This window comes from Antechinus flavipes, chromosome 5, assembly GCF_016432865.1.
Source record: "Antechinus flavipes isolate AdamAnt ecotype Samford, QLD, Australia chromosome 5, AdamAnt_v2, whole genome shotgun sequence".
NCBI lineage: Eukaryota > Metazoa > Chordata > Mammalia > Dasyuromorphia > Dasyuridae > Antechinus > Antechinus flavipes.
The window spans coordinates 13590081-13728304 of NC_067402.1; the positions used below are offsets into that span (position 1 = coordinate 13590081).

The 138224-nt window shown below is 42.8% G+C and overlaps 2 protein-coding genes and 1 non-coding gene across 3 annotated transcripts; 1 reads left to right on the top strand and 2 right to left on the bottom strand.

Moving 5' to 3' along the window:
• Positions 1-1510: 1510 nt before the first annotated feature.
• Positions 1511-1617, bottom strand: LOC127539546 (U6 spliceosomal RNA). The gene has a single exon (XR_007947974.1). It is a non-coding gene; the product is annotated as a U6 spliceosomal RNA (small nuclear RNA).
• A 6929-nt stretch (positions 1618-8546) lies between these two features.
• MALSU1 (mitochondrial assembly of ribosomal large subunit 1) lies at positions 8547-15973 on the top strand. Its single transcript, XM_051961484.1, has 4 exons — positions 8547-8819; positions 10725-10903; positions 12438-12519; positions 15270-15973. Exons 1-4 carry the CDS (start codon positions 8597-8599, stop codon positions 15461-15463), a joined length of 678 nt encoding a protein of 225 aa, XP_051817444.1. The 5' UTR covers positions 8547-8596; the 3' UTR covers positions 15464-15973.
• Positions 15974-18210: 2237 nt separating this feature from the next.
• Positions 18211-121371, bottom strand: IGF2BP3 (insulin like growth factor 2 mRNA binding protein 3). Its single transcript, XM_051961487.1, has 15 exons — positions 120873-121371; positions 118515-118575; positions 88843-88891; positions 55864-55915; positions 55699-55762; positions 49556-49840; positions 45247-45381; positions 42343-42465; positions 40152-40287; positions 37836-37970; positions 25124-25243; positions 22643-22717; positions 21483-21614; positions 20455-20568; positions 18211-20141 (listed from the first exon to the last, which is right to left on the bottom strand). Exons 1-15 carry the CDS (start codon positions 121045-121047, stop codon positions 19941-19943), a joined length of 1857 nt encoding a protein of 618 aa, XP_051817447.1. The 5' UTR covers positions 121048-121371; the 3' UTR covers positions 18211-19940.
• Between the last annotated feature and the right edge of the window lie 16853 nt (positions 121372-138224).

Here is a 138224-nt window from a genome sequence, read left to right on the forward strand (position 1 = left end):
ATGGGAGGCTAGTTCTTTTCAGCCCTAATTTTTGTAACCTGTAGGAAAGCACATGACATAGTGGATAGATAAAGGGGGAAAACAAAACAAAACAAAAACAAAAATCCTGAGCTTGAGCCTCACCTCTGACATATTTTGATTCTGCATCACTCTTTGTAACTGCAGAAAAAGTGCAGACCTGCATTGGGAGAATTCATATTGGATTCTTCTATGAATTGCTTCTAGTCCCTATCCTCTTAGGAAAGTCCTACTTTAACGGGAATTATTGTCATCCATGTCCTTTTCTGCCTCGTGTAGTTGTTATGAAAATCATGTAAATCGTGTTCTTTTCAATGTGCTTTTAGGTTTATTTTTTTTTAAGTTTTCTTGTTGCTTCTTGTTTTTGCAAAACTACCATTTTGTTATGACAGCTGCTTCTGCCTTGGACCCTGGCTTTTGTAAGCAAGAAGATTGCCTCTGATGCTGAACGCCACCCTCCATAGCTGCAGTCTCCCTCTCATTACTGAGAAGAAAATAAGTTTCATCAATTCTCCAGGACCGAGATTAGTCACTACGGCTAGAGTCCCCCTGCCTTTTACTGGCATTTTTATTGACATTTTTGTAATTATTGTGTACCGTGTTCTCCTGACTGCTTCCTTGGTGATGCATAATTAGTTCATATGAAGCTTTCCACATTTCTTCCAATTCTTCCTATTCATCGTTCCTTTCAGAGCCATGATATCCTATTACATTCATCACACCCTAATTTCCTCAGCCATTCTAGATTGTTTTGAATTTTTTGCTGGAAATGGTTGCTGTTAAAATTTTCCCCACGCGTGGAAGTTCTCCCTTTTTCTTCGCTTTCCTTAAGGTAAATGCCCACTAGTAAGACTGCTAGGTCAAAGGGTTTGCGCAAAGTGACTTTTCTCATATAATTCCAAATTGTTTTCTAAAAAAGACCAGACAGATTCACAAGACCGCCAAGTCTAAGCCCAATGTAATCGCATAAAAGGGTGCCTCTAGCCACAGCCCCTTCCAACTGCCTATTTTCATCCATTATCATTTCCACTTGGGGGAGGGGTGAGATCAAACCTCAGAACTGTTTTAATTTGCATTTCTCTTATTATTAGTGATTTGTAGCAGTCTTTCATGTGGTCCTTAATAGTATGCAGTTCTTCTTTCGGAATAATTTGTTCTTATCTTTTGACCATTAATCTATTGGGAAATGCCGTTTGGTCTTATATATTTTGTGTCAATTCCTTATATATCTTAGCTACCAGACTTATCAGAGATATTGGATGTAAAGATTTTTCTCCACTTAATTCGTGTTCTTTGTGCACTGGCTGCATTGATTTTTTTGCTCGAGCTTTTTAATTTTACATAATCAAAATTGCCCATCTTGTCTTTTGTGGTCTCCTCTGTCCCTTGTTTATTAATTTCCTCCTCGCCAGAGCTGTGAAAGGGATCTCCTTTCCTCCTTTAATTTTTTTATGTGATGTGACCTTTTATATTTGGGCTGCGGATCCATTTGAAAAATGTGGAACGCTTCACAAATTTGCTTGTCATCCTTGCACGGGGGACATGCTAATCTTCCCCGTATTGTTCCGATGTTAGCATATGGGCTGTCAAAGCAAGCACCTTCTTACGCCTCTCCTTCTAGTCCTTCTCCTGTTTTCCTCATTCTGCTGGGGAGGTAACGTTCTCCGGGGAGAGGCAGCATGGTGTGGAGAAAACCGTGCCCAATCTGGATGTGAAGTTTCCTTAGAGGAAGGGCCGGAGCTTTCTAAGCTTTTTCGGTTAATACAAATAATAATAATAATAAGTAAATAAATCTGCCTTTCATACAGTCCAACAAACACAACTGGGGATTAAACACTGTTAATAGGCGCTGGGCTTGAAGCTGCAAAGACAACATGGAAAACAACCCCTACCTGGAAGAGTTTCGACGTTACTGGGAAGCTTATAGTTTCTGTGGAGAGGCAGGGGGAAGTGGAAGGAACCCTGGGTTCCACTACAAAGGACCTAGCTCTTATTTCCTGCCTACGTTCTCCTGGAAAAGTCACTTAAAGCTGTCCCGGCCTCCACGTCTTTGTAAATCAAGAGGCGTGGGTTTCTTGGCCTTCTGCCTCTTAATCCCAATCAGTGCTATTGAGTCTCTTGTAGGAAGCCATAGGGGTTCCAAATATTGTTTGGAACTTGTGAGTTTTTAAGTATGTGTGTGTGTGTGTGTGTGTGTGTGTGTGTGTGAGAGAGAGAGAGAGACAGAGAGAGAGAGAGACAGAGACAGAGACAGAGACAGAGACAGAGAGAGAGAGAGAGAGAGACAAAGACAGAGACAGAAAAAGAGAAGAGAGACAGAGAGAGAGAGACAGAAAAAGAGAAGAGAGACAGAGACAGAGAGAGAGAGAAAAAGAGAAGAGAGACAGAGACAGAGAGAGACACAGAGAGAGACAGAGAGACAGAGACAGAGACAGAGACAGAGACAGAAAAAAAGAAGAGAGACAGAGAGAGAGACAGAAAAAGAGAAGAGAGACAGAGACAGAGAGAGACAGAAAAAGAGAAGAGAGACAGAGAGAAAAAGAGAAAGAGAGAGAAAGAGAGGAGAGACAAAGACAGGGATACTTGCATGTTTGCATTTCACTAGAATTGGTTTCTTATTAATTCTATGTGTTTCATTTTATGCACTTAAAAATATGATTTTGAGAAAGGGACTAATGGTCTTCCCACAAATCATTGTCCAAGGGGCTCAGGACACAAAGGTATTGAGCTTTTGGTGGAAAGAATGAGTTTCTGAAGCCGTGTGTGAGTGTATGTGTGTGTGTGTGTGTGTGTGTGTGTGTGTGTGTGTGTGTGTGTGTGTGAGAGAGAGAAAGAGAAGAGAGAGAGAGAGAGAGAGAGAGAGAGAGAGAAACAGACAGACAGACAGACAAAGAGAGACAGAGAGAGACAGAGACAGAGACAGAGACAGAGAGAGTGAGAGTGAGTGTGGGTGGGTGGGTGGTTTTCATTTGCAGGGAAATGTGGGTTATTCCTGGTAACAGGTAGTTTATCTAGCATTACTCCCCTTCCTACTATCTCTGTTCCTGCTAAATCGGATTACTAGCTGTTTCCCGAACTCTCTGTTCCATCTCTTGCCCTGGGGAGGCATTTGTTCCCGAGGCCCCCATGCCTAGAAGGAGCCGATGGGGCCCCTCACAATCCTAAGCTTCAAGGCTTAAATCAGGTGTCTCCTCCTGGGAAATCTGCTCGGATCCTCCCCCTCGCCCCAACATTCTCTTCCTCCTCAAATTACCTGGCACGGGCTTCTCTGCCCACAGGTTGTCACCCCGCAGGAGAACGCCTGCCCCCCAATTTGCTCAGGGTAGGCACTTAATGCGTTTTAATTGCAGCTCCAAGCCTCTTTTTGGCCACTGGTGTCAGCAGCCTGTCAAGCCGTTTGGGAGCTGCAGGGGCAGCTGTGCTGGGGTATAATTTCTCATTGCTCTTCCAGGGGTGTGGAATCAAACCCCAGAGCTGGTTAATTTGCATTTCTTATTATTCCTGATCCGCAGCAGTCTTTCACGCAGTTGTCAATAATTTGGAATTCTTCTTTGGAAATAAGTTGGTTCCTATATTTGGACAATTCTCTTGGGAAATGGCTCCTTAGGCTTCTACGGCTGGGTTAATTCCCTGGGAAGGTGTAAAGAGCAATGAAGTCGGGCTGTTAGGAGAGCTGGCTGGGCTCAGGCTCGGTTTATGGCAGCGGCTAGTTAGGTGAGCTCCAGCTTACGTCCCCCCACTTGTTCCACAGGTGGGGGCAAAAAGCCCTGAGCTGCCCATCTTACACAGTGTCCCTGGAAGGGTCCCACAGCTTACACTCCTCCAAGTAGCAAAAGGGCAGGAACAACTGGGGATGTGTGTGTGTGTGTGTGTGTGTGTGTGTGTGTGTGTGTGTGTGTGTGTGTGTAGGAACAATTGGGGATGTGTGTGTGTGCGTGTGTTTGAATCCCCTGTGTCTAGATCCATTTTCTGCACATTGGAGACACTTAATGATGGTTACATAAAATCTTGTAAAAATGGATGTTGAAGGCTATCTTTGCATGAATTTGGAAAAAAATAAAATACTATTTATGTTAAAAAAAAAAAAAAGATGATTACATTGAATTGACTCATCACTCAGAAAGGAAAGACATTTTAAGTGTGAGAGTCCAGAGGTTCTTAACCTGGGCTCTATGAACTCGGATTTTTGTATTGTTTAGTTTGATTGTATTTTGCTAACTTCCTTTCCCTGTGATGGGTTTTCCTTGTAATTTGATGTGTTTTATTAGGTGTTGCCATTATTGGGAGCCAGACATGGGGACACACGGCTGTGGTGGCTGCTGCTGAAGCAGGGGGAGAATCTCTGATATACAATCCCCACCCCCAGGTTAGGGTCAGACTGGTCTCAGAGACAAGGGAGCGCCCAAGAGCAGGGGAGATTTTCTGAAGCTCCGTCCATGCCCTTCCCATCATGCCATCCCATTTCCCCCATCAAATGAAATAATAATGTAAAGTGCTCTAGGATTACTCATTTCCTTCAAAGTTCAGCCAAAGTGCTCCCTTTCCACAAAGCCCTCTCTGCTCTCCTCAGACTGACTGCGAGGGGCTATGTCTCAGCAAGAGAACCCCGCCCACTCTGGTTAGGGGGGCCGTGGGGGGCTCCCCCACAACCTTGTACCGGGTGGGCGTGGGTGTCTCCTTCGCCGAATTTCAGCTGCTGAGAACTGGTTCATTTTCTCTTCATGGATAACAGGCTCCTCGTACTTTGGGGCTTCTGGACCAGTGCAAAGTGCCACATAAATTAGAAGGAAAGCTCTCCTTAGAGAGGGAAATAAAGCATTCACTTGTCTGTGTATCCCCTTCCACCTGCTTCCACCGTGCTTAGTATACAGCAGACACTACATAAATGATAGTATCCTTCCTCATCATCTTGCTCCTAGCTCCCGTGATTTATATTGTCTTTATTCTATTTATGTTGGCAGTCTCAGTAAAGCAGCCGGGCAGCCAGAGCCCAGAAGTTCAGGGTTCAAGTCTCTCCTTGGACACATGCAGCCTGTAGGAGCTGGACAAGAATTTCCCCTCTCTGGCAGACAGTTCTCCAAACTGTTACCTTGCTGTTTGCCCATTGTCTCTTCCATTGGACCGGGAGCTCCTTGAAGACAGGGAATGTCTGGTACCTGGCACAAAGTAGGTGCTGAATAAATATTTATTGACCAATTGATTGACCTTCATTGAGAAGTGTCCTCCCACCACAGGTTCAGGCACCATCCCATATTTCCACATGTACCTGTTGTCTCCATTAAAATGTAAGCTTCTAGAGGGCAGGACTTTTTTTTTTGGGGGGGGGGTCTTTGAATTGCCAGCACTTATCCCAGTGCATTTGCATAACACAGAGTAGGTGGTTAATAAAGGCTTGCCAACAGATTCAGTGCTTTTATATATATTTTTTAAGTTTTCTCATTTTAATGATTAATTTTATTTACAAAATTTCAGTTGTGTTTAGTTTTTCTTTTTTGACCCACTCTGGGGAGAAAAAAACAAACTTCAATAACAAATATGCTCAGTCAAGCATGATAAACACACATATTTTCAAAAATATTTCTTATTCTGCATCTTGAATCCATTTCTGTCAGATGGGTAGTGGGGATCATCTTCAGTCCTTAGAAATCAGGCTTGTCTATTGCACTGATTAGAGTTCTTAAGCCTTTTAAAATTGTTATTCCATAATTTGATCTCCTAGTTCTGTTCAGTTCACTCTGCATCAGTTCAATATAGATTTTAGATTTATTCTTCACTCCTCCCACCCCCTTTACCTTTTAGCTTATAATTTTAGTTGTATTATTTATGCAACTTTTTTAAAATTAAAATTTTCCATTTGGTTTTCCTGGGATCCTTCCCATCTTTAGTTCTAACTTCTTGTCTTTCTTTAGTTTTATTTCATATTATTTGCTTGTGTTAGGATTTAGTTCCATTGATCAGCCTGCTTTCTAACCAGAATCAATTAAGTTTTAATCACTGCCTTGTAGTATTTTTCTTTTGCTTCTCAGTTGCTCTAACTCTAACCTCCTTATCCCTGTTTCTGTCTGTTTGTTGAATGGATTTCTATCCTGTATCCAACCCTTCTTTCGGTAGTTCTAAGTGAAGCTTATGAGACACTGTAAGTGTACTCCCTGGGACTTTTCTGCGGTCTTCTACATGGGATGTAAGCTCTAACTCTATTCTCCTTCCCTCTTTTTTCCTAGTGTATCCCTTTCTGAAAAACAAAAACAACAACAACAACAAAAGATTCCTTTTCTGATGATTAATCATGAATTATTAGGTTAGCAGAGTTTTTCTCTTTTTACCTCCTCATTCAAAGCTTGAAATGAAACATTCTCCTCATTCCTGGGTAAAATCCTACCAAACTTGAAGAGCTTATTTTTGATTAAAGTAAAAAGAGAAACTCATTTAGGTGCATTGTGGCCTACAGTGTTGAATTTAAGTGATCTGGGTAGAGGTAGAGTTTCACTAATATGATCAAAGCCTAATTACCCAGAAACATTGTCTCTCAGGCTTTCCATTCATGTCACTTCCCCCTCCCTTTTAACATTGAAAAAAAAAAAAAAAAAAAACCTGAATTTTATTTCTGTTCTCAATTTTTGACTAACATTCCCTAATTTTGATTGAGGCAATTGGTGGATTTTCTCTAGATTCAGAGCTTTTTAAACACATGGTTCAATCAAGATGATCTAGGCCAGTTCCAATGGACTTCTGATGGAGAGCCATCTGCATCCAGAGAGAGGACTGTAGGGAGTGAATGTGGGTCACAACATAGCACCTGCACCTTTTCTTGTTGTCTGCTTGCATTTTGTTTCCTTTCTCATGTTTTTTTTTTTTCCTTTTTGATCTGATTTTTCTGGTGCAGCATGATCATTGTGGAAATGCAAACAGAAAAATTATACATGTTTGACATTTATTGAATTACTTGCCATCTAGGGAAGGAGATGGAGGGAAAGAAAGGAGAAAAATTTTTTGGAAACACAAGTTTTTGAAGGATGAACGTTGAAAATTATCTATAGGCTTCAAAAATAAAAAGCAAATAAATACAAAATAATAAAAACAATAAACAATAAATACAATAAAATTTTAAAATAAAATATAAATAAATACATAAATTTAAACAATTTCTAATAAATATAAACAAATAATAAAAAATAAAAACAAACACACTGTTCAGTTCTAGAATGTTTCCTGAAGCCAGAAATTGTTTTATTCCTGCTATTTAACCTGGGTATTCTCAGTCTTGAACCCAGCAAGCATTTATTGAGTGCTTGCTGTATGGCAGGCACTAAACACTGAGGAGACTAAAGCTACTTACAGTCTCTGCCTTCAAGGAGTGATACACAAGGGGTGAAATACAAACAGGAAAAAAAGATCTATCTAAGGGACTTCTCCCAAGCAGACTGAAGGCGATCTCCAGGCAAAGGCCGGAATTCTAAGTGACTTGAAGGACAGTACACCGGGTACATAACGAATGCTGACTCAGTGCTTGCTGGTTGGGTTTTAAAGCAGGCTATCAGCCTGGGAGCCCCGACTTTAAAAGTCGCTATAATTGGATTTATTGATACCAGGCGCAGTTTATCTTCGGCCCCTTATTCTGAGAAGGGCCCGGGCTGACGGATCACCAAGGTTAAGGACTTGGGCCTCCGAGGACCCAGCCCCTCCTTCTACCTCCAGCACCGGTTTCCTGGGTTTTGTGGCTTTCCCCTGGGTCAGTTTCTTCTTTCACGACGATGTGGATTGCACACGGAGAACCTGTCTCCTAACTCTCTGGCTTGGGGATGAGGGAGGAAAACCTGGAGCTCCGGATCCTATAAAAATAATGATCGTCTTTCCGTGTAATTGGAAAAAATAAAAAATAAATAAAATTTAGGAAAATATAAAAAGTGTAAGCCCCTGCAGGCGGGGAGGGCCCCTAAGACCACCAGGGGCGCCCCAGGCAGAGCTTTGAGTCTGGATCCGGGTCGCAGCCTCGGGCACTTGTTGGCCAGTCCCTTCCCCGAAGCCCGCCTCAGTTTCCCCGGCTGTTCAAATGCAACAGGGGCACTTGGAAAGTGCTTGGTACTTTCTTGGCATACAGAAGGCATCCTATAAATGCTGATTATTATTCTCCAAGCTCTAGCAAGGATTCTGGCATACAGGAGGTGCTCAATAAATGCTTGAGGACATGAGGCATTTGGTAATGATGCCTGAGCAGTTTCTCCCGTCTCTCTCCTGCTCCCCCCACCATCCCGCAGCAGGGGGCAAAGAGCTCTTCAATCCCCAAAGCGCCAGGGCCGGCCGGGACTCAGATGACGCAATCCCTTCCTCCGCCCACGCTCCCAAAGCGCGCCACCAACAACGCCGCGAGCACGCGGGCACGCGCACACTAGCGCAGGACTCCCGCCGGAACTGCGGTTGTCTCGGCGCTGACGTCACGTCTCTGCGGCAACCAATCGCAAGCCGCCGAGTCCTCTCGCTAGGCCAATGAGAACTCTGCACTCCGGCCCCGCGAGAGAGGGGCGGGGCGGCCGCTCGAGGCAGCGCATGTGAGAGTTCGCCGGGGAGCGCACGCGCAGTGATGGGTCCGGGCCTGGGACTGGGGGCTCGTTGCTGGGGGCGTCTCCTGCCGTTGCTGAGGCCCCGCGCCGGCGTTCACTGGGCCGGCACGAGGCCCACGCCGCCGCAGGCGCAGAGCCGGCTTGGCCGGGGGTTCTTTCCTGCCTCTGTTGTAGGGGCGCGCGGGCTCCAGAGCGGAGCGCGGCGGGATGAGGCTGACGCCCGAGAAGAGCGGGCCGCGGCAGGTACGAGGGAGGCGGGGCCCAGGCCTCTTCGTGCGCCGGCCCCCCCCTCTCCGGGCCTCCAGTGGCCGCCGCTTCCGCTGTGGAACCCGCCCTTTCCGGCTCGCGGCCTCGACCCCTCTGTCTGCCAGCGGGGAAACTGAGGCCCGGGGAGTGGGGGAGGGGCAGGAAATGCTCGTGACTGGTCCCCGGGACCTTTGGACTTAGGCGGCCTCTACCAGTCTCAGTTTGTTCATCCGTAAAATGGGAGCATCCCGTTCTACAGGGGCTTACAAGTTCTTGAAAAGTGCACATTAATGGAAAGCCACGCGAGCCGGGAAGAAGCTCCCTGGGGGAGGGACGAGGGAGCCCCACGTGGGACCCAACCACGGGGGCAGAGAACGCCCCTGACGGGTCTTGTACCCCTCCCCCTTGGCACAGGGCCCGGTATTCAGTAGGTGCTTCATAAGTATTTGGTGTATTTCGCGGGAGCAGTTGGCACTACAGGCATTCTTCCCGTTTTACAAGTGACGACGCTGAGTCACGGGGAGGTCGAGTGTCCTGTCCGGGGTCACATAATTGGCCTCTCCGAGGAAGGATTCGAATTCTGGTTCTCCTGCCCCCGAGGGCAATCTTTTATCCTCACTTTGTTTTGAGAGACAGCGGGGAATGCCTCATCCCTTCCTAGCGGTGAGGGCCAGGATGAGCCCCTCACCTAACTGGGTTGGTGTTAGTACCTCCTTCCCAGAGTTGTTGGGAGGATCAGGAAGACCAAATTTGGCAAAAGAGCCTGCACACAGTAGGCGCCCTATGTATGCTGATCCCTGCCCCATTCTAGGGGACTGGCCAGGGCAGATTCCTGCTTGGAGCCTAGGTAGATGCTTGGTGGGACCCCAGGGGAAGGAAGGAGCCCCGCCCTCTGCACAATCCTTCATCTCTGACAAATGGGGCGATCTCTGGTCTTGGGGAGCTCGGCACCCCTTTTCCTTTCCTCGCTCCACCTTTTAAAAGCTGACTTTGTAAGGGGTAACATGCTGGTTATTTATTACCAGCCTTCTGGCTTTGTTTCCCTGGAGTGCCCCGGGCCCCCTGAGAGTGTCGCGTCCACATGCACTTGGGCCAGGCTTCCATGGCGGCTGGGCCCCTTCTGGCTTCCGAGCTGGGCCCTTCGATGCTCATGTTTAGTCCCACCCAGGCCGGGCCTGCTGAGCCGTCGGGGTCCCAAGTGTGACTCTAGCTGTCGGCTTGTGGGGGCTCCTGGGCTCTTTTGGAGCGTCGAGGGGGGGCCCACCTTCCCGGACCTCTTGGGGGGAGGGGGTATGTTCTGTGCCACTTTATTTCTAGGTGAACAGAAGGGCATCCTAGGCCTTGAAGTGTGCCTCGGTGTCCCCTGGGCCCTTCGGCTCGAGGGATGCTCCCCCTTCTCCAAGAAAAGCCCATTGAGCTGTGTCTGTGTGACCTCCCCGGCGGGATCCCGAGTGCTTCAGAGGCAGGGCCTGGTCTTGTTCTTCCTTCCCATCCCCTCTCCCTCCCGAACCAGGCCTGGGTTATGTGTTTGTCAGGGAACTGAGTGCTGGCTTTGGGGGAGAGGCTTGGGGGGCGCAGGGGAAACAAGGGTGAAGGGTGTGTTCTAACTGTTCGTGCTGGGTGCTTCCCTGGTCGGGGGAGAGCCGCTGGGAGAGCCTGATCTCCGTTCGAGTAACTGGGACCTTTACAAGGGCCTGGATTGGGTCCCTGCGGGAGGGACCCTGGCATCCTCCTGGGCTTTTCTGTGAATGAAGAGAAAGCTCCCCGGAGGATCCTGGACAGGGGTCCGTTTCCTGGGGTTGGTATAGGATGTCGGGAGTTACCTCGGCGCCTGGGGGTCTGAGTAAATGCCTGCTTGCTGGTGGGGTCTCATAGTCACAAACATTGGGGGGGGTGTTCCAGGTCACCGGGGACCCAAGTTTGACATCAACCTGCTGGTGTCCCTCTTGAGGCAAGAAAACGCGAGAGACATTTGTGTGATCCAGGTTTCCCCAGAGCTGAAGTACACGGATTACTTCGTGATTGCGAGTGGGACGTCCACGCGGCATTTGCAGGCTCTGGCCCAGTACCTCGTGAAGACGGTGAGTGGGGCTCCTGGCTGTGAGCTAAGTGGGCAGGCTCTCTTCCCTCCACCCCCCAGGCCATGCTCTCTGCCCTTTGACCTATGCCCCTAGTGGAGAGATTTCCAAGACTATCCAGTTTATTCCTTACACTGTGTGGGAATCTGTGCAGGTGCAGCCTGGAGGAGGGAGGCCCCAGCTTAGCTTCTGCCTGCTCTGGGAAGCTTTCCCCTGGGGGCTTGCCCTGATGCCCAGTGAGCCTTCCTCTGGGAGTTTGCCCCGATGCCCAGTGAGTCTTCCCCCAATGCCCAGTGAGCCTTCCCCTGGGGGCTTGCCCTGATGCCCAGTGAGCCTTCCTCTGGGAGCTTGCCCTGATGCCCAGTGAGCCTTCCTCTGGGAGCTTGCCCTGATGCCCAGTGAGCCTTCCCCTGGGGGCTTGCCCTGATGCCCAGTGAGCCTTCCTCTGGGAGCTTGCCCTGATGCCCAGTGAGTCTTTCCCTGGGGGCTTGCCCTGATGCCCAGTGAGTCTTCCCCTGGGGGCTTGCCCCGATGCCCAGTGAGCCTTCCCCTGGGGGCTTGCCCTGATGCCCAGTGAGCCTTCCTCTGGGAGCTTGCCCTGATGCCCAGTGAGTCTTCCCCCAGTGCCCAGTGAGCCTTCCCCTGGGGGCTTGCCCTGATGCCTGGGATTTTGGGGGGTGATCTGGCAGAGGTCACAGGGTAGCCAAGAGAGCTGCAGGGTGGGCCCGGCCACGCCTCGGAGCCGCGGTGTTGCCCTCTGCTCCTCGGGGCTGCGGGGGGGGAGGCAGGAGCCCCAGGTTTGACTTTGGGCTTTCTCGCCTTGGGGCCTCTGCACCTCCCACTCTGACCAGGACATGAGGGTCTGGGGGTCTCTGCCACATTCCTGGTTGGGGGTCGGAGGAGGGAATTGGGCTGGTCACACTGACTGTCGTTTGGAGAACGGCCCCCACCAAGAGCCATCTTCTAGGGGGCCTGAGGGACCCGAAGGTGATGTGAATGGAGGAAGGTTGGTGTGTGTGCCGGCGGAGAGGCTCCCCTGCCCAAAGAGCGCCGACCCTTTTCTCTGCCCTGGGTCTCCCCTGTAGCTGGCTTGGTGTCGGAGGCCTTTCTCGGCCCGAGAGAGCGCCCCTCAGCATTGGCTCTTGTGGGGTTTTAGGGCACACCTGCCCCCCATTGGAGAGCCTTTGGAGCACGTGTCAATGTTTAGTCTGAGGGAGAATCAGAAGTTGGGTTGCCAGGTTTGGCCCCTCCCTTATAGTCTTGGGGGGTGACCAGCTCTGTAAAGGGGGCTTTGTGATCGAAGGGGGAGCCCCGACCCACTAAGGCAGCCCCACCTTGGAAGGCCCGCCCAGCATTGTCATGGGGACCTTGGGGAACTCGGTTCCCTTGTAAGCTTTGGCGGTTAGAGCAAGTTCTCTTGTAAAGGAGTCACCTTTTCCCACGCACACATCCCCTTTTTGACCCAGAACCAAATTTTCAGTGCCATGAGGACCTTGTAAAGAAGAACGGTTTGGGCTCATCTGGCTTTTTGTTCCAGCATAAGTTCCTGAAATCCAGGAGTGATGCTTATGTTCGCATCGAAGGGAAGGAGGCAGATGATTGGCTGTGTGTGGATTTTGGTAAGTTGGGGGGCAGGGGAACGCTTCCCGAGAGAATTTGTTTCAGGGGTGATATATACATATAGGTTCATATTTATATATCAAAGAAGTCTCTCAGCTCTTGCTGCAAACTTCTTTCAGACTGTTTTCGGGAGCCAGGGAGTAGGCCTTTGAGAGCAGCATGCCTGTCACCAAGGGAAAATGACTGACATTTGTTTTAAACATTAAAACAAATATTGCCGAGTGACCAACCAGGAAGCCTGGTGTCCAGACCTCCCCCTCCCCGCCCGCCCCCCGCCCCCCCACGTCTGACGCAGATGCTGAGGTGGGAGCTTGCCACCATTCATTCGTCCCTTCATCCACTCATTCCACAAACACTTAGAAGCCTGCTACATGCAAGGTGGTGGGCTTCACGGGAGCATGGGGGAGCGGAGTCTGGAGATGAGGGAGACATCCACTGCCTTCTGGGAGCATGCAGCCTAAGGGGGGAGATGGGATGGACACAGCTGGCCTCCGGGGCCCACGATGGGATGGATGGGGATGGTGCAGACACGGAGCGCTTCGGGGGGCACGCCGCTGCCCCCGGGCTCGCCATCACATAAGCAGTGGGAGCAGCCCTCGAGCTGGGTCTTCCCGTGTGGACGGTTCTTTCTTTAATGAGCAGAGATGGAGGGGAAGGGAATGAGCCACGGCAGGACACGACAAAGCGTATTCTGAGGATGGAGAAGTATCCGTCCAAGCCCCGATTGGAGAGCTGGGACTCCTGGCCTCTGTCCCCCCCCAGCCCTCCAGGGAGCTCCGTACTAGCCCCTCAACAAGGCCTTTCGTCTCTCAGCCCGTTTCCTCATCTGTACGAGAAGGGGGAGCCGTTATTGGAGGGGTGCCTTGGGGTCAGTGAGGCAGGTTGGCTGAAGGTGAGGGAGCGGGGGGCTACAGTGTCAGAGGATGGGGGAAAACAGGCCCCAAAACGGGGAGGCCGGATCCCAGAGGATCACAGGGCTCCTGGCCCAGAGAGATGGGCGTCAACTTGGAAGGGGCTGGAGCTTGGTGAAAAGGGGGAGAAAGAATAGTCAGAGAAGTCCAGGCTTAATCCTGGATTCTGCTGGAGCAAAAAAAGGAGGCGGTCTGAGTCAGCACCTGGGGTGTGAGTGACAAACATGGGTACAGCCAGGGAGACTTAACATGGGAGTGCTGGAAGGCTGATCTAGGCTCCCCCCAACCATTCTCAATGAGGAAACAGGCCCCGGAGAGGCGAAAGGGGGGGGCCCGGCTCTCAAAATGAGAGAACAGCAGCTGGTCAGTCAGAGCCCAACAGGGAGTCCTTGCTCTCTGCAGCCCCCTGGCTGGGCGCAGGTGAGGAAGGCCTGGCCAGCCCAGCCGTGTCCCTTAGCTGCTCCCCTCCTCTCCTGGGGCAGAAAGACCAAGGAGCGGGCCAGCTTGGGCCCTTGCCAGCTTCCAGCACACAATTAGACAGGATCTCTTTGGTTGTTCATCTAAAATGGAGCCCTTCAAAGAGATCACACATGTCTAGTAACAAAGTGGAAGATGAGACTAAGGTACATGAGCCACCATGTTGACCTGGCTGGATTTGTTAAGAATTGCACATTTCACATCAGTGCTCCAGTTAATCTATTTACATAGATATGCATGTGTGTCTCTTGTCTCCCTGGCTGTGTGCACTGTCTTCCGTAAATATTTTAAATGTGTCTCAGTAGTTAGGGTTTCCTAATTTTCTGGAATTAAGAACTTGGCTTCCTAAGTTTTGGCAATGGCTCTGCCTTGATCAGCATTACTAATTTTCAGATCAAGATTTTGATGCACCTACATAATCAGTTTTTGAAGAAGGAACCACTGCTTTTTGTTGCATATAAATTCTAATAAGACATATATTTAAGCTGTAAGTAGGAGTATTTTATGGGGGGAAATTTAGTTTTGCTAACTAGTGATTTAAATGAGTCCTGATAGCCAGAAGAATTTTTATAGTGAAATAACCTTCAGGGACTTGCATTTGAGAAGGGATGGATTCTATTTTGTCTTCCCTATAGAGGGGCAAGTGTGTTTAGTGGAACGGATTGAACCTGAAGCCAAGAAGCCTCCATTCTATCCTTTGTGAAATCTTTCAGCTTCTCTGCTTCACTCTCGGGAAAACAAAGGCACGATTGCTCGTCCTGTTTGCTTTGCAGTGTTATTTTAAAGGAAACACTCATTAGCTACAAAAATGAACTGGTCTGTGTATAAACATATCCAACCTGTGCCAACACCTACACGGCACTTTTGATACTGGTAATTTGTTTAGCACTAGATGTAGTTATTTCTAGTCATACTTGAAATAGTCTGCAAAAAATTGGGTACAGGCTTGGTTAGGATAGCTTTAGAGTTCCTACCTCTACTCTTTCTCTGAATCCTTTCCCTCTTTTTGAAAGAATAGGAAAGTTTAGGTTAGAAAAATACTTTTGCTGGTTCTGCACTGATGGGGGTGCATCGCAGTGATGGAAAAATCTCATTGTTACAAAATGGAAATTGCTTTTTGTGAACATCCCTTGCTTAGATTTTAGAAATTCGTCTTTTAGGGGGAGGTCGCTTGGAGGAAAGTGACCATCTTTGAGGACAGCCTGGCTGGTCTACACTTGTGGCGAGCTGGGCTTTCCAGAGTCTCCTTGGACAATGAGAACCCCCTTAGCCCAGGGAAGGCCTTAAAGTCTCTGCCTAAACTCAAAAATTCTAAGTCTAGGAGTGCATCTGACTTTTCATAACTCTTGTCTCCCTGACAGGCAGTATGGTGATTCATTTGATGCTTCCAGCGACCCGAGAAACCTATGAATTGGAAAAGTTATGGACTCTGGGCCCTTTTGATGATCAGTTAGCTCAGATCGCACCAGAGTTACTGCCTGAAGACTTCATCCTTGGATTTCCACCAGAAGAGGAGCCTTCGGCATGTTCTCTACTAGAGGTCAAAAGGGAATAAAGTAAGAGCTTGGAAGCAACTAGAATCAGGCAATGTTATGATGAGATTCTGTTTGGATTTGTAACAAATTAATCCACTAGGAGAGTTGAGCTTCTGAGTCCCATTAGAAGCCTTTGATGTTGAGCACACTTTTATGTGCACTCGATGTGGAAAGCATAGAAAGCTTTGGGAACTGAGCAGTGGCAAAACTTTAGGGATGAGCTCTTTCTCGTAGACACATTATCTTAAGCAAGGAGCTCTACCTACTATCAGAAGTGTTTTCAAACTTCATTGGAAATGGGCTATTTATGCATCTATCTAAATTGCTTCAACATTTTTCCTGATCCCTAATCAGTCTTTTGTGACATAGTACAGAAATAACCCTTTAAGAAGTGACAACATGGGGATCATCTACACTGGGGTCTTAATTTTCATTTTTTATTTGTGGGAAAAGAAGAATCTCCATGTGAAAAATAGGCAGATTTGTCGATTTGACACCGACAAAACATGAAATAAAATTGTTAACTGATAGATGGCTGGTTCTTTATATTAGGTATAGTTTGCCCAAGGTACTCTAGTTTTAGCTAGATGCTTATTAATAGGAGTTTAGAGTCTGGTTATGTTTATTCATTTCCTCTGAATGCCTTTTCATATTAATAATTGTGGTATTTAAGTCGTGCACATTTCAGAGCCTGTTAACTGCCACCAATTGGAGGGGGAAAAATCAGTTCAGTGATATTCAGTTTTGTGACTGGTTAACTGACAGATGTTATTCCGAAAAGCCACAAAACCATATACTCTATAGAAAGATGGGACTAACAATAATCCAAGCTAAAAGTTAGAATTTAATGTGGAATATATTGCTAACCTATGAAGCTATACAGGGCATGAAACCTATAAATCATTATCTTAGTTTTTCTTCTCCCTTTGAGTTGACCTATTTAACAAATTTAAGTACAACTCAGGCTTACAGAACATTCATCAGTAGGGCATGTCCTAAAATAAAATGTGAAACTCAGCTTTGATACTAATTAAATTTCTTACTATCCCCTCTAGAGCAGTTATAATACTTGGCTTCCGGAAGCAATTTAACTGGTCATGGGTTAGCAGAATGAGATGGGAGGAAGACTGGTTTATTTTCAAGTCCCTTTCAAGGCTGGCTCAGAGCAGCTTAACATTAGTCCATATCCAGGATGATTTTGAGAAGCCTATCCTTGATCTCAAAGCTGCTCAATGTTTCCTTGAGTCTATAAAGTAATAGCAAGGAAATTTTTATCCAAAGTCTTCCCTTTTCCATCTACCAAGACTAATAGATAAGTATGGTACATCTGGAGGAAAGTGCCTGTATTTACAAGCTAGATCCAACTGGCAGACAGGTGCTTCTTGCTCACCATATATCCCTCCTGGCAGGATCTGCCAGAGGTCTCACGTTGCTTAGAGTAACAAGACTTTCTTCCCTAAACAGAAGTGATCGGTTAACAGAATTTAGTGGACACAAGCTGCAGAGATTGGTCTGGAATTTTGGTTTCCTCTGCCTCAAAAACAGCTCTTCCTTACCAGTTAGAATATCAGCAATGGAAATTTTCTTCTATGCTTTGGAGTTGTGTTATACAACTCTAACTGTGCTACCTAATCTTTGCATTTTAAAGGTAATTTCTAACATTTAAAAAAAAAAAAGAAAAGAAATTCCTGCTGGCATTCAGATCTGTCAACTTTCACACCAGAGTTACACACACACCATGAGCCATGGTGGGAGTGAGTGGGGCTGGGTCAGAAGGAAGACACCCTGGAGGCGTCTGTAGAAGAGGAGCTGACTTGGAGCTGACCCTGCCACTAAGAGTTTGCTTTGCCCAGGACACAACGATCCCGCCTGTACTCGGCCAGTGAATGCGTCTGGCCTCGGAACCACTAGTGTAAAAGACCAAATATGAAAAAACATCAAAACCATATACTAAGGAAACTAAACTTCAAGATGACTTATTCCATTCAGAAGTACCTTGAGCTGCACTGGGAGCATCAGGGGACAAAAATGAATCCTACTCTAGGGAGTGGGGGGAGGAGTGTTAGGCTCATTTCTTAACTAGGCCCAGGTGCTCCCATTAGTCAAATAGTAATTGAAAAGAGTATAATATTTAATCATAACAATTGACTAAAAATGAAAAGGAAAGCAATAGTACTTAAATTAGCAATAGAAATAAAGTATATCTGTTAAAAATGCAAAGCCACTGGCACTTAGGAGTCCGAGCTTAAACTTGCCTCAACTAAAAGCCCAGGTTCTACACAGGGATTGTTCAAATGGAAGCAATTCCAGTTCCTTAGAAGAAGGTGGTTTTAAATACTAGGTTCTGTTCCACTGTGGAAAAGAAAGGGAGAGGCTCCTTTCTTTGCTAAAACTACCAAGTCTTATTTTAAAACTGATTCAGAAAAGAAAATGGAGGAGAACATCATTTTCAGGATTATCTAAGCTGTATGAGGATTTTTTTTTTGGGGGGGGGGGATATGGGGGAAAAGTGTATTCTATGCAGAACGCCTCATTTTAATATGATTTTAAGAGGGAGATTACCAAATTCTGTAGCTGGCCCTTGGAGTTTGGTTCCTTCATACACAAAGACATCCTGGGAGAGGACTTGGAGGCAAAGTGCCTGGCTCGGGGTAGACCACTCACCCATGCGCACACACACATACACACACCCACGCGCACACTCATGGACACACCCGCACACATACATACCCATGCACACCAATTGTTGCCGCCGCATTTCACAAACTGAGGTAGATTGAAGTTTATTGGAGAAACTTGAATGCGTAGTAGCACAATCATTTTTTTTTTTTTTTTCAAATTACATTTTGAAATTGGAGAGAAATTTAGTTGCTTTCCTACATCCCTGTCTTTTGACTATTTTATTTTCAACTGGTTGGTTGCAGACTGTGTATAAATCCTGCTGTATTTTATCTTTAAGCCAAACTAGGAGGCTTTATTTTAGGTGTTTTGGGTTTTTTTTTCTTTCCGTGTTTAGCTCATGTTTAAACTTTCAAGGTGGTTTAGTGTGGCCCATGACAGTGGCTGGATATGTAGCCTTTCCTTTTCTTTAAATATGGTCAGATCTTTGACCTTCCTTGCCCTCCCTGGTTGTGGTGATAACAGCTGTGATCATCTAAAAGCATGACAAGCATCAGAAATGGCCCAACAGATCACATGGCCTACAGAACGAAAGAGGAAGCTCGCTCTTGGAACACAATGAACGTCCGCACGGACTGCATGGATCTGCACCGAAGCATTGTTTCTTTAGGCAGTGATGGTCAAAGGCACAAAGGGTTCATGCATCTAATAAAGGAGCACAAACAGTCCAGTCTCCTGCAACTGGTTCAGCTCGACCCCCCAGACCCCCAGCATCTCGCCATCACTTCTCGGTTCTGTTTCCCAGAAGAGGACCAATTCTTTTAAAGCCCATTTTAAAAGATCAAACATAAGTGGCATTGCTGCTCTCCTGTTGGCATTATTCAGAATCTTAGAATGTTGACTGAATTTGATAAATTTTGGTGGCAGAAGCCTTAGAAGGCCCAGGTTTTTGTTTTCCAATTTTTTTTTTTTTAATCAACCACCAGTTCAAAGCACCATGTGCTCTTTGCCCAATTAGCTCATCTTGTTTCTCACTGTTGGCCGATCAGATTTTAAATCTGCTTTGTTTTTTAAAAAAAAAAAGTTCTGGGACTATTTTTTTTTTTTTTAAATCAAAAGTACAGATTACCAAAAAAAAAAAAAAAAAAAGGAAAAGATTTTTTTTTTTTGGTTTTTTTGTTTTTTGTTTTGTTTTTTTTTTTTGTTTTTTTTTTTGTTTTTTGTTTTTTTTTTTAAGTGCTCTCTACGCCTGAGGTAGTTTTGTAAAATGCATATTCTTTCCAGGCCCTGGCCAACACACTCAACATTTCCCTTAGTAAAAATGCAACCAAATTTTTTAAAAAATGCCACTGGCTTGGGGTACATACATCTAATGTTTAATTATACTTGTTGACAATTTACTGGATATATAATTCTAGTCCACCAATAATTACCACCGGCTTATTTTCATGAGCAATGGATAAGGAGCAATGCCTTTCTTTCTCTCTGTTTAAAGTTGGTAAGGTGAGAACACAAAGCTTAATTTAACCAACTGCTAAAATGGTTAGGAGAATATCAAGGACAATAAACATCAAGTCACTTTACACAAATTCAAGAATATAACACAAGGGAAATGACTCTTAATTTTCTTGTTCTTGTAGATGTCGTTCTTCTTCTTGTTGTTGGTTCCTTAAAAGCCAGGTTCCGGAAACTTGAGAGGACATTACATAGAAATTTTTTAAAACGAATTCAAAATTTTGCCTGGTCTTCAAATAAGCTTTTGGTAGGTGGGACTTCTAATTGTGATTTAGGGATAGGTGTTTCCTCACCCATCTATTATATTTAGTCTCGTCTTTGGTTTGGCATCTTTTGTTGAGATGGGCCGTTTCCTTAACCTCTCTACTTGCGCCTGGACTGAGGTTGGCCGCTTGGCCCAGGGACGGCGGCGGAGGCACCGCCACCACCACCAGTCGCGGCGGCGGCCGAAGCAGCAGCAGCCGCAGCAGCGGCTGCGGCGGCAGCATTGGCATTCTTCTGCTGCTGCATTTGCTGCTGCCTCTTAACCTGTGCCAGAATCTCTTGGATTTTTCGCTGGGCGAGCTGTAAGAGGACAAAGCCTTGTGAAGAACACTGGGTCAGAACTCGGCAAAGGCTCTGCAGCCACCCTCCGACTCTTGTTCTACAAGTCTTACAGGGGAGATCAGTGGGAGCGCGAGGACAGAAGCTGACTTTCTAGGGCTGGTGTCTGCAGGGTGCAGCCACTTTTGTCAGCCAGAGTCACCTAGCTACCAGCCTCACAGAGACACATGCAGAAGGAGGAGGAGGAGGAAGAAGGAAGGCAGGAAGAACACTTAATGCTGAGGTTTTGGAAAGGTAACAGCCTTGCCCGTGAGCATGTTTATCTAGCACTTACCTGGCACGCATAGAAGTGACCAGTTATCTTCACGATCACCTCATCATTCTCATCGGGGATCTGATCACGAGGAACAACCACCTCGGCACTGGTCAGATTCTGCAGCTCGTTCACCTGCAAACAAGTTTGCCCGTTATTGGGGGGTGGCCTTTTCCCACGAGGGGAGCTTTAGTCATAGGAACCTTACCGATCCTATTCTGAATCGCTTCCCCTAATCCCTCACAGTGAGGGGGAAGTGACTGACCACATGTTCCTGAAAGTCGGCTTGAAAATGATGTGGGCAGACCTGATCCCAAGCTGGTTAAATTAAAGGGGAGACCAGTAATTGTTTACCTCAAGACCAACCAGAGTTTCAGTGAGCTCCCACCAGGATGACTGGTGGCAATGGATTTTTGGCCACATCAATTCTGAAAGACCAACTTTAAATCCTATTGAGGTCTCAGTGTTTGAGGAGGAAGACTATGAAAAGTCATAGATCTCTGAGACATTGGAAGGGCATCATTACTTCAAAAGAGCATTGCTATTACTTACAAACAAGAAAAGGAGGGAAAAAAGGCAAATTCCCCCCAAATTCAGGTAAGCTAGTTTTACCAGGATGTGTAGTTATCAATTTAAATGCAATATATATATAATTTAGGGGTATTCAAAACACTTAAAAGTGTCACACCCCTACAGTTGATCCCAATAGAGGTACCTCAAGGACAATCCTTTTCTCATCCCTATGCCCAATGGAATAGCATTTATCACATTCCTGACCAGTATTAAAGTCTGTGATGGAACGATTGTGAAAGACACATTAATGGAGCAGACGCCTTCCCAACCCCCCGGCCTAGCATGGGCCAACATCCTACGCCAACATTGACTAGGAATATATAGGGACAGCTCTGGTTTGAGCCTAAGGGTGTCCCTTTAGGACACCGTGCCCTGCCCTTGGTCCTGTCCACATGAATTGGCCCAGATTCTGTCCTCTGAAATTGTTTGACGCTCTCCCTTTCATAGGGTTGTAAAGTTTTTACTGAAAGACTCACCGTTTTTCCTCCTTTGCCAATGACTCTCCCGGCAGCGTAGGAGGGCACCTTAATGTGGGCCTCGAGCTTCACCTCTTCCTTGGGACCAAAGAAGTTCTCCTCCTTGAGCTTTCCATAGATCCTTCCTTGAGCCTGGAAATACAAACACCAACCCCATGATGATGAGGAAACATACACACAGGGCCAGTAAGTAAGTTGTAAGATAGCCTCAGTGACCCCAGAGGATTAACCAGGGAACAGTCAGTACATCCTACAGAAAGCATGAGGACATCTGTATAGGTGAACCTCTACAGGCATGAATAATGAAAAATCCAATCAACTAGCAGCTGATCTGCCAAGGCCAACCGGAGGGCCTGCGCTGCCTCTGCCCTCCCTACTGTCAAAGACAGGCACAATTCTAATTCTGTGTTAGAGGATTACAGGAAAGAAAACCTTTTGTTTCATTTCTTCCCTTTTATCCATTCTGAAAGTGTCTGAACATAGGAGTGGCCAGGCTTAACATGAGGAAAGATGGCACACCTTCCTTCCCAGGTACTATGGGACAAAATGTATATTTACCTTCTATAGACACAAGTAAGAGCTTTTACACAAACATACACAAAATAGCTCTTATAATCAAGAGGCAGTTCAGTATTCTCAATATTTTGGCCAGAAGGCTATTTAATTGCAAATCCAACAGAACTAGAAGGGAAGGGCAACATGTCAGACCAGGGCCAATGGAGATCAAAGGCTTATCTAGGGCCAGCAAGGGCAGAAGGAAATGAATCCATTTGTTTAAAGATGAGGGATTTCCTCAGAAAGAGATCTGAAAAATGAGGCATAGATGAATTCCCTTAGTCTCTAATGGCCCAAGCAGACTGATAAACATAGCATCTCTAGAAGGCAAGGAATTTTAAACTGGAATATAAAAGCAGCCTTGAAGAAAGTTAACTTAAAATCATGAACTTATAAAAATGTATCTAGTGAGTTATTTTGAGGATAATTCCAATTATACTCATACTATCAAACACTATAGCCTTAGGAAAATGGATCCCTAATATTACTCAAGTTCATTTTAAAGGGAAGCAAAAAAAGTCACAACATTTTGGGGGAAAGAGCATTTAACATGTTCTCTAATATTGGCGTTATCTAATCAAGCCCATTCCAGCTGTAAAGCATACCTTAAACTGGGCTTCAGGGGGTCCAGTGATGATCACCATCCTCTCCTTGGCATCTGGAGTCTCGGGGGGAGCAATCTATAACACATAAATTTCATCAGCACAGAGTTCTGCTTCTGGTAGCATAGCCATTTCCATGATATTTTTACAATTCTATGAAATGGATGTCGAGACAAATGGGGAAGAGGAAATAGTAAGAAAGAAACTTTACTGATATCCAGAAGGGATACAGTAGTGCCTGCAAACTGCTCACAGAGAACCAGCACGCCTCAGCGGCCAACTATCGCTCAGCCTCTGAACAAACCAATCTCCCCTCGAAGACTTGCAGTGAGGCAATAAACCAAAATTTTCCAAAGTATTCCATTCTCCTCTGGGATAATGCTCATCATTAGCACAGCTTTACTTAGTTTGAGCCTGAATTAGCTAGTTAAAGGAAGAAAAATACTTTTTTTGTTTTAAAAGCAGACTGTTCTCATTGTCATTTACACTATCAAGATGAACACAGATCACCCTAAAAATAATGCTTGTGATTTGGTGGTTTAGTGATTGCTTCTTTATAGGCAAGGGAAAGTGACTCACTTAAGTCAGGTTCATCTTATAGAACAGCATATGAACGGAGATAGTGGCTGCTTGGAACAAAAGGCTTAATGAAAGAAGTTTTAAAAGTCAACTGGTCCAACTGAAATCAAGCCTATCTCAAGAAGAAAGGGCTGCTCCAGTTTTAGAGAACTTTCCCCTAAGAATCAGTCATATTTGGCAAAGTGCAAACTCAATACAAAGCTGTTTTTCTTTTTTATTGTACAAAAGACAGTTTGATGCAGGGGATAGACAATTTATACTCAGAAGACTCATGGTATGACCTTGGACATAAACCTCAATTTTGTCATCTATAAAGTGGGGATAATAATACTCATAGTACCTTCCTCATAGTTATTGTGAGACTCAAATGAGATAATACATATAAAGTACTATGTAGCTCTTACAACAGTACCATATAATTGCCAGTTGTCATAAGTTGCTTACAACATTTAAAAAAACTGGATTAATATTGTTGTCTTATACGAATCTGCCTTTTAGATCATCTTCTCCTTGGCATCCCTTTCCTGGGGCCTCTGGTTAGCTTTGTTGGATTGACTCTAGGGAAAAGACTCTAGCCTTCTCACCTTGTGCCAAGGAGATAAATAACTTACTTGAGTCTACTGAAAGTATCTTCTTCAGTTCAGCATTTTTTTAATACATATATAAATGTAAATGGTGGGAAAAATAGGCAACATCAACTTTGCATTTCAAATGGGACTCCATTTCTCCTTGCAACATAATAATGAACTCCTTAAGGAGCACACATATCCCTACTGCGCAGGCAAAACATTTAGGTTCAGAGAATCATAGAGCAGTAAATCAACCAACGACCCCCCCAACAGCCAAATGGATCATGAATTTAATCATGGGAGCTGTTTCAGTATTATGTGATTCAGGGACTTAAAAAATAAAAACATGTATTTCAGTAATTTACAGTGTACATCATGGGCCACGTGCTAACATTTTAAAGATGAAGAACGTGTACCTTCAACACATTCCCCTTTGGATGCTCAGCTAGGTTTAAATGATCTGCATCCTGTATATTTTACAGAAATAAGCCCAACTCAAGCCTATACATTTGTCCACATCATGCGGTGCCAATTTAGGGAACGATTCTTAATTGAAAATCTTCCCATTAAGAAAAAAAGGTGTCTGATATATAGTGAGTCTGGCAAAAGGAGGAAGGACCACATAGACACCCTAGATGGGAAGGATGGGAAGAGTACTGTTCCCTGACTCAATGGGAGAAAAAGTGTCCAATTCTAGCTCTGGAAAGTCACCTCCCAAAAGAGCACACATCAGTACCACAGGCAACCGCTTCTAAGACAAGACTCACAATTTATGCCAGGCATAAGCCCCATTATTTGGCTCTTAACAGTCTGGTTCATTGCTTCCTGTGAACTCATGCTCTGCATTCTTCACTAATGAACAAATCTAGGGAGAACGAGATCAATGGAACCCCAGTTCTCGGATGCCAAGAGGCACAAGTGGGGCTAGTTTTTAGAAAAAAAGATCAACTCTGTTCTTTGAGTAGCTTGTTACTTCTTTCAGAGAGTCAGAAGTCCTCTAGCCTAGAGGCAGCCCACAGCTGCAAAAGAATTCCTGCCCACATGACAGTGTCTGGAAGATGTTCATCCCATCTGTTGGATTGAAGACCCAAAGGTTTCCACCTTCAGGGAATTCTCAGGAAATTTTTCTTTTCAATAAGCTTAATGTGGTCTCTTTCCAGTTTCAGCTTGAAATAAGTGAAGAAAAAGCAGGACCAAAAGAGTTTGGAAAGTCAAGGATGTCCAAAAAGCCTGGAAAGCTAGTCCTGATCAAATGGCTCATTGGCTACATAAAGCTGTCAAAGTAGAGGGGACGCTTCCCTAAGGACATTGCATCAGAGTTATAATGAATAAATACCTTGATAGAAGCTCCTGCAAAACGAGAGAGCTGCTTGATATGCTGGCCCATCTTGCCAATGATGGCTCCCACAGCCATAGCTGGGATGAACAGGTGAACGGTCTCAGTTTCAGCCTGTTGCTAGAAGAGGAAAAGATAATATGGAATTCACATCTGCCAAGGACTGGGCCACCAGAGGGAAAAGGGTTTGAGAGACACAGCCCCTCTCTCAAAAAAATTGCTTCTTGTCACACATCTGAATTCTAGCCCAAGGGCCTTGCACACAGTAAGAACTTAGGGAACACAAGCAAAATGATTGTAGAGCCAGTGAGAGAGGAACCTCAGAAGCCAAAGTTTATTCCGAAAACACCTGCCGAGCCTAAATTCCCTCATGTGAACAGCAGAGATCACTACTAACTACTAAGGGTCAACATGACCAAATCCTTCACCAAATCCCATAGGGTTAGCATTTCTTTCTGGTTTTACAATAGCACTGTAATTTATGGATTAAAAACATCTAGGCTCTGCTTTACAGTTTAAAGAAAGCCTTCAGGAAGGCAAAATTAACTGAGTTAAAGGTTAAATAAGTGAACTATTTCTGGATTTCCCTCTAACCCCCCACTCCATTCCCAAGGTAAATTACATTGAACTCAGCACGTAAATTGCATAACAACCCTTAAGAGTTTCATAAATTTTATAGCTTCCTTTGTGTAGGAGTGATCAGGAATGATAAACAGCCCAGTTCAAAACTGCCAATGAGCCCTCTCGTGTAAGATTATCTAACAGTTGGGAAAACTGGCAGCTTTCCCAAAGACTGGCAAATTAAATGCTAGGCTGCACTCGTACAAGCCACGCTGCGTCCATGGCGTGACCATTAGGAGCATCGTCGCCTCACTGATACCATAGACCACTGCAGGCGTGTTCTCCAAAGGAACATCACCTTTGGCCACTGCCAACTTACATCTGGTCTAAGGAACTGAGACCCTGCTTCTGATGCTACTGAACACAGTCCTGGCCTTCGTTAGGGACAAAGAAGAAGACTCCTGGGCCCTTTCTCTGTTAAGAGCTTATATCTAAACAAATGAGAAAGTCTAGGAAAAGCTGCCCTACCCCTTATTCTCCCCACCTCCCCAGTCCCTTTCCCCAGCTGACACCCTCCCTGCCCCATTTTAGTCTTGTTTCCATGGTCTGCTTCCCACTTCCATTCTCCCTTATTTGTTCAGCCTCCCATCCCAAACAAATCCTGGGCTCCCCAGCCCCTTCCTGGCAGTCACTCTGTTGCCAGCCTGCACGGCTGAAGGACACGGTGTGACCCAGCAGGCATGACATTTACATAAAGAGCAATTCAGAGCAGCTCTGTTCCTGGAAAAGGTTCTCTCTGTTTATTTTCCAATTTACGGGGCCATAACTGGATCAGCTGAGCTGAGGGTCAGCTCTGAATGTAAGGGGAGTACTTGGGGAGCACACTTAATGGGCTCATTTTATTTTCAGTTCACTTATGTCAGAAAAAAAGAATAAGACAACGATAAGCTTATGGGTAATTAGCTAAGAAACGGGTAATTATGTTTTTGAGACTAGGCAAAATTCCACAGGCCAGGTAAAAGACACTCACAGATGTGCTTCTCTTGGGTTTGTTAAATCACACCTTAGAGGTCCCTATTAGATAGTTTCAACTTTTAAACAAAATTTTAGCAGACGGCCATATCCTACATTACAAAAGGAATTAATTCAATGCACTTCATTAAAATCCTTTATCAATATAGCTCTTACACAAACTATCTTGTATCGTAGGAATGCTTTTCTTGAAAAGTGTGCCTTTCTCTAGAGTTGTCACTTCCTGTTCCAAAGAGGATGGATGTTAGGACCATCCCACTTCCCACTGACTAACCCAAGCCAATTCAGTAAGTTTGCCATCAGTTGAGAAAATGGCTATGAGAATACTAGCCAACCACCTCCCATCTTTCCCTAAATTTTGGTAAATGCCAAAATTATAGATTGTTTTGATTAATGCTTTTGAGAATTTTTTTTTAATAATTGTTGAGTTATTTAAGTCCTTCCTGACTCTTTGTGACCCCATTTGGGATTTCTTGGCAAAGATACTAGAATGGTTTGCCATTTCCTTCTCCAGTTCATTTTACAGATAAGTAATTAGGGCAAAATTAAGTGACTTCCAAGGTCACACAGCTACTAAGTGTCTAAAGACATTTGAACTCAGAAAAATGGGTTTTTCTGACTTGAGCATTCGAGCATTACTTAACCACCCCCATTTTAACATCATATAATTTCCCTCCAACATAGCTATTCTGCTTAATATTGTTAACATGGAAAAATAAGCAAAATAACTCAGCAGTGTAAAATGACAACATATACAACATCTAACACCCATAGTTCCCTACTATTCTAATGAAATAGTCACCTGTCCTATTCCAAGATAAAGGATAGTCAAGAAAAAGAAAGTATATTTCATTATCTGCACTCTTGGACCAGTACTGGCTATTGCTTTAGACTGAGTTCAGCTTCTTTTTCACAAATTATTTTCTTGCCCATGTGTTAAATTATGGGTTCCATGTGCCTCAAGTTCATGGAACCTGGGTGTTCTTTCAGATTCATTGTATTGCAGAAAAATTCAACACATAGCTCAGAGGAAAGAGAACTCAGAGGTCCATGTTCATTTGGGGAAATAAGAATTCACATAATCATGCCATTTTTTCCAATCACTGTCCCCAACCCCAAATATATATGGAATGAACCCACGAATTGATGACCATTTTTCCCTGACAAGAGTTCACTAAGAATTAGATACTAGTAGGACATCAACACTTTTCCAAAGATTTCAGCAGAGCCCCATAGTCAGAATATATGAGAACATCAGGATGACTAGACCAGCCCACATTTATTTACTCCTTCCCAAAAATCAACTTACCAAAAGCCTTAAAAAACAAACTAAGCACCCACTCATAATTTAGTCTCCTTTGCAGAATGCAGCTTAGTCATCTACTTTCTAAGAATCTCAGCAAAGCTGATTTCCATCTGTTATTTCCTTTCTAGCCAGATGCTTCTTTTGCATCTAACTTGAGGAGTTCCCAAGTTTGATGGTTAAGATAGCAACCTGATTTTTCACACAGATTCTGAATCAAATATAGCTAATTTTGCTTCTGTTGAAGTGAACTTAACTTCCTGTTGAAATGTGTTTATTTTTAAAATTCCCATTTCAACAATTCTAGTTAGAAGCATCTTTACTTTTGTCAATGAGTGATGTTAAATGCCATTTTCTCAAAAGGCGGCTTATTTTAAGGATGTTGTTCAAAGCCTACATATATCAGCTTGGGTTATACATTGGAGAGACTCAGTGATGAAAAATTTCAAAGTAACTAAATTTCCTACTTCTTTATATTAAAAAAAAAATTCTCATTGATGAGCCAAGTTAGAACTTGAGGAGAGGCAACTAAAGATTTATTTTCTAGACCCTGTCCAGCTGTCAATGTAGAGCACTTCTGATTACATTGGTCTATATTTTACAAGGTTATAAGCACTGTTGCCAAATTGATTTGCTCTTTGCAGGAATAAAAGGATTTTATATGTGGGTACACACATGTATGAGTGTGCAAGTACGCATGCACACCCCCCCCCACCCCCACTCCACAAGGGATCCTAAAAGAGAAGGGAACAGGAAAAGGGAAGAGAAGCATGATTCTCATGATTGCGGCAAGAAGCCCTTGAACCTGAGCAAAAACCAACGGAAGAGGCAGCCAGGAGAAGTGTGCAGGGTTCAGGGGAGGCTTCTAAAATTGTCCGAGGATTTTCAAACACGTGGGATGATTGTACATCTGAGATGCCGAATTCTTGATCTGTAGGACAAACCTAGAACACAGTGGTTATGAGAGAGGGAAGGACTGAGCTAGCATGCATTCAGGGTGTCGTAAGCAGGTAATTCCTGAAGAATTTCCAAATCCTTTCTCCTCTTCCACTGCGCCCCTGCCTAAGCCTTCCCTATTGCTGAACATTTCATCGCATCCACGCATCTTGTTGAAGCCATGTGGAGACAACAGACAAGACTCACTCTTCAGGGGAGACAGGGACACAGACAGGAGGAAGCCGTGGAGAGGGACACACGGGGATGATGATGCGCAGGGTCAGAAAAAAGCGCACGCGCACGCCAAGCCCCCCAGGCAGAGAAAGGTGTGCAGAAACCCCAAAGAAACACACACACACGTTTCACATGACAGAAAACAAAACGTTTTGTCTGTGTCTCTCTCTGGGTCTCTGGCCAAGGTTATTACTGGTCCTGAATGCCTTTAGTACTAATAAAGCATGGATTAAAGAGCTGACAGAGCCCTGGGTCCCACCGGAGGACAAGCGGAGGTGGTGGATTTGCAGACACAGCTGTTCCTGGACCAGAGCAAAGGCTGACGCATCTACCTGCCCATTCTCCTGAGAGCAAGGTTCTGACGGCACTTCTCTGGTCCCCGGAGCTGAGGGGAGGTGAAGTGGAGGGAGAGGCAGGGAAGGAAGGGAAGGGGACCGACTCCATGCTTTCTCAGTGTGCACACACAAAGGCACTTCCCACCCAGCTCTCACTGGAGAGAATCCTTTACTCAAAAGGCTCATTTCAGAGTCCTGACTCCAGAATCGGGGGGAAATACACGTGCATCTCCTGAGGGAGAGGACTTGCCCCTCACTCTCCTTCCTGACACAATTAGGGAAGAGAGGATGAGGGGCAAAAACCACTCAGGAAAAGAAGGGACCAGGGACTCCATCTAAGAAATCAAACATGCTGTTACGGAAACCTTTGGCACCCAGGCAGGCACAGTGCCCGCCGTCTAGACACTATAAAAACACTTTCTATGACTGCTCTGGGATTTCTAGGAAACTGTGCACGGGGCATTTTCTTATCTCTATCTGGCAGGGAGCCTGATACCTTTGATCATCAACGTGGACCTTGCCACAAGACCAAAATTGGAGGGGGGGGGCAATTTTTCTCTCACAGGGTGTGCAAAGGAGCGGGCAGCTAAAGAACTTAGTGGGGGGGGGGAGTGTCGGCGTGCTCTCTGCTGGAATGAGGTGAAGGAATCTCCATCTCTAGCGTCTGATACCGGCTCAAGGCCAGGGCCCTCTTGTTCTCTCTCTGATGGCAGCCCTTAAAACGCTTTCTGAAATTCCACTTGGCAGGGACCCTGGCTGAGCATTTCCTAAGCAAGGCACGGCCCTTGGGCCACTGAACCCAACCGTCTTTGCTGTTCTGCAGAATTCGATAAAGATGTCTGTCTGCTTGCTCAGAGAGTCCACACCTTGGAACGTCTGAGGGACTCCCCGATTGAGAAGTCTTGCTAACCCCTCACTTCCAAACACTGTACAGATTCAGTGATTAATGGCTCAGTTCATAAAATGTTATCATGCTCTTTCCTTTTGTAACATGGGAGTCTACCCGAAAGCCTCCGAGGGTAACTCCATTTCCCCTTTAGTTCCTAGCAGAGGGCATTCATTAGATATTAATTGAATCCCTTTCAACTAGAGTAAGCCCTCCCCTATGAATGTACCTTAAGTTCACTGAAGAAAAGGCAGTTTAGAATATTCAAAGATCAGTTTTTCAATCTAACCAATGTTCTTCTTTGTATCCTGGACAAATTTTTAGGTCCAAATAGAAAGTAAATCTAATTCTGGTAAAAACTCTAAATCGGACATAGGTGATTTATTTCAAACCACCGCCACCAGATTTGGTTTGCTGGTGGGCCTTTGGCCAAAAAAGCCTTTTTTTTTTTTTTAACCAGCAATCCACAAATAGTGTAGAAATTCATTTCTTAATAAATGATTTCATACAGTTTTAGACAGGATGCTGGAGCTGGTGAAATATATATGTATATTTCCAAAAATCAATCCAAGGACTAACATAAAAATTAAACTGGAAGGTGGGGGTTGGGGGATCAGACAATGCCATCCCCAGTGACTGAGGAAAACAAGCCCATATACTAATTGCAACCTGGGATCTGTGAACTTTAGAAAATAATAATTTAAATAACTATTTAATTAATGACTACTTAATAACTATTTCACCATAATTGGTTTCTTTTGTGACCCTATGTATTTTACCTTATTTTACTTTAAATTTAAATACATTATTCTGGGAAAGGATCCATAAGCTTCCCCAAGGGAGCCATAATCCATAAAAATTAAGAATGCCTTCCTTAGACATGGTACAGGTTGTACTCTGAAATGTTCTCTCCCCAAAGGGTTACTTTGAACTGAGTGGGATCTGACCAGCTCCCAAAGGTCAAAAGAAGATTAAATATGACCTCAAACAGCTGTCAACCTCAAATGTCACTAACTTAAAAAAAGAAAAAGACTTTCTTCAAGTAGGAGAAAGCTAACTTGTTGGGAAAATATATCGATGTAAAGACCTGGGATGCCAAAGGAAAGGCAAGAGCTCTCATGGGAGATAAGGCAAGAAAATGAGAGCAGGGGAAAGAAAGTCATCCAATGTCTCCCTTGGCGCTATCCAAGGAACACTGACATGACTACTAGGGTCCAGTTGGCAACTCTTTAATTCAGCAGAGTGACTCCCCCCACTCCCATGCTGGAGGAAAAGACTGCTTAAGCTATCCTTCTTTCTCTGCTTTTAGTCCATATTTACCAAGTAACCTTCTCATCTAAATTCAGTTGCTCTGCCAGGAAGGGGATGGCTCCAACCAACAGATCTGAACATATATCCAGTTAGCAGATCCATTCTTAATCGTTAATTATTAAAGTGGCTTTATGGCAGAAACTGGACCCACGTGCCTTTTGACATCACAAGCCACATCTCTCTGGTGGCTGATGGACAAGCCAGACTTAAAGGGCCAAGAGATCACAACCTCAGACCCATGTTAATTCAGTCCCAGTGCACATCCCGTAAGGACGGTCTGCCAGTTTCTATACCTTTCTTTCATAGACTCCAAGCAAGTCAACACTGTGCTAATCCTGGAACCTTCCCTCCCTTACCACTTCTTCAAGACATGCCATTCAGGAGAAGGATTTTCCTAGTTGCGGGGCCACCGCCCTCACATTCTTGTCTAAGCACTTCATGAATGCCCTGTTTGTAGAAGTTCCCAAGGACTTCTCTGTCGATTTTATGGAACCCCTTTTAACAACAGGAACATAAAAGTGCCTGATGGCAGGCTTGCCAATGAGTAATTCCTATTCATCCATCATGAAAAATACAAGTATGAGCAAATACTGGGGCTCTGCGTATTTATTCTGGTGGAGGAGAGAACCCAACACTCTACACTGAAATGAAACCGTGCATGCCAGCCAGATGTAGCCTTTGGGCACCTGGCAAGTAGCCCACCTATCTCTTCCTCCTGTAAAAGATCTCCCATGATTTCAGAAGCGACCTGGATAGGGGTTTGAGATTGAGGGATTAGTTAACAGCTTTATGTCTTACCAGAATCATGTTGAAGTCATTAAAAAGAGAAGAGAAGGAAAAGATAGAAAAAAAGGAATAAATGACTCATTCTATCCAACCCAAAGCCGACAACAGAAAACCTCGCTCAAAAATAAAGCTATCCACTTAAAGCTGGCAAGCCTATTACAAAAGGGCATGCTATACACACAGTTAACAACCTTTGAATGGATTAAGGAAGAGAATGGGTTGTCTCCAGAGAGGGAAACAAGCAAAGCTACAGCCATCTTTGCCTTAACTAATCCTTGAGAACATCTCAAAATCTCAACCTAGTTCACAAATTCCATTTGGTTTCTAAAAGAGCCTACTGAATGAAGAGATGGGGACACAGTGCAGAAGAACCTAGGGAAGAGTTCCTCTCCTCGCCTGCCATTTTTCACCTTTCTCTATTCCTAATCGGACATCTTCCCGTCTCTCCACCAACCCCTTTGAGCCAGATTTCTAGGAACTCTGAAAGACAACGACAAGCAACAGCAAAGGCTGAGTCTGCCAGACAGTGCCAGCAAGCTGCCAACACAGCACCAGTGCTTGGTGCCCAGGGCTATGCCAGTCGCCTTCCATTTTTTTTTCACATCTGCCAGTCCTCTCTTCCCCACCCTTATCCCTCATTGGAGCACTTCTGGAAGCAGCATTTCCTCCCACTTAGGGATGCCAGCTCAGAGCTGGGCAAACGTCTTTAGACAGAAGCTCAAGACTATTTGCCATTTCATTGGGGAAACCCAACTGGCTGGTGGCAAGGACAGAGCCCGGCCTTGAAACCATAGGCGAGCACAACTAGGCAGAGACATATAGTAAGGCAAAGGACGCTGGGCATATCTGCTGTAATGGAGTCAGAGTGAGAGCACATGGAAAGGAAGCCTCAAAGTTCCTTCCAACAGAAAGCTGGCAGCTGATGTGAGCAGAACATATGCATTTGCAGTCAGAGTGAGTACAAATTCCCACTCTGCTACTGGGTATCTATGTACAAGTCACTTTGCTTCCTGATTTCCTTAGCACTAAAAATGAGTTTTACATATACATGTTTGTTTATTTAAAAAAAAAAAAAAACCCTAACACTTCTATTATGTCTAATCTAAATCTGTTATCCTATGAAGTAGGGAGAGGTGCAAAAATCTCAGCTTAAGTTAACACATATTTAAATAAAGGAAACACTGGTGACTTCCAGGTTGGGAAAGCCAAAGATACAGGAAAGAAAAAAAAAATCATGTGTAATGGAGCTGGAGCTGGCTCAGCTTATTCTACAAGTGTTTCTGATTGGTCTTTTAGTGCCTTGGAGGTGAGAAAAGGAAAGGGTCCAAAGAAATACTTAAGAAAGAAAAAAAAGGAGCTATGTCATGTGGGTTAGGGCTTTAGAAACTTTGACTAAAAGTAGAAGTATTTACTAACAACTAATATTTATACATGTAAATATTCCAATTCCCATTAAGAGAGGAATCTGCTCCTTTAGAAAGCTTACCACCGAGATAAACATGGTGTCAAAACTCTTCTATTATCTGCTGTCGTTGCCTCTCCGGCTCAATTTCAGATAATTGCCAGACTTACTGAAGGCATAGATCTGGCTGTATCACTTCCTTGCACAGTGGTACCCCACTGCCTCTCTGATGAAGCCTGAAAACTCTTTTGTGTTCTACTTCCCAAGTTTGTGGGTAACTCTGTGTGGCTCTCGATTTTTTCTGTTAAATTAGATTAAAATAACTTGCCCAGACAGACAAACTATGAGAATTAAAATGTCTGAATGTTGTAGTTTACTCTACTTAAGCTCCTCAAGATGCCTTTAAAATTATGACTACCAAAGCTAACACAAAGAGAGAAATAAGAGTCCCCAGAGCCACATCCCTAGCAGCACCCCAAAACTTGAGCGAGGCCTGAGACTTGTCAGGACAGTGAGGTCCAGGGGCAAACAAAAAAAAGGAAGCTTTCTTTATTCTTCTTCCATCTTAAAATAAGGAACAAGGAAAGCAGGCCAAGGGTGAAACTGTCTCAAATTCTCTCACTCATAATCCAAGCTCTAAGTACTCAACTTTATAGCAAATATTCTCTTTCTGGAGATTCTATTCTGAGAAAAATCCCTCCCATGCTTTGAGCAAATGGGGTTCTTCTTTCAAACCACTGACAGGAAAGTCATTCCAAGCTATAAAAAGTTACAGAACTTATAGCATATTATGTTTCTTTATTCTCCCTTCTTAAGTTTTGGGGCCACTGATTTTTGCCATGCCATGAAGGCTCTGGGTAAGGAGTCTTTGCAGGAAAGCTCCATTCTCTGCAGGCTCATGTGGGTTGGTATCTCGGCCATGGCAGATGGAGGGCAAGAAGGGTAAGAAGAGCTCTCACACATACACTCCAAGAAGAGATTAGCCCAGAAGAGTGAGGGAGATTAGAAAACACTAAGCAGCCACTCCCGTGTATTATCCAAAGTCGCATTAGTTTGATCTAGGTCTAAAATACACAACAGCAAAAACACAACTTGACTCAGAACTCTGAAGGTCCCTTTAGTTGTGAGGCTGGGTAACGCCCGTCCCTCAGGCTCTCTCTCCCAGCGTATTCCAGTCACTCCCTTATTAGTTCATTTGTTGTTGCACGCATGAGCAACTCAATTTGAGCCCACTTGTTTTCCTTGAAAGCAGCCGTGGTACCCTGTTCTACAGTGTACTAGAACCCTTAACATAATCAGAACCCCATCCCTTTAAAAAAGGGAAACCAAGGGTCAGAAGGAGAAATGAGCAAGGTGATAGCAGCAATATTTATGTCACCAGGTCCTGTCCTCCCTCTGCCATGGCACCTACGCCCCTCAGCGTACCGGGAATGGTCTTCCATGGTCAGCTTGGGTGGTATGTCCTGCTCTGAAGGATTGGAGGGAGGGAGATAGAAAGCCTTGCAAGTTAGGGCTGGGGGGAGAGAATCTGCTGACTCTCTGAGCCTTCAAGCTAGTCCTACCAGGCCTCTATAAGAAATAGACAATTCCAGTTCCTTGTCTTCTCTTTCATTTACTTTTCTGCCTTTTTCAGCTTAGTTTTGTTTAAAATTTAATATGCATTCTTTTTGAAAGGGTGATTTTCATATGTTCAAATTCACAATAAATATTAACAAGAAGGATACAGGACAGTGAAATAAGGTGGTGTTGTATAGGAAGCTGTAAACTCTGTCAAGGAGCACAGTATTGTTCTAGACATAATGCAAGGCAAGACTTTGGGACTCTCAGAACCCATTTCCCCTTCTCTAAAATGTGCTCAGGAGGGAACAGGGAAGTCAGTTTTTCCACTCTAAGAGTTCTTGAAGCTAGTGAAGATGCCAAATAAAGAGAAGCATCCTCCTAATACCCTCCTGGGGGGTCCAGATCTCAAATAAGAGAATAGAACTAAACATTCTGTAAACCTTCCAGTGCTATATGTGTTAGCTACATCTAATTAAAGACTATTCTCAATTTACAAAAAAATAAACTGGCAGGAAAGGACAATTTTTCACCTAGAATTCTTTTAAGAAATATGTTTCCAAATACATTTTTAAAATATTCTATTTATATGCATTTTTTTTCCTGGAAGGGAGTTCCAGTACACCCAAGATCTTAGGAGTCAAATGCATTTAACAAAAGCTGCTGTCATATCTAGGGCCCTTTCAGATTGGCTTTACATAAGTTATCTCATTGGATTCTTCCAAATGGCCAGCGCAGTCTCACCCAGCTAATTAAAACCTAGTTTTGACAGCATTCAAAGTCAGGTATCCCCTCCCTCCCAACCCAAGTCCCAAAGCTTCCTTCATTCCACCACATGGCCCTACTTGTCAGTCTCTCACAGAAGCCCTGAAAAATTTTCCCTCTAATTTGATAAATTTTGTTAGAAGATGCCTTTCCGAGACACAGATATCCCTTATTTGCAGAACAAAGTCTACAAAACCTGCTAACCTATCATCTGTTTGCATTTTGTTCAAGATTTCTCCTTGAGGAAAGTTCTTGAAAAACAAACAAGAGGCAGATCTGATTTTCTGGCATTATCCCCTGGGCCAAAAGGACACTGGACAAGACAGGTAAAATTCACGTACATATACACACACATATATGTGTATAAATACATACAAATTTAATGCAAAGCTCTGTAAGGTTAATTGATCAACACTGAGTTACATTTGTTATAAGTCTCAACTTCCTCCCTATGGTAAGTTATCATTAGTCCTTAGGATAATGGATTTCTCTTCATTGAGGGCCAAAAACTAGTTCTCTAAGCCCTTAAAATGGGAAATGAACTAATAAAGCACTTTAGGGGTCTTTAAAATTGTTTCTTTTGTATAGAAGAAAAGTTGATGATGGAGAAGGTAAAAATGGGAAAAGTTAATTTATTAGATGGTAGACAAAAAGCAAGTTCAGAAATGGGCTCTCAGGGAGAATACAGAAGGAAGGGAGTGATCACTCTTCCTCATCACTATACCTCCCCAAAACCATCATAGAATCTGGTAAAGAGAATAAATGCATGGATACAATTGGGACATCAAATTTCTAGGGTAACATCATAAAACGTGTGGCAAGGGGAGAGGCGGAGTACATATTGATGGAATCATTTAAGAAGTTAAGAGATGGATTTGTCCAATCCACAATGGCGGCATATCTTAAAGCTCCAAAAATGACAGACTTCCAAACAGTCAATGCCAGACCAGATGTCACTTAGGAGCATGTTCATTGTCCAGGTGAGCCCAGGTCTAAGGTAGAAAGATTAAAATTCAGTTGCTACAATGGACATGAACTTCCTTTATAAGGGTATATTGAGGGCCAGAATAGGACTCTTATTAGTCAACTAGGAAGGCTCCCTTCCTCTCCCCTCCATTTCTATCAAAGGAAAAATTCTGTCTAAATGCCAGTGTCCAAGGGGCTCCCGAATTTCCTAAAGGGAGGAAGGAAACGAGTCCCTGCAGTTTGTTATTCGGAGTAAATCTCGACATTCAAGTTAGTGAGGTTACTCTGTCAAAAACACACCGTTAACTGACATCCCCCAAATGAATCCAACTGGCATCCATTAAACAAATACTCTGTGCAAGGCTCTGGCTAGCTAAGCAGGACAAATGACCCACCAGCTCCTAGAGGAAGGGGCCACAGGGATTCAGCCAATGGGCAGAACAGGGATCTGGGCGCTGGGATTCAAGCTGGCTCAGAACGCCTGCTGCCTGGAAGGCTGGCACAGCTCAAGTTGGGCACCTCCTTCCCAGCCCTCCCCCAGCTCTCTGCTGCCCGTGGCTTTCCCCAGTCAGAGCAGATCCAGCAAGGGATGCTGCTCCAAGGCCCTCATTTTGTACAGCCCCAAACCCAAAGCTTACCCCATATGGCAGGTAGTTAGTAGCGGCTGCAGCCGAAGGAACCCCCAAAGTGGAGGGTGAGGGTATCCCAGAAGTAGAGGCTGGGAACAGACCCAGCGCATTCAGATTTAATCCAGGAAGTAAGTGGGCTTGAAGCTGCAAGGGTAGGAAGGTTACGGATATTATGACAAAAAGGTCCAACGCCAAAGCTCCATCACGAGACAACACTCAGAATAGGACCCCCTTCTCTTTCTCTCTCTCTCTCTCTCTCATTCTCTCATGCTCACTTTTTAAAATAACAGCAATTTTTTTTTGGCATTCACATGATCAAACATCACCTGAACAGCCCCTCAGACCAGCAGGGGAAGGGGGAGTTTGCACTTGCTTGTCTCCTGAAGGTTTCATTAATCTCTTTCACCTGCCGGGTCTCCCCACAAGGATGGGGGGGTGGTGCCCACGGGCAGCAGGGACCGTGGCCTCCACTTCTGGCACAGTACACCGTGCCACCCGATCCACTGTTCTACCCACAGTGGGCTCTCATTGAACACAGATCAAATCACTTATAAACTCTTGGTGCTCTTCCACTGCGGCCCAAGCCAGATCTACGGAGCCAGGAAATGCAGGATGGCCAAGAAAGGAAGGAGACAGATTGAAGCCAGGCCTAACAGAGTTTCATGCATCTTAAAGTCCTTCAGAGGGAAAGGCCCCCAGACACCCCCCTCCCTAACCTGGACGTTGCTACTTCCTTCTCTCTCTTTTTGGATGGGTGGGGGAGAGGGAAAGGACAGGGAAGGGAGAAAATTAGTCAGGGGTGGAAAGGGGGCAAGGGTGGGAAGAGAGAGGGAGGGTGAAGTTGAAAATAGAGAACGCTAAGAATAAAATCACCCTGTAACAATCAAGAGTTCTTATCTGGGGGGAAAAAAAATTGCCTGAAGACTAGACTTGCTTCCAAGCAGCTCCTTTGGACAATTCCTAACAAGTGGGGATGCGTACAAACACTGAAACCTTCTCCGATCTCAATATTGACGGCTCTTTCCCTCCTATCTTTCCCACTTCCCTCCAAGCTCAGGCTAACTCCTCACAATCCAAGGTGCTACTTCCCTGTCTGCCCTCACTCGGGGCACAGGAGCCTACACAGGAAAATGGAGGGAGTATTCATGGTCCAGATAGGGACTTCTTAAACTCATGCCATAAAATTAAAGGGTCTCATCTTTTCTTAAGCCAGCTCAAGGCCGGGAAGAGAGTGATGGTACAGGCCTTCACAATGCTACAGGGAGGGGGACCATCACAAACAGGATGCCCCAAGGCCTCGTGCCACAGAATCCACATCAAGTGGCCATATGCTGCGTCCCTAGCAGCTTTGCTACAGAAGCAGAGCTTTCTCATGAGCAGCCACATAGCAAGAGAGTTCCAGGCTTCTTTTTTTTTTTTTTTTTTTTTTTTTTTTTTTTTGAAAGAGGAAAAGCCAAAGTTCTGGGCTTGGAATTATGTGATCTGGCCTTCCCTGGGCTCACGGTAAAGTAAGCTTAGATCACTTTAGCTTTACCTCAGAGGGTCATTTTAACGATGAAGTGAAGTCCTAAAATATGTGCAAAGATTTTGAAAAGAAGAAAGAATCAGCAGTGAGAAATCATATTGTTAAGTTGAAGACACAGCCAGGAGGGCAGTTTGAATGAAACCATGAAAAGAGAAATCAGGAGAGGTGCTGAAGCGACTCCTTGATTCTTGAATTTGGGTCGAGATCTAATCCTTCTCTTCCTGGGGAAGTTTTAAAAAGCTAATGCCATTTCTCTTACTTGAACACTAATCCCAACAGGAAGCACCATTAATTAGCTACAGCCCCTCCAGTTTTGAATTTTCCTGTTGAAAATTATCATTCAAAATGAGGCTGCTACCAACTGTCTACTTTTCCCTCATAAATCCACTTTTTATGACTGAATCCCTATGATATAAAGGATTCTAACCTATCATTTCTAGTCCCTTCCTACTGGTCTGTTTGGGTACTACCTGTATTCCACTAGAAACAGAATGCCTTGTCAATCAAAAACCTTCTTTATATTCCCAAGCTATAATTAATGATAAAAGAGCTTTGATTTTTAACATACCCCAAATATTCCCTTTTACATGGTCCAATTGCTAGCACATCTCCCTCCAACTACAAACACCAAGCCCATACTGATATAATAGAAGGACTGTTTCAATTTTACAAATGAGAAAAACATTTCATCACGTATTCAATTCCTAACTGACCACCCTCACCCAAAAGGATAGAGGAAAGAAAAAAGGGGAAGGGAGAAAAAAAAAAGTCTTAATCACCTCCAGTATTTCAGAACTCACATTCATAGCACTGAGATCACTCTCATAAGACTCCCTTATTTTCTTCATGATCTCCTCCTCAGCCTTGCCACAAGTCTCAATGCTACCTTTGACAGTGATGGTACGCTCTGGGTTGTACAGAGTCAACTCCTGCAGTCTGTAGAGTGAAGAAAAAAACACACAAAGAAGGAGAAAAAGAGAAAGAAAGAAAGAAATTATTAGGAAAAGACTGTTAATTTCCATGAAGGCACAAATGTTGATTCCAACCCCAAGGTGGTAGCTGGTAATAGCTAGAAGCGAGTGGTCAAACGTAATAGGAATTAGCAAAGAAGCAAGAAGGGATGAATTATAAGATAAAGAAGGCGGCAAGAGAATGCTTCTCTTCACAGCATCCTGAAGAAAACTGGTCTCAACTGCAGCTCAGTTTTAAAGCATACTTTAAATGGTGTGCAGAGATCAACCATTTAAGTTGGAGTCATGTCTACTTGTCATTTGAAAGTGAAATGCAAGGCAACAGGATTCTCGAGATAAGAGTCTACACAGCCGAAAGGAGCGTCAAGCAGGGCCCCGTTACACCTTTAGCTCCATTCTTACGCTCTGAAGAAAAGACTACAGCAATTCCAGACAGGACAGCACTTAATCTTTCAAATAACGTACAGTTCAGATGGAGACATCCGGTGTTAACATTTTTCCAGGGCAATGTTTGCGGGGCCATCCAACAAGGAGGAAGCACTCACCACTTTCAAAGACCGGAAGCTTAGTTGTAGCCAAGTCTTCTATAACCTACCTTAACCAACAACTTCAAACAAGAAACCAAAATCATCAGCTTTAATGGCTCAGACACGGACTAGATCATTCAGACACCATTAAGACACAATATTCAATGGGGTAAGGCAGTCATGCTGGAGATCTTAACGAGGGGTTCTAGTGGAACATGACTTCCTCTTCCCACCCTCACCCCTACCCTCGCCACCTTTCTGAGGTGGCCTAGGCCAGGAAACAGAAAAGTCGGATTTGAGCCACAAGGGCGGAAAGGGACGTAAACAACTATGTGAAATGGGATGGTGTTAGAATATTGAAAGGCATTTACTAACCAGTAAATCTCTGAATTATGCTAAATAACCTAGGTTCCTTGGATGTTATCACTTATGGTTTTCAACCTCACTACAAGGGTCAACTTGGATACAGTTGGGAAAACCATCTTGGCTTTCTCCAAAGGGGCCATGCTATGCCAACTTTTGCCCTCCTGCTATTTTACATTTTCATATGTTCTCTCGCAGCTTCCTAGAGGAGCACTTCACTGAAGAAGGAAGGGCTGTCATCACAAAACAGTTTCCTCTTGCATTTTCACATCTATTTGTTTTGCAGAGTAAGCCTGGCATAGCAGATAGAATATAAGACTGGAATTGAGAATACATGAGTTCAAATCCCACATACTGGCTGTGTGACTAGAGACAGTTGTTTAATTTCTCTGATTCTCAGACAAAAGCAGAGAGGAGTTATGATAATCCTGAGAGGAGAAGAGAGCTCTCATAGCAAAAAAAAGGCAAAGGAATTGCATGGAAATGTTAGTTATTATTTTCCTCCCCTTGAACTTTACATTAAGGCAAGAAATTTTCATGTATTCCCTTCCTCCACTCATTTTTTTTTCCAAGTCCTTGATTTTCCATTTAACTTCTCTCAGGCAACCAGAGCCAGAAAACTTAAGTGTTATGATCAGCCCATGTAGGGCTGGAAAGCGTTTTAGTGAGCCATATAATCTAAAAACCTCTCGTTTTACTGTTGAAGAAATTTGAGATCCAGAGAGGGGAGTTTATTTGCTCAAAGTCACATAGGAGGTAAGTTGCAGACAGCATTTGAATACAGGTTCTCAGCCTCCAAATCCAGTCTTATTTCTACTATTGCAAGCCATGTTGCCTTAGCAACCCTCTTAACCAACATAGAAACTCAACATTTAATCCTTCTTGCTCCTCCACTGGAAACAGATACACCACCTCCAGTGGGGGCTCCGGAAGGATATGTGCTTGTGGATGGCAGGTGATTTGGAAGAATGAGAGTGAACATATTTAAGTACATAGACAGGACAGGGGAGAATAGCAACTCAAACTGAATGGAGTCAGCTCCGCTGAATAAAATGTTAACGGTAGTGGCTCGGGCTCCCATTGCATCCCAAGATACCAGAGTCAGAATCTTAAGCCAGAGCAGTACTCACGGTGAGATGGTGATCTTGGTATCAGTGTCCTGCTCGATTTTCTTCAGGTTCCTTCCTTCCTTCCCAATCAGGCGGCCAACAAAGTTGTTATGAGCCAGAATCTTCAAGGGAATTTCGTCGGTGCTGAAAGACCGAAAAACATCAGAAACTCAAGGCAGGGGGGGAGGGGAAATTTTAATAAAAAGATAATCACATCCACTCATTCAGCAAACATTTGAGTGCCTACTATGTACGAGGCATTGCACTAAGCGCGGTCCGGGATGAAATACCATGGAGGTGCCTGTTAGAAATAGAGGAATAATGTATAATTAGAGGTGATAGTACTGCACTGGGATTTAAGACTCAAGTTCCAGCCCCATTTCTGGGGCTGAAGAGCCAAGTCCTGGGTAATCCCCTTCCCCTTTCTGGGACTCATTTTCCTTTTCTATAATAATAGTGGGCTGGACAAGGTGGCTGCTAAGGAACTTGTCCATTTCCAGCATCCTGTTATAAAGACCAAGCACCACTTTTAAAAAATACAAAAACCAACAGTGATATTCATGAACAAGTCCAACACCCTCCTACTTTGGGAATTTTGGGCCCAAATGTTCCCTAACAGTATCATATTACAAAACCTTCAGACACAAAGAAAAGCTAATATTGCTTTCAGATACCAAGTTGACGAATAACATAACATGACATCCTCTGAAAGGATTCCCACTGGTGGAAGCATCTTTACATGGAATTTTTGATAGGAAAAAATGGTGCAATATCATCAGAGAACTACAGCTCTGGACTATGGCAAATCCTTGTTAAGGCAGTGCTCAGTCAAATGGGCTCCTTTCCTCAAGTGTGCTCCTTACTTGGATAAGCATTTCCAAATTATGCCCATAGTCCCCGTATTACGGTCTAGGTGCCATCCCACAAAATCCTATATAATAGCACTTAAGGCTCTTGACCCCCATCCCTACTTCTCATAGGGGAGTGAGAACAAGTCAATCCCTTACAAACTCCAAGCTTGGATATCACAGGAAATGACATAGATTAGGAGAGAGAGCAGAGGAACTGGAGTAATAAGCAGGTGACACTGAGTCACCAAGGATTGGCTCACAGGCAGCGATTTCTAATGTTATCAATTGCTACTTGCTCCCAGAGCATCTCCTGGATGTTAGTAAATGGATTTAATCATAGGACATGCTCTTAAGAGAATACCCTTTTTGGGAAATGGGAAAGGAAATAAAATTTGGGCAGGAACACTGAAGTTCCTGAACAGTTTGAAGAATTTTTCTGATTCCCAGATCAGTCTTTTTACTCTTGTTTTCTCTGATGGTCAGCAGGCATCAAGGCCAGGGATTGAAAAGCAGAGCTCAGCAGGTCAAGAAAGAAAGAAATCCAAGCCAGATTGGAGAGACATAGCTGAGCGTCTCCATCTTTCTCTCTGCATTCCTGCTCAAAATGTCTGTTGGCGATAGAGACAGTTGGATCGTGAAGGTGCCCACTGCCTCTGGCAAAGACAACGTTCTGCTTGGCACCTCTGCCTACCTCTCACTGGGATGGACCAGGCCAATTTGTTTTTAGAAAAATTTAATTTGGAAGTAGCTGACAATCATGGAGGAAAGGGATGGGAAAGGGAAGAAGAGGCTTCATTTAGATTCCTTTTGACTATGTAAAAGATCAAGCAAGACTTTTGTCACCAGCCTGCAAGAATGCCCACTTACTGTGCAGAAAGCCAAGTCATGAGCCCCAGCTATGTAACCAAAGCATAAGAGGTAGAATTAATAAGCATGTTAACAGCATGATGGCTCTACACTCTCACTGACCCCTAATTTGTAGGTCATGGAAAAGAGACCGACATTCTAGGACTGACTTCCTTTAAAAGGAGAAACCAGGGGGACCCTCGACTGATATCCCTGTAAGAGGGAAAGGGGAAGAGATGCTTTGTCTTTTGCCTCAGTCATCAGGAAACATGAGAGACACAGGAATTAGGTACATCTCTTTAACTAGAGTTGGAACATCACATGAATGCCCCTGGCCCTTTTTTTTTTTTTTTTTTTTTTTGAACCAAGGATCATTAATCCCATCAGAGACAGCCACTATACCCATTTCAGGGCCAACCAGGCAACTGAGAAATTCATCCAGTTCCCACAAAAGCCTCTTCAGGGCTTATCAACACCCAGAAGATTGATTGCTAATGTCAAAATTCAAGAGATTACAGACCCTGAAATGAAAAGGTACTTTTCTTCCAAGTTGCTCAAAACACTCCTAATCTCATTCCTCCCTCCCCATTTTAGAGGAGCTATCATTACTGGTACCTGACGGATGGCCTAGCATTTGGTGAATGCTGAATGACATTGCCAAAGCATTTCCAGGATTGCAGAGAACATAACATGCAAGACCGCTTGTGAACCAAATAACAACCCTGTGAAGTAGGAAGTTATCACGAGGATCATCAGTCCCATTTTACAGATGAGGAATCGGGTTCAGAGAGTAGAAGAAACTTGCTCATGATCACACAGGGAGCATGTGTCAGAGCCAGCATTTGAAGCTAGAGGGATGGCCGAGGAGATCATTAGTGCAAGCGGTTAGAGCGTGCATCTTGACTTGGGTGGATGAGATGGGGGACCAGGAGCCAATACTGGGGCAAAATTGTGTCCGAGCTGAAGAAGGGCCCCTAGGACATACAAGCGGGCACTTCCAGGGTGCTGCGCTCAAACCAGCGGACCTCGGGTTCCCAACTAAGGTAAAGGAAGAGCCAGAAAACTTTTGTGTCCCGAAGCTTAAGCTGTTGGGGGCACATGTGGACATGTCACCCTTCACTCCTCAGCAGAATTCTCTTTAAACAGACCCAAAGGGAAACACTCCTGAACCACGACCACTCAACTGGAACCCTCTCCCCCTCCCCCCCAGGCAATGCCCTTTACTCACAATTTGGTATCTTGGGCTTCCTTCTGCATGATCTCCATGATAATCTTGCAAGCAGTGGAGCAGCCTTCAGGAGAGGCGTGGATAGTAATCGGCTTCTCAGAGGCGCCAGCATTTTCCTTGCGGTGGATATCAATCCTTTTGGTGGGAATGGGAAAAAGATGTGAGCAGAAAGTTAGCCTCCAAAGAGCTCATCTTATGGGACTGGTCTAGCCTCACAAGCCACCCCCCCAATTTCTGAGTCAAACCAAGTGGGGGCAAAGAGTGGGGCAAGTCACCGCATCCCCCAAAGTGTCAACTCTTGATTATCCCCATGGGGCATCTCTCCATTTCTGGTGACTTCTTCATGCGAATCTGAATCCCAGCAGAATTTCCGTCGACATTCTACAATGTGTCCGGGCCATCCCTCTGTGCTGCCCATGTGGACGGTAGGCACTCAAGGATTGTAAATTTATTGTCATCATCATTTCAGCAAAATGCCAGTGGAAGAGCGTCTGTACCCAGAAGTCTTACAGAACCAACCAAAGGCAGACAAGAGGGAACTGGGCATTAAAGGATCATGGATTTAGAGCCAGAAAGAACCTCTGAGGCAATCTAGTCCAGCTACCACATTCTTAGGAGATGAAGAAACTGAGACCCAGAGCAGTGACGTGGACTTGCTTAAGGTCGGACAGGCTAGGAAGGTGCAGAACCAGGATTTGGACCCGGTCCCCCGTCTCCAAATAGAGTGTGCTTTCCACTGTCCCGCGGTGCTCGAGCCACTGCTCTCCCCCTTTCAGGGCAGATGATCAAGAGTTGACCATGCATTTAGTGTGAACATTTCTCAGGTTATCATCAGAATGACCCAACTCCAAGCACACGCACACACACAGAAAGGTTAAGGGGTTTATGGCCTCTGTAGCAGAAAGGACCGCTACTCAGGAGCAACACTCGGGAGCAAAGGCACAAAGAGCGTCCCTGGGCACAAGACAAGGGCTCTCAAACTTCTCCTAAGGAGCACAAGCCCCTCCCTCCCCGCTGGGCCTTCGGGGGTCCCCAGCCCTCATGCCACATCCGCGTCTTTACCTTGGCCACATCTCTGAGAGAGTCCTTCCCACCACCACCACCACAGACAACAGCTCTCTAGGGCGTTAGGCACAGGCAGCAGCTACCATCCAAGCAGTCCCTGAAAAGCCTGGGGGGGGCATGAAAGGAGGGTGCCCCTGCCCTCACAGGGGCACGGCAAGGGAAGGGGTGGGGAGTGGCTGAAGGACAAAGGCGCCGGCTGCAAAAGTCTCCCAACTCTAAAGGCCTGGATCACACAGACAGAGCCAGGCAAGACCGCAGAACTCTGCTCGAGCCACCTCCTTTTCCAGATGGGAAACAGACCCAGCGCAATCGGCTCGCCCGGCGTCACCCGGTGAGCAAGGGCAGCGAGGCCCAGGCCAGGGCGCCAGACCCGTCCTTCTGCTGTGGCCCACGGCCCCCTCAGCTGCCTCCTCAGCTGCCTCCTTTGTCCCCATTTGGATCTCCTTTAGCCAAAGGGGGGAGGGGAGCTCGGCCGAGTCAAGCTCTCGGGCTGCCCTTGGAGCTTCTGCTCAGAAGTCTCCCCTGTGAGGGGACGAGGGCAGAGCATCCGGTTCCCTTCTCACGCACTGGGTCGGGCCCTGGAGAGGTGGCTACGTTTGCAAACAGACTCCCTTCCACCTCATAACACTTGAGCACAATTGGAACGGGAGCTGGAAAACTGACAAGCCATGGCTCCATTTTATCCCCACAGGCACTACATCGACTGGGGGAGCCAACTGCCTTAATCTGCCCTTCTTCTCTGGGGTTGGCCACGTTCGGGCAGGCTCTTCCAAGCCAGCTTGGATCCTCGCATAGTGCGGGCCGTGCCCTTTGGGGAATAATGGGATGACGCCTCAGAGGCCGTCCACACCTGCACCCTGCCTCCCCGCCAAAAACCCGGAAGCCGCCAGGGTCATCTCGGCAACAGCACAGCAGCAAATGCACACCACAGCTCTGTCACTGGTTCTCTCTCATTGAACAAGATGGCCAACTGGGGCTGCACGCAGAGAGAGGATCTTGCCTACAACGCTGGGAAGGAAGAAGCCCTGGAGAGGGTCCAGTAGGATCCCTATTCCCGTTGCTTCCATTGTTCTCCAGAGCCACATTTTTCCAAATACTCCTCATCTGGGAAGAGATGCCAACAGTCCCCTTCCCGTCTATCCCCATCCCCATCCGTTTTGCTCCATTAGCAATTAAACATCAGATCGCTTGGGGGAGGAGAGAATGTTCCTCTGCTGATTAGGGCAGCCCTCTGAGGCCACTTCAGAAAGTGTGCCCATCAAATAATGATTAGTTTCTGTAGCCAGAGGTAATTAAATCCACTGGCAAGGATCAGCGGAGCATTCGAGGGAACAAGCCCACCACCTCCTCTTGGGTTCTATCACCCCTTCCTGCCCCCCATAGCATGTACTGCCAAGAAATCCCTACCGCAGAATTAAAAACATGGAGGACCAGAGGCCACAGCTCTGCCTCATTGGGCAAGTCAACGAATGACCTGACAAGAAATACCCAAATTTGCTCAGGGTGAAGAAGGGGAAACCAGCTAGAAAGTGACTGTGGTGAATTACGAGATGCAGTGCGCTCTAAAAAATAAAGCTGGATGGAGGTGAGGAGTGGGGAGAGGAAGAGATAACAAATGGGTCAAGAGGCTCATGGGACCCCAGAGAAGCATTAGGGCTTAGCTAAGCTCTTGGGTTACAGGCTCCTGCCCCTCCCAGACCAGGCCTCCTTTCTACTCCATTCTGGCCATCAGTAAGCAGCATCCCGTGCTACTTGAGTCTGCACACAGGCAAAGCATTCTCACCTTCTGCAAAAAAACATTTCAAGGGGGGGAGGGTCCACTTCCTAGCAGCCCTCCCACCAACTTCTGACTCCACCCATCCCTCCCATTCTGCAATGGCTTCTCTCCAAGGAAATCTGTCCCCTACTCCTCTAAACAGGGGCAGCAGGTTCACACTGGCCAGCGCAGCCTCACTTAAGTCCATAAAATGGGGCATTAATTGTGTGTGCCCAGCACCTCACTGTGATGAAGAGGACCGGCGGAAACTGTCTAAGGATCGCCGCCATCCTGCTCCAGAAAGCTGTGGAAGAAGGAAGCCTGCTCCACTACCAAGGACAGCTACTTTTCCCACTACACTTTATTGGCCAGAAGGCAGCTGGATGCATCCAGTCAGCAACAAGTATGGGAGCAGAGAAGGAAGAGGGAGGACGCTGGAAGTTTTCCTTAAGTAGCAAAGACGCCTATGAAGAGCCCGGAGAGCTCGCCAGAAAAATCTGCTCACTTCCAGTTTTCAATATAAGAGAAGATTTCATGAACTTGAATGTTTTAAAGATTAATAGCATCTAGCCCCCGGCACCTTTGGGTCCAGGGCCTCCGGCTGGCCAGCACAACGCTCCCCCGACCCTGACCTTCCAGAGTTATTAAGCAAGTCCTAGGTGGGTTTCCTTTGAAAATATGCTGGGGGTAGAGCACAGAATGTCTCTAAAATTATTTCCCCGACTTCTCTCTTCCCCAGGACTTTACATCTCTTATACATACCAAATAATATCTTCATATGAAACCATGTTATATAGAGTGGATCAAGTGATATATGTAAAGGGAGCTAAAATATATCGTATATAATTTGATTTTCCTGCCTCTATCGCATTTCAGCTCCTTCTCTTCCTTAATTGCATGGTTTCACAATTCCTAAGTATTTTACATTTCTGATAGTCCACCAGCTTCCAATCTGTAAGTAGCAACATGGGGACAACTCTCATTGGCTTCTTCTTTGGATAAATATGAGCCACTGGATTAAGTCTAGGTTATCCACAAAGGCCAGGCCATTCTGAAAAAGCCATTTCTAAGGCCAGGAATGAAGCCGAGTTGTAGGTGGCAGATTGATCCCTGAGAGGTGCCACAAAATAGAAAAGACCAAGGCTGGTCACCCCTGAAAACCCCAAGGAAAGCTAAGAAAATGCTTCAGGGGTGCCCTCTAGACTGCTGGGATCTCTCGTAGCTGCTTTACCAACAGGCTGGGGTCCAAGAGATCAGGGAGGAGATTTTTGGGCAAGATAAGCTTTTTTGTTGGTTTCAGTTACAAGAGAAGGGCAACTCTTCTCCAGTTCCCTTTGGGACCAAGATCAGAGGCTCCACTGAGAGACCATACTCAGAAAGAGGCAGAAAGTGCTGGGGGTACTCCTTCCGCCCCCACCCACCCCCGATGAGATTCGATGGAACACAGACAAAAAGGCTCGCAACGTCCCTGACACACTGGCCACTTACTTAGACTGGGTCTGCTTGGTGATGTTGCGAATGGTGGCGCCTTCCTTCCCAATGATGGCTCCAACGAACTGAGTGGGGACCAGCATGCGGAGAGGAATGTCGTTCTGGTGGTTCTGTCCCGCGGCTCCGGGGGACCCCTGCCTCTGGGGTCCCCTATGACCATAACCACGGCGGGTCGGCATGACTGGAGAGTGCGGCATGGGCAGGTCGGCCAGCTCATCCGGGATGTAGGCAACTTTCAGGGTGTACCCCTCCAGCTGAAAGCCATTCAGCTTCTCGATCGCACTGCGACACAAACAAATGGACACGGGGCGGAGGGGCAAATGAAAGGAGAGAAAGCAAGCCGAAGGTTAAGTTTAATGGCTAAGGACCAAAAAACTTAAGTTTTTTTATTGCAAAATTTTACAGAAGAGACAAACTCCAAGCTTGAGATTGTATTTTTATTCATTTAAACAGAGCAAAACAGGGTAGAGGGAGAACCAATATCTAAGGAGAAACACACAGAGATGCTTTATTCCAAGTGACTCAAAAGTGGGGGTCGTTTCCTCTACCAAAGCAGCTGACAAATCCTCTAATCTTTAGTGAAATGATGTCATCAGTCACAGAGACTGGAATATTGAGCACCCTGTCAATAAGCTAGGCTGAAGTGATCTTGGGAGGAGACGCAGTTTCCATCCCTGGGCCCTGTATCGAAGGCGTTGCTAGCACCTTTTGTATTATAACTGGCCTAGGCTGAGAGAACCCAACAGAAGAATAATGAGCAATTTTGGCACCAGGGAGAAGCAGGGCAGAACAAACTATCCAATTAACTTTGTGATCTGTGATGTAAAAATAATATGTTCATTAAGGGGGATTAGTTACTGTCCTGGAGGTACATTTGGTTTCAACTAAGATCATTTGTTTCTTTGCTAATGAAGTGGACATTGTTATATTTCTGTTGCTTCTCAAATTGAGTGCTCAAGGTTGCCCAACTCTTGTTATGGTTCTGGAACCCAAAGCCAATCTACGGGGGGAAGAATTCAGCCTACAAGGTCAAAGATCTCCCTGAGAATTTCTTTACTTACTAACAGCAAAGTGCATTAAGTAAAAAGATTGAGTCTATGCTCTAGATGATTTTTTTTTTATTTCAACACCAGTTATCATCTGGGTCAATAACAGCTGAGGAAAAGCCAGGAAATTAAGTCAGAAACAAGTGGTTAATGTTAGTCCTGAGAGGAGCCATTAGGTATTCTGTTCTTATTCTTACCATGACTTTTCTGCTAACCTAGAAACTTCACCTTTTTGATATAATTTAGAAAACTGGGAGGAGTCCCAAGAAACCATCTCTGTATGATTTCCAAGAAGAGGAGGTTGGGACAAAAGGCAGGGAGAAGGAAGCACTTGAAGCATTGTTCATGTCTCACAACACACGCAATCACAAAAAACAGCCAACACAAAACCCCAATCAACTCTGCCCCAACATTACAACACGGCCCCAACAATGACTCCCAACAAGACTTCATGCGACATTCATGCAGATACATTTTCCTCTGTTACACCATTAAAATAAAGAGGAAAGGGACCAGACCTGGGATTTTCCTGTTCCAGGGAAATCCCAGGTGAGCACACTCCCTCTGCCAATGCAAATCACCACTGCCCGGCACATTCCATCTGAGGCTACCGCCTGGAATGTTGGGAGAGGAAGGGTCTTTGTCTAAGATTCAGAGCCAGGACGGGACAGAGGCAGAGTCCGAATTCAGAGCTCCCACGCCAGCTGTCTCGTCCCTATTCACGCTGCCTCTTTCTCCAGAACCAGACGAACACAATCAAAAACTCCAACAAAGCGTACAATTCAACCCTAAACAAAGGCGCCGGAGTCTTCCTGATGACGGTCTGAGGGCGTCACGGGGGCTCAGGTCTTCCCGCTGATTTACTCTGCCGAGCTGGGCCTTGGAATTATACCAGAAGGCCCAACGGGGCAAAGTAGATCAGAGGTAAGAAGGGCGATCTCCAGGAGCAAAGCAGACTGTGGCTGAGGGTGGTGCTGGACTTACTAACGCTAGACTGCTAAATGTCACTTGGAATAAAAAGTTAGAGGGGAGGGATGGGGGGAAGAAGTGTCACTGGCATGTTAGCCCAAGTCGGGCAGGCACCAGAAACATGCATCTCAGAAAGCCAGGTCTTGGAAAGCAAGCAGAGAGGACATGCGTGTCCCGAAGAGCGGGGCCCCAACACTGCCTCTTCCTTCTGCCCCGTCACCCACGGGTGGGACGGTCTTAAGTCTCTCCTTCGGGAGCAACTGGTCCTCCTCCCCACTCAACCAGAGGCTCTCAGAGAAAACGTCCCACCTCGAGTAAGGTAAATAAACAGGAGAGCCCAGAACTAACCCGGCACTATACGCTGTCCACGTCCGCCAGAAGGGAGCGGGGACGGCATTTGGGACAGACCGGCCTTCAGCCCCGAGTCACCGTAAGCTCTCTTTGAAAGAGAAAGAGCAGAGGAAGGTGTTCCTCGAGGAGGCTGCGGCTCTGGCTCCACCAAAGAGAGCAAAGATCAGGGAGCTTCTACCTCACCCTGCCCTACCCAACTCTGCAGTTGGGACTATTCGCTTCACCAGCCGTGGTCCTGAGGGCGAGTCCACTCCAAGCATGATGAGTATTTCCAAAATTACATATATGTGTGCGTGTGTGTGTGCGTGTATAGACATGCAAACACACATACACACACATAAAGATAAATATGGCTCAGATCAACTTTCGTGGGTAAAGCAGGCCTCCTGTCAGGCTAGGTGAAGGAGAAAGCATATTTATCACAAAATCACAGGATCCCAAAGCTGAAAAGGGACAACAGCAGCCGTTTTTCCAACCTGAGCCCAAAAAAGCTTATCTCTGTGACATCTCCTTCTGATCTAGGTGAGCAAACAGTTATTCACACGTCACCTAGGCCCTGTGGAGGGACAGATCTGAGCAAGGCATTGAATGCCAAGAAAAACCAGTCTCAACTTGTTAAGTTTTATGGATAATTTTTAAATATTATGGTGTGCCTGCTTTTAAAAGATTTTTTTTTCTTTTGGGGGTAGGGAAAGAAAAATCTGTGCATACTGCAGAATTATATTTGACCCCAGTTCTAAAAGCATACCGATCTGGTGTAAATAAGTATTCCGATACCAGGAACAATAAATTCCAGGGACAGGACATTGTTTCTCTCTCTCCCCTCCCAGGTACCCCCTGAGACTGCCCCAAATTCACTGAGGTTAGAAGAAGCCTCTAAGTTAGAGGAGGGATCTGAGCAAACAAGCATCAGCCATCAGTAAGCTCCATAATTTCACAGTGACCCAAAGGAGAGCATGCACGTGGCCAGCGTTAGCTGACAAGCTAAGTCTGCAGCACACCAGAGTCGTAGACTGAGGCTGAATTTCTGAATGTGAAGAAAATGGCTGAAACTCAAGCTTTGCAAGCCTAATGTTCCATTAGGTTACTTAGTGTTCTGTTAAGTGTTAAGTTTTTTAGCAAGATTTGCTGCTAGGCCCAAGGAATGTTAGTAATCAGCTCGTTAGGAAAATCATGTGACTTTTCCAAGCACAATCATGTTAATCAGATCATTGACAAATATATGAAATAATATGACATCCAAGGTTAGACTTTCATTGGTCAACACAGCAGATACTGAAAACATCCTTCACATTTACCATTTCACTTGATCCCCACAACAACCCTGTGAGGTAGGTATTCCAGCCAACTGTCCATTAGCCAGGGTGGTTATCCACTTGGGAGATTATCCAATTTGCAATGCCCCCAATTCCCTGCTCTTGGATGCTTTTACTGCACCAGTTAAAAGGGAAGTTACCCATTTTGCTCTTTTTTGAAGTTCTGCTAAAAGGTGGAATTTTTTAAAGCACCTTTCTGAGCAGAAAGGGATCTAAGAACTCATCTAGTAAAGTCCCTTCAAAGCCAAAGGAAAATGGGCACCAAATGAAATGATTAAGTTTAGAGAGTGAAAAGTTGGATGACTTGAGTGAAATTACCAAACTTCTACCTAGAGTACTTGAAGGTTTTTTGTATACATCTCAGGAAAATTTTAAATGGAAGGGCAGAAGGACAATTTAAGATCCTTCCATGTTATATGCTATGAGCCACCAAACCCAATACACAATGAGCTGGAACCTAACCACATGTTAGAAAGGGCAATGACACCTTTCTCTTCGAGAAGCTGCTATTGCCCGGCCATGTAGATATAGTTTGACATGTCCTCCATTTTTACATAAGTAAAAAACAAGCAAAGAATTCAAAGACAACGTCTCATTTGAGCACTAAAAATCAGAAGCAAGCTTGGAAGCTGGCGTCTCCTCTTCTGTCCCCTCCATCCTCAGTCCCTGGTGGGCTCTTACTGCCTCTTTGTTGTTTTCTTTTTTCAGTTCTCAGGAATCTGCTAAATTGGTCCCTACTGGAGTTCCTCTTGTTTTATCAGACTCTTTTCTTGAAATTATAAAAGATTATTTTGCATTTCGGCATCATCTACATAAGTCAAGAAGACCCTATCAATTCCTTATCTAAGATATTAATAAAAACTCTAGTATATATGGAGGACATCACAGAAAGTCATCTTAGAGGTTGATGACTCCTCGTTTGTACTGAGTCTAGAGACAGCTGCTCACTTCCATAACAGTGGTCAGCCAGGTCCACATGCTCTGAGTCAGACAGTAATATTAGGCAGGGACCTTCCTGAAATGGGCTCCCATCAATCAACTGCTTCCCATCTGGGTTCCTGTCACCCCCAGAGATGGAAATGAGGGGTACATCATTTGTCCTCCACTGAGAGATGTGGGACATTGTCTTTCCTCCTAGATATTTGATTAGTGGTCTTCAAATCCTGCTATATAGCAACATAAAAGCAAATGTTGCAAGGTTATCTCCCTAGCCCCTCTTATGGAAAAGAAGGACTTTTCTTGTCTCCTTTTCTAGTCAACAGGGACCTCTCTAAAGTAATGTTAGAAGAAGGCCTCCTGACCCTATGATATGAGTCATCACTTCTTAAGTAGAGAAAAATATTTGACTCTTTTCTCCTTATAACATGGCTTCCCAGTCATGGGTCTAGATCAGTAAGGCTTTCCTAATCTATAGGCCATGGAGGCACAGGAGGGTGGGATCTTAGCCTTTCTGGTAGGTCAAGCCTCAATCTCTAGGTCCAGGCCTGTCAAGGGAACAGTCTCTTGTCACACAACTATCAGTTGCTGATCTTTGTGCCTGTTTTCCTGAGTATGATTACATTATTTCCAGACAACCCAGCACATCTCTGAGGTGAGCCTCAATTGTACTTTTCTAGGTTTGAGCACAATCATAAATTTAGAGCTGGAACCACCTCATTTCTCAGAGGATCTCACGTCAACAATAACCAATCCAACTGTCAATGTTTCTGCTCGTTCCGTTGGATCGTAGATCTATATAACTATAATTTAAACATCTGTCTGACTGAAGTGGAGGGGATGAAGGAAAAGAAAAAATGGGGTTTCTCTGTGGAATTTGGAGATAAAGACATTTCAATTCATAAATCTACCTGCCAAAAATACATGCAACCATTTTTTAAACTAAGAGAAACTTAATAAAATGACAGATTTCCAATCAGTATTTATCATTGTTAAAGTCAAAAGTTCTGATAGCATTTAACAAAGAAAAATCATACATTTTGTAAAATATACATACATATATACACACAATATCCATATATATACACTTACATATCCATATTAAATATATATACATACATATATATATAAACACAAATAAAATATATGCAACATTACTGTCCTAATGATGCCAGTTAGAGAGACAGAGGAGCGCCTCATTAGTTTAGCTGGCTATACTTTGGCCCACAAATATGGTCCAGCATCTCTGAAATCTCAAGGACTGATCTAGTCACATTTTTCACAGTTAAAGACAATGTGATCAATGTGAACTGATATCTGCATCCATGAGCTTTCAGGAAAAAGGTGGGTATTGGCAGAGGGCAGCCTCCATGTCATTCATCATCTTCATCCTTGGCACCCATCTCCCTCCCTTCCTTCTCCCCCATTGCCCACCCCCAGATATTAATGGTGTAACTAGAGCAAAATAATTTTATTGAAATTAGTCAACCAAGTGAAAAATGAAGTGGTACAGAATACTTACAGTCTCGCCTGCTCCTTGCAGCTGTAGGTTACATTGACCACAGCAGTCTCAGTATCAGTGTTTACTAGAGAATAAGAAAAATACACAAGAACAACCAAATTAAAATTTCCTCCTACTGCCTTTCTTTGATCAATTTGAAATCAAATGAGTTTAAGAGACACACACCTTGCTCACAATTCTCCACCGACCCATACTGAGCCAAAACACTGTCCAGCACCTAGGAAGAAGAGAAGACAACAATAGAGATTGGTTAACCACTGGGTGCTTCTTTGAGTTGTTAGAAAAAATAGAAATATGTTTTTAATTGCAAAGCAAATTATGCTGGCCAAGAGCCAAACGATTAATTTGGGTCTTTGATCTAAAGAATTATAGGAAGGACACCATGAGCGAGTACATGTTTCTCTGTGTCTTGTACATCCCTGGATCTCTGGCTTCAAATCCATTTCACGCTGGCTAATCTAGGAGCAACCACAGTATGGCAGCTTTATGGAAGTCCAGCTGCCTTGTTTCTAGGGGTGAGGAAGAAAGGAGGCCACATTTTCACACAGATACTCACATATAAACATTTTTTCCTGGCATATAGTTATGTGAAACAGGAGCTTGAAGAAGCTAAATTCAATACTATCTTTTTATTAAAAAAAAAAAAAAAAAAGAAAGAAAGAAAAAAACAAGTTCCTCTTTAAGAGGGAAAAAAAAACTTCCTTTCTGAACAAAGGGACAGATATAACTTAAGAGATTAAATTCTAGAGAAGATTTAACTGAGATAACAAATAGAGATACCAAAGGACCCTGGGCTAAGATATAAGATAGGTACTAGAGAAAAAAGGTGAAAAATTCTCTTCTCTATTGCATTCAATACATGGTTACAGTAAATAAAAGGGGAACTGTAGTTGCCTTCTGGAGTGTCTCTAAGACAGTGAGTCTCAGAATCTGATATCCACATAGCTCTAAGGCTCCAATCTTCTACCTATAGACTTGAATACCTGACCTGAACAAAGGTTCTGAATTCAGAATCTGGAGCAGACGCTGATGAGAATACAAGCCCTTTCTATCTCCTCCTAGTATAGGAAGATTTTCTCTCCCTTCTTTTGTGAATTTTTGTAAAATTTATATTAATTTTTAAATTTTCATAAACATTTTTCTCTTTCCCTACAATTAAGGAAAAGGAAAAAAGAAAAATACAACCAGTTCTTTTTGTATAAAATTGTTTAGCTCTAGTTAATATTACTGATGTGTTATTAAAATTGAAATTTTTTAAAATCAGTCATTTTTTTTAGACAGAAGCTATTATAAGATAAATATTTTCTCCGCAGCTACTTGTCTAACTCTCTAAACTTCTCTTTATTCTCCTGAGTAATTTAATATAAGCTTAGGAACTTCAGTCCTACTATACTCTAAGCAGGGACCATGCTTCTCTGAGTAGATGGTTACTCTACCACTAAGTTTATTTTTATCCCTCAAGCTTCTACTGACAAGATAGAGGTACATTTCCATGATAAAATCTTCTGACTTCAAGACACATCAAATACATGTATGCAGGACAAAGCAGTAAGGAATAAACATATTGTGATATGTAACTATAATGGACTATTTCTGTGCCATGGGAAAGGAATAGAATGAATCTAAAGAAACATGAAGAGACATATGTGAATTGAGGCTAAGTGAACTAAGCAGAACCAAGAAAACTATACCCAATGACAACAGGGCAAATATAACAGGTCAACAGCAACTAGATTCACGTGAAAAAGGGTCTAGTGATGTATTCTGTTATGTTCCCTGGTTCTTCAGCTGCCATTCCAAGGCAAACACTTCTTATAAAAATTTAAAATTTCCTCTAAGGACATTTATCTTCTATGTTATCTCCTACTTGTTTATTTAATAGTTCCTTTTAAGGCTGTTGGTAACCAATGTGAATTCAGTATCCTGAATTTTTCAAAGTAAAAGGTGAATTTTATCAAGTTATCGATTTATAGAAAAGAAACTATTTGTCAATTTCCACATGGTCAATTTCCTTGGGGGATGGGGTGGAGGCTGAGAACACCTGGTCGGCAATAACTGGGAGCAAAGGCAAAATTACTTGTAGGGTTCATTACACTTTCATGTTTTATCTGAGATCACAACTACTGTTAAAAGTATTAAATAACAGAGTTTACTTCGGACTTTGACAAAAAAAAAATCTAGAGCAGCAAATTACTGAGTCTGGTATTGTTTACCTAACTCTCCCTCTCTTTGTAGCCTGACCACACATGTGGTCTGCACTGTAATAGGCCAGCAAAACTGATCTTGGAGACTGCCCGGAGGCAGACCAGCCACGACAAACAGGCAACCCTAGAGGGTCTCAACTCAAAATGGAGAGAATGAATCTCCCTACAAAGCAAAGCTCATTAAAAAGCTCAATGCAGTTCTTTATGCAGTAGATTATATCTAAGAAAAGAGTTTGGATAGGAAAAACAAAAAAACAATCTAAATTTTAAAAATATAAATGCAACAATACTAACATTTATTTCATGCTTTAAAGATTGCCGTGCTCTTTCCTACAAAAACAAACAAAAAGACAATAAACAACAACCAAAGGTCACTCTTCACTGCCCTTTATTAGAACAGCAGGAAATGTCCATCAAAATCTTATCATGTTAATGCTTAAAATCACCAATTTTGATGGGAAGAAACCAGATTATTCATCCGGATTTTGTCTGATCTCTTATTTGATGTTTTTGTTTTTGTTTTTAAAAAAAAAACAACAAAAGGGGCCTATTCCACTTAAATTAATTCATTTTAGAGTTCTTTATTTTGTTAAAGGGGAAAAAAGCACACAGGGGAAACACAGAATCTTAAATGTTTCCTGAAAGCAATTGGTTCATTCATTAAGAATTGTCTTCTTTGATAGTCAGAGAATTGCAGAAAATAAATAATTCTTTCTGAAATGAGCTACAATTGTTGTTGCCAAATGCCACTGACAGAAGTAAAGTCTTTCCTAATTCTCCTACTAAAAGCTTTCATAGATCACCTTAATTTTACCAAACTGACACTGCACAACTTGTTTCACTAAACTAATCTAGTTTTTAAAAAATGGAACCCGAGTTGTAAAAATCTCAAGAAGCAGAAATACACAGTGTGAAGGACGGGGAAAGATCCATTCAGAGGCTCTCCATTTTATTTATATTCACCGCACATTTTATAAACCAAGGGATAATGAATGCCGTCATTTCCCAAACTGTCCTGTGGATGAAAGACTTGTAGTCCTTCAACAACAATTAAGAGTTACAGTCTTTAAATGAAATGGGCACAGGAAATTGTACAACTTCTCCTTTGAAGCCAGAGATGGAGTACAGAAGGGCTCTTCTAGGAAGCTTTGGGATTTGTCTGGATAGGATCTGACATAGGACACAGTGCCAGATTTCATGTTCCATGTTACTCTAGTTCACTCAAACTGCTAGAATAACTTATTCCTTGTGACCATCAGAGACTCTTTTTTAAAAAAATTATTAAAAGGGATTAATTTCTACAGAGAAAATTAATTAAGGTCACAGAAACTTAAAATTGAACTGTGAAGGTCATCTATTTCAACCTCTTCCTACAGATGAAGAAACCGAGGTAAAGAAGAAACTCAAGTTATTTATCCAAGGTTAGCTAGTTGATGAAGGGCTAGAAGAAACCAGGATTTTCTGATTCCTGGAGAACAGAAATCTTTCCACTAATTTGCTCATTATCTGTATCACATGAATCTGGCCTCTGCCCTCTTTGCCTGTGACTGCTCTCTCCACACCCCTAGTCAATAAATTATTTTCTGTATTCTTGAAAAAAAATCCCACTTCACACTCGTCTCTCTTACTAGAACTGATCCTTGGCCTCCTCACACCCACATCAGAAGCTCCAGCAAAGGTACAGGACTTTCCCCTAACTTCTCTGGCTTTTAGCTTCCTCCTCTGTAAAAGGAGGGAGGTGGACACAACAAAAGCCAAAGGTCTCTTTCAGTATCAAATGTTGTCCTAGGTGAAAATGCCCATTAGATGGAAGCCCAGAGAATCCCACGATCATACACATCCTCCTTTGTGACAGACAATGTCTCTTCCAGGCTAACCCTAAATGTCTCCAAGGGGCTGGAGACATGCACAGGATCTTAGAATCATGGAATGTTAGCTGGAAGGGATCTCAGTGGGCAGTTCTTTCATCTCTATTTTCTAAAGTAGGAAACAATCCAGAGACTCCCACAGAGCCCAAATCCGAGGCTTTTTCCATACAATGGTGTGGCTGTGAGTCAAGGATCAGTGATATTTTTTAGGCACCCAGCTCTAAGTGGGAAAGAGGTGGCAGCTGAGAGCCAATCCTCAACCCTGCTCTCCTCCCGGGGGCCCCTCTTCCAAAGCCAACAAAAAGAGCACAGTTTTGCTATTGAGATAATTCTAGGATGTCTATCACCAAGCTAGTTCCAGCCTGTACTGCTTTTCTCCAGATGGCACCAGTGCCAGGAGTGGTCCTCGGTGCCTCCTTCATCCTTTAGCCTCCAAATGTGCATAGCTGATCCCTTCCCTTCTTCTTCCCCTTTGCCCTACAGCATTCTCCAGCTTTGGATAATCTGTAACCCTTCCTTGACAAGGATATGGCTGAACTCCAAATTACATGGGTGTGGGGGGAGAGAAGTTCCTAAAAACTTGTGTAAACTGGGGTCTAATAACTAGAGACATTCAATGGCTGCTCAGCACAGCTGGGGTGGGGGAGGGACAGAGAAGAGACTAGGAATTGGGAAGAGAATGTTTAAAAAAAAAAAAAAGTAAATGGAGAAGCTGGATCAGAAAGATGGCTCCCCACTCCGGGGAAGAAGGCAAATGGAAAGGGACTTGGAAATTCAGAATTAAGGAAGTCTACTATTAAAAAAAAAAAAAAAAAAAAAAAAGATTCCCTATTCTCCTCGCCTTCCTCCCCATCATTTAGGAATTTGAGTAAACAAACTTTTTTTGAAAATCCAGAAGAGGGGAGAGAGCCACTGAGCCCAGAGAATGCCCTCTTGCCCATCCCAAGTCCCCTTTAGACCCAATCACACTTTGGTCAGAGATTGACTGGAGTGAGAATTCTGATTGGGATGGGAAGTTCGTTTGAGACCCTGACACCCCTTTGGGAAAAGCAAATCTAAATGGAGAGACAGAATTTAGCCAGTCCCAAAGAGCAAGAAAAGAGGGTGCACAAATGGAGGTGGCAAGGATCCTACAAGGTCCTACTGAAAATCCTCTCTCCTGCTGTAACCAAGTTCAGCTGAAGTCTGATAACATCATATAAACGCTATGTCAGGATGGCAGCCATGTCCCTGGGACCCGACTTGCAAGGAGCTGCTGGTGGTGTATCAAGCCCTAGAAATCTGTGTTTACCTTTGGTTTTCCTTTCATCCTCCCAACCCATGTGCAGTCCATGCCCACAGTGGGGGAAGAGACAGACTTGGTAATCCCACTATTCTCTCTCCAGCTATGGGGAGCTCAACACCAGAAACAACTCCTTTCTCACTGGAAACCAGCTTCAAAATTAGGAAGGATAGCACTGATTGGGGATGAAAGGAAAAATCAACCTATCAAAGCACTGGAAAATAGGGTTTTCTTGAAGCTCCAGCTACTTAACAGATTAGAGGTCTCCCCCACCAAAGAATCTTGGGCTACCTGTAAATTTATTAGTTCCTTTGTGCTGGAAGGAAAGAAATGAAAAGGCCAAGAGAAGCACCCTCTCCCACAATGTGACCAGCTGGAAAGCACTGGTTTGGGTCTCTCTTCTTGCTTGGGGCTCCCTTCTCCCAGATTTAAAAAAAAAAAAAAAAGTTAATTACAGAGAGAAAGAATACAGATCAGGATCAGGAGGGCCATTTGATTTTGGCAACAATGATTAGGAGCCTACAGGCTGAAGATACCAGCAATACTGTAGCCAGAAGCCCCCCCCCCCCCCCAGGGCCATATAGACTTTTCTAAAAGCCAGACTTCGCTTACACACTAACATGGAAGGCTGTGCAAACATCTAAAATGTCACCCTGCCTGCAGCACAAAATGGAGAACTTCACCTGGTGGCCACAAGGGTGACTAACAGGCTGAGAAGTGGTTTTCTTTCCCCTGAAACATCGACATCCATTTCCTTGTAACTTTTGTCTTTGGTCCTCCCTCCCTGCTCGAGCCAATCCTAGAATAGGATTTGAGCTGCCCCCAACTGGGATGAATCACCCAGGGGCTCGGGATGGCTTCTCCAACCAGAGATGGGGCCATTAAGGCACTTTGCAAAAGGAAGGAGAAAATAGGGGAGACAGGCTCCAGGGCAAATCTGCTCCCCACCCCAAGACCACTGTGTAGGTCCCCTTCCTCTCCATCCAATCCCAATAAATAAAATGGGGAAGAAGAATTCCCTCTCCCTCCTTAATGATTTTAGCCAGGATATTAGCAGCTTTCTAATCTCAGGGAGAGATCCACTGGTTCCACAACACAGATCCATCTTAACCAGGAGAAAGAGACAAAGTGGAAATGAAATGTGCCCCAACATTTGCATACAAAGCCCCAGGTCAGTAAACTTAATTTCAGGCTCCAGGGCTTAGGAGGCAGGGTGGGAAAGGGAGAGACTTCTGGCAGGCCCTCATACTTATTACCCAAGACAATGACCCCAGCCCTTCTAACACACATGGCTAAGTAGCTGCTCTCAGGGTTCAGGAGATGAGGAAGATTTGTCTTTCTTTTCCTTGCCTCCTTGTAGGGTCAGATTTCTGCACCAGCTCCCCCAACTCAAATAACATCTCAGAGTGAGTCTTAGAAAACACCTCCAAGATTTTTTTAGACTGCCTTTAAAAATGATCTTCAACTTTCCTGCGTTTACTCCAGCCCCTCAACAGGGAAGGCTACAAGGAAGGCTGATTCAGGGTCTCACATCAAGGCTTTAGGTACTTTTGGAATATTTGAGAGAATATAAAGGAGATATGGCATTTCAACATTTTCTTTTCATTCCCCACAAAATAAATGATCAAATAAATATACTCCCTTAAGGGTAGCCTTTATTCTTAAAAACTTGAATACAGGGAGAAATTTTGGTGATGTTGAAACAAAATATGTCAATAAAATTTTGTTTAAAAAATTGGGGTAGTTTAACAATGAAATGATTCAAACCAGTTCCAATTGTTCAGTGATGGAGAGAGCCATCTACACCCAGAGAGAGGATTGTGGGAACTGAGTGTACACCACACCATAAGCATTCTCACTCTGTTGCTTGTATTTTGTCAGTTTTTTTTCCCTTCTTGATCCAATTTTTCTTGTGCAGCAAGATAACTATCTATACAAATATTGGATTTAACATATACTTTAACATATTTAACATGTATTGGACTACCTGCCATCTAGGGGAGGGAGTGGGGGGAAGGAGGGGAAAATTTGGAACAGAAGGTTTTGCAAGGGTCAATGTTGAAAAATTACCCATGCAAATGTTTTGTAAATAAAAAGCTTTACTAAAATTTAAAAAGAGAATACAAGCACAATATTTTCCACATAAAAATTTTAAAAATCTAAGATTTTTCACAAGAAAAAAAAATTGGGGTAGAGAGATCAGTTCTGTTTTTAGCATAAACTTGGACAAATTTCAATCCCCAAGGAAAGAGGGAGAAAGTTAGACAAAGCTTTCCTTTCTCATCTGTAGGATTTTCCATGTAGGATTTACATGACAATATTTCATTTAGCTTTCAGCTTTGTATTTACCTAGATCTTCAGACTAGATCAATCACCCCATGAAATACCAAGAGTTCCAGTTTGCTCCTTTTCTCACATAGGCACTGATGGAGGTGGGTTAATAGACTTGGGAAATAAATGTTTAACCTATCCTCAGAAACACTGAGAAAAGGTCCCAGGAAGACAGGCTTTGAAGTCAACAACATCCATCAAATCGGTCCCCATCTCCATCAAAAGATGGCTTTTCAGCCCATGACATTACAGATGTTACTTAATCACCTTAACTACAATTACCTTAATTTTGTTCAACTTGTCTGCAAAAATCTCTTTCAAAGACAAAGGAGACAAATAGCATTAGGTCTGTCCAAACAGGTTCACACTCTGTGGGTATAATTCTCATTCTTTTTTTTTTTAAATCAAATTCAATTATCAAATATCTAGTGATCTAAGTGCCCACCCTTAACCTCCCATCTTCCCATGAAGAATAGAGGAGTCTTCCCTGGCACTCCCCAATGAGATCCAGATATGAAGTACACTATAAAGAGCAGAGTGGGGATGAATTTCTTTTTACCCCAAGATAACTGGCTGGTGCGATTCTTCACCCCCCAAAGATGCAGCTTTGTTACCAAAAAGAATTTTTTTAAAGTTTACAAAACCTATCCCCTATAAACCCTAAATATTAAACTTCCTACCCTAAACTTTTCCCCATTTATAGGCACAGCAAATTCCTAAGCAAATAACTCAATAACAATCATTTTAAAAATCTAGATTCCAGAAAGCCACACAGCTTTCAGCAGAAGTTCAAATAACTACTCTTACCCCCTCAACCTCCAGGCTCCCTTTTCCAACTGGCATATTTTCTAATTTTCCTGGCCAACAGAAAAAAATTCCAAGAAAGTATCCACCAGTGGTTAGCCACCAATTATCCCTCCAAATAAATTACTTTGTTTAAAAAAAGAAGAAAAAATCAATCACTAATCCCATTTCCAGATGAGATACTGGAAACTCCAAAGAACTAAGCTATCTTGTCCCTAGTGGTTCAAAAAGCTAGTTAGAACCAACAAAGAGAAGAGAGCTAACTATTCATTATTCTCTCTCTCTCTCTCTCTCTCTCTTTTTTTTTTTTTTACCAGCGCCAATGAAGTTGTCTCCCCCCAAAGACAAACTGCAATATCTAAAAGCTAAGAAAAGAGTCAACTGATTTAGTGAGTCTCTCTCCTCCCCACTCCCCCTTAGTTTTGGCTCTGGACTTATGCTATTTGTCTGGGCATACTGCCTTGTTAAGTTGGAAACTTGATTTTATTAAATCTTATTCAGGAGTCCAGAAGCCTCTGGGCAAGGGCAGCCACAAAATAGGAATGATAAATGATTACATCCTCTTTAGACATGACTGGCCACACAAAGTAATGCCAGATAATTGATGTCAGATAGCCGGGGAGAGGCTCCTGTCAAGCTCTTTTTAGAGCTTCAAGTCTCTGTTAATATCACCACCCAGATCTCAGTTGAAACTTGATAACAGTAACATTAAACTTGTTTCTTCCCCCCCCCCCCCGATTTTTTTTTAAAAAGGGGAGTGAAGAAAGACATGTAAAGATTTTTTTTTAAATCCCCAAAGTGAAATTTACAGTTAAATCAACAAACCTCCACAGGTGGGGAACATTGCATTTGTTTTCAGATTTTAAATATATATACATATATATATATATTCATCAATTTTGTTGATTTCCTTCCCCCTTCCATGTTTCCTTTTTACTTAAAAAAAAAAAGTCTTCATTGCATATATTTAACCTACATCAGATTATTTAGGGAGGGGGAACGTAAGGGAGAAAAATCTGGAACAAAAATGACTATTGAAAACTATCTCTACATGTATTTGGAAAAATAATACTATTAAATCATTTTAAATTATTACTAATAAATACAATTAAAATACTATTAAAAATTAAAAATCAAAATAAAATTTCTTCAATTATATAGTATACATGATTGGGAAGGGAAGGGAGGGGCACAGAAGGAAATTCAATTGATCAAAAAACAAAAAATACCAATTTTTTTGATTGACAAAAATCAGATTTAATTCATACTAGAGTGACAAAAAGCCTTAGGGGAAAAAAATCTCTTGAAAGTAAAGTGGTAAACAGCCTTTGGAGAGGATTTAGCAGAACACCATTTTATAAATGCTTAGCCTGTTGCCCTAAGACTGCCTCTAGAGAGGGGGGAAAAAAGACTTTATTGAACGAGAAGGAGGAAATCAAAGATAGTCTATTTAAATATATAAACTAAATCCAACTAAATATGTAAGTTCTGGGAATGGGAGCATTTTGCATCTAGTTCTAAAGTAAATTACCCCAAGAATTCTGCCCTGATTTGTGTGTTGGTTGGTATTCCTTAAAGTATCTACTTACATCCATATGGGGAAAGAGAACTTTAATTACAGTTTAAAAAAAAAAAAAAAAGCAAACAAACATATGATATGAGTTTAGATAACCATTTCCTCTAGTAAATATGGGCACCAAAATCATGATACTTGGCTCAAGAAACTATGTCCTCTTGAATATACACAGAGTGTTCCTAGATATATTTGGTAAAATAGTAAACTCTTTTCCATAAACTTGCCATCTTAACTTTTTGGACCCTAAGAGAGAAATGCTTTATTCTTATTACAAACAGGCATAAAGAGAAGCAAACATTTCAATACATATTTTTAAAAGCCTGCAACCTTTTTTTATTTAAAAGGTTAAAAAAAATAAAAAGCTTAAGCCCACACCTTACCCTAATGGTTAGAAAACTCCCCCTCTCCCCCAAGGGGACAAAAGCTTGAATTCTACCTTAATTTGAGTTTCACCATTTAAGAACTCAGATACCAACAGGTCTCTAACTCACTACACCACACCAGAAATCCAAGGAAAATTCTCCCCATGTCTAAACCCAAACTTCAATGACAAGGGGTCCCCACGATCCTTTCCACGAGGAGCCACTCTAGATTTCCAAAAAGTCTTATGATCTGGGTGTGGAGCCCAAGGATTGCACTGACACTGCAAAAGCAGGGCCCCTCCCCACTGAGAATAGCCCTGCAAGCCACCGGGAAAGGAGATCTGGTTGGCCTGGAGACCAGCCAGGGAATGCTTCAATATCCACTGGCAGATCTGCCTGGGGGGGATGAGGGGTCCCCTATTCAAACCAGTTGGGAAAGAGATGAAAATTAGGCTGCTGGCAGCTTGCTCTTGCCATCTGGCAAATAGTATTTGGGGGAAAGGTGGGTGGGAGAAGGGGAGCCAGAGCCCTTTCTGCTAATACATGTATATATGTATCTATAGGTCTATATGTGTATAGAAAACGATATATGAAGTGCGATATGGCTAGAGAGCCAGTCTTCAGAATCAAGTTTAGATCCTGCCTCTGATACAAATTGTGCGGCCCTGGGCTGGTCACTCAACTTAAATGTGCCAAACAATTTTCTAAAACTCGTGGGGAAGTTGCTGATTTGCAGTGAAAATAATAAATAAATCTAGTCCTTATCCCTACGTGCATACACATAGTTGCTCCTGCTTAATGGCCTTATCAGGGCAGGCTAATAAGCTACATAGTTACAGGGCAAGCTTGGGCCATCTTCCATAGTACAGGGCTTTTATTAAATTGCTGGAAACTGGAGGAGCCAAGGGGAGAGTTAGTTACCCTTGGGGATCTGCCCTCCAGGCTCCTGCTGGTCCAGGGTAAGGCAGCCTTGCATCGTATCAACAATATCTGGTGCCCCGAGTGAGATGCAAAGGGATCTGGATTAATTTCAAAGCCATGAGACCATGAATTTCAGCGAGATGGGTTTTGGAAGCCTTTCTTCCAGAGAAGTCTCCCCCAGACACCCTGTCGGTCTCAGTCTAAGGCTAATCATTGAGGAGGAAATTAACTTAATGCACTGGCCAGTTTGATATTCTCCTAAAAAGATGGCTTGTGATATGTCAAGACCTAAGGGAGAAAATTACTCAATGTGCTTCTCTCTCTACCCTCCCTTCCAAAAAAAAAAAAAAAAAAAAAACTAAACCCTAGCTTCCAACAGGTTTCCAGATGAGGGGGGAAAGAACCAAGAAAACTGTCACAATGTGTTTTTCCCCCGGATTTGCAAACAGCAACCTCGATGCCAGGTTTCTCTAGGCAAAATCTGTTGGGGGGGGGGGGTTTCCTAGCTAGAGAAAAGGGCTTTAGGATTTGGTAGGGAAGGCCCACACAATACTTCCTTGCACCTGGCCAAGTCTTCCGCCTCCCCTCTCTTTCTCTCCCCCCTTGCAATCCCCAGCCCCAAGTAGTAGCATGTACTTTGCAAAGAGTCTCCTCTGACCTGGGAGGCAGATTCTCCTTCAGACAAACAGAGCCTAATGGGGGACTCGGGGGCCCAACATCTGCAGTCTTTCTTCTAAAAACCTAAAGCATGTGAAGCCAAATGTGAACCAAACTTAAAAGGTAAAAACTGAAAGGTAAAAAGCACTTTTCACACTTGCAAATCCCCAAACCAGCAGCGTCTGCCACAGTGTGTCCCTCTTAGGAAGTTACTCGGTGCTTGAAAGAAACGACAAATAAGATGTCTGGATACAATTTCACTCTGTTCTATCACTGCATACTATGTAACCTGGGCAAATCCTGCAGAAAAGTGAAAGGTGGAAATGGAACAACAGAATAATCAGAGAAATCAAGGAAGACATCTAACAATGTCACCAGATTCGGACTCAAAGGATGATGTAGGTTTCCCATTCACCCCTAAGTCCAAGTCAAAAGAATTTTCAAAGATTTGAAGAAGACAGATGTTCACTTCTTTTATGGCTTTGTTCAGAGTCAATCAGCACCTCCATCTTAAAAACTCTGCAGTTTAATTTCCCCCTTTAAAAAACATGACAAAAATCTGGAACTTCGATGACATCTCCCCAGTCTTGAAAACAAAAAACAAAAAGTGGAAGGATTTAAGACCATACATAGATCCCTTCTCTCCTGTCCCCAAGTCCCATCTCAGCCTGCTTTCAAATCCTAAAAGTGCAGCATCCAACAGGCACTTTCCAGTCCACTACCCATGCCTTGCTCTGTAAATGCCACGGATGATTTGGTGGTAATATAATGGTGAGAACTACCAACTGGCCAAACAGCCGCCAGCCAGCTGCTGCGCTTGTCACACCAGCTCTGCACTCTGCTAAAACCTGGGTAAGAGTTGGGGGAGTCGAGGGGACGGGGGAAGGAGCGTGACTGCACTTGTTTCCCACAGCCCATCCCCTTCTTGTTGCTGAGGTCCATTGGGACATGGAAACACCCAAAGGACAAACACCCTCTCTGCAGAGTGTCATCTTCAAACAGGGACATATACAAACCGGTTACCACCATCTGTAGCCCACCCCATTCCCCCACTGGAATCACACTAAGCCACAGCAGACCCTAGGAAAGACAGCAGCATCCTGGGTACCCTTCCACTTCTCTATGTAGCTACCTATGCTTAATAAAGAAAGACCTTGGGAGGTTAGCAAAGTAGTAGCCACACCTGCCAGTTGCTTTCAAAAAGTCCCCAGGAGGATGTATTTAGGGGAAACGGACAAGTTGGAGGACAGCCATTTTCTACAGCACTTGCTGTTGCTACAGCTGCTCCTGGGGTCTCTGGGAGTGCTTCTCATACAAAATCCTATAACCCCATCCACAACATATTCAACCCACAAGCTGTCTAGGCGAGATATTAACAGTTGCTGGTCCACCACACCAGTGGGAACTACACCTCCATGTCTTGCGCAGTTGGGCTAGGGGCAGTATCTTTTTTTTGGAGAAACATGCCTGACGTTTCTTGTTTATTGCAGAAAATGTATCATAAATCAAAGTCAGAAATGAGTTCATGTTCTCTATGTCAGAGAGTTGATGGACTCGGTGTATAGAACATACATGCTTGGCCATATATGTTTTGCTTGACTTTGCATGTAGATTACAAAGGCTTTCTGTTCTTTTTCTTTTCTTGGGGAAAGAAAGAGAAAGGGAGGTGGAAAGAAGAAAAATATGTTGTTAATTGAAAAAAAATTAATTTAAAAAATTACTAAAAAGGGGTTTCTGCTTTGAAGCATCAGGTTCAATCATGGAGAAAGGGAATGGGGAGCCAAGTCTCCCACTTTTTGGGGAGAGAACAAGGATGAAAATGTTTACCCAACCAAGTTCTCTAACCCCATTTTTCCTCTCAAGGAGTTCCATTCAATCTCCTAACATATCACTTCCATGGAAATGATTCCTCTCTCTCTTGATCTTTCTCAGCTGCCCTTTGCACTAGGCTGCCTGGTATCATCTCAAATTCAAGACCCCTTTGGACCATTCCAGGAGTCAGCAACAGGTGGTTTGATTTGTTCTTTGCATAGAGAGCAGAGATCTCGCTAAGCCAGACCCCTTTTACAAAGTGTTCACCTGGTGAACAAGGACATATGTTCAAAATGGCTTCCCTCAGTTAACAGCTGGGGGCTGGCACTGGGAGCCTGCCTTTTTTGGGGGCTAAACTAGCCGGCTGAGCCAGCCAAGGAACATGCACATTGGGTCTCATTAACACAGGGTCAGCAGCAGCTGAAACAGGAGAGGGTGTTGAAGCAGGCCTAAGATTGGAGATTTATTTACTCACCAATATCCCTGTTCCTTAATGCTACAGCAGACTATGATTTACACAGCTCAGATAGACAATCCTGATGTTTTCTTGAGCTTGGTTGTCTGCCAATCTCGTAAATTAACCTTATAAGGAATGTGTAGATTTGGGGTGGTATGAACTTGAATTCTAAGGGCAGGGCAGGAACGGGGAACACAGAAACCATAAGTGACTGGGCGTGGGGTAAGGGCCGTGTGAGCCATTATTTGTTTCTTCGTATTTCTAGGAAAACATTCATCTTCTTGCCAGAAGAGGCTAAGCACCTCAAAAGAAAGATATAATTGAGAAAAACCACCCAAGTAGGACACAGGTCTGGGTAGCAAGGGTGGATGCAAGACAAAGGCAAGCTCGACCTAATACCAAGGCAGTCTGGGAGAATACACAGCCCTCGCCCACGTTTACACATTTTCAAGCAGATTACCCTACAAAGAAAACTTGGCTCTGTATCTCTGCCTGTAGCCATACCGTGTCTATACCTTTCTCCTAATAGCTGAGGAGCTCTCCACATGAGAAGAAGTTAAAGGCAATGTTGACTGAGAGGGGAGAAAAAAAGTGTAGATTTCCCAAACAGAAAGGTCCCTTTCCTAACAGTGGTGTTTTCTCCCATTTCAGTCCCCACGGTGTTCTCCTAGCAGGTAAAAACCAAAAAAGAATCATCTCCTAGAAAAGTCTGCATCCCACTCTAAGATCTATACAATGCTCCAAGTTGGCTGAATGGATTCCAGACCAAAACCAACCAAACAAAAAAAGATGACCAAATTGCAGGAGGAGAGAGCAATCTACCATTCTCTGGATCGAATTAATGCTAAGTATTAGAGGCTCTTTTATTCAGCAGAACCAGCAGAGTGTTTCCCAAGCTTCACAGAACATATTTAATGTCAGAAGGGACCCCATCTAATCCACGTCTCTGGTTCTATAGATGAAGAAACTGAAACCAGCAGGGAGAAATGGTTTGTCCAAGATGTGATAAGTTGCAGATCCCACATCAGACTCAAGTCCTCTGACTTCCAGTACACTGGGCTCTGCACCCCTTCCCCACCCCAGGAAAAGATCAACTGAGTTCTTAACTAGCTTAGAAGATCTTTCCAAGTTTGCCTTTGCTCTTAGTCCAATGATGAGGGATTACTGGAAAGCTCTTAGGGGGAGGGGAATCAGGGTATCCACTTGGACTGTGATCTTTATTCACAATTATAACAGGAAAAGAGAAGTGAAGACAATTCCCCCATTCAAGATTTCAGAAGGAACCAATCTAACCTGCTTGAGCCCAAAGGCAGCCAACTTTATTCTTTGACCTGCCTTAAGTTTGCCTGTGTCTCTGTAAATTTGAAATGCCATACAATAGCTAGGACCAGTTCTGCTCAAGATAAATCCTTAGAGAAAAGGCAGTTGGACTGGGAGGGAAGGAAGGGGAAGGAGAAGGGGGAGAGACTAATTGACAAATGAGGTAAGGATTCTGGCCCCTGGCCAAGCCGTTCTGCACCAGAAGGATGAAGAGTCTTGGACTTCTAATCAGAACCCTGATTCAAATTGAATAGATTGAGTGGGTTTTTTTTCTTTTAAATGTTAAATAAATGTTTAAATATAAATTAAATAAATCTTTTCTGGTGCAGTCCATAGAGTTACAAAGAATTGGACGTAACTGAACAACAACACTTCTATCCAGTTAACAGAACAACCTCCTCATCGAGTCTTCCTTCTGGCTACTTGAGATTACAGACAATTGCTTTGGAGCCTACAAAATACTTTGTGGAGTCAGAGAATTGGTATTTTCTGCAAAATGGGGGGAGGATATTTAAGATAAAGGTGAATTACCTATGAATTAACAACTTAAAGTGAAGCTCAGTCATGTTAAGACTTTGGGATGCTACCAGAAAATGTCTTTGTTCGTTTTCTTCCTTCTGAGTCCCCATTCAAGATTCTCCCTCTACTAAGGCGAGTTGCAAATGCCAATGTGCAAATGGACAGCCAGCCTTGGAATACTAGGATATCCCTGGATAACTAGTTTAACAATACCTAACCCAAATCATCCCCTAAATCACAGAACCAGAGAAGTCTCACGAAAGTGATTGCAATCTGGACTTCTACTCTTATTAAATCTTCTGGCTTTTCACTCACTTCTAAGCAGACAGATGCACAGAGATTAATTTTGTCAAACCCTATTATAACCCAGCTCAATATTGTTTCTGAGATTCAAAGTCAGACAGCATTGTATAGTCAAGAAGTCCGGAGTCTGCCTTCAAATCCCTTGCTCTGACATCTAATAACCAGTTGACCTACAAAGGGCCAGTAGCTCTGACAAATCTAAATTTTCTAGCTGTGTTTAAAAAAAAAAAAAAAGAGAGAGGGGAAAGAGGGGCTGAATCAGGGATTCTATAGTCCCTTGCAATTACATCTAGATCCCCCTGGAATAACCTCAATTAACATCCTTTATCTGGGCAACTCCAGTCAAGAAAGCCTTTCTCCAATCTGAATTTTTCTCACCTTGAGATTTCCCCCTCCTTCTCCCTATTTCTCTCCTCCATTTAGAGCAGCTTTAAATGAGGTATCCTGGGGAAATATCAAGGGGAGAGGGCTCCAAGTCACTGAGAACTGATTTCAATCCTGAGCCTCTGATACCAATATGCCGCAATGCCTTGGGCAAGAAAGCCCTCACACTGCATTTACTGACTAGGTTTTCTCTGGACCTAACACTGTGCTAGACCTGAAAATATAAAGTCAAAGCAGAAACAGTTCCTATTCCTAAAGAGCTTATAGTCTAGCGAAGGAGCAACCTGTAGGGAGGGAACTATATACAGAACAGATACAAAATTAATATAACCAGGTTATAGGAGGGAGTCACTCAGCCCTCAGTTTGATCATCTGTAAAATGAACATTATCTTGGCTATGTCTCTATCACAAGGTTACCAGGAGGAAGTCATTTGGTAAATTTTGGAACACTACAAATTGGAGTTCGAATTTTGTTTAAAATGATACCATTGAGGTGCCACCTAAGACATTTATTCTTCCCAAAAGCATGTCCATTACAAAACCCTCTCTGCCTCTAACTGGGAAAGAATAAAAAAGTTGAAAGCAATTTATCTTCCTTGAGAGACGTTCAGAACACTTCCCCTGCACTTTCCAACCCCTTGTGCTACTACCAAAAATATTTAAGGATGGTTAGCTATGGTCAAGGTCTTATTAAGTATCTTTAGCCCTTTGACAAATGAATCTTTTTTAAAAAAATCATTTGTCTTTAGATAGCCACGAATGTTAACAGAAATTGGAACAAGAATTTCCAGACAGCTCTTGCCTCCTTTGAGGGGCCAACATTCAAGCACACAGAAGCTTTCCATGTCTTCCCTCCAATGTATTTTTTCCCTAGCTATTAACACATGTAAAACGTGAAAACAAACATTTTGTTCTGGAGCAAAGTATCATCTCGGTCTTGAGGTCTTGTAATTTTTCTTTTTCGATGACTTCCATGAAGCAGCAGCATCTCGAGCTCCAACTTCAATTTCAGACTTCCAAGATGGTTTCAGTTAAAATCTGGCGATGTCAATGAAGTCAAAACCAAATGATCTTCATTGGAAATGAGTGCAGGCAGCGATTTCCAGTCTTCAGGTTCTTCAGCGAAAGGCCAAGGTTGAAGATTAAGGGGAAAAGTTACCCCCGGGAGAACAAGGAGTAGGGAAGAGAGTCAACAGGTTATTTAACATCTCATCAACCGCTCCTTTGATCCCCAGAAGGCCATGGCTTGGAGGTGACAACTGAGAAGATCTTCGGAGTCACAGACAGCTTTCATGGCAGTGAAGTCCCTAGAAGTGCCGAAAGATTGGCTTCTCTTGTGATTATGGGTATGGTTGGCATTGGACAACCAAGTTGCCCTTGTACAAAAAGAGCGAAGAGAATTGGCACACATGAGTCCTGAGTCCAAGATGGCGGCTTTATTGACCAAGTTCTATAAGTCCCTGAATTACCCTGTCACAGGAAACATTATAGACTCATGTGGGAAGGAAATGCCCATAACATAAAACAAGCACTTGATGACACTCTCACTATCCTTTGCCTCTGACCACAAGACTAACTAATGATTGTAAGCACTGCTTGCTTGTAGGGGAGAGCTGAAAAGACAAATGCAAGACACTAGCTATCATCCTCAGGACATCACCCTTCAGCCCTAACTTAAATATTTCTTTCTTTTTTTTGATGGTCTTGAACTTACAGTGGAAAGATGGTCTCAATTGTACAAGATGACTTGCCCATTAGTCTTTAAGGAACTAGAACAAACTAGCCTGTCTACTGCTAGCCCTCAAAACCCCTCGAGGATCAAGTGGTCTCCAAGGTCCCTTCCAGCTCTAGATCTATGATCCTGTGATTCTATGATCTCATAGCATTTAGAGCCAGAAGGGACCTTAGTTCCCCATGTGCTACTTTTTCCCTGACTTCTTCCTACCTGTTGGCTTCTCAACCACTAGCTGCTTAGCTTCTTCATTACACTCTTACAAAATAAGGTGAGCTTAACTAAGCTATTCCAAAATGAGCCCCAGGCCCATCACAGGAGATATTCTGAGACCTCCTTTCTGATAACCTTATCTCCTCATCTAATAGTAGCTTAGTCTCTATCAGGATCTTAGATGGCTCAACCCTGGAAATGGTACTCATTGAGAGAAGAGTGCTAGAGAAGATTACCATTTCATGGAGGTGGGTTAGTATCTAATAAATGATATTTCATCTTCTGACTCCACGCCTATACACAGCTGGTCTCCCTTTATCTATAATGTCCTTCCTAAGTTTCCTCAAAGCTGAACTTCAAGGCTACTTCCTCCCTGACCCCTTTTCCATTTCTTCCCACCTCTGGATGGCAGTTTCCTCTTCTCAAAATCACAAATAACTTAAGCTTTTAGATAAACCTTCTAGAGACATATTTAACATACTCTTTCCCCCCAAACCAGGAAAATGACAATTCCTTGGGAAGGTAGAAACTAATGTTTTCCATCTTTTTTATCCACAACCCAGTGCCTGCATATAATGAGCTCTATAAAATCTGATCAACTTTTTCCTAAGTGCCAGATTTTTGTGAGGCCAATTCAGAACATCAGAGCAGTGCTCTCTGTTTGCTTGCCCTAAGGGTACATTAAATAATACTCCTATGGAAGAACATCACAAGTCCCAGGTTCTGAGGCTTCTTATTTCTGGAGAAATGGGAACAAACGATGTGAGCCAGAGAAGCCCCTCCTAACAGCCTCAGCAATCTCTCAATAGCCCAGAAACAAAAGGGGAGAAAAAAAGGCTTCATTTCCCCCAATCCTAGAAGCCATTTTCCCAATTGTGTTCATTTCCAAAATACTAACATTTGAAAATTTTGGATTTGTCTTCAGAAATGGAGCTTCCCCCAGATGGAAAAATCAAATACACTATTATGTTAGGAAAAGTAAATGTAGCTTCCAATAATAATACACTCGTTGGTTTAAAAGAATCTGTTTCCAATTATTTTAGGAGTAGTCTTTAATATAAGTAACTGAGGCAGGATTGGAATAGATCAGGGCCATAACCTCCAGACTCCTCCTCATTTCCCATTGGAAGCATCCCCCGTAAACAGGCTAATTGAAGAACCAAAGTAAGTTCATGCCAAAGTTTCCATTGGCCCCATTAAGAAACAACTCCAGTGACCAGGGACTGGAGCAGGAGGGGCCGGCCCGGACTGCGAGCTTTTTGAGCTCATTCCTGCTCCGACAACGACCCCCAGTGGCCTGGGGCAGATGAGGCTTTTCCATTCGGGTCCCCAAAACAAATTCTAGAAAACAGAAGAACCATTTCTGGGAAAGGGAAGGGTAGTAATATTTGTTTTTAATCTAAAAAAACGAAATCATCTACAGAGAAGGAAACTCGTTTGCTGGACAGTTCTCACCACCCCTGACTCGTGTCATAATAATAGTTAGGTACCCATGGACAGTGGCTTTCTATTTAAACTAGTTTTTCTTAGTATAAACATTATGCATGACTTTACATGATCAAAAAGTATCAGAGATGAAGAGTTCAATTCATCTATTATTATGTATAAAATAACATCAAACACAGGAAGATTTAAAGCTTGAAAGGCCCATAAAAATCATCTAGTCTAATAGGGAGGGAAAGTGGAAAAGGAGAAAAAAAAAAGAGGAAGGAAAGAAGGAGGGGGAGAAGCTAAAAAAGGAGTGAAGAAGGAAGAGAGGAAAAGAAGAGGGGAGGGAAGAAGGAAAAAAGGAAGGAGGACAGGAGGGAGAGAGGGGAAGAGGGGAAGGAGTAAAGAAAAGGGGAGGGAGGGAGAGAGGGAAGGAAAGAAGAGGAAGGGAGGGAAATGAAAAGAAGAGGAAGGGAGAGGGAAAGAAGGAAGGAAAGAAAGAAAAAGGAAAAAAGGGAGGAAGGAAAGAAATAAAGAAAAATGGAAGAGAGAAAAAAGAGGAAGGGAGGGAAGAAAAGAAGAGAAAAGGAAAAAAGGAAAAGAAAAGGAGCTTTCAATTTAGAGTTGGAGGTCTTGGGTTTGAATCCTCTGCTTAAGACTTTAGCGGAATGATTTTGGGCAAGTCACCTCCCCTGCCTAAGGGTCAGTTTCTTCATTTATAAAATTAAGAAAAGGGACTAAATAACTTCTAAGATCCTCTCAGCTCTATATCTGGCTCCTGCATTGCCAGCTAGACAAAAACAGGATCCTAATCATGGAAGGAACAGAGAAGGGAATCCTAGATTTTGATCCAGAAGAGACTTGAAGTCTTTGAGATGAGGAATCAGAGGCTCAAACAAGGGAAGTGCCCCGGCCCAGGGAGGAAGTAGGAGAGATTTGAACTCAAGTCCTCTGACTGTCTAGCTAGTCCCTTTCTCAAGAACTGGAGTTCTGAGGAACTGGTCCTCTCTGTAAATAGCTTAGCACTTCACCTAGTATAAATTAAATTGCATTTAGTTGATATTTATATTTATATTTTTTATATTTAGCTATCATTTGAGTCTTCAAGGACTCAAATACAGTGGAAAGCCAGTCTGTGTATCACTTATCAACAGAGATCATTTCAAGAGATCTGAGGCAAAGTGATCCCAGCTATCTTGAGGGGTCGCTGACTCTGCTCCAAACCTATCTAATCCATTTCTAGATCTGCAGCTGAGGGCCAGGTCACATCCACACCTTCCCCCACTAATACAGGAACCAAAGAGCACAAAACCCCAGGGACTTAGCATGGTGTCCATCATGCTGGCCCTGTCTCTTAAAAAAGCAAGATAATCACGCCACAGATTAACAGTGGAAACCGGTTGTATCTCACTTGTAATTAAAATGACTTCCAGAGGCTTAAATCTTGCTAATTTGCAGCACTACTTCCCCTCTCTCTCACCTCATACTCAATTTTGAGTGGTCATTTTCTTCCAGTAATTTTCCATCCATTTGTATATTTTCAGGATAACCTTTTGCAAGCCATTTAGAGATGAGTTCCTTGATTGTTTTTTTGGCCAAGAGGAAAACTTAGAATTTAGAGAGTTCTCCAATGTAAGCCCAAGACTCACTAGTCAAATAGTCTAGGATACAAGTAGGAGAAAGTAAATGCCTTTATTCCTAGAGCTAATCAATCACTGGGGAAAAGAAATCTCTATTGATTTTGTAAATAATGGGGAGGGGGACCAGCTAGGATTAGAAGGAAGATTTCCCGAGGAATCATCTTTATTAGGGGCTAACCTCATCCAGAAAGTTTGATAAAACCTCATAAAAATATGCCCAGGGAAAAAATGGCTCTTTGGCTAACCATTTCTCAGTAATTGATCACTTGTCTTCAAGGAGCCACAGGGAAACCAAAGACCCTAAATGGTACCAGTGAGGAAGGAAGGCATTTCAGCCATGTACAAGGGGAGAGGGCTAAGAAAAGGTATCCATTGCCCTATGCTTGGTTACATCACATTTAAGGTCCAAACAAGATTCTGGAAATCTTCAATGGAAAAAATGCATTGAGCTGAGGACCCCTCTATTTAAAAGTGTCACTGAACTGAAATCAGGGTATCGTTTTCAAAATCCCAAGATTTAAATGAAGAATCCCGTGGCTGATTATTACTCATATAAGTTCCTGCCAATCAAACCCAGCATCATTCTAAGTGCTCTATAAAGCAAGAAACCAACCATGACATCACTTGGTTAATAGATCACCAAAGCCCCCAAACTCAAACCAAATCAGTCCTTAGCTACTCCATCCTAAAGAAAGCAGAATGCTCATGTTTCAGCCCTCGTTAAGTCATCGTTGGCAAGCACAACAACCTGAGTTAAAGACACATGCCCCCAGCCAGAGCCATCTTGGTTTCCAAATACCAGATGAGCCAAGAGGAGGAGGAGGAAGGAGCAAAGGAGAGCTGAGAACCAGAAGGTATCAAAGTCTTGGGGACAGGGAACTAGTGGGGCATGAAATGCACACAAAAGAATTCACGTGGATGAGTCCCATGGAAATTAAATCTAGTCTTCTATTACAGGTAGAAGGTTTTCCTTCTCTTCTCTCCTACCTTTTTGCCCATGAAGGAAATCTCTAAATATTAAGATTGGGTTGTGGATAAGGTACAATAGATTATTCGGTTCTGCATAAACAGAGCTGGGGGGGAGGAAAGAGGGGGGAACCAAAAGCTTCCACCCACTGTGAAGGTCCCTTATTCCTTCCAATTGCCCTTGCCACCACTAAGACTGGGAACAAAAGGCTTTGAAGACTGTCATGAGACAAATAAATAAATCTTATGATTAGAGATTTCCTCACTTCCTATCCTCTTTGTCAAAGAAGTTAGGAAAACATGGAAGGCACCTCCAAGTGCTTTGAAGCCAGTCCCAAGACAGCTTTGAAAATCTCTGCCCTTTCAGAGGGTCCCAGGCTTGGAGCAGAACCCAGGCCCTCAGTCACTCTTCCCAATGCGAGAAAGAGGGAATGAGTAGGAAAAGCCCAAGTGGGGGGAGGTCCAGGTGCTCGGACGTCCTGCCTCTCCTCCTCAGGCTCCATAAACACACACACACAGAGCCCCATCACCTATTGTAGCACAATCACGCTAGGACTTAGTACGGTTAGTCTGTGGTGGCAGACACACCCAAGGGACTCACAATCCATCTTAATCACTTACCTTCCAGCAAGGAATGAAGACCACTTGTGTACCAAGGGACAAGGGCCCACAGTATAAATCAACCGTCAGCTACACACAAGTAAAACGCAGCTTAGTGGGGGGCTATGGACCAGTTTTATTTCAATCAAAGCGAGATGTAAATGGTTCAAATTGCCCTTTACTTGTAGGCACACCGGAACACATTTAAGTCAACCGAGTCCACAAATGCACATACCCCTTCCCTCCTCCCCCCATTCTCTTTTCTGGACAACAGGATTGCCCCATTTTTGGGCAACAGGAAGCCAGCTACGTTTCCAGCATGGCTAGTCTCCAAGTCCAAAACCAGAGCCATCTTGGAACCCCCTTCACATCTCCTGGCCAGTCACCCACATTTATCCATTCTTTTTAAAGCTCACTGCATCAGTCTCTTCTCTTTCCATTCTCAATGCAACTCCCTGCTTTAAACCTTTATTAACCCCGTGGTGACACTGTTGAAATAACTCATGTCCTGAGTCCCATCTCCAATCTAGCCTCCATTTTGCAATCAGATTCATCTTCCTTCTGCTCTCACCTGCTCAAAATCCTTCCATGGATTCTAATATGTAAAATCTACATGCCTACATGACTTTCTGGACCTAACCTACCATTTCTGGCCTTAACATCTATTATCTTCCATTACTTGACTCAATTCAACATTATTAAGTACCAACTATGTGCCCTTAGGAAGCATATCCAAAATGCATACTGCCAAGTAGAATATTTACGTCTAGGAGGGCTGAGATCAGGGAGAAGAGTCATAATGGCAAAGAAATGGGATTGAGCAGAAAAAGAGTGTAGAGGACCTTATGTCCAGCTAAGAAGTCTGACAATTCTGCAGGAAGCAAAGCAACACTGAATATGTCTGGGCAGGATCTGGTATCAGCAGTCCAGAGACTGGAAGCAGCAGAGATGGGAAGCAAAGAGACTGATGCTGCTGAAAGACTCTTGGGGACAAGTTAGTCTCTATGGTAGGAAAGAAAGAGAGATTCGAGAGATGTAAGTAAGGGGGAAAAACAGCCATAATTGGGAACCAAATGAAGGTGGGGTCAATGAAATGAGAGCATCAAAAACGAACAAGGTTTGAGCCTGTGTGATAGCTGGAATAATGATGTCATTAGTGGACTAGGGAAGCCAGAAGGAGAAGGATTGTGGGTGGGAGTGAGAAAATGAGCTCTGCAGCAATTCTTCATATGTCTCTTCTCACCCAAAGTGCTTTCTACATAGGAAGTGCTTAATAAACATCCTCTGATCTGACTGACCCAACAGCAGCTCGTTTTGTCTGAATTCTGCCTCGAGGCAAAGAATCATAGAAAAAGCTCTAAGCTACAAGTTAGAGGCAAAGCTGAGTTCTGATAAACAGAAATCATGGAAGGTCCCTGGGCTTGCAGATGGCCAGCCTGTTCCAAGTTCTAACAGATCTTTGAAAGGTGTCGTTCTGATAACATTTACCTGCCACTGTGACACATTAACACAATTCTTGGAACACAGTCCTTATCTCAGTTTTATGAGTAATACATGACAAGTCTGTGGACTTTAGGACCCAAGAACACAGAAATGCATGACTAACACACAATTTTGCCACTGGCTCCTGTGCAAAGTTAGGCTTGGGTGCAATGAAAGTGGAAGACTTTGAAAGGATATTGGAGATGTAGAAAAAGGTGAGGAGATAAAGAGAGAGCTGGGCTTCTTCCAAAGAAGTGAGAATTGAGCCATTCGATGGAACATAAGTACCCTGAAGGCGAGGCTGGCTCATGCCATTCCCCCTATGCCCAGCACTACTGGGTTAGTAGTAGGTGTTCAACAGATGCTATTTGAATTTATTGTTTGAATTGGGGGAAATAACAGGGATATGGCAATTACAGACTGAAACAACTTGATAAAGAGAGAAAAGGCCTCAGAGAGTTTGTATTAAATAGGAAGGGTGAGGGGAATGTCCTAGTGACCCGTAGGTTATGCTATGTTTGAGTTTCTTCCACTGCAAAGAAAGAACTATGAATGTTCAAACTCTAGGTTAAGCAGAGTAAATAAGTGGTGGAGACCAAGCTCAAAGCCATGCTTTCTACTCCCAAGGACACGGCCCCTCAGTAAAGAACAGACACCAGACCGTCTTCTTCTAGAAATTCATCAGGGATATTCAAGGAGGACAATAGGGAATGCTACTCGTGGTCTACACACAGATGTACAGAGCAAAAATAATCAAGGGAAATGGAAAGCTATCACTCTGGTGGCTGTCACTATAGCCGAGACTGGCTATGCTGGGATGCAGGATTAGAACGTGACAGTGGAAAATTACTTTATTCAAAAGGAATAGAACAGATCTTAAAAAGATAATACAGTAGATTTTCAAAGATTTCAGGCAAATGATGGAATCTTATGTCCTCCAATTAACAGCAAAGTCACCTTAAGAGGGATGATGTGCTCTCTGAGAAGCAATTACTTTAATTTACTCAGAATTTCAATGAAGAGGATAGAAGGAGGAAAAAAAGGAGGAAATATCTAAAAAGATCAATATGGATGCACAGGGAACTCATGGATCAACTCCATTTTTTTTAAATCACATACAAAAGATAGAGAAATATTGTGATCAATGCTAAGGATGATAGTAATTTTTTTCCCCTGAGCCAATTGGGATTAAGTGACTTGCCCAGGGTCACACAGCTAGGAAGTATTAAGTGACTGAGGCCAAATTTGAACTCGGCTCCTCCTGATCTCAGGGCTGGTGCTCTATTCACTAGCCCAATTAGCTGGCCTGGATAATATTTTTTAAAGAGGATTTCTCTTCTGTTTTAAGAGAAGGAATAGAAATTCACAGCTATATCTCAATGATCTAAGAAGGCAAGTCTATTCAGCTCTTTCTTTTTCTTCTACCCAAGAGAATAAACTTCAGAATGGAAAGCAAAGAGCAGCTACCATTAACTAACCACGGAAGCAATATTCAAATTTGGTGAGGTGATGGGTGCTAAGAGATCACCTATTTCCTCCCAATGAACTCAGGGATTGTTTTTTGCAGATTGAATAGTCCAGGACAGTGACTTAAATCATATTCAAGCCTTGCTCTGTCCTTAGCAAATCGGATGACCAAAAGCATTACAAAAGGTAATGACTGTACCAACTCCCACTCAACTGGTTACCTCAACCACAAAACTAGCAAATACTAGGACTAGCCTTGCTCTCTCCAGCTAGAATGCTTTGAGCAAATCATCCTGTGAACATCGGTGCACTTGTCTAAACATAGCTGACTGCACACTGTCTCTCATGTTAGATTATGATTGCTTTAAGGGAAGGGATTGTCTTTTGTCTTTCTGTGTCTCCTCAGTACTTAGTACAGTGTCTGGCACATAGTGGGTGCTTGAAAATGCCAATTGTACCATGAAGCAGGTACTAGTCTCCACTCAGGAACACGGTTCTAAATTCCCCTATGGGATCTGCTCTTACAATCAGTGACTTCCCCCAATCAAAATCCTAAGCTCAGCTTCTAAATTTCAGGTTGCAAAGTGTCCTGCCAATCTCACTGTGACACTTCCCCAATAACTTCACAGCACAAAACTCAACATAACTCCCAAGAGTGGTCCACACCTGTCAGTAAGAAGCAGCAAGGTACGAGCCTTAGTTACATCCCTGCTGGGAGGGAACCTGAAGACCATGTAAAGTAGAGCACATGCTCTGTATCCCCTCACTCTCCTACCAATCCCTAAAAAAGAGAAGCCCATTTTAGGGCATGCTATCATGGCAGGTACCAAATTAGAGTTGGGGCCAAGGGCAATGCCTTTCCAAAAGCTTTTAATAAAGAAACAAAAATCCTTTTTCATCTACTGGGGAATAAGCAGATGGGGAGAACAATCTGCTCAATTCCTGGTTCAGGGTCTCGCCTATAAAACTAGAACAGATTATTTCTAGGGCTGTTTATTTGTATAAATATTTCAATCGATCAAATAATTCTTTGGTTGTTGTTCAGTCGTGTCTAACTCCTTGACCATGGTTTGCCATTTCCTTCTCCAGCTCATTTTATAGATGAGGAAACTGAGGCAAACAAGATTAAGTGACTTGCTCAGTCACACAGCTGTAGATATCTGGTCTACACATGAGGTTGAATTTGAACTGCCTCAACTCCAGGCAAGGGCTCTGTTCATTGTGCCACCTGGTTGCCCCATCAGGAATTATTTAAGCATACATATGGCTCCCCATTATACCAATGTTCTAGCTGGCAACCCTTAGGAAGCAGAGTGAGACACACAGGAAGGGCTGTGGAATATAAGACACATCAACGGGGGCTCTTTAGTTGGGAAGCCCCTGTTGTACAGGGGCAAGGACACCAGATTCAAAGTGAAAAGACCGGGTTTGAAACTATTACAACATTTTTATACAACAGTTATTAACATTGTATATATTAATTCAACAATTATTAATCCAACAGCAGCAGATTCAAGATGATCAAGCTTTTCCAGGTGTTTTAAACATGAAACCCACCCTTACTGTGAGGTTATTTCCCCAACACACACACACACACACACACACACACACACACACACAGAGCCAAGACTTCTTTGCCTCCAAGAGAGCAAAGAATTCCAAGGGAAAACCTGGGGGCTCACATCCCAGCCCTTCTATAGGAAGTCAGTCATCTTCTTTTGCCCTGATTATGAAGGGGTCCCCCAGAACAAGCACCAAAACCGTCCTGGGAGGCACAGCCCTGCCCAGCTATAAAAGGAGGCCCTTTTTTAAGATCAAAGAGCAGCCAGCTGCTCTGTGGACCCGCAGCCTCCCATTCCAGTGCCCCATTTGGAAAGGAAAAAATCTTTCGAGAAATATCTGGCTCGCAGAGATGAGCCAAAACGTCCCTCCACAAATACTGAGAAAGCCTTCTCTCCTCCAAAGACAGAAACCTAACCCGCACCACACCCTTATTTTCTATTTCCATTTCAAGGTTGGGCTCTGCTCCTGGCTCTGGCAGGGCTCGCCCATGAGCGCTCCAGGCAAGGAGGAGAGAAGCAGGAACCGCCTTGGAGACAAGGCAAGACCCAGGGATTCCTGATCTGGAGGGCCAGGAGGGCAGAGGGGCCCCCCGGTGCTGCCCCTGCTGCAAACTCCAAGGGCAGGGAGAAGTTTTCATCTTTGTCCCTGGGGGCTTTCTCCTCCGGGATGCTCTAGCCAGGCCCCACAAAAAGTGAGGTAGAAGGCTCTGGAGCAGAGGGGCAATCTTCCTAGCTTTCTCCAAAAAGCTTCCTGGACCCCTCTCTCTGAGTGGGTCTCTGTGTCTCTGTCTCTCCATGTCTCTATTTCTCTGTCTCTCTCTTCTGTGTCTGTCTCTCTGTGTCTCACTGTGTCTCTTGTCTCTCTCCTCTGTCTCTCTCTCCTCTGTGTCTGTCTCTCTGGGTCTGTTTCTCTGAGTCTGTCTCTCTCTCTGTCTCTCTCTCTCTCTGTGTCTGTCTCTCTCTCCTTTGCTTGCCACTCTGGGGCTCTGTAATTGTGAGGGCTTTGAGGATCACTAAGCTCCTAGGCTAAGATTGTTTAGAACACTTCCCTATTGCAGGGTTTCTTTTTAAAATAGACAACACCTCCATAATCTGGACAAAATGGAGAGATGGGCTCTTTTTTTTTCTTTTTTAATTTACAAGGGACTATCCCATCAATGAAATTTCTGAAGTAGTAAAAGAATATAGGGGAAATTTGGGCAATATAAAACCAAGAAATAGCATTAAAATCTATTTTTAAAATAAAAATAAAAACTTGCCTTTTAGAGCATATAGTAAGCACTTTAAAAATGCTTGTTGAAATGAAGTTTTGTAATTTTTTCCCCTGAGGCAATTGGGGCTAAGTGACTTGCCCAGGGTCACACAGCTAGGAAGTGTTAAGTGTCTGAGGCCAGTTTTGAACTCAGGTCCTCCTGACTTCAGGGATAATGTTTTGCAAATTTTTAAAAATACATGATCTCAATTGAGTTCCACAAAATACTGCCCAATATGCGCTATGATGATGTCCATTTCCTATCTAACAATACTGACACTGAGAAGGAATGAAGTGACTTGCCCAGAGTCCATTGGATAGCTAGGAAGTAGGGGTGAAGATGGGCAGGAGTTGAACCCTGGTCTGCCATATTCCAACTCAGGGTTCTAACCACTAGGCTCAGCATGTCCCTTTCCCTTTTGTGAAGGAGCTGAAGCATATCTTATTTGGTGACAACCTTAGAGAACTTAGATTCTGGGTGGGTGAAGGAATCCTGCAAGCCTCCAAAGACACGAATCCGAATTCTCCTTTTGGAGCAGCCCCATCTCAAGGGTTTGGAATTATTTAATCACAACCCCAGGTGTACCTTTGTCTGAAGAGCATTGTTTCTGTGGGGTTTTCTGGGAGACTGGGGGAAATGGAGGGTGTCAGAAGGTGACCATCTCCTATGGTTGGGTCACTCGGTTATTAGTAGCTCACCCAATATAGATTTCTCCCCAAAGCCCTATCACGTAGCCTTCTTGGCAAGTCCCCGAGGGATTGAAATGTCTAAGATGGCTGACCGGTCAAGAGCCTGAAAGTGATATGGCCAGAAAGACATGTGTTTGGGGCCCACTGGTTCTCACTCCTTTAAAAGGAGTCTTGGCGGCGGGCTTCTCTGAGCCCCCCTAGCTCGGCCCCTTCCCCTCCCCAGACATGTGCCAAATGTAGAGCCTTAGTGGCGCCTCGAGGTGAGGTAAGCAGCCCAGAAAAGCAGCACCTGCTGTCTTCCCATAACCCTCCGATCCTATGGACTGAAGGTGCCAGGAAACGCTGAACTAATTCTTCTGGCAGGCAGAGATCCTCCCAAAAGGGACTCCACAAAATCAACTCAAGGGATCTCCCCTCCTCCCTTGTCCTGCAGAATGCTCACCTTGGTCCCCCAAACTCAGAGCCCGTCCCCCAGGGCTTCATCCTCTCACCCCCCTTGCACATCCTCTAGATGTTCCTATTTATGTGCAGGAGATGGTGGGCTATTCCCCAGGAAGGCATTAAGCTCCTCGAGGGCAGGAGATGGTTTTTTTTTTTTTTTTTTTTTCTGGAATCCCCAAGACTAAGAGTGTCTGCTACATTAGAAACACTCAGAAGTGCCTGATGGACATAACTGAACTCGAATATACTGTGCCCAGATTGGGTGTCATGAGAAAAAGGCAACAAACGGTACCTGGGCCAGGGAGAGGGGAGTCCCTGCCTGGACTCCTGTAAGAAGTGGGGAGGGGGGAGGAGGGAGGGAGGGAGAGAGGAAAACAAAGCTCTGCTAAGGACCCACTGCAGGACCATTCCCTACCCTATTATGGTGTGGAACTTCCAAGGGAAGGGGAGACGGAGGCTTTTTTCAATTGGGCCCAGCAGCCAACATTCCCCAGGAACAAATAGGCGTCCCTCCACTGGGCTCGGGCTCCTCACTGATGAGGAAGGCTTGGGGAGGGAAGGGGGGTCTATACCTCGAGAGGCTTTTTGGAAAGTGGCTTCCCGGGCTCACTTTAGAGAAGAACAAGCGAGAGACTCTCCAGAAAGGGGCAAAAAGTATAGAGCTGAGGCTGTTCCACCCTCTGGTCATTACAGTCACTGGTCAATTATTATTCAAGACCAGCATTTCCATGGGTAGTTTTTTAAAACTCCCACATCCCCCTCTCCGAGTCCGCTCGGGGCTTGACCAAGATGAAATCCTAAGGAAGTTCAATTTTCTGTACCTCAGTTTAGCCAAATTATACAATAGGGACGACCCTTGTCTAATATGGCTTAAAAAGATATTGCAAAAGAAGAAAACAACTGGGGGGGGGGGGGAATCACAGTTAACACTGGATGCCCCTCAGCGCTCAGATGATCAGAAGGACCAGGGGACGGACATTGGCCATGAGGGGAAAGCTCCACATTCTCCCTGTGCTCACAGCCTCCCCTCTTCTTAAAAGGCAAGGCTGGGAGACGTGGGCTCAAATCCCAGCTCCGGGACGGGATAGTCCAGGGAAGTCACGTCATTCTCAGCCTCAGTTCCCCCACATCTAAATTCACTGGATTGCTGAGAGACTCAACTGGAAATCTAAGTCAAGTGTCCCCTGCACCTCCTGAGGGTGGCTAAGAGTGCGGATTACTTCTATAATCTAGAATGGGGACAAAATAATGTAATAAAATAAAGGCAAAGGGTGTGTCTCTGGAGCAGCTGGAAGTTTAAAATGCAAAAATGCAGAGCTGCAGGAAGCATTATTCTCTGTCAAATTAGGGAGACTCAGCTTCCTGACACCATCAGATGTGAATTCTCTCCAATTCAAAAAAAAGTTACATTTTAATGCCTCTTGGAAAGCAAAATAAAGAAGAAAATCTGCTGCCTAACCTTGAATCGCAAGCTGGTTCTCAAGGAGGCTTTTCAAATGTATGACTTCACAGGTAATGGGCGGCAGCTGCATTTAGATTACCCACAGACTTCTAAAAGGTAATTCCTATTAGGCAGTCTTATTTACAACTAAGCTTTTGAACCTGGGATCCTGGGGTTTATCCTGCATCAAAAATAGCAAATCCAATCACTTCTCTCTATTGACCTTGAATTTGGGGTCTATCTCTTCATCCCTAAGATCTGGTCCCAAAATTGGGGGAAACTTACCAAGAGCCCAGAGCAAGTATCCTCAACCCATATAAAAAATCCAAATAAAAATTGTGTGAGAGAGAGACTGAGACCGATTTTTCGGATCTCTCGGGAGAGAGTCTAGAGGACTGGTTGGCCTTTTCTAACAGGGATTACTGATAATCAAGGGCCTTTCTTCAAAGGCAAGGGTGGCTCACTGCAATTTCTTACATTTGTGATATCAAGGGAAATTGAGAAACTTCCAGGATACTAGGTGGGCCCCCTCCTCACTCCCGGTGGCAAACTTAAAGAAAGCTAAGAGACCACACAGGAGTTTGCAGTATGTTATTTTAAATACAATTTTTTTTTTTTGGTGGCACAAAAGGTCCCACCCCAAAACTTTAAGTGCTCTCTTATCAAATGTCCTTTGAAAGGAAAAAAATATATTAAAAATTTTTAAAAACACATTTAGAAATATTCAAAAAGAAGCAGCCAGGGAGATTGGGTGTGTTTTGTGTTGTTTTGTTAAGGAAAAGGAGATGGATTATTCTCACTTTCCCAACTTTCCACTGCTGCCTTCCTGGCTTGGGGCTTCTTGTCAAGTCAGAATGTCTCACTTGTGATACCACAATCAGTCCTCAGAAGCTTCCAGGGGCACAGGATCTCATTCAAACTTGGACTAACCATGATCTGACTCTATATACACACACAATCAGTCAAATGCCATCATTCAGGGGCAAAACCAAACAGACAAATATTTGGAAGACACCCATGTCTACTATTTAGTTTCATTTTTTAAGCGTTTTGCCAAGCATGGAAATTTGGGTTTAAATTAAAGAAGATGACTGAACTCTAGCCAAGAAGAGCTGGCATGGACAAGCCCCTCGGTTAAGGAACCAGACAGCATCATTCACCAGAGAAACCCATTTCAATATTTTTTTTTAAATACATACCCCAAAGAAACCAAGGCAGCGAATAGCTTTAGGAGACTGGTTTCCTCCCTTGCGCCATAAGGAACCCCCACCCACAACCACTCCCCAAGAGTAGAATGAGTTTATATGTGGGCTCCAGCAATGCAGGAAGCCGGGGAGTGCCAGGGATGGGGGTGAGCAAAGGGAGGGGCTCGGGAGGCTTATGAAAGAATCAATAGTAACAACTTCATTTTAAATATAAGAATTCTTACCTCCCACTGAAGATGAGGCGGGATGTTACGGATCTGGATCTTACGGCTCCTGGAGAGGGATAAAAGAAAAGAATTAGGGGATGGGTCGGAAAATATATGCAGAAACCTCCAGCAAACAGCATTTGGAAATGACAGTCACATCTTCCATTTAAAAAAAAAAAAAGAACTAGATATTAAAATTCTCCATATTCCAGATCAGGAAGCCACCAAGGATCATCCTCCCCTTATCACAAAAAGCACTTCATCTCAAGAAGTCAACATTTTAATAATCCATTACTACTTTACTCGACAAGTCAACATTTTAATAATCCATTACTACTTTACTCAACAAATCAACATTTTAATAATCCATTACTACTTTACTCAACAAATCAACATTTTAATAATCCATTACTACCCAACTCAAATCAACATTTTAATAACCCATTACTATTCAACTCAACAAGTCAACATTTTAATAATCCACTCCTACATATCAAACAAGGCATGGTGCCAAACATTAGAAATACAAGATAAAGAAGCCCAAACAAATGATACCTGCCCTCTGGGAGCTTTCTTTCTAAGGTGAGGAATCCCTATGTGCCCAGAAACTAAATGCTTTCCCAGGGCAGAGCAAGCACTCTGAGAACTGGAGGAATGAAACTCTAAAGTCGGTTTTAATAATTATTTGGAACAAGAAGTGATTCTCTGGCAAAAGGAAGAGGGAAAATTTGGGGTGATGTAAAAATTAAAACTATCCCCCCAAATCTATTTTTTAAAATAACTCAACGAATTCTTAGTTCAACATTTAAGTGCCAACTCTATGTCAGGCATTGAAGGAGGTTTGGAGGTATAAAAGTTAAAAAAAATAATAATAAATCTTCACCTTCAAGAATGCTGAGGGGCAGGGCAGGATACAATTTATGCATTAAGTCAAGACAAAGCAATTATGGGAAAGATGGAGTATTAATACTAGAACAAATGGAGGAAGAACTCAATTCATTAAAAAAAAAAAACTCAATTCAATTTGATCCAAATATTTATCAAGTATCAGGCCAGACACTCAGCCTTCTGATCTGACGGGTAACCTGCGCCAAAAGCAATTCCCACTTCTGGGCTTCTTTCTGTCTCCCCCATAAAGTATGGGGTTTGATCTATTTCTAAGGTCCCTTCCAAGAGATCCGAGTCCAAGATTCCTCCCTAAGTCTCCCTAAGTTCATGATGCTCTGTTTCCCCCAAACACCAGGCAGTTCTATCATTTTTTCAGTGACATGTTATCTGGGAAATGAAACAGGGGTCTGGCCAGAGTATAGCCAATATTAGTAGCGTTCAGCCTAAATTCAAAATTAATTCCTTTGTCTCCTCCCTCTGGCTTAATTCGGCAATGGGCTCCCCCCACCATTACCTTCACCCCTTGCAAATACTGACCCCTAACTCCTGGGGGGGTTCTTTTAAAAAACCAATGCAGGAACTAGCAATAAAGAGAGCACTTGGGGGATTGGGGAGGGAGATGCTTGAGGTTTTTCCTCATTGTATCAGAAAATAAGATTTGAAGCAATATAACTCCAAAGAGAGCCTATTAAAGAAGAAACACGTGTATAGCTTTTAATTTTTAAGTCACTGAAAAAAAGATTCTTGCTTTGAAACAATCCACGGCCAACATAAGGATTTCAATGTAGTCACAGGCGACTAGGATTGTGTTTCTAGCAAGTCAGACCCATTAAAAAATGTTAATGCTATTTCTTAAAACAAAGAGTTTGGGATCTGACTAACAAAAGAAGAAAGAATCCTTTGATAAATGTCCAGGGAAGAAAAGCACACAGCTACCTACTGGGGCTATCTAGGAGTCCCCCATCGGGAGAAACATGGGTATACAAAAATCTGAATTTATAATTCAGGTAAACTGGGACTAGGGGTTAGGGAATGGATGTAGCAGAGAAGTCACATCCTTAACAAAAGGAGGCTTTGCTTTCCTGAAATAGTCAGGGCTCAATTTTCCTATAAATAGGAAATCCCCCCAGTGTCTTTTTTTTAAAAGAGAGGGACATTTACATATCTCTGGGAATATCTATCATGTAAATTGGGGGACACTAGGACTCCAGCAGATCTTTCCTTATAGAGCCTGGGGTCTCTCAGCCAGATCTCCTTTAAGAAATTTCCCCACCTCTTCTTCATCTATCGGCTATTTGGCACCTTCTCATTTTCCTGCTTGCCAGGCTAAAACTGTGCATCTCATTTGTGGAGAGTGAGAAAACGAAATCTCCCCCAAGTTGGCCTTCTACAGTATTTATTTAAGAATATGGGTGGTAGAGCAGATAAAATATTTAATGCCATATTTTTCAAAATTCAATTCACACATTACTAGAAGAAAATATTTATTTGTATGAAAAGGCAAGCAAAAAAGGCAAGGAAACAAAACTGTCAACATGAAATGTGTTTTGAAAAATATACCCAGATGAAGAATTTCCTAGATTTTTCTTTCTTGAATAACTAAAATGTTTTGAATAAAATAATCATATTACTACTGGGCTCTTAGTCCAAGATTAGTTGCTAGGGTTTTTGTTTGTTTTTTAATTATTCAATGAGAATGTTTTTGTGTGAAATAGCCATCAAATTGAAATGAACCCTATGCTTTGAAGACAACTTTCTCTCACCCACCCCCACAACTCCTTTTGCAAGTCAAGCAAAAAGAATTGGTTGCCTTTCATACTAATGGGTTTCCTCTTATTGACTATGGATCTACAGACTGGTGGGTAGGATTTTCCCCATATACATAAGTCTCAGGGGACTTGGGATCTGGCAGATCTCTCAGTTTCTATAGATGTTTAAAAAAAAAAAAAAAACCTGCAATGAACTTCTGGTTTGTTTGTTTTTTTTTAAAAAAAAACATCTATAGAAACTGAGAGATCCATAGCAGTCTAAATCATAGGAAGGCTCAACTCGAGTATAGTTGCCTCCTTATCAAAGATTACCTTCCATCTAGGTAGGATGTCTATGTATATTTCTATTTATATTCATGTGGTCTTCTCCATTAGAATGTAAGTTCCTTGAGGACAGGGATTGCTTTTTATTTTTTATTTTTTTTGTATCCCTAGCACTAAATAAATGCTTATTAGTTGACCAACCCCAAAAGGTGATTTAAAGGTGGTCAAAATTAAGCCCTCCTTATCAGCACTTCAAATATCAAAAATGGAGTGCAATTTTTTGTTGTTGAAAGATAAGATAAATCCAAATTTTAGTCATCAAGCTCCACTTGAAGTGCCCTAGAATCATTAGTCAGTATTTGTTAAGCACTTACTATGTGCTAGGTATTGTGTTAAGCACCAAATACCTGAAGACAAAAGTCATAAATCCAGCTTTATCAAGAAGAGTACAGTAACCAGGCAGTTTTTTCCTAAGAAAAAGAAAGTGCCTTAATCTAACTTTTGACATGTTCCACATGGCCAAGATTCAGTCAAACTAGGGTTCTGGAGGTAAAAATATATTAGCCACCTCCAAAACAGCTTGGACTTATTGAAAAATAGCTAATTAAGTACTTTGGGTATATTTTGATGAAGTCTGGGATGACATCACCACATCATATTTCATTCTCTGGTAAGAGCATTCGATGAATTTTCTAAATGTAAGCAACTCAGTTATCTAAGAGAGAAGGAACTTTTTTCATTGAATAATCAAAAATCTATCTGGCTTCTACCAATTATTTTACCCTCCTCTCTCCCCCAAAACATGAGTTTGCCATGCCAGACAGTTCTAGCTTCCTGTCCTTTTCCTACTGTCCCTCCTTATTTTGGCTTACTGCACCCCACAATACGAATGACTTCCCTGGGGGAGATAAAAAAGGGAAAGTCTGCTGGCAGCTCCCCAGCTGTAAACTACTTGGGCAAATTCTCTTTTTATTGTTTTTTCTCCAATTCGTTTATTTTATGTCCAACGTGAAAGTGGACTAAAATATCTCTCAAACAGAGATTTTTAAATCTGGGGTGCATAAATTTTTAATTTTCCTAACTACATTTCAATATGATTACAGTTTCCCTTGTAATTGTATGTATTTTATGCATCTAAAAACGTTATTCAGGGAATGAGCTTACAGACTTCACCAGACCGTCCAGAGGAGCCCAGGACACATAGAAGGAAGGGGATTTTTGCTCTAAGATCGTCCCAAAGCTCTAGATGAGAGGGAGGAAAGAGATTTTGGGTCCAACACTTCCTAAGTCAAGACACCAGATGGCGACATAAGCTCAAGACTTCTGTCCAAAGGGGCCACCAGTCAAGTCTTTTGCAGACAACTGGGGTTTTAGAGATTTGTGTCTCCAGGAAGAGGCTTCATCTTGGCTCAAAACCTGGCGTTTTCAGGTGATTGTGACTTCCCATCATTTAGGGATAAGGGCTGAATTTAATCACAAAAGTGTAATTTGTAACCTTAAGGGTTTTTTGAGCACAAGGCACTTTCTCCAAGTACAGGACATGAGAAAGATACAGGATGCTTTGTGTGCCAGAAAGTTAAACTAAATCATTGCAATGGAATTATATAGAATGAGGTAAAATTCCATTGTTGTTGTTGCTATCATTATTATTATTAGTAGTAGTAGTACTACCTATGGTAGAACTTTAAAACCTTCAAGAGTTGCTAAGATCCGATATCAAATGAAGTGCTTTGCACAGTTTTGTTTGCTTGTTTTTCTTTTTAAACTACATTAGAAAGAGTGCTCAATTTGGAGATGGAAGGCTTGGATTCAAATCCTGGCTTCTCTTCCTACTTTCTGTGTGAAGCTGGTTAAGTCACTTAGCCTCCATGCTTCCATTTCCTCATTTGAAAAATGAGAGGATCGGATTAGACTACTGCCATCCCTTTCAGCTCTGAATCTATGATTATTTGATACATAATTGAAAGAGATGTCAGCCATTTTCTTATCCTGTTGCTATTTTAGTTTCCTCATCTGTAAAATGGGGACTCTTAAAACCCTTTTATTCCTCTTTCTTTACAAAGAAGGAACACGGGATCACAGATTTAGAAAATGAGAAAGAACCTGAAAGGGCATACAATCCGAATGCATCGTTTTATAGCTAAGAAACTAAGTGATCTGCCTGAGGTTCTCAATCCCATTCCCTTTACACTGCTCCAAACAGAATCCCCTATAAGACTGAAGCTGGGGGAGGAGTGTTTGAAATGAGTGCAAAAGCAAAAGACATCAAGAAAATATTTTCTACGAATTAACAAAGCGGGGCTTAGTACCCAGAGCACTTACCTGGAAAAGTCTGTCGTGCAGATCAAAAAAGCTAATGAAAAAGAAGGGGCTTTTGCAAAACCTTAAAAGTCTCCATTAGCATCCATTATCATCATTATTGCCATCATCTAGCCCAACACTTTGGATTTCACAGATCAGACCTCCCAGGTGACGAGATTGGCTTAAGGTCCTAACCTCACGACAGATGGGCCATAATGTCAAGTTTTAACTATCCGATTGTTGTTGAAATACATGAAGTGAGCATATTCATCATAATACACGTCGAGTATGATTAATACTGAAATTAAATGATTGGTCATGCTAAGTTTTCCCCATACTTATTATTAGAAAGAAGGCAAAGAGAAAGGCAGGCAGCTGTGGCTGCAGCCCAGAGTTATTCAAAAGATTATCCGTGTTAAGGCCACCAACAGCATTTACAAAATTACTATTGCATTTTAATGTTGCTAAGAAATCCCCATCACTTAGCCCTCTGAGCTGCGGGCTCAGCTCCCAGCCGCTGGTGGGTTTTTTCCCCTCATGTACGACACCTGATAAGTCTTTTTCCAGGTCATTCCTCCCACTAAGACTCAGATTTTTAAAATCACCCTCCTGATTGTGCATAGGCGGTTCTTCTAACATTCAAGGCTTCCTCTGGGACTTTATGGCGTCCTTGTCACAGCACAAGCACTAGCTGGCATCTCCAACCAGCCTTTAAGCTCAAGTTCAAAACCTGGCAATGACTATGAGAAAAGTCCAGCAGCAGAGGAAAAGCCCAGCAGCAGAGGCAAAGCCCCGGCTTTGGATTCTTAGCTCCTGGGTTCCAAAGCTGTTACTAATTATTTGGACGGATCCTCGTACTTCTGGGGGTCTCGGCTTTCTCATCTGTACCCCACGAGGGAGGGATAAGATGGTTTCTACGGCTGATTCTAGCTCTAGAACTTCCATCTCCTCTCAGGCAATTTAATGGTCGCTGCCTCATTTCTCATGGGTAAGACGTCTACCAAATAGGTTGTCAGCTCATTGGCAGACAATGTTTCTTTTTCTGTGAGAGGGCCGGGACCTATAAAAGCCCAATGAATACTTGTTGAATTGAGTTATTCACAGACTTCACCGTCTATCCCTGAACAAGAGAGTTGACTCCACTCTTTGTCCTGGGTCTTAAGCATCCGAAAATGTAGCCTTCCAACAAAAAAGTTCCTGCAACTATTTCATAAAATCACAAACGCTGCAATCCGTGGCAGGAACCCATGCTGTTTAACATTGCTACTGGTTCTACTATTTAACTGAGCTGCTTAATAAGACCTTTGCAGGTCTTCCAAAAAAAAGAAAAAAAAAGAAAAAGAAAAGAAAAGAAACAAAAAACGAGAGAGCCAGAGATACAGAAAAAAAAAAAAAAAACGAACATCTTCTGGGCTTAGATTTAGTGGAAGGAGAACAGCCTCTGGGAGGAAAAAAAGCCCAAAGCTTTATTCTACAATAGACTATTCATAGAAGCTTCAGACACATTTAGAAAAATAGCTATTGTTCTCCCTTTTCCTCCCATATTAAAAAACAAAAAGTTTGAGGTCTGCATAGATCACAAAACAGAATTCCCCCCATAGGGTTGCCATGATTTGAAATCAGTTATTAAGAAAGTAGCTGCTCTCAAATCCAATCTAGTTTACTCTTAGCTAGCTTGGAATGAAGTTAGAGATTCTCAGGTTACTGAAATAGCTTATTTTAACCCGATGCACAGAGAGGATTTTTCACATTCATTGAGGATTCATACTCTATCTGGGATCATTAAAACATTACAAAGCCATCAGTCCACGAAGGAAGAGACTCACTGAGTGGACTAAAGCGATGGCAATGGGGGAAAAAACAAAACAGCCCTACTTGGTCAGAGGAGCTAAAGCACTCATCTTGGAGCAGAGCTGTGTGGCCATGGGCTAGTCATTTAGCTCTCCCCAAGTCTTGTTTTCTCGGCTCTAAAATTAGGGCACTAATACTTGCCTCTCAGGAGTTGAAGGATCAAATGAAATAACGTATGAACTGCAACAATTATAAGTGGGCTGATAGTAAATCATGTGTCAGGAGGCTGCCAAACCAGTAGGATTTCACAGGAGCACTCAACAGGTGCTCCCTGGAGTTAGATTTGGAGCAAGTGATATTTGAAAAGTGACTAAGGGACAACACCCATTTCTCCAAGAACTGAGACTCCCATCACCTAAAGGTTCGGAAAATGGAGCAGCCTAGCTTAACTGCCCCCTCCTGATTTGTTTTTGAGCACTCGAGTTCCACTGCTCACAAGGCTTATTTGTTCAATTTTTAAACACTCCACACACAATCTGGCAGGATAAAGCATGCAAGAGAATATAATGGTTCACAAGAGGAAAATAAGCATTTAGAAAAAACAAATCCCCAGCTCCCTGCATTCAAGCGATTGGTCCCTGGCGGGAGAATGAGCTAGAGTGGCGGTGGTCAAGGACTCCATCCCAATCCCTCCACCTGGCCTTTTGAGCCCTCCACCAACTCACCTCTTTGTCTGGCTTTGTATAAGCCCATTTCATTTCTCCCCTACCCCCACACCCACTCCAGCTCAGTCAGGCTGGATTGCTCTTCAAGGTTACAGCCCAGCCCCCTCCAGCATGAAATGAAAGCTAAAAGCAGGGGGCCAGCTACCCAAGCCGTGTGATAACAACCACGGTTAGGCCCTGGGTCTGGAGGCACAGAGGCAGAGATTCCTCCCTTTGAACACTTTTGGAAATTCTAGCTGGATCTCTGATTAAGAGCAGAAAGGCACCTTCGAGGTGCATCCCATTTTTTAAACCCTTCATTTTACAGACGAGGAAACCCAGAGGAGGGAGAGGGAAAAGGAGGTGTTGAGTCACAAAAGCAACCCAGTGCACTCCATATGCAGGGTTCTTTCTCCACTGTCCCATGGGCTGCCTATGGTTCTCTCAAGAGAGGGTGGGAACCTCTTGGTCGGTTTGGTGAACCAATGGGTCTCTTTTCAGAATTACATTTTTAAAAGCATAAAACAAAAATCATAAAATTGTATTACAAAATTGCAAAATGGCTGTCAAAATAGTTTTAAAGACAAATTTGTGGACTCTAGGATGAGAACTACTACTAAGTGCCTTTTTTTTTTTTTTTTTTTTTGGGACAGTCTTGGAAGACATTCACTTCTTTTACTAGTCAGTCGCTTGGAAATCAAAGGATCAGAGACTAAATCTTGCCTCTGATATTGGCCTCCTACAGGCCTCTGAGAAGTCCCTTTCCCATAGAGGACAAGGCTTAAGGACATCTTCAACCCTGACCCACGGAAGGAAATTTCTGCACATAAGAGTTCCCAAGTCTCTGTGTGAAGTTCGGTAACAGCCTGGCTTGTTTAAAGCCAATAACTACCTTTCTCTTTCCCCTGAGTCAGGCAGGGGACACTTTTTTCCTTTCTTCCTATAGAACAATTACAGTAGGACTTCCTAGGACGCCACCTACAAAAAAGCCGCAAGGAGCCCTCAAGGTAGGGAGTTTTCTTGTTACTGTAAAAACACTTAAAAATCTGCATCTAGATAAGGTGGCTTGCTCCAAGGCAGCGGTTAGCTATTCTTCAAGGTTACAATTAGGCTAAAACCACATAATTATGACCATTTACGACAGGGAGAGCAATAAGCCTACTTAATGCACTTTTAAAATCTGGAGGGGAGAAATTTTAACTGCTGTACTCTTTATCCCCGACTGTTAAGGAAAACATTTAAGTCTCCCAAGTTAAAGCTTTTCAAAGCAGCTTTTTCAAATTGGCCGGCCTTGGGCTCCACCCTCCTACATATGCTGCTAAATCAAAATGCCAGAAAGCCATCGATAATGTCTGGGTGTTATCTTGCCCCTTTTCTAGCATCAACAACTTTGTTAGAAAAGTCTACAAAGCACTTTCCCCGTCCATCATATTTGGCCCCTAAGGGAGAAAGCAGCTGTGAGAGATAATCATTTTTGTGCAATAAAGTAGTTCCTATTTTAAGATAACAATCGCTGATGTAAGACTGGAAGGACCTCGAGAGGTTAAGTAATCGGATCCCCTAGTGTTACTGAAAAGGAAACTGAGTCCCACAATCACCTATGCTCACTAAGTGTCTGCTCTAAGTGATGTCCTCCTTCCCCCGGCACCAAAATTACAGATCCGGCATGGGATGAGATTTTCAAATGTCTGAATAGAAGCTGTTCTGTGTTTCACTCAGCAAGCCAGATATGGCTTTAAAATCTTGCTTGTGGTGAATTTATGATCTTATGTGATCTTTGATCACATTGCAGTCAAATTTTACTAGGGATGAGAGAAGCTCAAATCTTCATGTATGCGATCTTAGGGAAGTCACTTATTTCCTGTTGAGATGTGGGATCATCAAACACTAAATTAAGCATCCCACATAAAAAAGATTAGATTGGCAAGGGACTATCCCAATGCCAATGGAGGGGGGGCATCATATTAAGTGGAAAGGCAGTATAACCTTCAGTGCCAACACTGACTTAGAAGCCAGAAAGATCTGAGTGAGAATTCTGCCCTGAAAAGCTTATTAGCTATGAGGTTATGGGCAAATACTTTCACCTCTCAAGTCTCAATTTCCTCATCTGTAAAATGAGAATAATAGCAACATGTACTGAGACTTAAATAAAAGTTTTGTTTTAAAAAAAAAATTAAGCACTTTTTGGGGGTTCTATGTCTCTCATTTTTCTAAAAATTGGAAATCCATGTAAGATAATTTATACAAGCCACAACAACTCACACTGGATACGAGTTTAAGGTATAGAATTTAAGTCAAATGAGCTGTATCAGTAGCATATCATCTATAGTAGGCAGACTTGTTAACTTAAGATACTTGTTATCACTGCCCCCAAAGCATTCTAATTTCTATAAAATAATCTATTTAAAAAGATCTGAAACCCAGTCATGAGGAACATCACTGGGGCAGAAAAGGGGTTGGGGGGGAGAGTAGACAAATGGATCTTTCAGGGATCTTGGGTTGAGTTTTAATACCCCCGTAATAGATGTGTTATTTTACAAATAATCTGCAGTAGGGCATATAGTTCATTTAATGGCTAAATCAGTAATTGGGGAAGCCATGTCAATATTCATTTGGCTCAGCAGCTAGAGCTTTATATCTCCAAGATGAAAGCTTGCCTCTCAGAGCTATGTCTTTTTTCTCAGCTAAGAGTCTGACGGGAGGGTGACGGGCCAACAATCACTTGCCAAAGTGTCATTATGCAGTCAAATTTTACTAGGGATGAGAGAAGCTCAAATCTTCATATATATTCTTTGGGACGGTGAGTACATGGCATAGAGAAGCACTCAGCCCACTTGAGCTTCTGATATCAGAAGGAAAACTTGAGAAAGCTTCCTGCCTTGGAACTGGAAACGTGAGGGAAACTGAGCAAAGAACCGGGGGTTATGGAGATCTTTCATAAGATCATTTCACAAGGAATACTGCCATCCCCTAAATGTTTGTGAATGCGTGCTAGGTGGGCTAATTTCGAGTTCAAGGGCTTGGGATGTACTTAAAAGGCTTACAGAGTTGATAGGAAATTACAATTGGTGCTGAAATTTTACTTCTAAACCATAAAGACTAAAAAAAAATAAGGAAAAAGGAATAGAGATGCTCACATTCCTCTGAATGTGCAGCTTGAAGATCCTTTCACAAATCTGAGTTTCAGCCCTTAGGAGGGACTGAATTAAATAAATCAAATAGGTTAGTAGCGGGAAGTTTCTGATAATCAGCCTCTTCAGGGGAGGCCCCCAGAGAAGATAAGTAGATAAAGCACCTACCTCCATATACTTCAGTAATGGGTCTGACAGGCTGTCCTGGCTCTTGCAGATGATCAAAAATGAACATTACAAGCCGTATAATGGGTATATTTTAGACGTGGTACTTTCTAGAGGTTTTAATTGACTAGACACCCCTTCTACCACCACCCCTCAAATCCTATAATTCTATGAATTAGCTTTGTTCTTCTAGACTGTCTGCCATCTAAGAAAATGGCAAACTATTTTTCAATGGTATATTTCAGTTAGCAGGAGATTCATAATAAAAGCTAGTTAGCTTTGTGAAATCAGTGTGAGTTGGAACCCAGGGCTCCACCCTACCCGCCTCCCTCATTACAAATTGCCTCTTTCTAATACAATTAGAACTAGGTCAAGTTTATATACACATTTTCAATTCTCCACTTGAGAATTCGTTCTCTCCCCCAAAGAAGACTGCATTCTCTAATGCTAAAGAAAGAAAAAAATTGGATAATTTGCAAAATAAAAAAAAAATACTTGCAATAATACAAAATTGCAGACACAAACCCTGAAGCTGGAAGTTCAAGGCATCCTGGGTATTGTGAAGCTTGTTCACAATGGAAATTTATAATTGTGTGTTTGCTGCAATTTCTCTACTATCAAAAGTAGACAGAATTCAAAGACAGAATTAGCTCCACAAAAACCTACACAAGTCAAAAACAAAAGTTTCATTAGACAGGAATTCTGTACAACGCAATGGGGCAGACACTCAGACACCTGGGCTGAGCACAGCACAGAATTTTCACAAAAGAGGACAGAAAGCATGAATAGCCTTCCCTCTCTTCATTTACATACATTTACATCTATTCAAACCTTTAAGTCTTCATTTTAGAAACATTCAAAAAAAGCTCAAGCATATTTTCAGTTTAAAAGAACACAGATAAAGACTGCCTCTGTTTCCCCTGGCAATATGTTAGAGGTGGTAAGGGCAGTAGCATAAAAACCCATAAAATCTTCTCACACGTCTTGCCACAGGATTTCTTTTGTTTTAAAATATTTTTTCTCTACTATTTGAAAGAAAAAATTTACTGGTCACAAACACAAAATGTAAAATAAATATGCTCATCCTGAGAAAACAAATTAAAATCAGGTAATGATCATGCAATTATTTTTATCAAAATTATTTTTTTTTCATCTTTAAGAATAAAATCCCTCATTTCAAAAGCTCTTGCACAATACAAATCTTAAGTCTACGACCCAGTAAGAAATAACTACATTTGGGTATATGCAATTGTATTTAAATATATATATATAGGAGCATAAGTTACTAGTTTAAACAAATGTATAAATTATGCACTGGTAAATATTCCAATTAGCAAGTATTTACAGTTGCCACAAAAAGCAACTATACCAACATTCTATTTTTTTTAAATAAAACATCTCACGATGTAATTTAAAATTTATATAACTATTACTGCAACCAATTCAATTAAAAACTTTTAAAATTTTCTTCTTTATAAAACAAACTTTATTCTCAAGATAATTTTCATCAACTCCTTTTCAATAAGGTATTCTGATCTAAGAATTCTTTTTGCTTGAAAAAATAGTTTACAATCTGGCCAATTATTTTTAATTGTTAGGAATAAATTCAAAACACTGAAAAGGTCAATATTTTGATATACTAACATTTACTATTTTAAAATGAATATGAAACTTTTAAAAATTGCATGAGAGGAAGGCATGAAACATGGATCTTAAATTGATTTCTAATTATCAAAACAGGGAGGGAAAAAGGCTTTGTTGATTTCAGTGGGGGGGGGAGAGGAATCATTTTGTAGCAACTGTGAAGAATGTTTTCTCTTCTTTTTTATTATATTTATATTTTATTATGCATATTGAATATAATATTATCTTTATTCTAATATTCTGCTCACAATTTCAATCTTGCTAAATGTCCAAGAAACCTTGAACCAAGCCCTCAGAGTCCCATATCCTCAGAGAGGGCAGCGACTGATTTGTTACTTCTCCATCCACTTCACAGCCTCCTAACCATCGGAGCAGCTAATATTTATTATAATTGTTATATATCCTATCTATTTATTATATAGTATAAATAGTCTAGTTTGTTCTGAATTTTCAGTGACCTAATCACCCAGATTCACAAATTTGATTTTATTTTTCCTCTTAAAATTCCACACAGATTGGGTAGCTCCTAAATCAGAAGCAAAGATGATGCTGAATTTGTATTTATTGACTTGTCAGTTCTGTGTGAGGTCTTTATGAGGTTCTCAAAAACACCTAAACCTCACCCCCACACATGCTTGGAGCAGGTATCTTCATTCTCAAGCAACCAAGGACTCATTTAATATATCAATGTATCAGTAAGACAATTGCACAATTGCTGCTCTCCCTTAAAGTCATGGCAGAACAATTCAAATTCTGTTGAATTTATGGGCAGAGGCGATTCAGACATTTGAGAGCCTTGCTCCAACCCTTGGTAAAATTGGTCTAAAATGTTCATCTTAAATTGAAGTTAAAGCGTATTTCCCATTCCATAGTCAAAAAGAACAAAGAAAATACAGATAGGAAATGGGGTACTAGATAAAGAACTGACTTCAGAATCTGGACCCCCTAGTTGCAGGTCCTGAGTTAGAATTACTTGCCTCTGTCCCTAGAAAAATCACTTTTCATCACCTTTAGTAAACCCTCTGAGACAGAGGTTCTTAATCTGAGGTAATTGAATTTCTTGTTTTAATATCTAGATAATTACATTTCAATATAATAGTTTTCTTTGTAATCCTATGTATTTTTGTTTTATGCCTTATTTTTCCCCCCAAAAAAAGGCCGATCAGCTTCACCAGGCATTTTCAAAGGGTCTATAATATCTAGAATGGTGAAGAAGCTCTGTGCACAGATAATTTGCAGAGATGAGCCAATTCTGTTTTGAAAAAGAAGTTCCTATGCTAATAGGAACAAATAAATCAAATCAAATCAAAGGAAAAAAGTATTTTGTAAAGGCCAGCGTATACATGCAGTCCAACTCAACTTTTTGTTGTTAGAGATAGGGGAGAGAGGATCTATTTAAAAAAAAAACTCAAATACAAGAAGATATCAATAAAATATATATATATTTTTTTAACTAAAGGGTCATCAAAAATTCCCCAGCCCACAATATTAGGAGGGTATTGCAAGAACTGCTAAGCTAAGGAATACTATTTCTTGAAGAGGAGAGCCAGGAACATTTAAAGGACATTGCCATCCAACCTTCTCAGATTCCAAGTATAAGACATTAGCTTTCAGCATGATGACAGGCACTCTCTGTAAGACAGCTATGGGGACAGACAAGTGGGTGAATGAATTTCCTACTCTGATCCTCAATCCATTACTGCAGATGGCAGAGGGCAAAGAGTGTCGATCAGATGATGGAATAAAATTAGTACTTCTTATATTTAAGCCATGACACTCACATATATAAATGGGTATCTATCTACACACAGAGACAGAAAACTGTCTAAAAGATAAGCCTCAGAATAAACAACCTAAGGCTCTGATCCATCCTCCTGAAAGATCATCCTTCTAACTGAAATGAGTCATCTCCTGTTTCCAGACCTCAAACTTTGGGAGGCAGCATGCCCTTGTCCAGCACCTTCAGTTTCTGGGTGGTTTTCTTGGGTATTTCAGGAATAACAGGCATTCCTGCCCTACTAAGTGTGCCATGCCCGTCCTAGAGCTCAGTGCCAGGCAGTCCAAAGAGCAAAGGAAAAGATATTTAGCTCCCCAGTCACCAGGACAAAAAGGGGGGCCACTGAGCATAGCTTAGAGCTAGAAACCCTGCCTCATCTCCCTTTATGGATCACCAGCTCAACATCAATTGAGTATAGATATTAAGTGCTGGGATTTGGATCTGGGGACTCACTGGGGAGCTTCCAACGGGTATCTGCTGACTGGAAGCTTGACTCAAGCTGAAAAGTGGAAGGGGCGTAGTGAAGGAGAGGAAACAATAACAATTTACCAACTAAAACACGAGGAGAGGGACCCCAAAGGGAAGCTATTTTTAAAAAGCATTCAGAATTCTCAAGTAATCTGAGAGTAGGAACTAAACTTGGAATTTCCTTGCTTGAGTTACTCTCAGATGAGCAAACTCCTTCTATCCCTCTTTCTCTTCTGAGAGAGTTTAAAGGTTGACTAGAGCACTGGGATATGAAATTAAACAACTTGCCCAGGATCACAGAGTCAATCTTGAACCCTGGTCAGCTTCTGGGCACTACACCCTGCAGTCTCTTTGTGCCTCTGAACCTTGAGAAAACTAAACTGTTACAGCTACAGAGAGTCATCTATTATTCCACACCAATGAAGTCCCGGCTCTGATTTTTTTTTTTTTAAGCTAATATCAAGACAAAAGCCAACAAAATTTTAAAATTCCACTTAACAGATGCCAATTCTTTTAAAAAACCTTCGCTCAAATTTTCAGATGGAAAGGACCTCAGAGGCCATCGATTATCTCCTTATTTACAATTGAGCAAAGTGCGACTCAGAGGGCATTAGCACAGATCAGGGAGCTAGCATCTAAGATGGTGTACCACCTGAGAGCCTCTCCCATTCTCCCGATCTGCTTCTCCCAAACCACACTGTCTCTCTCCATTCAGAACTAAAAGGGGGGAGATGACTGGAAAAATTAAGAAGGAGATATGGAGAAGAGATGAGTAGCGAGCTTTCAGCAGCATGTAAAGTTATCCAGGGTTTCTGAGGGGAAGTAAAAATTGAAGAACCCGGGAGTAGAAACCCCAAACTATCACTTCCTTTGCTCAATATCTCATTATGCTGCTGAATGTACATCTTAAATCCCAAGGGAAGCTAATGATGTCAATAGATTGTTACCTTTATTATTTTTATGCAGCTGGGTATTTTGTTTTTTATTAATTATGTGCCCAGCAAAGGGATTGTAGCCCATGCTTAGGGAAATTGTCATAGCTCTAAGATGACATCCTCCCATAATCCCAATTAAACTAGATTTTTATAATGTTAATTAAATGGTGAGAGGTAGTCACTTCCTAAGCACTTCATTAAAATTGAAGGATCATGGGGAAAAGTACTGTATGAAATGAGGCTGAGGGTCAGAAGGTCTCTAAATTGAACCACTCGGCCAAATTCGTGCCTCTCGCTGCCTTTCCAATCCAAGTGACGATAGGTTCCCAACCCGACTGTGCCTTCTCGAAATAGGCTAACTGCTGGAAAAAGGCCCCCTCCCACCTAGGGAAAGTTGCCAAGGCACAAAGGACAATTTCACTTCACCCCCAAGGTCAGATTTATCGGGGCAGGGTCTTATTCCTCCTTTCTCTTTCCCTTTTTTCCTCTTCCTCGAAGATCAGAAAGGTAGTAGTTTAATCTGCATTGCCTCAGCTATCAATCAGGTGTCCCTCCTTAGTCATTCAGGATGGGAAGCAGGTTTCTAAGTTATCAGTGGTTTTAAATTATCCACCCATTTGTAGACCCCCCTGCCAGGAACAATTCCTATTCAAACAGTAACTGAGAATTATTTCCCCCATTAGTCCTGCTAATCAGGATGCTCTTTCTGTTATCATTCACACTTCTCAGAGGAGAGAAAAATCCCAAAGCTGATTTACACCTTTCCAGAGACAATTCTAAGAACCGCAATTGTCTAGGTCATCTGCATACTGGACTCACTATCATTCTGGACATATTCATCGAAAACCAGAGGAAGAAGAACCGTAGAATGAGGGGCCAGGTCCTCCATCACACTGGATCCCGGCTCTATACCAGTATCCAGATTTAGTGAGAGAAGTCTACTCATCAGTGGGCAATAGAGAAAACTGTAGTGACACAAGCAGAAGCATTAGAGTAGCCCTGAGGGGAAGATGCTTCACCAGAGCCTTTTGAATCAATACCATTTAATGGTCTTTAATAAGGGGAATTTTTTTTTTAACAAGAGGCTTAAAAAAACCCCAAACACTTTTACCTCAGTTTCCTCATCTATACAATAAGGGCTAGCGGGCTAAATGACCCGTCAGATTCTTTTCATCCCTAAACCTGTGATCCCATGAGTCAATCTTTCAAGTCACTGGTAGGAAAGCTATTAAAGCATCTTTTAACCTGACTACCTAGGGTCCACTTGGATTATTCTCCTAATGGGAAGAAAGAGAAACATGTCACTGGTGACTTTAGTCTACCCGTAACTCAAATCTCCCTTGTAGCCAAGAGCTTCCACCTGCATTGATCAAACCTTCTTGAAACAGCAAAATGGAGTTATCCGGGTCTCCGCTCTGGAGAGGGAGCTGCTAATGGGCAAAATAGGCAGTAAAAGGGAAGAGAATAAGAGGGCATGAATCCTCGACAAAATAAATAATTAGCCCACGGAAAATGGAGGCACTGACAGCCACCTAGCATTAGGAAACTCGAATGGCTTAATAATAAAACTGAGAAGAGCAGCTTATTTTATGAGGGCAGGTGGGAAAAAAAAATCAGCTACAGAAAAAAAAAAAGTCTTTTGGATCTTTTTCTCTGCCATAATTCCAAAACTTGATTAATATTGATGACAAGAATATTTTATGTTTCAATCTAAACACACGCACACATATATATGTATATTTTTTAAATACATGCATACCCATATATATATATTGTATGTACTGGCAATGTTACCAGTGAGTCAGTCTGAATTCTGGAAAGTTCTATTTCCATATGTGTCTGTACTCAGACACACACAAAACACAAAATTTCCAAATTTTATAACCCAAACAAAATAGACACCTATAAAGTGTTACAAGCCAACCTGCACAAACAAACATTTCCTGGGCAAGAATTTGAGGGATATGAAACCCTGAATTGTTCAACTTTCTTTACACATATTAAATTCCTTGTATTTCATTTGACAAATTATGCCCTAATAAATTATTTTGCAACAAGGTAGGAAGCAAAACCCAACACACACATGAACTGTGTTTTTTGGCATGTGAGTAATTAGTACAGAAACTAAAACAGGCAAAGGTATTTAAAAAAAAAAAAAAAAGATGGCTAGAGTGACACGCAACCCAGGAAGGAATCAAAAGGCTATATAGATGTTTACCCTTCAGCATCCAAAAAGGGGGAAAAAAATCAAAATGAAAATACATATTTAAAAACATTTATTTCATGAGAAGACAATCTGTAAATTTCCCATAAAAAAAATTTTCCCCTACAGATTTCTAACTTGAACATCTGAATTGGAAACCTTTCAAGAAATAAAGAGAGAATCTCTCATTCTCAAAGAAAATAGATCTGGCAAGATTACTGTTTTGCATCCTTTCTAAAATATAGGCTCGAGTTCTAATCTCAGCACTAAAATTATTTTGATCTCCAATTTTTAGAATTTTTTCCTAAACCCAAGAAGAGTTGAAAAGACCAACTCTAAACCTAATTGGCATTTAAGTGAAGTAGTTTATTGTAAACATTTCCATGGGTCTACAATGTAAGATTGTTTCAGAAAGTAAAAAAATATCCCTTTACTACACGCAGGTGTTGCTTTTTTCCCCCACATAATCAAAATCTTCCTTGTTATATTCAAAAGATTTTATTTCAAACTTTCATTGTCATCTAACATACTGCTGAGGACTAATTGCAGCATGTCAACAGGGACTGAGACAACGTCCTTCTATATTTTTTTCAAGAACTTGAGGGAGCCTACAACTGCTCATTTGTTCCGAGCTCCTCTCTACTGACCAAAAACTACCACCAGTTTTAATGATCTCTCTTCCTCTACATGCACTCTCCTTCTGAGACCAGTATGATTTTGTTTTCTGAGAAAGCCTGCACTTTTCCAAGCATTTTATTTCTTAAATATTTTTATTTTAAATATTTCATTTTTTATGTGTGAATTTTCAAATAGCCGAAGAGACCAAGACATGAATTATCATAAATTTAGAATTGGAAGCAATCTCTGAAAATAGTCCTTTCACTGCATTTTACATGTAAATAAACAGACCCAGAGAGAGAAAGCAATTTGCCCAAACCCAATTAATTTCCTTTGAAAAGAATTTTCATTCTTTTTGTCATTAGAAAAAATAAGGATGATGGGATTAAAAAGGAATATATTTTTAAAACATTATCCTGTAAATTACCGATTTATCCATTATACACTGACAAATTTCATCCATCCTGTTGATGCAATCATGGATAGTTATCTTATCAGAAGAGGGAATAACTCCTCTGTCTCACAGAAATTACACATCCACAGAAAGCCTGCATAAGATTAAATTATTTCCAAATACCTTGATTCAGATTGCACAGTGGAGAGAAAGATAAACAAAAGGCTTATGGGCTTGAGTCTGAATTCCAACTCTGCCATTTGCTACTTTAGGGACATTAGACAAGTGATAAATTTTCTAAACTTTAAGTCTCCTTGGATGTAAAAAAAAAAGGGGGGGGGATTTTAAACTGGATAAATGTTGGGGTTCATTTCATCTTGAAATCTTCTATCACAAAAATAATCAGTTTTTCTACATGTCTATTTTAAGAGTACCAAATGTACAAAGAGGTAGGGGAACAAAAAACAAGTTATCTGACCATGAAGATAAATTCAGGCAGAGTTTTTTTTTTTTTTTTTTTTTTTTTTTTTTTTTTTTTTTTTTTTTTTTTTTTTTTAAGGCAGATCTACTAGGGAACTTCAAGTAATGCTTAACTGTAGCCTAAGATTGCTAATAAGAGTTCCTTTGTCTCTTCTCTTATTGGAATCTATGCTAAGCCAAAAGCCTTGCCCATCTAGAGACTTTTTCAGAATTTTGCCCTGGTTTTTCTCTTTATTCAAACAAGGTTTTTTGTTTGTTTGTTTGTTTTGTTTTTAAGGTTAGGAAGCTTCCCTATCTAGAAAGCTCAAAATTTAAGAGCAGAGTTTTAGAGTTGGAAGGAATCTTAGCATACCAAAAAAAGAAACTGAGACCCAGAGAGGTAAAGTGTAGAAGCCGATAAATGATCCTATCATTTTTTTAAAAATCAATTCCTTTCTTTTTTCTTTTCTTTCTTTCTTTTTTTTTTTTTTTTAAGATACCTAGGGTCTAGGGAAAATGAGACAGCGCCACTTAAACTACAGCACAACACTATCAAAATGAAATTCGAATTCTCCTCTCCCCCATTTAAGGGACATGGATTTCATCCTAACTTCATCATTAACTAAATTGTCCTTCAGAATTGAAAACGGAACAAATGTATTGCTTAGAAGCTGGATTTCTACTGCTCTAACGGTTCACTGTCTACATCCCTCCTGACTAGAGTTCTCAGATTTGCCCTGAAACTGTCACCTCCTGGCCACACAAAGAATCTACCACCCACTGAGGGCTCCACATATTTTCAGGGATCCCTTAAATTTCAAACTTGCTGTCCGGTATCAAGAATTCTGTTTCATTGTGTTCCCCTCCCTCCTTTACCTGCCTCAACTAGACACTGTCAGGGTTCTGAAATCGGCAACAGGTCTAGAGGCAGATCAGCTGAGCAGCTGGACCCTCCAGGCAGGCTTGGTGCTTCTGCCCTGGTCTCCAAACTCTGCCAGCAGCTCCTGACAGGCTCCCTGCAGTTAGTTATTTGGCACTATCAGGGCATTTTTTGTTTTTCATACTTGATTGGTTTGGGAAATTAATTTGTTTCCAGATGTCCAAAGAAAAGCAACAGTATCATCAGTTATAATCAACTTCAAGAACATACATTTCTCCTCTCCATCTTGCCATATACATCTGGGGAGGGATCTCTAAATGATCTTGAATTTGCCTCTCAATATTAATATTTATAAAGTGATGCTAGGGGTTTTTTTCCCAGTTAATTTCCTCACAATCTGTATCTTAGATATTATCAAAAACAGTGGAAGCATCCTTTTTTATTAAATCTGGTCTTTCACCTATTTAAGTGGATTGTGGACCGAATGTTTTTTTTCCCTCAAATTCCCGGTCCTTGGAGAAATCCTTCAATCAAAATCCCTCCAGACGGTCTGGGCTGCAAAGAAGCCCATATTACTTATCTATGATAATGGGATTGTACCTGGAATGATTAAAGAAAGGCTTGATTTCCCCCAAGATTATCAAAGCAGCTCTGATAATCACCTCAAACTTATTGATCACATTATAATGCAGATATTCCTTCACTCAAGTTGGATTCCAACATCTTACAGCCAGAAGCCAAGGTCCTCCTCAGACAGAAATGGTGTTAAATACTGATCTGGAAACGGTCTGAGGGCTTTCATCTAAGAATCAGCTAAGGTTTCCAGGGTTTCTCACCATTGGAAAAAATTTCATTTCCAGCATCAAGACAGAAAACTAAGGCCTCATGGTTGTCAAGCGATACCAAGAGGATTCTGAAATAATCTAATTAGCAGGTGAGGCAATAAAGTGAGCTGGGACTGGGTTTAAACTAAGCCATTAGAGAGGAACTGTGATTTGCATCAATGCATGAAGTCCCCAGAACAAATGAAATTGAATACTTAAAATATTACTGACGAGAAATGTGAAACTGAATTATGGAGCAGGCAGGAGAGAAAGGGGCCCCAGACAGTGAAGTCAGTATGCAGGACTGTGGGTGGGGTGGGGCTGGAGGAGGTTTTGACTTGTTTGTTTTGGGGGTCTAGATCAGACTTCCCTAAAGGAAGATCTTCCCCTCTCCTTCAGAGGCGAATCAGTGACAAATCTCTAATAATCTTAGCAAGCATCTGGACGGGAGGATAAGGGGCCACCGTGAATATCAGTCCTTCCTGAATTGACTCTCTACCTACTACCTATATATCAGGTTTTAATCGTATATCACTTTAAAGCTAACCTGAAAATGTGATTATTTATAACTAGTTGCTGGCTAAGTAGTTAAAAAATCTGGATCTTCCCCTCCATCTAGCCTTAGAAGATTTATTCCTGAAAATATCTGCCCTCCAACATCAACATTTACTGAATACTTTTTAGACATTTAGAAATAAAGACTGCTGGGAAGTAGAGGAAGAGATGTAAATTCTAAAAACCTTCTATTAAAACCCTGACCTGAAGGATATAAAATTAAAATGATATTTCCAAGGGTTACATATCTTTAATGTGCATTTAGGTTTAAAAAAAAAAAACAAACAAACAAACAAAAAAAAAAAAACCTGTCTCCTACCCTAGACCAAGATGGGGATAGAATATCCCAGAAGCAGAACTGAACAAGCTCATCACATGCAACCTGTTCGCCCAGAAAAGCTCATGTCACTTTGAGCCACCTGCGTCTCTCTTCACTAGGCTAAATCTATATCTGGAGTAACATATTCTGTTGTAGGAACAAAATTTTAAGAGGGATATTGACAACCTGGAGTTCACCCAAAAGATGGTGAAAGGTATGGAAACCATGTCATGAGTGTAACAGCTGAAGGAATTGGAGATGATGAGCCTAGAAAAGACTGACAGGAGACTTGATACCGGTGTCATCAAATAGTTGGAGGGTGGGGAGAGATGGAAAGGGTGTCAGGTCAAAGGGAGATAACTGATTCCATATAGGAAAGTACCAGGCTAATGTCAGAAGACGGCTGATTGCTCCAAAAAAGGAGACAAATTCTAACACTTGGAGCTGTCCTAACATTACAATCAGCTGTTCGGTTAGGTAGGGAGCTTCTCAGTAGTCAGTGTGTGAACAGAAAAAAGCTAAAGTTCACCTGTCAGAGATGTTGTCAAGAAAGAGCCCGTAAAGGGCGGGTTACTGTTAAAAACAAGAACAAACAAACAAAAAACCTGCTGCAATCTAACTTCTGTCACCATTTAACTCAGTTTCTTCCTTTGTAAAATGGACATATGACTTCATGGATTACCTGCTTAGATGAGCAAAGCATATAAATCACAACATAAATTGAGCTATTAGTAGGTAATCCCAAAGGTGTTTCTGATTCAGATCTGCTATCATTATCAGTGCTAGAAGATAATCAGTCAAAATTCCATTAACCTTGAAGTCTGGAAGAGATTTTACTCGGGGAGGTGGTGTTTCTCTCTCATTGTCCACAATTCCTTTCCTTGTCTAAACAAGCTGGGGGAAGCAGAAAGCCTATGAGGTTAAGAAGGCTCTGCCACCTGCCCCAATCGAAGTCATTTCAAATCCAATGATCTCATTTCAATGTTTGTAAATGGAAACGGAATTAAAAAACAAAAACAAAAACAAAAACAAAAAAAAAAAACCACCTTCTACTTCAGAGGTTAATGGGACTGGACTGACTTAGATGCTAATAAAAAGCCCAGTTTGAAAAGCAACCTCCCTTATATAAAATGCTCAAATTGTTTCCTATGTTCAATCGGGAGACTATTTACCCTAAACTAAAAAAAAAAAAAAAAAAAAAGAAAAAACGAGTTAAAAAAAAAATCCACAGCATTGAATAAAAATTATAAAGAATGAACTGGCTTTGTCAATGGCCAACTAAAGTCCCTTCGAGAATATTCTTTTAATATGTGATGTTTCCAACAGCCCCGTAATTAAATTTCAGATCTTGAGAGAAAAGCACATTTCATATGCATTATAGCTAAAAACCCAATTTCTTCAGTGTTCGAGAGTTAACCATTCATATGGCCGCATTTAGCAGGAAAAATACAGAGTACATTTAGTGAAACAAAAAGGAGCAAAGACTAGTTCTGATTAATTATATGAAGCACTTAGCAAACCTTAATGAATGTATGAATATAGATATTTTTTTACCATTAATAAATAAGTCAAGGCTACTCTAGCCCAGTTTATGTATATGTGTGTGTGTATACACATGCACTCTAAGACCTTAAATTGAATTACAGGATAATTAATAATTAATAAGTTGGCAATATAAAGACACATTAAAATGATAAGACATTAGTATGTAGAGCACTTCACAAATTTTCAATTCAGGCACAAATAGCTCCAACATTATTATTAGCAAAATTGAGTTTCCCTCATTAGCAATGTCCCTTGACAAAGGAGAAGCAAGGTCCCGGTGTTACAGGCGACTCTGGAGGTAAAGGGAACATTGGGGAAATTACCCCAAATCTGCACATACCAGTCACCCAGATGTCAAATCCATCTCTAAGCCTCTAGACCTGGATTCCATGCACTTGGGAATCATAGTTCTCTAAAGTCCCCAGTTCCATGACTAGAACCTTGTATGTATAAAGAAAACGTTGCCAAGTATAGCACGGGCTAACGACTTCATTTTTCCCCTTTCCATCTCTCTCCCAAATCACACATATTAAGTGCCAAAACAACTGAATGGCCATTTCATGCCTTCATCTTAAAAAAAAAAAAAAAAGTATTCCTAGAAGAAGTTATTGCCAAAAGTCATAACAAATACTTCTAAAAAAAATTGTTTAGTAACTTGGAGCTCTCTCTTAATATCAATTTATTTTCATTAGAAAACTATTAAAAACCCAAGTATATACAAGGGAAGGATTTTTAAAGCACTTCAAATATCATTTCCCTTTGGAGATCATCAATGCAAATAGAACACCAAAAAAACTTAACTTTTACGTGCAAAATTTGCCATTTTTGTCAAATTAAGTAACAGGGTATGGTGCTTTGTTTATTTCAAAGAGCTTGGAAAAATTTTAGAACAAAAGGGCTTGGGACTGATTCCTTAGGATTGGTTTTAACAGGATTTGATTCAATTAAATAATTTATTTGCATGGGTTAATAGGAAGACTAGAAACCAGACCCTAAAACTCAAAATTACTACCTAGCTATCCTAAATTCTAAATGTCTTCTCCCTGACTTCCCATGCTCACCCATTAGGCAGACCCTCAAATTCTTGACTTAATTTTAAGCGTGCATTTAAAAATGAAAGGTAACTAAAATACCTTGAAATAGAATCTTTTGTCAATCTCCCAAGCAGCCTACTATTAGAAGGCAACCTAATTCTATATTTTAGTTTCCATTTTGGCTAAAAATTGGGAAAGACAGCCACGTCCAAAATTCAGAATTCCCAATTTGTTTGTCTAGAGTATATAATTCTCTTAGAGTGAATAAGGAATTATGAAATTAATTCTTAAAGTTTAAAATCTGAACTCAAAGGATTGCCTATTTTTTTTTTTTTTTTTTTACTTCCAGAGGCATTGTTTAAAAAGCCCCTTGTTATTAGAGGGAAACCAATATTGAATGTATTCCTCCAGACACAACGGTCAAAGGGGCCACATTTAGGCACTTGCGTACATTAGTCATCTCATAAAAATAAGGTCTACAAAATTATTGCCGAGCTAGGTAAATAACCTTTAGCTCAATAAGGCCTTCGTGTCTGCTGGCCAAACGGCTACCTCCTTACACTGAATTGACATTTAGAGGCCGTTCCAGCTTCATTTTAAGCTTAGAGAAAGTAAGCCGAAAGGAGTGATCCTCTAGAGGAAGCTCCCTCCCTTAACGCTAAGGACAGAGGAGAACTAAACGGGAGAGAAGAGTTTGGGTTTCCTCAGTTTCCATAATTGATTTCATATCCTAGCATAAGACACCTCCCTTCTTCGATTTAAAGCCAGGAGGGAAAAGGTGGACTATCAGGCCTCGTCTGGTTTTTTGTTGTTTGTTTGTTTGTTTGTTTGAAGGCTGGCTATCTTGAACTATTTAATGCTGCCCACTTGTGATACTCAAGTTTTCTGTTTAATGTTGGCTACTTTTTATTTAATTTCCTTTTCACTAGAATGGACAAAAAGCAGGACATACCTTCCAAGTCTCCAAGCCAGGGCACCGCCACAAATGGATCGAATCAGCTTTAATTGATGGAAAAGTGAGGGGAGCAGGGAACTTAGTCTGTATTACCTGCCTCACTCCATACAATCCTAATCAAAGGGGAAACGGCTAAATCTGGAGACAAATCTTTCCCTCTGGTTCGAAGTAATTTAAGAGAGAAAGTTGCAACTTAGGAGAGAGGAGCTCCAGGTTTTTGTTGTTTGTTTGTTTGTTTGACAAAAGGCAAGGTTTGAACAAAAAGCAGAGTCCCGACCCCGCCTCCCCGGGGGTCCAGGACCAGAAACGTTCCCATCCCCCTCCCCAGCCACAAAGACCCTGGAACAAGTGACATCATTGCTATTTACATAATCACACAGTAGCCAGCACACTGCCCCCCCACCCCATTCCAGCTGCTCCAGCCACCTTGTTCAACTGGGAGCCTCTCAAAGGTGCCAAGACTTTAATATTCATCCTAGCCCCTCTCTGTTCCCCGAAGGGAAAGGAAAGGATTGGGGGGGCGGGGGGGGCTCTAGCTTCGGTTCTGGGAGTTTTGGTTCCACCAGCCCTGTTCCCGCTAGCAAAGAGACAAAGTCACGTTCACACTAATCCCTCCAAGGGGTGAGCTGGGGGAAGTGGGGCCCCATAAAGAAGCCGGTGGAGATGGCCCATTCGGTCTTCCCGAGCTAAGACGGAAGGCGTCTTACTAGCACCTTCCTCAAGTTCACAGCGGCTGGAGGCAGACGTGCCACGTTGCCTTGGAGACTGCTGCAGTCTGCAGAACCCCCAGTGGTTGGGCTCGGCCACCTACTACGGCTGGGAGCTCTCCTTCCTGTATCCCTCCAACCTATTTGCCGCAGCACAACTCTCGGGGTGGGGAGGGGAGGGGGAGACCGAGCCAAGCTGGCCGCTGGCCGGTTCCACCCAACTACCTCTCGGGCCGGGCTCCCCAACTTGGAATTCGTCTCCCTTCCAGAAGCGGTGTGGGCCGCTCCCTTCCCAACCTGCCTTTCCCCGGGAGTCTAAAGGTCATTTTTGCAAAGGTGGGTTCCCTTTAGGGGAAGCCTGTCCCCTCCCAGTCTGGGTTGGGAGCTACAGAATGGCACCGTTCTTGACAAATATCAGTGCCCTCTGCAGGGGTTTGGCCTCTGGTCCTAAACCCTAAGTGACAACCTTCCTCCCCAAGACGTGTGGCGGGTACAGATTACCCCATTCGCCAGCACTTTCGCCTTTCTCCTCTCCCCCCAGCTCAGATGACCCTGGGAGCAGAGCGGTGGAACCTTCTGTGATCCATGGAAACTGCCTGCGGGAGGAGGAGGGAAGGGGGGTCCGAGTAAAAAATGCCCTCTTTCGAACGTGGCCCAGGAACAGAAGGCTGCCGCAGTGGCGTGGGGGTGGGGGAGCTCCTTCTTTGCCTTTGCACCGTTTGCCACCCACCCCACCCCCACCTTTGTCAAGGCGGGAGCTGCTAGGGTGGGGGCGGGGGGGAGCGGGAGAAAGACTCGTCGGCCTGAGAAAACCTGAATTAAGATGCGAAGGATCACGGGCTACTCAGAGAAGGGGGAGGGGGGCTAAATCCTCCGAGCCCAGGGGGCAGGAGTCTCAAAATAATAATTCCTGTAGCGCAAAGCGTTTTTAAAAATTTTTATCTTAGGAGACGGGGCAAAATTCGCGCTGGGCCGGGTCCCAGGATGGTCCGAGCTAAGCTTCTTAGAAGCATAATTCGTGCTGTCCAGCGAGAGGGGATTTGGGGGTTAGCAAAAGAAGCGATTTCCCCAATTTCGGCCTTGAAGGCGGAACTAAACACATTCTTCTTTGATTGAAGGGGAGCTGAGCAAAATAAAAGCTCTCACCTTCCACGTAGGCTTAAAAAATTAACAAGCCTCAATTTTCAAAGGCCAGACGTGTGGAGATGCTTTGCATATTCAAAGATTTAACTAAAGGAATCTCCACTGCTCTGCAGAGTTTGTCTGGGTGCAGATAGGAAAAGTCTAAATTGATCCCAAGATATTTTCAAGTGGATCAAAAAATACAAGTATCTTAGTAGAAGGATGGGGATGTCAAAATTGTAATCTTCCTTTTCAGGGGCTAGAGTTGGAATACATATGTGTGTTACTTTGGTAACCCTAATTCTAAGGAGGGGGGACACGGGAACTGATGTCTAAAAATTACCTCGATCTTATACTCCAGAGCTCACTAAGACCCACCCTATTTTATATTCAATTTCTATACCTACTTTTCTTTGCCCTTTTCTTGAATCAGAAAAGCTTGAAAGAAAAAAAACCCATTATTTCCCATTATTTTATGTCATAAAAGAATTTTCTCCTCAAAGAAAATAAGTTGGTCATCCCAGGATTAATATTTGGAGGGAGAAAGGGGTCGGCAGACTCGATTCCACAAGTGCAGAGATGGCCAGGTCCTTTGTGTTTTAAGTTGGAGGCTTAGAGAAGGGTTAACAGTTTACCATATCTTATACCCCTATACAAGTATATTCTATATCACCAGAACAAAGGTCTTTTTTTTTTTTAATCTCTGATAAATTCCTAAATGTGCCTTTAGATTTTCCGTGTTATGTATTTTTGGTTTTTTCCAGAACAGGAACATGAAAGAAAAACACTAACATTTGAAACAGACGAGCCAGCGTGCAAAATACAGAGAGCCCACGCTTTGGGTGCACTGGCAAATGGAGGGGAAAAGCACACTTTGTGAAACCTTTTTTTTTTTTTTTTTCCCCTCGATAACATCAGTGGCGGGGCTGAAAACCCCTAAGATCGTCTTTTTTTTTTTTTTTTTTTTTTAACTGGCTCTGGATGGCACATTCTCCACTCCCAATTTTATTTCTCCCCGATTTATTGCCCCCGTCCCCCCCACAATGCTTAAAGCTGCTCTCTACTTCCCCACCTCCCCCCTTATCAGCTACTGAGGGGACTCAGATTTTCAAGTTAAATCTTCTGGTCCCGGCCTCGGCCATTCCTTGCCCCGTCTCTACAAACCCACCATTACCCCAGCCCCTCCTTTTCTTCCAGCCCAAGAGGTGCAGGACAGCTAAGGGGCCACAGGGAGGAGGCAAATCGCCTTGGAAGCAGGAGCTTCGCGGGCGTATGGCTGCGCCGCGGCCGTCACTGGCTGGGGAGGCTGCTCCCAACTCCATAGGCTTTTTTTTTTGTCAAGTGACAGCCTGCGCCAGAGCTGGCTGCGCCGTCGGGCAGAACTGCGCATCCTTTGGACAGGCTGCCAGAGCGCCCGCCCTACCCGTTTCCTGCTCCCCTCTTCCCTCCCTCCTTGCTAAGTCTCTGCTCGAATCTGGGGCTCGAAGAACTCGGGGTGTGGGGGGAAGTCAATGTGAAAAAAAAAAAGACCTCTGCGTTGTGTTTTTTATTGTGTGGTGTGGGGAGGGGGGGAATCAGATTGATGGTTACTCACATGTTTGCAGCTCTGCCGACGGCGGGCGGCGGCTGGGGGCTCCGAAATCGGTGCTGGCCGAGACCCTTCCCCATTTTCACGGGGAGGGGCTATTGACAATGTACTTACGGTTCTCTCCTTCCTCTTCCCCCGCTGTGATGCCGCCGCCGACGAGCCGCTCACTCCCTCACGTGCCAGTCCGTTATGTAACTCAAAGTAGCCCATCTCATTTCCTGCTAATGCCCCCCTCCAGCCTCCCGAAATTGGAATTTCGAAGTTCTCCCGCTCTGCGCCCTCCCCCCGCCTGTCCCGTCCCGTCCCCATGTTCTGAGGTGAGCCCAACCCAAAGAGAACTCGATCTTCTCTTCCCCTCCCCTTCTCCAGCCACCACCCTCAGCCCAAATGTCTGGCCCGCAGCCCGGGTTTATAGGGATGGAATGGGGGAGGAAGGGAGAAAGAGGAAGAAATGGTAACTGGAGGGGTCCCAAGGCCGAAGAAATTCTGTCGGCCGTAGGCAAAGGTGCCGTCGTGGCAGCCCGTTTTCGTGGTGGAGAGGCCGCTTTCCTCACTCCCCCCCCCCCCCTTTCCTGCAGTGGTGTAGACAGGGGAGGGGGAAGAGAAGAGAGGAAGAAGAAGGGGGAGGAGGGAAAAAAAGAGACAATTACCTCTGCCTCTTCGGGACCGAGTGCTCCACCTCGATGAGTTTTCCGTGCACCTCCACTTTACCTGAAAACAGACAAGGGAGAAAAGGGGGCTTGAGGGCGCTGCGCGCCTAAGGGCCGCCGCCGCCGCAGTTCCACGTAGCCTGTCTGCAGCCCCCCGCCCCTTCCTTCTCTTCCCAATCGAGTTAAAGCTGCACCCAAGTAACCGCAGGGAAAAACTGGCAATTGACAAGCAAACTAAGGAGGTCCACTTGGAAACCTCCTAAGTATGGGGGGTCGCTTGCACCCCAATCTCAAACCTAATCTCTCACTCCTCTGGCACAGGGGCGGGGGCATGGGGAGGGGAGGAGGGAGGAGAGCGCCCAGAAAGAACAGCTTCCGCGGCTAAAATGCTGGGCACGTTTCCCACTCTCTCGTCCCCCCCCACCCCACCCCTGGCGCAGCAGAATAATTCCAGCCCCTTCATCTACAGACCAAAATCTGGGGGTTACAGAACCCCCACTTTGCTCTGCGACAAAAACTGCCTCAGGTAGTTCCCAAAGGCTATAGGCATCATTAGAAAGGTGGGGTCACGGGGAGAAAGGAGAAACTAAAAAACCCCAGATTACGTTTTTCCAAAAGGATGGGCACCCCCCCAAAGATTGCGACAGGGCGCTAAGTCCCTGGAAAACCCCAAACCCCCAATTTCCCAGAAATTTGGCTCCACGACGCCACAATTAGTCGGACCCTCTTTCTCCCCCCCCCTTCCTCACCTAATACCCCTTTCATCTTCCCCTCCTTACATTCCCCCCCCCCCCGCCCCCGAAACCCAGCTTTCGGGCCAGTTTCTAAGAGCAATCTGGCCTCGCCCCCTACCTCGGATAGCCCGGGGCGCCCCCCCACCCATCGGGCCGCGGCGCCATCGTCGCCGCAACCCCCCGGAGCGAGCCAGGATGCGTGCGGGCACTCTTCTAGCCGCCAGAAAAAGGGCCGGTCGCTTTCTGGGCCCGGGCGGCCGCGCCTCGTCCCCAGCCAGGCTCGTCGGTGATGGTGGCGGAGAAGAAGGTGGTGGCGGCGGCGGCGACGGCGGCGGTGGCTGCAGCAGCTGCAGTAGCGAGCCAGAGCCAGAGCCGCAGCCTGGCAGCGGGGGCGGGGGCGGGGGCGGGCGGGCGCGCGGACCCCCACCCACCGCACGCACGCACAGACGGGCGGGCGGACGGACCCCGCCGTGCATGCACACGCGCGCGCGCGCACACACGCACACACCCACCCTTCTTCCGCACACCAGCATGAAAGCCAAATGCCGCGGCCCCCGGAACCTGGGAGTAGGGGGAGGAGGAGATGGAGAAGGCGCGCGCTACGTCTTAAGACCCCGGCGCCTCGGACAGCGGCCAGAAACCCACCTGCCCCTGGCTGTTGGCCGTGCCCGGGGAGGAGTCTAAATAAAAGGGTCCCCACTCCTTTGCTACCAGAGCGCGGGACCGGGATGATGAACCAGCGGGAGCGAGCGCAGTTCCCAGTCCCCCGAGCCTCTCAGGGTGGGAAGAGGGGGCGGGCGAGCCGGGACGGCAGTGCTGCGCTGCACAGCTCTTTACCGGCTCTCGCGCTCCCTGTCTCCTACCTGAGGGTCTCCAGTCACTGCCCACCCGAGTGTCCTGTCTTGCCTCAGTACCCCCTACACCCACCCCGCCTCCTACTGGTGCTGCTGCTATTGCTGGTGCTATTGCTACAAATCGGGCTCGGTTAGCACAAAAGAAAAAATAAATAAAACGAAAAAACGAGTAGATCACCCCCCCCTCCCGCGGCACTTAATTCCCCCCCAACAGCAGGCTCGAGTTCTGAGATTGCGCGCGCCTAGAGAAGGGGGAGCGACCAACCTGCAGAGGAAAAAATGGGGATGGCGAGCGCTAGGGGAGAAGGAAGGCAACGGGCACAGGGGGAGCGGACCCCAAATCTGCCCTTTGGCTTCTATCTCTTACACCGCCCTGGCGTTCCCCGCCCTCTCTCTCCGCACCTCAGAGGACTGCGTGAACGTTACCTGACAGCGTCTCCACCGGTTTCCTGGGGAGACACCCGACAGGTTGTGGGAGTGGGACAGGTTCAGGGAGAGCGTCAGGGCTTGAGGAGCCCCCGCGGCCAGGACGGGTGCTTAGCTGTCCGTCCTTATCCCCGATCCCTTCCAACTAACCATCCCCGTGGACGCCCCGCGGGCTTTCCCCAAGCGAGCCGAGAGTCTCATCTCCTGGCACCAGAGCCCTGACGCAGTTAGGCTTTTGGAAAAGGAAGGGAAAGCTAGTGGCCGCACGGCGACGAACAGGTTTGTTCGTCCCCCAGGAGTGCCGAGGGAGCCATAGGCTCGTACCCCGGACTTAGGGGACCCACCTGATAGGGTTTCGATGGCCTTCATCGCCCAGTTTTCGTCGGGACAGTCCACGAACGCGTAGCCCGCTTTCACCAGGAAAGAGCCGGTGTAAGGGATCTTGGAGTCGTTAAAGATACTTTCTAGATCGACCGGGCTCACGCTGTCGCTCAGGTTGCCGATGTACAGCTTGTTCATTTTTTTTAATTAAGAGAAATGATTTTTTTTAAAAAAAGTAAAATCAAATTTAAAAGCAAGTCACAGCAACAAGCGGATGGAGCGGTTGTCTGTCCTTGCTCCTGTTTGCTGCTCTAAAAGCTCCTAACACCTAAGCTACGCCACACGTCTGATGCTTAAAAATAATAATAATAATAATAACGAGAATAACCAAAAGCAAACAACGAAACACTAAGGAGGGAGAGGGACAAGGCTAGCCGGGTGTCAGCGGGCTTCTTTCGTTCCCTAGCAGGGATGAAAAGATAGCTTCGCTGGAACCCTAAGGCCAGAGTAAGGACTTCTCACTCTGCTGACGTGCCAGAGCAAAGCGGACTAGCTTTGTGATGGGAGGATGGCGGGGTCGGCAAGAAATAGGAGGAGAAGGAGGAGGAGGAGAAGGAGGAGGAGAAGAAGGAGGAGGAGGAGGAGAAGGAGGAGGAGGAGAAGGAGGAGGAAGAGGAGGAGGAAGAGGAGGAGGAGGAGAAAGAAAAAAACTACTTTTTGTCTCTGCCCCCCAAACCCCTTTGCCAGCAGCGAGCGGGCTGTGAAAATGTCACACTGCGTGAGTGGAGGCGCCGCCTCCCCATTAAAAAAAAAAAAAAAAAAACGGAGAGGGAGACAGGCAGGAGGAGGCGGGGGGAACGGGGGATGGTGGGGGGGAAGAGGAGGAGAGGGAGGAGGTGGAGGAGAAGGAGGGGGGAAAAAATCACTTGGATAGTCCGGCTATTTGAATGAGCCACGTGTTCAAACTACAAATCAACGGTCTCACGTGAAGAATCCTAGCTCCTCAATTAGAGAGATTTAATCAAAAAAGGGGGGGGGCGAATGGGAAGGGGAAGGGGGGTTTTGGAAAAGAGGGGAAAAGGAAAATCAGAGAGAGAGAATAGGGGAGCAGAGAAAAGGAGATTGGGTGAGGGTCACGCAGGAGACAGAAAAGATACCCGGAGCAATCGGTGGCAGCAGCACCAGCTTGGGAAATAGCTCAAGTTTAGGGAGGAGAGAAGAGGTTGTTGGATGGGGAGAATCTAAAGGCGAATTTCTTCCCCCTTTTTTTTTTCTGAGGAAGGAGACAGGGGTCTCTAGGCCTGAGTTTTTCTCCCCTGGAAGATAAATTGGAAAATGTGATTTTCTTGGTGTTTTTTTCTCTCTCTCTCTCTCTCTCACACACACACACACACTCCAAAGCTTTATCACTAGGCTTTTCCTCTCCCCTTCAGGGCTGCTGCTTCAGTGAATGTAACCTCCTGCAAATCAGGGAGGAAGTTTTCTGGGTTTACCATTGGAGAAAAAGCGAGGAGGGGGGAGTTGGGAGGGGGAGAGAGGAGGAAGAAGAGGGGGGGTAGGGGCGGTGGGAGATTGGCAGCACAAGCCAGCCCCCCTCCCTCTCTCTTCCCCCCGCCCCTCCCTTGCTCCCCAGCTCGCTCGCTCCATTCCTCCCTCCCATCTAAAGCATTAATCTGAGGGGTCTTCGGGGCTCGGCTCCTCTCGGCCAACGCGGCCCAAGCTCGGGTGCACAGGGTGGGTGAGTCGGTGGACTAGCGAGCTAGAGGGTGGTCGGCGAGAGTCGGGTAGGTGCTTTACGGTAGCCGCAGGCCTGCTGGGCCCGATTGGCCGCCGGAGGAGGGGGCTTCTGATAGGCACCAGAAGGGGCCCTTTTTCGAACAGGACCACGTCCACCTCCCATTTCGATTTTTGGAGGCTCTCCTGGTTCTGCCTTGCCATTGGTTGCGAAGCACCGAAAAGCCTGGGGGCTTCAGGTGGGAGGCAGTCGGCTAGCCTGCGGGCTCCGGGGGCCGCTGCGGGAGGGAGAGGGAAACGGCCGAGAGTTTCTCTGCAGCGCTGAATCGGGCCCCGAGATGGTAACGTTTCTGGCTTTCGTTTGCTGAATGTTCAGCTGCTGGGCCTTTCGGGGCCCAGCTTTTGGGGCTGAGGGGTGGGGGGCAACGGACAAAGGGGAAGGGTGACGGCGGCGGGGCGGCGGGGTGGCGGGGCCGAGTGGCTTGGGCGTTCCAGGCGGGGAAGCGAGCTCTTCCTGTGGCTTCTAAGGTGGGCCCGGGGCAGCGGAGGGAGAGGGTGGCCAAGGCCACTTCTTTTCTTCCCTCCACCCGCAATGATTTACTGAGGGGCTTAAAACTCACCCTAAAAGAAGAGGTTCTGAATCCTCTTTTCCCTCGTCTCGTGTGGTAATTACCCGAGAAATATCGAAAGTCTTGGGCCCGCCCCCCCCTCCTCGCTTTTGCAGGTTCCCCATCGGGCTTCTGGGGCCCTTCATAATTTACCCCCGTTTGCAAAGGAGACAATGCTGGGTTTGTGGGGGTGGGGTCTGGGGCCAGTGGAGCCTTCCCGGGCAAACAAAATGTTGACTGAAGATGAAGAAAGGATACGGAAATGAAAGGTTGTACTGTATTTCGTATAGAAAAGCCGAGTAGGTTTTCTTAAATAATTCTGGGGGCTCCCCTTAAAGGTTTTATTTATCCCAAAATAGATTTTTGAAAGGGAGATTTTTTTTAAAATAGGTATTCTGTGAAAAAATATTTACAAGGTTTTGTTTTTTTTTTAAAGTAACGTGAATCAAATTTCACATATAGGTTATAAGGTAATGGAAACATCTTGAATCGCTTTGTTACCTCACAGGGAGAAAACTGGGGTGGCAGTTTCCCCCCTTTTGCATCAATTTAGAAATATTTTAAATTAATCTGGAAAAATAGAAATGAATTTTAATTTTGGTGGATTTTTTCTTGTCGAGTAAAACAGTTGGCTTTAAGGCGGGGATCGGGGTTTGTGAGTGCGAGTGCACCTAGGGGATAGGAAAGAAATCATTATCAGATATAGAGTGATATTTTAAATTAGTTTCTCCGCCCCCCCTTTAAAAAGCAACAGTTATTTTGTAGCCTTTACAGTGATATTAAGTTGCTTATATAGGCCGAGGCATCTTTTTTTTTTTTTTCAAAATGCAACTCATTTTTCTAGCTTCAGTCTCTACCAAACAATAGGGATGTGGTATTTTGTTTTGTTTGTGAATGGGTTTTTTTTTCTTTTTCTTTTGTTTTGTTTTGCAATTCAGATTCACTTTTGCCATATATTCAGTCTAGTTTGATTTTTCCTTAGTTTTTAATTTAGCAAAGTTTTGGAGATAGGAGACTGGAGTGATCACAACTTCCATTTTGTAGGGGGAAAAAAAAAACCTGAGGAACTGACATTTCTTTTATACTTTTCAGTTGTTTTTGGATTTTTTTTTTCCTGACTCTCATTGACATCTTTGGATCCTAACATTTTTCTTGAAGGATCTTCATTGAGCAAAGGATTGGGCGAGATATTTTAGTCCCTTGGAAGACGCTGTTGCTTGAGTCGAGGGGAAGAAAAAAAAAAGCACCAAAACAGCACTCAAAAGGAACTGGGGCTGCATTCTTCACAGATCTATAGCATAGATATTATCAATCTGATTGTTTTTTAACCAGATGGGTAAGTACATTTTTTCCTATATGAACAAAACAACTCAAAGGGGAAAAAAAAAACTGTTGGATTTTTCCTCATTCTTAGAAATAGTCTTTTGCTCTGATACACCACTTATTTAAATTTTTACAAACTAATTGCTGAACTATAGTACTTCTGTCCATTTCTCTCTGCAATTGTTTTTCATTTGGTAGAAAAGGTATATACTCTGAAATATTTGGTCACCTTAAGCTGTGTCCAAAGTAAGTTGAGGAGGCTGCTTCCTTCTGGTGTCCTGACAGGGATTTACTATTTTTAAATTAAGAAACTGGAAACTCTCCAAATGCCTTAAAAGTCGTGATTATTTGTAAGGCTATGCTATTTAAAACTTTGGGGAAAAAAAACTCACTAAGGTTTGTCTTATCACTATCAACACATAATAGAAAAACTGGGATTCCAGATTTCCAGGGAGTTTTCAGAAAATAATTTCACCTAATGATTTATATGACTGACAAAAAAAAAAAAAAGAAAAGAAAAGAAAAGAAAAGAAAAAGGAAAAGAAAAGAAAGAAAGATCAGAAAGATCAGGGAGCCCTGTACACAAAACTTGATGCAATGTCTGACCCAATGGACCTTTAGTGATATATCATCTCCAGATATTTCATAAAAGGAAATTCCTTTCATTACAAATCTTTCACATCTTTATATTAACACTTTTCTCTATGTGTCTGAGGGGGACACGGAGATATCTAAACACAGGGGACAGACAAATTAACTGCTCTTCAGGTTTTAGAAGATACTTTTCCTTCGTTAAAAATATTCATCCTCAATAATTCAAAAAAAAATTACAAATTTCCAATAGCATTTAAAAAAAAAGTTTAAAGGACTTTTACTGTTTAATTTTTTTTTTTAAGCCAGGGTTTCTTTCTTGTAGTTTAAAAATAGACATTTCTAGCAATCTTGCCCACTCCAACGATGATGCCGAGAAACATTTGCATTTACTCTCAAATGGAGTAGGATTGGAGGCGGGGAAGGTTTCTTTTTTGCTCCTTCAATTACAACCTGTATTCCTTCTAAGGCTAGCCTCCTCAACTTTTTTAATAAGTCTTATTTGGGGTGGGGTGTGTATGTGTGGGGTTAATAAAATTGTTTTTAAGGGGCTTTGTGACAGAAAAGAAAAAATACATCATGATATTCACAGGTTAGATATTTATGTATACATATATATGTATGTATCACACACACATACACACACATACACACATACACATACACATACACACACATACACACACACACACACATATATATTATATATATATATATATATACATATATATATTATATATATATACATATATATATATATATATAAAGGAAGGAAAGAAGTAATCCTCCGTCTCTACCCCTCCTACAGCCCTCACTACCTTAAAGCAAACAGACACACTCTTATGGATCTGGTTTTATCTAGAGTGGGCACGTACACAGATGTACCTTGTACAAGCTAAGCAATATTCTCTAAAACAGTGGTTCTCAAAGTATGGTCTAGAGAATCCTGGGGATCTTTGAAACCCTTTTAGAGGGTCTACAAATTCAAAAATAGTTTTTATTTCCAATATGGTAAATGTCTATAAATATAACCCAGATAAACAAAAACTCTTTGGAGAGATCCTCAATAATTTTTAATAGGATAAAGATACTGAAAACAAAAGTTTTGAGAACCACTAAAACAAACAAACAAACAAAACCCCAACCACTCTTTGCTCCTTTAAACCAGTTCTCCTGGACGCTGATCTGCTTAAAGTTGGTGTTCGCTAGAGAATCAGTGGGCTCTGCCCACCTACTCCCTGGAATCGATCTTCATCTATTTTGTTTGCTTTCAAAGATGGAGCTCAGAAAGGAGATGAGAAAGAAGATGGGGTGGTTTCCTTGTTCCCTGGCTGTCACCCAAACAGAGCTGGATCTACGAAACAGTCACTGGGAAGGGAAGCTTTTTTTTTTTTTTTCCTCCCCTGCTGTCTTCTCACCAGTCTGGCCCAGGAATCTCCCCCCTTCTCTCCCCCACTCCCCAATAAATAAATAAATAAACCCTTCCCTTCCCTGCCATCACCCTTAACGTTAGCGTCTGCCCTTGAACCCATGATCCCCGGGTCGGGCTCAGTCTCGGTACTTTTGCACCCAGGACCATCCGTGATCTGCCTCCTCTGCACCCAATACCAATCTCGTTCCCCTGGCCTCCGGGAGATGAATTGGGTTAGATGTGCGGGGAGGGGGTCCGAGGAGAGAGACGGGAAGGGGCAGGGAGAGTGAACTAGGGTGTGAGGAATTAACTTTGGTTTGGCATTGGGTGGAGGCCCGGCTGGCCCAAAATGAATGAATTTTCCTCGGCTCTCCGGGCTCCCCTGCACCCCGAATCCCAGTCCTAACCCGGGGGCCTCCCACCCACCACGGGTCAGCCCCAAGCAGGTAGAGGGACAGGCGAACTGGGTTTGATCACGTTAGCGCTTTCCCGGCTCGTTTCTCCTCGCCCCTCCCCGGCTCTAAGTGCGGGACTGAGAGCAGGGAGCCGGCTACCGCCGGAGCACCCGGGGAAGGAGACGCATCACCTAAGGCCGCGAGCAGCGCCAGGGAGAATGCGCAAGGGAGCAAGAAGGCAGGGGAGCGAGCCGCGAGTCCGCTAAGCTCGCGGCCGGACGCCGATGGGCAGAGCAGCGTAGCGCGCCCGAGGGGGAGGAACCGTGAGCTCCGGCAGACGTCCGGGGACTAGGAAGGCTGGATCGCGAAGATCCGCCGCCTCCCTCCTCGGCTCACCCCTCCCTCCTTCACATCAGAGGCGGGGAGGGGGATAGGGGCGGGGGGAAAAGGGGCTCTCGTTTCCAGTTGGCGGAGGCAAGGAGCCAATCAGAGCCCGCAGCCGTGCCGGCGTCCGCACTAGCAACCGGCCTGATCTGCTTCCAGCTCTCCATTCATTGGCCTCCGAAGCGACCCCAGCAACAGAATCTTCGGTGGCGCGAAAATAACCCTTTGCTCTCTAGTCTTTTCTCATGGCTCCCTTCGTCTCCCTTTTCCTTGCTCCCTACGCTTTATTGTTTAGCAGTCTCCGCCCTTTCCGCCAGCCCCTCGCCCTATCCCCAAACGGAGGGTGGGGTGTGGGAGAAGGAGCAGAAATAAGTGATAGTACGTATAGGAAAGCTCCGCAATACGCACAGCCGCCGCCTGCTTGGTTGACCCTTTCGTGCCAGGAGCCTGAGGAGACCACCCTCGATTTTTCTTTTTTTTCTCTCGTCTCCCAGTCTATTCCAGTAGTCGTCAGTTAACGCCATGCTACAGACAGCAGGAGTCCAGTAGTCTCTTCTTTTTCATGCTTATGTCCATCTTTGATCTCCGCAGGTTTGGGAGCTCTGGGTCATTTTTTTTTAATTTGCGGACATCTTAACTGCTAAAAAAACTATTTGTTTTGGTTCCTCCCCCTTCTCTTTTCTCTCTTTTCCTGTGGTTCCAGAGTTAATTTTAATAAAATTGAGTAATTTAAAAAACAATTACTCAGAAATTCAGGGGAGCAGACCAACATTAATATAACAACAATTCTATTGAAATTGCCCAAATAAAGGGGAAATTGGGCCTCTCTGAGAAATTGGTGGCCACCAGGAGGGAAGTAGTATCATTTAACTGAAGTCATGAAAGAGTGTAAGTGTGGTGTGGGCAGATTTGACTCAAGAGAGTACAAAGCAGAGATTCCTCTCCAGATATTCAACTAAAGAAAAGAACATAGTTTAAGGTGTAAATATATAAAGGGTTAATGGGGGTGAGAAGGATAGTTGTTGGAAATGATTATTACTCTTTTAAAATCCCACCCTTTTAAAGGTTTAAAATGTCTTCTTAACAGAAAATTATTGGTAAGAATTGAACAACTTTCATTGGCACTTTTTTCTTTTAACAGAATTTCAAGCTATTTCCTCTCCAGTGAAGTAGGATTGTGCTGGAACTACAATGTAGTTGGACACTAATCTATGAAGGGAGAGTAGTGTATGTGTCCTGGTTTGGAAAAATTGGAGAAGAATTGACACAAGGATCATTTCCCAAGAGAAACTATGAGGCTATCCATTCAAAATTACAGGGGAAATTTCTCCAGAAGTCTGTTTGTAATAATGTTACAATCTATTATGTGCTTTAAAAAAATCAGTTTGTGCTAACTTTTGCTTTCTGTACAATTTTCTTTTGCTGTTTGTCAGTTTGGTCTTCTGTAACTCATAAAATCAATAAACTCATTGTGTCTTATGGATGAAATAAAAGTTTGAGTAGCTCTTTTAAAAAAAAAAAACAGCTCATTAGTGAAATAAATAACTTTTTAGAAGAAGGAAAAGTCATAATCCCAGACAAAACCCTTATGTTTTACAGAATTCAATCAAGTTCTAGAGATTCTGAAATGGTTTTGAACTTTGTAAGTTATCAGGTTAAACTTTATCCATTTCACAACATCCCGGTAAGATTGTTCCCTTTTTTGATTCCTTAAAACAAGTCAAGTTTATATCCAGTGCTCAAGATCACATATAAAGTAGTTAAAGAAACTAATGTAGAAAATACAAACACTGAGGAAGATTAAAAATTGTATGAATGAGTATATTTTGGGATTTAAGTTTCAACTTTGGAAACCCAGAATAGTACTAGTAGAAGAGAAAACATGCAGAAGTATTTTCCAATAGTGCGCAAAATCCCAGCTGTCAAAAGATCCCCAAATAGATATTGGCAAACCAAAGTCTACAATTTTAGTATTATGAACAATGATATCTCTATTCTAGGAAGTTTGCCAACCATATTTTTTCTCAACATCTTTAATGAACTGTACTCATTAGGGGAATATTTTTAATTAATGTTATTTCAATTATTTACCCTGAATTTAATTTTTCCAGTTTGATACCCTAAACTTTGTATTCAGCCATTCAGATCCAGAGAAAGATGAAACAGGCTTCTTTTATGGCAGTAGTGTTCTCAGTGTGGACTGTTTAACTCCTGTGAATCATTACATTTCTCAATCATCAGTTATTAGCATCAAGGAAAACAGGATAGAAGCATGGAAGCAAAAGTCACTTTGGTAACTGATGTTTACATATTTGCAGACCTTAGAAACTAGGCAACTATAGTAAGGTTTTCCCAGGCAGTCAGTAGAAGGCAGTAAGCAGATCGTTATTTATTAGGAACTTATTGGAGGGGAGGGAGGAGTCAGCAGTCAGGGGAGAACAGGAAGTTCCAATATGTTTCTTGGTTACTCACTTATCCATCAGCTTTCTTGCTAAAAGGGAGAAAGGGAGGGGTGGGGTGAGGACCCTGGGTGGGGGTGGGGGAATGTATTAACTAATGAGACTGCAATCCAAGCATGAAATCCCACTGAAAAGAACAATAAGAACCTGCAATCCACTAAAATAGTAGCTAGATTCAGGATCAAAGGTGCCTGGTTAGCATATCACTATTCTACTATTTAATCTTCAGATAGTTATTTTGTGGGTAATTCTCTTCCCCTTATTGCCCTGCCTTCAAAAATATTTATTTCATGAAATCTCAAAGAAATCCATGATATAGTTGTTTTAAAGAGGTCAGAGGATGCCCTTTTATAGAAAACCTGTTTCATGATTTATAAATAAAAAGCAATTTCTTCAGTCTCTTCTTTGAGGCAGCCTGGAGAAGACATGATGTTCTTCTATATAAACCAAAATTTCTTAATGCATGTAGTAATGCCTAAACACTTTCAAATGATCCATAGATAGAGGGCTGGTTTTTATGTCCTTCCTATTTCCCCTCTTACTCACTGGGTACAACAGCATTCATTTCATTACTTTCACTTCTTTTATTTCTGGTCAGTTTGTTTTCTTGTAATTAGCATCTCATCCAGGTAAGATAGTCCATCTTGGGGGGAAGGGGAGCAGAAGAATGGTGGTACACCTTGGATAGGTGGTTTTTGTAGCTCATATTCTTGAGAGAAAAATCTCTCAAGTTTGCAAACAAGTTAAGAGCATTGAAGCCCATTTAAATAGACAGTTTCAGCCTGACATATTCCTTTGTCTGATTTGATAATTCTAAGAACTGATCTGAAAAAAAAAGATAGCTAATTCACAATTGCTCATGGGCCTGAAGTAGTATTCTTATTCTTCTTCTTATTATTATTATTATAGCTTTTTATTTACAAGATATATACATAGGTAATTTTTCAGCATTGACAGTTGCAAATCCTTTTGTTCCAAATTTTTCCCTCCTTCCCATCACCCCTTTCCCCAGATGGCAGGTTGACCAATACATGTTAAATATGTTAAAGTATAAGTTAAATATAATATATGTATACACGTCCAAACAGTTATTTTGCTGTATAAAAAGAGTCGGACTTTGAGATAGTGTACAAATAGCCTGTGAAGGAAATAAAAAATGCAGGTAGACAAAAATAGAGGGATTGGGAATTCTATGTAGTGGTTCATAGTCATCTCCCCGAGTTCTTTCCCTGGGTGTAGCTGGTTCAGTTCATTACTGCTCTATTAGAACTGATTTGGTTCATCTCATTGTTGAAGAGGGCCTCATCTGAAGTAATATTCTTAATAGTAATGCAAGAATTTATTTTAAAAATAAGAAGGTGATATTTTAGTAATAATGCTAAAACTCCTACATAGCACCATAGTATGATAATACCAAGATAAAATCAAGATAACATCTCTTATTTACATTCTTGACTCTGAACTAGGTGCTAGGGATACAAAAGCAAAATCAGAAAAGAAAAATCCTGTTCTGAAGGAGTTTACATTCTGTTTCTTTAGAAAAACTCTGCGTTTTCCTTTGCTTAATTCAGTACAACAAACACTTAATAAGCACCCACTATATTGCAAGGCATCATGCTACCTACGAGCAAGGTAAAAATGAAACAGTCTCTACTCTCAGGAAAAATATAGTCTACTGAACATTGATTTACCCAGTTTAGACACAGTCAATTTTATGCTTTAACTTTTTGTGGATTTGGGGGAAAAGGGAGTTTGAGTCAATCCTGATAGTACTAGTTTTCTTTGTGGTGACATTCCTTCCTCATTTTATCTGAGAACACTTTTCTGCCATGTAATCATCTCTGGAAGGAAAACAATCAAGTGTAGAAATCCAGGCATCCCATTTATAAGTGTGAGCAGTAGATATCTCCAGTTAGAATTGGATATGATCATTTTGGCAAGACAATGTTGCTCTTCTTTGTCTCCCTCCAAATATCCAGGCTCCCAGATCTGACTGTAGGGCTGTTTAGCATGAGTACTCTGATCCTACTGTGAAAAGCCCAGCCCCCAGAATGCACACCAACAAAAGCACAGGGGTCATGAAGGCCAAGGAGAAACATCAATTTTGTTGCATCAGAACTAAGATAAAGTTTCTGCTTATATGTCAACATGAAGTATGGTATGCTGAAGTAGAGCCCTTCCAGGACAGGGATAATGCCTCCAAAAGTTGCTTTAGTTTTGTGGGAAATGATTGATTTTTTTTCTTTCTTGGAGCTGATACTTACAGTTTAAGTATTTCTTTTTTAATAAGTCTTTTAAAATGCCTTCATGTATCAATTGTCTGCACAACCACCAGTCTGCAACAAACAAGGACAGAACCCCCCAAAAAAAAAAATTAGAGAAAAATACAATAACATTCACATATATTAATAAAAACCCAAAGCTACAGATGTTTTTCTTCTTAAATTAAAATAAATCAGGACAGAATAAATATATTATGACAGGGTAATATTTAAAATGTATTTAAGTAGTTAAAAAAAATCATTGAATGTCATGAGTTTGTGATCTTCTGAAGGGGACAAAAGGGTTAAAAGTAACTTGACTCTCTTTCCTTTTTTTTTTTTTTTCCCAGGGATTTTGCCAATCAAGAGCAGTTCTTTTGACACGTATGGAATGCAGCAGCAGACCCGTAAGTCTGTGCAGTAGGACATTCATAACTGTATACACACAGTCTGCTGTTGAGAAACCTTTGGGGAGCTTTGCAAGGTGGGCCAGCAAGATAGAACTTGTTTCCATGTTCTGCAGGTGCAGGTTAAAACAAGCAGGGTAAGCCTTAAACTCCCCCAAGACTCTTGTAACCCACTTAATATTTGAGGGAGGTATTTCTAAGGTTCCATATTCTCAGCTTGGGAGATGAAAACTGGCATCATATGTGTGACTACTGGGCTACCATTAGGACATTGCTAATGCTTGGATTTAGATAATATGAAAAAAATCTTTGGTTTTCCATTTAACACCTTGTTTTTTTTTTTGTCTTAATCTCTTTGAAAAACTAACATTCTTCAATGGTTATGCATAGATAGTTTTATAAATCTTACAGGATTTCACATTTCATAAGCATGGATTTTTAAATATATATATATAATTCTATTTACACTTATAACTTTTCCAAATGCACATTCTTATCTTCTGAATGTGGAGGTGTCAGCAGAAACCTCCCTGGTATTAGGTTTGTTCTGTTGCCCTTTTATTTATTTCTATGGTGGGCAAGTAATTAATTTGTTTTTTTACTCCCAATGGACAACATTACCTGAGATGATGTCCTTGGAAAAGCAGAGGCTTAGAGATAAGGGTTTTATTGCTATTGCTGAGTGGATCATCCTTTCTTCTTTTTCAGTATGGTGGGAAAGCTGAGCTCCTGAAAGACGGCTATGTTCCATACTTAGGAGCCCTCTTTTATATGATGTAGGGAGGAGGGGAAACAAATTGTAAAATCGCTTCAGGGCTGACCACAAATTAAGATTTGAGTGGCTGTAAAAGAAGAATGTTTTCTTACTCGAGCATTAGCTCCTGCTTGTTCCTATTCTGGTAAAGAATCATTCTCTTAGAGTAGAAAAAGTAGTATTTTGCTCTGCCACAGTCACCTAAATAATTTCTTTTCTGAACTGATTCATTATGAAGCAAAAGAAAAGTGAGTGTGTGATAGAAAACTGAGTTAAGACTTCAAAATTTTTAAAAGCAAGGAGAGCCATCTGCTTAAAAAGCTTTTATAAAAAAAGAAATTGTTTGGATTTTGTTTCAAGATGTGAGCTGTCTGTTCCCCCCAACCCCAATATTTTTCTATCAGGGTTACTGCAAATAGGCAAACAAATACTATTTCCAAATATGAGTATTGAAGATAAATATATATTTACAGTCCCCAAATCTGAAACTTTATATGCCTCCTTGTGGAGCTCAAAATCCAACCTCCACCACCAATTTCCAAACCCACAGGTTCCTGTTTCTATCTTGGTTTTGCATTTGGCTGATACCATTGAGAATATAAAATATTATTTTACAATTGATTTTGTTATTAGTTTCCAAGCATTATCATTGGTAAGACTTCTTCTCCAATTTAATTTAATTTAATTCAAATGAAGACTTGCTTTAGCTTTAGAAAGTCAAACTATCTCTTCTTCCCTTCTCTTTTTAATTATTTCATTCAATTTAAACCACAGAGCAATATTATTAACACACACCCCCCAAAAAGGGGAGGGATTAAAATTATTTCATCTATGGCCTCCCCCCTTGTTGTTGTTGTTGTTGTTGTCATTGTTACTTTCACTTCAGTTATGTCAGCATGGAGAGGGGTTTTGGAATGTTAAAAGGCAACAGGTTTAATGACATTTACAAGCTCATAAAACAGGTTTTGCTGACTTTCTTCCAATCTAAGAGATAATTTGAGGGCAAACTTGGTTGCCTGTGTTCACAACTGCCCTTCAGGTTGGGTGTCATATCAATAATCCTTTTGGGAAAATAGAATGAATCTCCATCTACTTACTCAAATTTTGCAGTGTTGGAAAGATTCCACCATATCTGTGAAACATTAAACCCCACCCTTGCTTTATCAAACACAGTAACGACTTCCATAAGCTGGCATCTTTGGAAAAGTCAGCATTAAGACATAACTGAAATGTCAGAAAAAGCAGCAGTAGTAGCATTAATGGCAAAGGAAGTAAAAATTATAAGAGTGCAATATATGTCCACAAAACACACCATTTTTATGATATAAGAAATTAGGAAAGAGCCACTGAGGGGATCAACAAGTCTGTAAAACTAGAATTTAGTGATGAAAGAGGAATATCTGCTCAATTCTGATAACTCTGATACAGGTCAGACAACCAGACATTTTAAGCTGCAAGGGATCATATTGATCTTCCAGTAAACCCAGATGCTGTGGATCAAATTGGAAGAATCTCTCAGAGGTTTGGGGCACTTTACTAATTTTTTTAAAGGTTTTGCTTTGAGCTTGTTCTCATAAGCTTCTCAAATATATGAAGTGCCTTCTTTTGTAAACACCCTCAGAGGTTCTTGTATATAATTTCTGAATTCTCACAAATACTCCTAAGAAAGAAGAAAAAAGGGAGGTGCCTGAATTTTCTCTATTTTGCTGGCAAATGCACACTAGACTTCCAGAGAAGGCAGGCATTCTGCCTCATAAGCTTTGTTTGACCCTCAGTGCCTGATTGACGTTATTCCTTGTACACAATAGGTCGTTGCTAAAATTCCATACTAGAAACCTGAAGATGGGTTCCTCCACATTTAAAAAAACAAAACAAAACCTACCCTTTGAAAATAGCCCAGTGATAATGTACACTACAGAAAGCAAAGGCTGAAAATGAAATTACTGCAGAGATCTTGACAGAGTTCATTTCTGATTTCAGGCAGGATTCTGTTTAAACCATCCGAAAGAGAAAAGGATCTAAATATTTTTGAAAAATTTCCAGAGAAGGAGAGGACTCTAGCTCTTCATGTATCCCATTCTAAGGTTTAACAAGCCTTACTGCTGAGATAAATTCTGCCGGTAGCCACCCTGAAACCTCTCTTGCTGCATTTTGCCGATTTCTCTTTTGTTTCCACTGGAGATGGAGAGCAGCTGGCAGGATCTCAGACAAAGTTAATCCTGAACAGCCAGCCATGTGTGCCTCAAGAGGTGGTGGTAAAGAGGAAGGAAAAGAGAACAGAGGAGGGGGATGTTCAGTGACTGTAAATCATCATGGCTGACCCTTTACAATGAGTTATACGAAGGCAATGTGGCCTGGGAAAGATGCAGGGGGTTGGAGAGGAGAGCTTGGTGTCTCAGAATTTTCCTCTACAGTGGTACAATTTCAGTCATGATGCAAAACCTTTATCTGTCCAGTTTTTCTAACCTGAAAAATCAGGCAATCATTTACCTAAACAGCTACACTGTTTATATGAACATACATTTTCATAGATTTTGTAGATCTGAGTATTTGGGGACACTGGGATTACAATTTTGTTCCTTTTGTTCCTCAGTTTATATATTTGCAGGAGGAAAATAATGATATATACATTCATATGCCACCTCCTATGGACAGTTTTTCCTGTCCCTCTTGCTGTTAAAGATCTTTTTCTACCTTAATTTATCATGTATATATTTAACTGTTTTCATGTAAGAATAACAGTTCCTTGAGGGTAGGAAGTATTTTCTTTTCTTTTTCTCTCTTTCTTTATTCTTTTTTTTTTTTTTGGCCTTTTTTTGCCCTGGGGCAAAACACAATGGAATGTAGTAGTAAGTTCTTGCTAAATATTTGTTGGATTGGATTAATTTCTTCCCAGGAATAGAGAAGAGGAGACTCTAACTGGTTATGTTCATTTATTTTTTAAAATGTATTTCTATATTCATTTTTAAAAAAGAAGAAAAAAAGATGTACCTTTTAAAGAAAAGTGCTGTGTAAATGTAGTCTTTTGAGATGATAGTTTGGGGATTAATAGATTAACAGATTTAGCAGTGGTATTTTTTAGCTATAATTTTTTAAAAATTTAATTTCTAAAGTTGTTGTTGTTGTTTTGTTTGTTTGTTTGTTTTTTTTTTTGTTTTTTGTTTTTTTTAATCCAGAAAAAGAGGAAAAAATAGTGAAAATGTTTAGACCAGAATATCCATAGGCTTTTAATATAAAGGGGCCTTCAAGGCCAGCTTGTATAACCTCCCATTGGACATAGGAAACTCCTCTACAGCTTTCCTGACTTGTGGTCAGCCAGCCTCTGCTTAAACCCTTCCTGGAAGGGAAAACTATCCTCTGGAGTCCCCCCAGTTCCATTGTTGGACAGCTGGATTGTTAGAGTGTAGGTCTTCCTTCTAGTCAGCTGCAGTCTGCTGCCTCCTTGTAACTCTCCTCCTTTGGTCCCAGTGCTTCCCACTAAAGCTGCACAGAGCAGGGTAATCCCTCCTTCCACATGACAGCCTTTCAAATGCATAACTCATTAAGAAAGCAGAGAAAGGAGAAGAGAAACTGTACCATTATAGAGTAAGCCAATATTTTTTATTCTAACCAATAAAGCAAACCCCTCACTCCTGGGAAAAAACAAACAAAACAGAAAAATTTCCAGAGGCTCTGTCTTGGTTATCCAGGTGGATCAATATCTCCTGAGGTTAATTTGATGTTGTTGTTATTGTTTAAAATCACACTTCAGTAAGGCTCTTGTTAACAAAGAAATCCTATTTCTAATGGTACTTAGTGCATTTGAAGGGCTAGCATGACATAGAGGATGTGGAGTAGTAAAACCTGGTTTTAAATCCAACCTAAGACACTGAATAACCATGTTATTGAGCAGGTTACCCAGTGTCTCTGAGAGTCAGTTTCCTCCCTTGTAAAGTGAGGGTAATAATACCTGGAGGACCTAACTCACACTATAAATCACTATAAGGTTCAAACAAGATCATGTTTGCAAACATTAAAATGACTGGTGATAATGATGATTTTTTTGCCAATTAGGCAAAACAATGTGGCTCTGTTTAAGTCACTTCACCAACACCCCTCAGCCTCATGTTCTTCTTTTTGTTGTTGTTGTTTTTTAATTAAATTATATTCTTTTTTTTTTTTAATTAGAAAGCATTTATTTTTTATCTCCTCTCACTTGTCCATCCAGTCTTCAATAGGGGAAAAACTTCTTGAAATAAAAATGCAAAGGCAAGCAAAACAAATTTCCAAAAATGTGTTCCCCTTTTGCATCTTGAGTCCATTACCTCTCTCTTAAGGAATGGATAACTTTTCTGTATTTTTTTTAAATGAAATTAATTTTTTAATCAATGAAAATTTGCTTTTTCTATTTTCTACTTTCTCCATGTCAATGACAAAGCAAGAAAAACAAACCTGTATAGTGAGTACAACGAATTCTTGCATTGTTCCTATAAATATAGATACTTACATATGCATACATACATATGTATACATCTGTGTGTGTGTAATTCTGTACTCTGAGTTCATCACCTTTGTGTCAGGAGATGAATGATATATTTCATTAAGAATCTTCTGGAATCATGATTATTACATTGATTACATTATTATTACATTGATAATGCTTGTTTTGTTTTGGTCTTTAAGTTATATTTTATTTAAGCTGTGTATTTTTTAATGTATTTCTATATTCATAATATTGCACCAGAAAAATCAGATCAAAAGAGGGGAAAATTCGTGAAAGAAAAGAAAAAAACGAGCAAACAAGCAACATTAACAACAAAAAGGTGAAAATAACTATGTTTCAATCCACATTCATTCTCTCTAGATACAGATGGTACTGTCCATGACAAGAATATTGGAATTGCTTTGAATCATCTCATTATAAAAAGAGCCCAGAGCATCACTGTTTGATCATATTTTCTAAGTCTTTCAAAGTTATTTGTCTTTACACTATTGTTATTGTATAATTTATTCTTCTGGTTGTGCTCACTTCACTTTGCATCTGTTCATATAAGTTTTCCTAAATTTCT

Coding starts and splice junctions, on each gene's coding strand:
- MALSU1 (XM_051961484.1), top strand. CDS start 8,597: ATGGGTCCGGGCCTGGGACTGGGGGCTCGTTGCTGGGGGCGTCTCCTG. Junction 10,904..12,437: donor CCCAGTACCTCGTGAAGACG/GTGAGTGGGGCT, acceptor TTTTTGTTCCAG/CATAAGTTCCTGAAATCCAG. Junction 12,520..15,269: donor TTGGCTGTGTGTGGATTTTG/GTAAGTTGGGGG, acceptor TCTCCCTGACAG/GCAGTATGGTGATTCATTTG.
- IGF2BP3 (XM_051961487.1), bottom strand. CDS start 121,047: ATGAACAAGCTGTACATCGGCAACCTGAGCGACAGCGTGAGCCCGGTC. Junction 55,916..88,842: donor CGCCTCATCTTCAGTGGGAG/GTAAGAATTCTT, acceptor TCTTCTTCCTAG/GTGCTGGACAGTGTTTTGGC. Junction 42,466..45,246: donor GAAGCCCAAGATACCAAATT/GTGAGTAAAGGG, acceptor TCGGTCTTTCAG/CACCGACGAAATTCCCTTGA.